Source organism: Eschscholzia californica, unplaced genomic scaffold (assembly GCF_041429995.1).
Source record: "Eschscholzia californica isolate CP2 unplaced genomic scaffold, dmEscCali1.0.p SCAF_6, whole genome shotgun sequence".
Lineage (NCBI taxonomy): Eukaryota > Viridiplantae > Streptophyta > Magnoliopsida > Ranunculales > Papaveraceae > Eschscholzia > Eschscholzia californica.
The window spans coordinates 39,888,034-40,004,810 of NW_028238483.1; the positions used below are offsets into that span (position 1 = coordinate 39,888,034).

A 116,777-nucleotide genomic window follows, 5' to 3' on the forward strand; every position below is an offset into this window, starting at 1 on the left:
TCTGATTTTACGTATAAATAGAAAACTACCTTTCCAATCTTAAATTGTCGATGTGATTCAACTACAAATCATCTGTTTGGATAACATGACACTACTGGGAAGGGCCGGCCCAATCGTTATCGAGGCCTAAAGCCAAACCAACAAATGGGGCCTTTTTACTATATAAGCAAAAGTGAACATAAAAAATATTTATAATGTCTCTAGAAGAGATCGAACATTGGACCTCTACTTTATTACTAAACATCTTAACCACTAAGCTAGTGCTCATTTCTTGTAAACATTTTAGTTATAATTTTATTTAATACAAACAGACTACCCCATAAACTCGATGAGAGAGGCTCTCGGGTAGGTTGGGGCCCAAAGCAACCGCTTTGGTTGCTTTGGTTGCTTTGGGTCTGGGCCGCCCCTACAGTACTGGGTAGTACCCAAAAGATGTTAAAGTTTTTTCTTTCTTGGTATCTCTCAACAAAGTGTTTATAAATTAATTTACAAAAAAAATCAAAGACAAATGTCGTTACTCAAGTAATGTGGTTCAATAAATCACTAAGATAGGTTTGATAACTCACTAGATCATTCACTCGGTACATCGAAATTAACATTACTATTTCTCCCTCCATTTTGGTCCCTCCCTCACCCCTCCGCCGATGTGACGACATATCACTAGAGTATATTTCCTCACAATTCTCTCTCTCCAATTGCTCCACACTCAAGTGATATGTTGCCACATCTGCGGAGGGCTGAAGGAGAGACCAAAATGGAGGGATGAATAGAACTTCTCTTAACAATTAAGCTTTAAAATCTACCAATATGGTAAGACTATCAATGCCTGCACTAATAAAGAAAAACTACCATTGATTTGAAGAGTGACCTTCTGCCAACGACCATGAAAGAGAAGAGGTGAGATGGAAGATTTGATGACGTGTAAATGAAAGAAAAATGATGAGGTGGATATATTTTAGAAACGTTAAAAACTTTTACTATACCACAAATTAAGTTATTTTTCAACCAAAACAAATTAGTTTACAAAAAATTGAAAGACAAACTTACGACCCACCACCTCAGGTGGGTGGGTAGGATTTGAGTCTCTAGATCCCGTCTATCCACTAAAGACAGTCGGTTCGGCTAAAATTAGCTTACGTGCGAAGCAGGGTATCACTTCGAAAAATTAAAATCTACACAACCTCTCGACCGGATGGTCCACAAGGGATCATATCATATCATATCTGGCTATAACAACATGTAGAGATCAGAACACATCTTGAAATTTCATTGATCTCCACAGTGCAATCTCTGTCTTGTCCATAAAATAAAGGTACCAATAAAAAAAATGGTACCTTCCTTCCACCATGACTTGTTGCCTCCTCCCCAAGTATTTTCAACCAATCCATAATTAAACAACACAACCCCATGCATGTCCAGTCACTCCTACCTGCTACCTTCTTTTACTCTCTCTCTCTCTATCATCTATCTATCAATCCATTCACATCTTTCTCCTTCGGCCCCCCCACCGGCCCATCCCACGAAGAAACCCTAGCTATTTCTTCCTTTCAGCTGGTAATTTGAGATTTGAAAAACCCATATCCTTCCACCTGTGAAGATGTCCCACCCTTTGTTCAAATCAACCTTCTTACCCTAGCTCGTGAATAAATATTTTCTAGGGTTTGGGTTTAAAGAATCAAATCCCAAATTCTGAATCATATCTAATAAGTAGTTTCAGTACTGATCATAACATCAAATCCATCTCAATGAGTTGCTAACATGCATTCTGAGGAACACTACTGTTCTGTGGTGCCCTTTCATTGCCAGATCGGTAGTCTGCTATATGTGGGACCTGCATGGATATGTTCAAGATCTTATTTTGAACTAATTTACTAATAACAATCCTACTCAACCAGCCTCCTAGGACTCACCGTTGAACCGCATGCAAGAGTTTTTGTGAGTTTCTGTTTCCTCTCACATATTCAGTCACGGAGAAGCAGAAACTCTTTTCTCTCACATGTGGTTCAAGTGAAAGTCTCTGACAGATTTATCGAATTACTAGTTATTTTAAACCATAATTTTAAATTTTCAATAAAAAATGTTGACAATGGACCGATCAAAATTTTTATGCAAGTTTGGATTTTTTTTTACGGATTATTTGGGGGAAAGTTCGGATAACAAGGATTGAAAAATCAATGGCACAACAAAAGGTGAACTTTTGTGTCAGAATATTAGCGACGAAAAATTATGAACCGTTGGCAAAGACACTATTTTCGACTGACAAAAAATAATGTGCAATATGACGATTTAACTCCTGAACCGTCGGGAAAACATTCACTATTGGGCGTCGGGGATCACATCTCTCGTCGAAAATACTATTTTCCGACAGCAATATATAACTTTCCGTCAGAAAAGAAAATATTTCCTACGCGAACTTTCCACAAAATTTCCCAACGATTTTTAATCGTGGAAAAACTTTTTCAGATGGATTTTCCCTGTTCCCCACAATTTTATACCATACAATATAGTCTTCTTTTCTGTAATGATACTTCCCGTGACTTCGGCAATTATTATGATATTATGAATGATATATGCAATAAGAACTACAAAGAAATATCTCTAAACATATTATATATTCTTGCAAATATGCCATAAGCACTGCATAAAAAAAAGGGATTCAACCGAATAGATTGATAGATCTTATAAACATAGTGAGTGGGGTTAACATTGTTGAGTGGGATCAAGTCTCTCCATAAAATGCTTGGAGAAAAGGGCATGCAGCAGGGTGAATTGCAGAAAAACAAGTACCAATGTCTTTGTAACACAGTTGTTCCCTTGTCATCCTCTTTATTCCCACAATATTTATATTTTTTTTTTGTGCTTTTCTTACAAGTTTTTTCTGTCATAATAATAGTCTTAATAGTAATCACCAACCAACACACATGGTCTTTGGACACTTTGAGTTGATTGATTTACTAATTTGAGATCTTTTGCTTGGACATTTTAGGCTTTTGATTTCACATTTGCTTTCTTTCTCTTTTAATCATGTTTTTGTTATTCTTGTTTTTACAAACTTTGGATATTCATGAAGTAGATTAGAAGATAATATCATCATTCATGATGGACTAATATCTCGCCTCTCCTCCACTCGGAGGCGTATGTGATATCAGTCTCATTGCATACTCCCATAATTGTTTTACCAAATTAATTTTTTGCACATGTCATGTGGTCGGCGTGGTTAAGAAATTGATGCTATGAGTCTCTTGTCGACGTGAAGAGACGAGCAACCCGCTACGTTCTGCATTGATAATATATTTCTTTCTTGAATTCCATCCTCGATAATTTTATATGGAGCCTTTATACGATAATGTAAAAGCGGTGACCATTTTTTTGTTAAGACTACTCTAGTTGTATGTATCTCTCCGTCGAGAAATCCAAAAATTATATTATAATCTTATAAAATCTCAGATAAATTTGAACCACCATCTAAGCCATGCTCTCTTTACTCCAAAATACTTCCAAAGAAGAAGTACTAGGTGAACTTATTTACCCCTAAGTTAGAAATTATAATATACAAATCCATAAAATCAACATGGGGTATATTATAATCTTATAAAATCTCAGATAAATTTGAACCACCATCTAAGCCATGCTCTCTTTACTCCAAAATACTTCCAAAGAAGAAGTACTAGGTGAACTTATTTACCCCTAAGTTAGAAATTATAATATACAAATCCATAAAATCAACATGGGGTGGTGGCGCAGTTGGCTAGCGCGTAGGTCTCATAGCTAAGAGTTATCCTGAGGTCGAGAGTTCGAGCCTCTCTCACCCCATTCTTTTATTTTTCTCACCCATCATCAACACGTTTGTTATCTTTGCTAACCTTTTTCTTTGCCCTGACAATCAGAATGAGACCTCAAACCTGCCTAGAGATGATTAACTCACTTAAAAGATGCAAAAACATGTCCAAATTTAAGATTAATTTAGAAAAAAAAAAAAGTAAGAAATTAAATAAAAACTAGTAATAACTTTTATCGTAAGCATATCATAACTAGCAATCAAACTAAAAGCAGAAGTATCGGTTAGCTGCAAACCGTTCTAAGTGAAACAAAACCCAAACTAATTTATATCTTTATAATTTCTCTGTAAATATTATAAACCAACAATTTCTTCAACAATAGAAAACAACGATTAAACTTTTTACTTCACAAAACTTTAAATTTCTGTATTTTTATTTCTCAAACAAACACAAATACAGAATTGAGCTAAGGGCACAAAGAAAACATTGAGTTAGGATAGCTAGGGTTGCTACTTGCTAGCAACAATGAGGAACACATAATCATTCAATTAGGTGAAGATCACAAAGCTCATGAAATGGAAAAGGAGGATCAAAATAAGAACCATTAAGAATTGCTCTTGTTACAAGCTTGTTTGATGCTTCAGTTCCATGAAACCCATCCCAATTCACATAATTTTCTGGGTCTGGACAAGATTTTGCTGTTAAAGTTTTCCCATCAACTACCTCACTATGTCCACAAAATAATTGGACATCAAAATTGTATGGACCATCACCATGCCCACAACAAGCTTTTGTTGTATATTTAAACCCTATGTAAATAAATTATGGAAAATATTAGAAAAAATGCACCATAAATACGATTTTTCGACCCAAATCTTCATATAGATGAAAGTATGTGAAGAAAATACTAAATTACCATGAGATGTTGGATGCCTATAAAGCTCGAGATATATGGAATAAACGTCAACGTAAATGATGGATGCGCCAGGGAGTGTTTCTCGAGTCTGACTGACTGCATCTTTTAACATTTTATTGTAATCGGAGACGGCATTGTTATAGGAAACCATGCAGCCAAACATGTCTAGGTCAGAGGTGTTGTGAGGAAGAAGAACAATGAATGCAGGGTAACATCCAATTGGTCCAATGTTTAACACCAAAAATGAACGCCCTCCTAAACTGTATAACTCCTGGTAATATATTCAAATATAGAGTTAGAAACTTAGAATAAGAAAGCATTGAACTTAGGAGGGTTCCGGTTTCCGGACCAAAATCCCACCCCTATCAGTTGTCAGTTGGCTCATACCAACTCTCCCCCTAAACCCTAATCCGAGGGGTATAAATGTATATACGATTCGTAACCTACAAAGTGACCATTTGCATACAAATGACCATAATAGAGCGAGTTGGACAATATATATAGGCCACATAATTACAATTTTCTTATAAGATTACAATTAAAACTTGATATCAATAAAATTGTTTCCATGTAACCACTAGAATAATTCACGCTGATAATAACATACCTTTATAGTCTGTACAGTTTGGTTAACAACCTGAGGAAGATATTGCTTCATACCATCTATACCAATAAATGGTACCTTCATTGTGAAGTCATTTTGGCCGATGTAGATCGTATAGAGCGATTTTTCGAAAATGTCTGTCCTCGGAAGATATTCTAGTATAATAAGTACCAGGATATTTTTATTATTTTCACAAGTACAAAGAAGAAAAGTACTAAATAGTAATTTGCCAATGAAAAGATGAATGATATTTTGTGATTTACCTGATGGGTTCTGGTGGAGAAGTTTTGACTTGAACTCTTTCATTTGGTTGAGTTGAATAGCAAGAGAAAAAGGGCTAACTCCTGGAATATTTTGATAATTTTTTGGAGGTAAAACTGTAGATGCATATGTTGCAAAATTCACTCCATGTTTGTAATCTGACCCAATCGACTCCAAATATGGGCTCAAAAATGGCAACCCCATTGCTTGAGCTGGTATCATACAAATTCCATCAACATTGAAAATTAGACCTTTTAAATCATTTAGTTTCCACCCAAAATGTTGGTCTCTTTTCAATTCAATTGAAACCAAGATCTGAATAAACTCAAGTTATATTTAAGAACTCTTTTTCCAAAATCTTGTGTATGACTCGTCTGAATTGCTGAATTAGACTGATTTTGGATCCTTAATGTCTTAGGTCGGACGTCCGGGCTAGGAATCTGTTGTATGAAATTACATAAAATAACTGTTTTGTCTCTAACCAAGACAAGTCCGCCTCAAACAATTCAGATTCAGATAAATATGCTAAGAAGGCTAAGGTTCAGACGAGTCAAACTCAAAAGTCTCAAACACCTTTAGTTTCAAACACTTAAAAAACTATAATAATGATTAGCAAGTAACTTTTTTGTTTAATTTCTTACCTAAAAAGTCGATAATTATCCTTCCATCGCAAGCACGACCGGAAGGTTTATTAAAATATGTCATTCCATTAGGAGGCACTAGTGGTGGGAAAGCAGCCCAATATCCACCAGTATCTGTATTCGAGTCTCCGAAATTGAAAATACCTTTGAAATCACATTTAGCTTCGCTTACAGAATTACCCAATATTAACGTCGTTAGACAAAGAAGAACTCTGATCCTCACAGCAAAAACATGTCGGAAGCGAGGAAGTTTCTCTGGCAGTTTCATCTGTTGCTCCATTTTTCTGGTTGATAGACATAGAGGAAACGTTCGAAGTTAAAGGTATTCTTTTGTATTTGATGTTTGTAAAACAATTGCATCCAACTCCAAGGGTCATCATTTACAAAATATTTGGTTCAATATTTGTGTAGTCCAGATGATTTGATTTAATACTTTTTAGTCCAAAATATTGATATTTGAAAAATAATTGTTTTTTCAACTAATTAACCAAATTATAATCGTTTTTAGGGTCATTTCTCGTTAAAGCCATTAAATGACTGTATATTGTTTTGCTAAAATTATTTTCATAAGAAAACCAATATAACTTCTATTTAAACCGTTTGTTAAATATTTTCAGCAACACCCTTATCGGCCAAAAATTTGTTAGTAACAGTGATATATTTTGTTGTTATATGAATATTCATATAATTGTAAATTTTCATGATTGAAAACAATTTAAGAATAAAAACTCACTAGAAACACAAAAAAAAAAAAACTATGGTACTCTCTTATTCTAAATCACAAAAATGGTTGAGAGCAATCATAACCTAACAAAACTAAAAATAAAGAAGAGTAAAAAAATCTACCTTGTATGAAATACCAAACCTTATTACCTCTTTCTCAAAAAAATAAAATGAAATACCAAAACCTTTCTTTTGCTCCCAAGAAGAAGATAATAATGAGAAGAAAGTATGGAACAGTTGATTATAAAGACTAGAATTTCTTAATTCAATATTTAGTAATTGAATTGTCATAACATGTGGTTTCATTAATAGTTTTGGCATTACAATATTTAATCTAAGTCGTCCTTGACTTTGCACTGGTCTTAGCAGTTAAGTTGTTAATGTCAGTAATAAACTAATAATATATGCAACCAACGTGCTAGCAAGAAATTCTTATAGCTTAAACTAGCAAAAGTTAAACATTTTTTTGATTTGCATTTTCATATTTAATTTTGTGCTTTTGTAAGAAAGTTTGCCAAATTCGATTTGTAGATCAAAAGTTATATTTCTAAAAAATCTTCAATTTTTGACCAACACCAATTTGGCCTCAAATTTTGACAACTAGACTTTTAACCCCATGGACGACGATCATTGGGTTGGAAGAGCTCACAGAATAGGAGACGAAATTGCAAAATTTTCGTCTAATCTAAAAAGAAAATGAATTTTATAGGACTTAAATATCACATGAGATTAAAAAAAGAAAGTCAACATCGGATTATAATATTATAGTGTATAATGTATATCTGTCTTACAAAATGAATTTTATTTTTGATCTATTACTAAGGGCCAAGTTGTGACTATCTTATGGACTTATTTCTCATTGGTTGGATTGCTTGACTCAAAACGCGAGCAGGTTTCTTATAAAAACAAATTACTCTTCACAAATTATATTATATATGACAATTATAATGAAATAACAAACTAAAAAGAGATTCAAATTACTTAAGAACAAACATACATATCCCAATTATATAGCAATAGATCATACACTAATAATTATAGTAACTAATGAGTTGCACAAAGATCTTGATTAAATAAGTAATTACTAAGAAGAAGATTGATCATCCTATTGGTTGAAGATCACAAAACTCATAAATTGGGAAATAAGGATCAAAATAAGAGCCATTAAGAATGGCCCAAGTTATAAGTTTATTTGCAGCTTCAGTTGCATGGATCCCATCCCAACTCACATAATTTTCTGGATCTTCACAGCCTGTTGCTGTTATAGTGTTCCCTTCTACCACCTTGCTATGTCCACAGAATACCCTTTGATCAAAATTGTATGCACCGCCACCATACCCACAACATGCTTTAGTTCCATATTGTAACCCTAGAAAATGCATAAAAAACTATTCAAACTAAGAAATATGCATACAATGACAACTGATGTGGTCGGCCCAGATTGGCCAAGCATCCTGATAAAAGATGTTTGGGCGTCTGGGCGACAACTAATGTGGTCGACCCACGTTTTTGTGCCTAGACCTTTTTCCTGTGGATTTCTAGCACTTCATTATGCAATCATCTTAACTACAATTATGCCAAAAATAAATTTAATTACCATGAAACGTAGGATGCCTGAAAAGCTCAAGATACACAGAGTGAGTGTCAACGTAAATGACCGATGCATCAGGGAGAGCTTCACGAGTCTGACGAAGGGCATCTTTTAACATGTTATTGTAGTCGACGACAGCATTGTTATAGGAAATTAAGCAGCCAAACATGTCTAGGTCGGAGGTGTTGTGAGGAAGGTTAACAAGAAATGCAGGGTAACATCCAATAGGTGCAAGATTCAGCACCAGAAATGAACGCCCTCCTAAATTATACAACTCCTGGTAAGAGTACAACCCATTGATTAGTTGGTGTAATTGGGATGTAAATAAAATTAGCTCCAACAAAAAGGCATATAACACACACACACACATATATATATTTATATGTATATATATATATATATATATATATATACCAAAGATAGTTAAGGATCGTTTAATATAAGAGATAGAGAGAAAGAACAAACTTACAAAGATGGAAGAGCACCAGACTTATTATAAAGAGATAACTTACAAAGATGGAAGAGCTTTATTAAATCCAAGATGAAAGATGGGAGAGCTTTATTAATCCAAGATGCTTACAAAGATAAAGAGAAAACTTACAAGAAAAAACTTAGAAGAAAATAACTTATTCCCAGAATGAACTAACATTCGGAATTTATAGAAATTTTTAGATGACCGGAACAGTTCCGGTTTCCAGGTCTACTTCGTCGTCTTCTGATGAATAGTGAATAGTAAAATTGACTTTTTTTTTTACTATTTGCCTTTTACTATTTGGCACAGTAAGCCGCCTTCTACTGTTGAGAATAGTTCTTGACTCTTCCTGTCGAAATAGTTCTTGACTCTTCCTGTTAAAATAGTTCTTGACTCTTCCTGTCGAAACAGTCTTGACCTTTACTGTTTAAGCTGACAATCAATATTTTGAATAGTGTCTTCTAGATGCTGATACTGTCGAATAATACTGAAATACGGATTTACTGTACAATTGTACAGTAACTGTAGCAATCTACTGATCTTTTTGTTTGCCTTTTGCAGCTTTTAGTAACTTCTGGGAATGCACTTCGATGATAGCATCCCAATAATCTGCCATTGAGGTATCCGATTTTGCTGATTTTGAGTCATCGAAATCTTCATTCGGATCTTGGCTTTCTCCAGCCAATACAGCATACTGATTTTCTTGAGATGACGGGTCATCTAGCATTTCAGTCTCTATATCTTGCTTCTGATGATGAGCTAGGAATTGATTTTTAATTATTTCCATAGCTTTAATCTGTTGATCTACCGATGAAAGGTTCGGATATTTTTTCTGAATATCATCCAATAAAAATTGGAAAATATTATCAGAAGGTGAAATAGATACGGATTTTTGAGTAGCCTTATAGGCATTTTCATACTCAATTACAGTTTGACAAATGAGTTTATGGGTATCTGTAATAGGAAATCCATCCCACCATTTGTAATGAAAAGTTCTGCTAATACATGGAATTAATAGATCATCAAAGTGAAATTCTAGATCCCATCTCCATATCCATGGTATTTTGAATTCTGCCATATAACAGAGTGCTGATAACCCTTTTGGGGTTTTTTCTGCAGTTTTTCCCTTGAGCTTTGGATGATACTCATACCATTTTAGCCAAGGGTCTTTCAGAGTATCTGGTAAGAAACTCAGTTCTGGACCGAATTTCTCCCACCAATGCAGAAACCAGAGAGGGAAACCTCTTCCTTTAACAATTTCAGGGTTAATACTGATAAACCAGGAGTGTTTTCTGATCGGATTCTGATAATAGAACATGAATGACCATGCCAAAACATAATCCCAATAATTATAGTTTTGACCATTCAATTTCAGGCTTCTGGGTCTTGAGGGGTCAAGAGCCCATTCTGTTATATGTAAGACTTTTACTATATAACACTTAGAATGTGTTATAGGAGACTTACTGTCTTTCAGATTTAAATGGTGGTGTACCATTTGTACCGATTCTGTTTCATTCAAAATGGCTTCATAGATATATCTATGCTTGCCATCTTGGATAGGATAGTTTTGTACTCCTAAGTACCGTTCTTTGATGTGCCATGGATCATGTCTCCACTGGACATCTTCTAAGGATACAGATAGAATTTTTTCAGTTACTAATTTTTTAGCATAAATGATTTCCTTTTTTAGGATATCTTTAGCAGTTAGTTTCGGATTGGGTTTATCCTGAGAGGACGATCCTACTACAGGGAATTCTGATAGAGAAGAAAACTTCCCTTTTTTCTGATTTACTCTCTTCGGATATCTAGATCCTCCTGCTCCTTTATCAGGTGGTTCCATCTTTATCCTGCAAAAATTCACGGGTTAAAAAATCAGGAAGAGAGTTCTGATTTCCTTTAATATATTCAATTTTAAAATCGAATGCAGATAATTCAGATTGCCATCTTGCAAAAATTTGTTTAGAAACTAAATTTTTAACATCCTTTTGCAAAATATCTTTTGCAGCACTACAGTCAATACGGAGTAGAAAAGATTGATTTAATAAATCATCTTGAAACTTAGAAATGCATTTGACTATTGATAACATTTCTTTTTTGATAGTGGAATAGTTTTTCTGAGCATTCTTCCACATTCCAGATGCGAATCTAAGTAATTCTTCTTTATTAGTAGAAGGGTTTTTCTGTTTTAGAATACCTCCATAACCAATATCAGAGGCATCCGTTTCAACAATTTTGAACCATTGAGGGTTTGCTAACCCTAGACATGGTAATTGTTTTACTCTAAGTTTGATTTTTCGGACTGCTTGGGTATGCTGATCATCCCAAGGTAATGGATTCTTTTTAAGCCTATCATATAAAATAGCACTATCCATTGCTATATTCTGGTAGTAGTCTGCTATATAATTAAGACTTCCTAGAAATCTTTGCAATTGATTTTTGTCTCTAATTTCATCAGGAAATTTAGAGGCAAATTCAATGCTTCTGTCAATAGGGATTATTGTCCCTTGACTAATATTCTGTCCTAGAAATCTAACTTCAGTTTGAAAGAGTTTCATTTTAGGTGCAGATATGACTAAACCATTTTTTCTGATAACATCTTTTGTAATTCTAAGATGTCTAAAATGTTGATCTATATTAGATGAAAATACTAATATATCATCAATATAGACAATAGTAAAATTTGAATACGGAATAAAAATATCGTTCATAATATTTTGAAATTCTGAAGGGGCATTTTTTAAACCGAATGGCATAACATTCCATTCATAATGCCCAAAGGGTACAGTAAATGCAGTTTTATATCTATCTTCTTCAGCTAGTTGAATCTGATAGTATCCAGATTTAAGATCAAATTTAGAAAATATTTTTGCAGAATGCAATCTATCTAAAAGATCTTTTTTGTTTGGAATAGGATATCTAATCCATTTCAGAGCATCATTCAAAGGTTTGTAATTTACTACAAGCCTTGGAACACCTCTTTCCTTTTCAGCTGCTTTATTCACATAAAAAGCGGTACAACTCCATGGTGAATAACTTTTTCTGATAAGCTTCTTTTCTAATAAATCTTGAATTTCTTTCTTACAAAGTTCAAGATATTCAGCATTCATTTGACTAGGACGAGCCTTAGTCGGAATCTGAGTTTTTTCATCAAATTCAGGTTTATAAGGTAAAGATACAATATATTTTTTCCTTTCCCAAAAAGCATTGGGAATATTGCTACAAACTTCGGTTAGAAATTGATTTTCAATTTCTTTGATTTTTAGTTTTATTTCTGGGGAGTTCAATTTCTCGGAAATATTCAAATTATGTATTTCTTCTTGTAAGAAGTTTAAATGAGCAGTTTTAGAATTAATTAAATATTCTAACTCATTTAAAGTCCTGGTTTCAGGGCTAGTAATAAATTCAAAATGTATTTTATGATTCTGAAAACTAGCATATAATCCGGTTTCATCTATCTTGTCATAAGGGAAAAATAAATTAATAAATGGAGTTCCCAGAATAACTTCTTGAGATAAATTTCGGATTAAAATAAAGGTTTGTGGAATACAGATTCCTTTATTACAAATATAAGCTTCAGGTAGCTTATATTTAATTGGCATTCTATCTCCACTTGCAGAATGTAGAGATTGTACGGTTTTTTCGAAGTATTTAGTTGGAACTAAACCTTCTCTAATACAGTTCATGTCAGCTCCGCTATCCACCAATGCTACTGCATTAGTAATGGTATATTCTTTGTTGATAACAATATTAATACTTATATACCATTTCTGATGGGTAATTTTCTGCATAGTATTTAAAAAGATAAGATTATTATCTAAAATACTAGATGGTTCTGTGTTTAGAATAGCAATCGATTTATCTTTTGATTGATGTTTTTCAGCTAGACTTTCTAATTGAGTAAGTCTGATATTCTGGTTATCTATCTCTTCTCTGATGAGTTTTATTTCAGATTTAATTATATTTACCTCACTTCTTAAATCTTGAGAAGTAGAAGGTTTTAAAGAAGTTTCTGGTTTTCCTTCAAGTCTTTGAAGTACTTCTTTCATACTGTAATGTTTAGTAATATTCGGTTTCTCAAAGGAACTAGGAGAGTTTTTTGTCTGTTCTAAGCAAAATTGTAATATTTTACTTTTTAGCAGAGGGTCTGTTACTTTATCTATCATAGATATTATTTCTGATTGAGTATCCGTTAAAACATTAATACTCAAGCCATTCATTTCTACAATGGCTTTCCAATAGTCTTGGTTTTTAGAACATTGTCCTGAACAAGGTTCCTTTTCAGATATATCTTCTGATTGGCTAGAAGATAGAAAGTCAATTTCATTGACATCCTCAGAGTCACTAGAAGATGAAGATTCTTCTTCAGTATTAGAGTTCAGGAAAACTTTGCTTAATTCAGCTTTTAGATTGTCATCAATTTTTAATTCATTCAGTTTTCTTCTTGTAGAACATTTATTAGCATAATGCCCTATTTTTCCGCATTTAAAACAAGTTTTATTACTTGTTTTTTGTCCTAATTTTGTTTCAGATTTATTAGGAATATAATTTCCTTTAAATCTTTTCTTATGTCGAGGCTTCTGATAATAAATTTCTTTATTCTGTTTGTATTTTCTTCTTTTCTTATAATAAGATTTTCTAGAATACTCTTTCGAATCTCTAGAATTCCTTTTATGAGATTTTGGATAATCAATTTTCATATCATATGCAAATTGACTACAGAATTCACCAATTTCTTTTTTCCCATGCAAATTCTGTTTTTTCAATTGGTATTGTAATTTCATATCATTACAAATTTCTAATCCAGTTTGAACACAAGTAGTAATTATATGTCCATAAGTTAGATAACTATAAGAGATGATGTTTTCATTATTTTGATCTCTTAGTCTTTGTCTAACTTTTTCAGCAAAAAGAGGAGGAAGTCCATCAATGAACTTAGCCTTCCAATATTCAGAATTAGCATCATTGCGTTGCATAACTTTACAGATAAAGACATCTTTATACCATCTAAAATGGGTTAAAGATGGACATCTAAGGTTCTGTAAAAGTTCTCGACTTTTCTCTTGCCTTTGAGGATGACTCCCCACAAAATGCAAAAGAATAGTCTGAAGTAAAGTATAAACTGCATCAGGTTTAATTTGTGCAGTATTTGGTTCAGGTTTTGTAGCTGCGAAAATTTCAGTCTGCTGGGCAACAGTGAGAACATTATCCCACCATCCTTTTAAGGCACCAACAAAACCAGTAACAATGAATTTAGCCACAGCCGAATCATCATTACCACTAGCTTTGCAAATGCTGGCATACATTAACATTTTATGAACAACTTCATAAATTTGATATTCTGAAAGGCCATCAATATTCCATTCATAAATGGAACGACCATTATAAGAATTCTGATTTTGATAAAAGTCTTCCTCAAAGAGGAGATCTTGAGGAGTAGGTCTTTTATAATAGGTCTTAAAACCTGTATTAGGTTCATTACCAAGTTTATATAACATGGTTTGAATTTTACTGATATCTGGTCCAGACTCAAGATCAGAGTTTTCAGTACTAGAATCTTGGCTAATAATATTAATCTTTAAATTTCTCATTCTTTCAATGATTAAATTAGCAAAGTCTATATCCTGTTTATCAGACAGTTTAAAGTCTTTGATTTCTGGACTAGGTTTAACATCTACTTCAACAATTTCTTTGTCTTTATTTTTTGAAGTGGATTCAACCTTGGTAGATAAAACTCTAGGTGTATCCTTAAGTTTTTCTTCAATACTACTCAATTGATTATGAATAGTATTTTCAATTCTGATTAATTGACTACCAATAGTCTGAAGACTTAGATTGGTATGATTGTGCTGTTTTATGACGGTAGTTACTGATTCACTAGGTATAGCATATGGAACTGCTTCTAGTGCTTTACTTTCATTGTCATTTTTAAGAGTCAAGGCTTCAGGTGGAGGATGAATAGAATTAATCTTAGTTCCATCACTCTTAGTCCACATTTTTGTATAATCTTCTATAACATGGATAGTTTTCTGATTAGGGTACCAATTATGAAACCAAATAGTAAAGGTTGTCATTTTTTGATCCCTTTCTAACTCTTGATAATAAATATTTTTAATATTTTCAAGAGTCCTACTATTAAAGGCTGCAAAAAACCAATTTCGGAAAGCTTCATGTTTTGTCATCATGAGCTCCTGATTAAGCCACTGTCTAGGTATTGATCCTGGACTATAATCCATAAAATTTTATAAATGGAAACTCATTTCTGATTGAGTCGGAGAAGTCCTTTGTTCTTTCTCCTGTTCAGTTGTCTGTTCAACATATACTCCATGTGGAATTTGTTGATCAGAAATCTTTAATCCTCGAATGATCTGCTCTTTAAGTTCATCATTTGATACAGAGTATCTAGATAAACTACTAGGATATGAGACTTTATAGTCTTCTATCCTTTTGGCGGAAGAGCTTCTAGTTAAGCTTAGTTTACTGATTTTATTAGGGGCAAATGTTATTTCAACATCTCCCTCAGGTGTTTGGGTTATTTGGTTTAAATTCCTGTTTGTAATATTGACAGGTGGTACAGCATCCTGTACAACCCATTCATGTGGAAAGTCAATTTCTTCCCATTTAATTAACTTCGGAATTGCAATATTAGTAGTCAAGCAATTACTATCTATTACTATAGTCTTGCCTGGTTCACTACGCAGTATTGCGTTAGGAGTCAAGGTGTTCATTACCTTATAATGAATCCTATATATTACTGATATTGTCTCAGATCCAGGGAGATAATTATATCCCTGTGTTTGAATATGCAGGGACACGGCCTCAAACAGATTTCTATCTGTCAAAGATAAGGTCAAATTCGGGTAAACATTAAAATAAACCGGTCCATGGCATAAACTAGTTTGGATTATTCCCATTAAAGATGGTAAGAAATCCAAACACCTAGCATCTCGCAAATAGGATAAGATACTGGCATTTAATCCGGCCAAAGTCAAAGGTTTGAATGCTATTTGAATGCATCCAACGTGCAGGTAGTTGTATTTAGATTTTAAATACTTTTCAATATCTTTAAGACTCAAAAGTCTAAGGGTTTTGACTTCTTGGTCAAGTCCGATTGACTGTTCAAGAGTCTTGATATTATTTTGACTAATGAAATCAAAAAATCCTTTTTTATAGATTTTATTTGATTTTATTGCGGGTATGGTCCATTGATTTAATTGTTGAGTTTGGTCAAACTCTTCAATTACGGAGTTCTTTATAGAACTTTCAGTTAAGTCTCGAGAATCCAATTGATTCATTGAATTAAATTAGGGGAGAATATGTAGATATAGACTAAATCCGAATTATGATAGTTAGAAATTTCCTTTTAGAAATTTGTTTTTAAAAATAATTTATTATAATTCTTGAATTATGGTACGTCACCCAAGTCGCGTATGGGTTTAGATCCGTTGTTGCCAGGTAGGCGTTGAGGATCGTTTGATACCCTTTAAACCGTTGACAGACGTGTAATTTAATGATTATATATAAATATTTTTAAGAATATAATTTTAAAGGAAATTACTAAAAATCATAATCTGCTATTTATGCTACGTCTATATTTATATATATATATATATATATATATATATATATATGTGGGAGTGTGGGACTATTGACTATTCTCCCACAACTTTTAGATAAAAAAAAAAAATCTAAAAATTGATTTTTAGAAACAAAAATGTTGGCGAAGAAGAAAAATCAGGCAGAAATCTTACGTGGTTTGTCGTGATTCGCGCTTCCGATTATTATGATCTACTGAATTTCGAATCACGACAAGCTAAGTATGATTTCTGCTCAGGGGTTGCCTAGTTTTTCTTATTATCTAGGCTCTACCATTACTCTTTTAGCAATGATAAAATTTTTGAAAATCAATTTCTGTAGTAACTTACCTTTATAGTCTCTGCAATTTGGTTGACCACTTGAGGAAGATATTGGTTGACTCCACTTATACCAATAGCGGCTAAGTTGGAGGTGAAGTCATTTTGGCCGATGTAAAATGTATAAAGTGATTTATCGAATATGTCTTGAGGTGGAAGACGTCCTGATACATGTTCTAAATCAAATATGAGGGAGTAAACACGTATAATATTAAAATCTCTAAGTTATGTGAAAATTATAAATGTTTTTTTTTTGTGTGTGTGTGATTTACCTGATGAGTTTAGTTGGAGAACTTTTGAGTAGAATTCTTTCATTTGGTTAAGTTGAATAGCAAGAGAAAATGGGCTGATTCCAGTAACAAATAGGGAAGTATTTGGAAGTAGGACAGTAGATGCCAATGTTGCATAGTTCACCCCATGTCTATAATTTGATCCAATTGATTGTAGATATGGGCTCAAAAATGGCAACCCCATAGCTTGAGCTGATAACAAAATACATAATCAATACTCAAATTTTTGTGTCCTTAAATCCAATATTTAAATCTTCTATATAGGTTAAAAAAATATTTTATTAGAATGTGATCTTGTAACATATTTTTATGTTACTCTTTACTTACATATATGCATAGTTCTATTTCTCAATTATTTCTAGATTAAAATAACTATTGTTTCAGTTGCCTTCGTATTGTAAAATATAATGAAAAGACCAATATAAAGAACCCATTGACTGAATAATCTAAAATAACTATTGTTTCACTGACCAAAACAAATTAGACTCAAATAACTCAAACCGGAACAATTGTCCTCGAATCAATGTTAAGTTCGGCTATTCATCTCTCCCAATCCCCTTATCAACTAATAACGAATAACCTAATTGAGGAAACAAATATAACGACACAATATTTTTTTTTTATCTAGGTCGATGTTAAATACTTTTTCCCATCGATAAAAAGAAAAATTTGAACTCTAGTCTTCACAGTGGAAAAATTCACATGTTATCATCTAAATATAGACGGTAAGGACAGAAGAACATGGACTGGGGCTATGCATAGAGATATCAAAAGTGACATATAGGTCACATAATTGGAGTGAGTAGACTGAGTGACAGTGTCCAACCTCAGTAATTGTCTTCTAGTTTAGGTTGGTCCAAATGTCCAATACCTCATCAAATTATCACACATATAGAACAAAAACAAAAAAAATAGCTTGTCCTCTCAAGAATAGGTCCTCAACCTAAATAATTTTATGGTCCAAACCATTTATTTTAGGTAAAATATGCTACCACATGTCAACATGTCGATTTTTCAAGATTTTTTTGATTAGATGAACTGGTTGTAAGACAGACATCAATTTATGTAAATATGCTGAATTCCGATGCACCATAACTATTCCAACAAGCTCTTCTTACGAATCCCATAATTTTGATGTCAAACTAGCTAGTGTTGTTGTATCTGAACTATAAAAAAAATACATGTGAAGACTCAACTCTGTCTACTAGGGTATGTAGTGATTTGGTTTTTACATAAAAATAAAAAAAATTTATATTATAATATTTGTTTATAGAGAATACGTTAGAAAGTCTCTTTGACAAGTTTTTTTTTTCTTTTTTGCTTTATTACAATTTGTCTTCGAACTTGTTGAAATAAAGAGAAAAGAAACGGAAAGAAACTGAAAGAAACAAAACAAGAAAAGAGACATGTGGGACTAATTCCCTTTCACTTCACAGTTTATAACTGCAACATAGAGGCAGCTTCTTTCAACATAGAGAAATTTGCTTATGATTAGAACTATTTTTTTTTTTTTATCTAATTTCACTATTTGTATTATAATTAGTATTATGCCATTTTAAGTTGTAAGGGTATTAACAAACGAAAGAAAACATACTACCCCGAGAAATATATTTGTTTTCATTAATATATCTATCTGCATCAACTTTCAAAAAGAAAAAGTCAGACTCAAAATTTCGTGTCAAACAACAGGATTGTTAAACTTTACCTATGAAATCGATGATGAGCCTTCCATCGGATGCCCGACCAGACGGTTTCTTAAAGTAGGTCATTCCATTAGGATGTACTTGTCCAGGAAAGGCAGACCAAAATCCACCAGTATCAGAATTAGAGTCCCCAAAATTGAAGATAGCTTTGAACTCACATTTGCTTTCACCTACAGAACAACCCATAAAGCTCAATACCAATATGATCACCCACATAAGTAGTACTTGCCGGAATCCGGCAAACTTCTCCCGTGCTAGCATCTGAATCTCCATTCAGATTTTAGGGTTGATTGCTGCAATAGAACGGAAAAGGAAGAGGTAGATTGGGACTAGAAGCAGAAGATGGTATATCATTTGTAGTTATAGTCCCACAGTGGGACAAACATTTATAGCAAAAAAGTTTGAATATCTTGTCCCACATAGATAGAAAGGTGGGGAAAAAGAAAATTTTGGTATTGGACACGAGTAACAATGACATTGTTTAAAACAGTATAGTGATAAGGATCATGGAGTTCTTCAAACACTTGACAATGAGGCATGCTATTATCTGTCACCAAACAAATATCTAAGTCTGACTTGATGAGATTTTTCTTCTTTAATTTTCGCCTGTAGTAAGAAACCACGAACTACTTGTTTTGTGAAGGCTAGGCCGCTTGGGTAGTCACCGCATAATGTGTTTTTTGTTAGAGTATGCCTCAATATTACTGTTTCAGTAAAGAAATAGAAAAGTTTCGTTTTTTTGGAACACATCTTTACCCATCCGCCACTACAAATTGTTTGGTGAAAGTCCAATGAGTTTATAATATTTTAATTTTATTTTAGGAATTTAGTTTTTTTTTGTTAAAAGAATTTATGGTGTGTTTGGTTGGCGGAATTATGAATCTGCGGATTCATGAGTCCTTGGGATTCATGATTCCACGGATTCATGAATCCAAGTAATATCTTTTGGCTTGTTTGGCAACTAAGAATCCTATGATTTATTATTATTTGAGTATTTTTAAATGTCTTTAGAAAAAATATGATTTTTGAAAAAAACAATGATTTTGAAAAAAAAATAATGATTTTGTAGAAGGAAATTTTATTTTATTGATTTTAAGTTTGAAATTTAGGTTCATTAATCCAAAATCCTAGCAAATCCTAGGGGGTAGGGTGGGATTTTAGTCCAATACAAATTTTGGAATTAGGAATCCTTAGGATTCAAGAGTCCTAGGATTCTTGGTAGCCAAACAGACCAAAGATTCATGATTCCTACCAAATTCCACTTTTGATAGGAATCCTACTTAGGAATCCTGCAACCAAACACACCTATTCTGAGAAATTTTTAGTAGATTCATTTTAGGGTCTTCTATGGTGTGTTATAAAAAAAAAAAAAAGTAGATAATTCACAAAGGGAGCGGCTAACCCCCCCCCCCCCCCCCCTTCCTTTTTTTTCTATCTCTTTTTATTGCTCTTCTCTTTTTTCTCTTTCTTCGGATCATAATCAACATTTTTTTCATGAAAAGAAGTCGTGTTTTTAATACCACCATCATCATCAATCAACAACAAGGAGTTAGAGAGATAAAGAACCTTGTTTTAGAGAGAGAGAAACCATTACGGGAAGAACTTTGATTTAAAACAAACTTTGTCTATGCTGAGGTGTTAGAGAGAGAAAAAATCTTGATCCAAAACCACCATAATAAATACTCACTAGAACCCTAATCACGGACTAGGTTCGGACTGATCAGAGTCCGAACCCCAAGTCCGTGATTTTCGGATGGGTAAAAGATTTCAGCTGGTGCCAACAGATGTTTGTGGTAAAAAGAAATTGACTTTGGTCAATCTCCACCACCGGGGATTAACAAAATTTTTAACGGGTGCTTTTGACCGCTCCAATTCATAATTTCTTTTTATTTATAACGAGTCAAAGTTCAACAGATTGTCTTATGTCTTCCCAAATACATTATTTTCGGAAGCGACTGTAGGCGCCTTCAGTTGCCACATGCCTACTCTTTCTATTGGCGCTCTTTGGACTAGGCTATATATTGTGTTGGGTTTGAATAACCTGGACTCAGGCTAGTCTGAATGTCTTCAGATTGTTTTGTCTATAGTTATTGTTCAGTCTTAGGCCAACCAAGAGTTCCGAGAGAGGGTTGTGCGTGTGGACTCTTACTTGTTTCTTTTTTTGAGGAATAGAATGCACTCTACGTTAGTCGTTACAAGACATTGATATATCATGAAGATGTGATAAACACGATAACTGCCCAAGTCATACCATTAATGAAAGAGGCATAAAGCCAACAACATGAAAGAGGTCTAACCACCTGAGCAAGCAAGTGTTGACGACTCTTATTTGTTTCTTAGACTTGAAAGAAACAAATTTTGGGCTAACGGGCGGCCGGGCCTATAACATGCCCCAGAGGCCCAGATGCCGAGTTCAGAAAGTCCTACCGCCCCGTCTATTTGACGGGTCAGGCGGGTTCGGGTAGCTCGGCCAACTTTACACCACTACAACCACGCATGACGCGGCTACAGGTTGTAACCACTGTTGGTGGACCAAGCATCAACCTAGAGACTACGTGTCACCTATTAAAATCCCTAACCACGTGTACGTACGAGATTACACCAGGCTAAAAATCAAAGGGCTAAAATCGACCACCATTACTGACTTAATATACACGTGTAAGATCAACATGCACGTGTCAATGACGTGGCTATTGCCTTGGACCATCTTCTTCTCTCTTCCCCTCTGGCCCTCTTTCTCTCTCTCTCCTTCCTTTCTTTGCGCGTCAAAAAAGAAACTGTTTTTCCTTTCATCTTCTTCTCTCTAGGTAAGAAAAAGAAGTTCAACAGAAATTAGGGTTAGGGTTTTACAAATCAACTATTCGAGTTCTCTATCTTCTGTTTCCTCAATTTGATTTTGATTTTTTTTTGTTTTTTTGATATCGTTGACTAATAGGTTGATGGTTTCTCTGTACTGGAGGTGACGAACAAACGAAGATTTCGAGAGTAAAATCCTCACGAGTTCTGCTTTGGAAAGTTGTGAGTATTTCTAATTTGAACTTTGAGTTTTAATTTTGAATGTTGGATTTGGTGTCTTGAGAATTGGAAAATTTTGGGGGTTTAGGGTTGATCTGTAGATCTCGGACTAGAATTTAACTGGGGAACTTGTAGTTATAGAATTTTAGCCCTAAAAGTGAACCATGCATGTTTTCTTTTTATCAGAATGGAGGAGAGAAAAGAGATTGTAGGGCCTGTTTGGATCACTATACTAGTCCAAAAGTATCCTCTTTATATTTTGACTCTCTTTTTCCTCCACAGAATTTGCCTTATTGTTGTCTTGTGAGAACACCCAAACAGTTCCTCAACTCAAGGAATATATTGAAAGCTCTATTACTAGAACTTTATGAACAATTACTGCTAAGTGCTAACATTATGGCTATAGGATTTGCAGAATCTAAAGGTGCTTCTGTAAGGGTACTGTTTTCTACATGAACATGTTCATTTTAATAGCAACATTATATTGGTATTAGAATGAGGAAACACTTTTTCTTATGAGAGCTGAGTAGTAAAAACAAGCTAGTGTGAGAAGATCGAAGTGGAAAAGAGAAAAAGGGTAGAAATTAATGTAATCTGTCCAGCAAGCTCTACTGTCAAACTCGAAACTGGGGAGTAGTCGATTGACGAGTAGTTAAGGTTTAGTAGTCGGGATGTACTCCACATTACGTGGTAATATATATTTACTAAGTAAACCTGATTCTGTAGGGCGTGGGCAAAACCCTCGCGTCTGCAATGGTGGTTTCTGTTCTACTTGAATGGTGTCATAGCTTTGTATCCATGCTGTCATAACCCAAGTATAAATCTAAATATGTGTTTCATTCTCTCGAGTTCTGGAGAATTCGGTGATATCAAAATCCATCACTTGACTTTTAATGAAGAATGGAGTAGTCGTGAGTCGGAGGTGCCTTGGGGGGTTTCTAACTTTCTTGCATGTGTTTCCTTCTCAAATAAATTTGACGGGCACAAAGTCCTCTGTGTTCCTATCACAAGGATTATATGTGTATATATTATAGTTTATATTACTTTTTAATTCCGACATTGTTGTTCTGTTCGTTAGTGGGATGAATTGCATTAGCTTTTCTGCTCAAAACTAATATTGTTTACATTTCTAGTTTGAAAATTGATCATGGGAAGCGATGAAGCTGGAAAGCTTGCAAAGACTGAGAAACGATCTCCTCCATCTGCACCAGTAAGTTGATTAATATTCTTTGCAGGAGAGTAAGCTTATTAACAAGTTTTTCGTCTATGCTATTATGCATATATGAGATTTAGTAATCTTGGTATTGCAGAACCACATCTGCTTTAGATAATCCTGGTCCTCAACAACCAAATTAAACCTGAAAAAAATCTTCAACAAATTATATAATAAATTATCGAACTAGGTTACTGGAGTACAGCATATACAAGTTGAAGTACAATTCGTCTGCCTAGGGTTTCCATACTTGTAAGTTCAATTTCAAAATATTTCTAATCCCCTTGAACCAACAGGAACAAATGAATGCTCCTCCTTATCCTGATTGGGCAGCTATTCAGGTAATTTCAGGCTTTGAGCTTTCTTCCAGTTTCCCATGTACTGTGTCTTGCCTTCATTTCATTGAATTTATAAGTTGGACCACTTGCCCTTAATGACAATTTTTGAGAAAGTTGGCTGTTTGGCTCATGTATCAGGCCTATTATGGAGCTGCAGGTGTCCCTCCCCCACCTCCATATTTTAACCCCGGAGCAACTTCTGGTCATCATCCTCACCCTTATATGTGGGCTCCTCCTCAGGCATGATAAACTGAAACCTGTTTGATTGTTTTTTCTTAGAGACTTTCAAGTCTTATTAACGGGCATCTTCTTTACTCTATTAGCATATGATGCCACCTTATGGACCCTATGCGGCAATGTATTCTCATGGAGGAATATATGTGCCTCCAGTGTCTCTTGTAAGTATTGGCAATCTTCATTCATCTTCTTGTTTTATCTACTTCTCGTTATAACTGTGATGAGGCTACTTAACGCCATCATATGGGAGGAACCCTGCTTCCTGTTCATAATTTTAAATGTCCGATGCACCAAGAAATGCAAGTTGTATTGTTTTGTGGGGATCAGGAGGTTATCTTCACTGATCCAAGCCAATATTGTCTTTGATTCTTGAGATCAAATGGTTTTTAAGCGGAATCAAAACGTTATTGTACCACTTGCGGTCAAGGGATTCCCGCTGTTTGGGTACTTGCATCAAGGCTCATTTGCGTCGTGCTTTTGTGATTCATTCCGTGCTAGAGATTGTGGTTCATCAAGAAATCTGTGTCCTCATCTTTTCTCTCGATGAGAGATGTATATGTTGATTAAATTTCTGATTTAATTGTGAATGTTGCACTTTAGGGGCCACATGGTCACGGAATGCCTGCATCTCCTGCCACAGCTGAGGTACTTATATTCTTGTCGGAGATCATTTCATTCATATTAGTTTGTTAATCTGTTCTAGGTGCAAATAAACTAGTTGCTATGAAAAGGATTGTCTTGCCTTTTTTGGCATCAATAGAAATGACAGATCTCTTCTTTATGGTTCATGCACATATTAATACAAGTTATTCAACTTTTGTGAAACTCATGTAGGCGGCAACTCCTTTAACGATGGCAAGACCTATTCAATCCCCAAGTGATGAATACATTGGAAAAAAGATACAAGGGTCAGATGGGAGCACTGGAGGGTCACAGAGGTTTGTCAGTCTCACTCATATTGCCGTCTCCCAGTCTTTAATTGTGAGGAGACAGAATCATATTCTCCAAAAAAATCCCGCTAAATATTTTCAGGTCTAAAACAGAAGTAGTCTCTGTATCACATTAATTTTCTGAGTGACTGACTCTTCTTGTTCTTTTTACTCAGTGTAGAAAATGGAACAAGTTCTAGTAATGGAAGTGAAGGGAGTACAGGAGTGAGGATAAGTTTTCCAATTTTTTCGGTTGTTATTTAACGCTGATCTCCTTTCTGAAGTTAATCTGATATATGATAATCCATCTTTCATTAGGGGAATCAGACCTGTGGGAAGAAGAGCCCTCTCCGAAAACTATCTATAAGTATGTTTTTTATCTCCTCCTCCTCACTCTTCCTGCAAGTGAAGGACTACGGTTTGAAATTATGAGTTTTGCTGATGTGAAAACCCATTCTAGAGATGAAACTCTACCATGGGCTTCCCTGTTAGAGTAGAACCGAGGAATTGCAACTCCTAAATCTATATGCACACTTGTTTAATAAGTATTCCCATCTTGTAAGGAAATAAAGATAATACGTAAATTAAATTATAAACTAAACAAATAGAATATATCCAGCCGCGAGGTCTCAGTGTGAAGCTGAATTAGGGCCATAATTGTTTCCCAGTTGGCATAATTTTACATATCATTTTCCTCTATTTGCAAGTGATGATTGTGGTTTTAATGAATTGCCTAACATCCAAAAAGAAAACATAATGAATTTTCCCATATAATTTCAAATGTAACTGTTGTACGCTAAGGCGCTTATATGGCTAAACTGTGTTACCCCAAGTCCCCAAACCTGCTTTTGGATTGGAACTTGCAGACTGTGGTTCATAATTATTTATTTTCCAAAACTGAGTAGTCTGCCTCTTATAGTTTTTTCTAGTCCAGTTAATTTTGGATAGGCTCTTTTCGTCTTATGCCTAGAGTTGAAAGTTGACGTGCAGATTCATGCCATGCTTGGTGAAGGCGCAGTTATAACTTTCAATAGGTCTTGTGACGGTGAATTTGACCTTCTGATGTTGCAGGAAAACCTATTTGTAGCATTCACACAGCATTGGAGCTTGGGAATTCCCCTGCCAGGAAAACAAACATCAGTTCTATTATTCTCCCTCCCGTTGTGGCTATACAGACCTGTGATGGTTTGCCTTCTGAACTTCGGGTAAGCTTAAAGTTTGTAGGTTTTTCTGCTATTACACGTCATCTATATGTTCCTACAAATTGAAACTTATGTGGTTCCTTTTGTCATAAAAAGTCAGAAGCCATATATGTTGCTACAAATTGAAACTTATGTGGTACCTTTTATCATAAAAAGTCAGAAGCCATACCTTCTTTTGTTTTTGTTTTCGTTTATAGTTCATCACTGAGGAACATTTACCATGTTTGACGATAAAATTTTAGACCTCTATTCGGTTTATGTTGTGTGACAAAATCATTAGAGTCTGGTTTGGTTAAGTTCAAAAAAAATCAGGACGGATCAGGTTATGATTTACTTGTTCTGGTACATGTCCATGAGTATTAATGCACTCAAAATATGATATTGCAGTTTGCACATCCAAATGCGAGGAAGAATTACTGATTTAGATACATGCATAGAACGATTGAAATGAAGAAATAAGAATGGGATTATTAATTATTAAAGTTTTCATATTGCTTACATTCATTCATCTGAGTCTTTCTTTGGATTTTTTTTCTTTTTCTTTTTATGTAGAATTTTCTTCATTTGTTCTCTTATCTGAGATTTATCAATGCAGGATGAGAGGGAGCTGAAAAGACAGCGGAGGAAACAGTCTAACAGAGAATCTGCTAGAAGGTCGAGGATGAAGAAACAGGTACTTCAAAATGTGTATTATATCAGATATTGAAAATCTCTATTACCGATTGCACATCTGATGTAGTGGTGATGCCCGTCTTACAAGAACAACTACTATGAAAACTTCAGTTAATATGTGGTGCAAGTAATCAGTCATTATCTGTTGTTAATGTAGTATTGCAATGTAAGAACTAAGAAGTATGAAAAAGGATAAACCGCAATGCTTATTCGTTCTTCTCTTATTTCAAGTTGTATTTATTTTTATTTTCTTAACTTTTACCTGTGTAAAATTTATCTGCTGTTTGCTGTTAAAAAAAACTTGTATCCTGTCTTGACCTGAAGAAACTAACATCCTCTTCTTCCAGGCGGAGAGCGAACAACTAACCTCAAAAGTTGAAGTTCTCGAGTCCGAGAATTTGGCTCTCAAATCCGAGTTAAATCGATTAGAAGAGGAAGCAGAAAAACTACGACTTCAAAATGCAGCGCTCATGGTACTCTTTCGTTTTACCTTTTATTGCCTACCATCTTTTAGACTATCCCTATTCTTTGGTTTTTGCTCATTAAATTCCCTGAAATTCGGAATGATTTTGGGCGAGTTTTGACACCTAGACTACAATTAGGAATTCAGAGCACATATACTGCTTTCCCATAAATTTCGATATCCTTGACTAGAAACCAACCACGGGAAGGCACGAGCCTTCCACAACCCATTGATTGGTCAGGTAGAATAATGGAACTTATATGTTATCGTCTAGGGTCCCAGCGCTGTAGTATGGGTTCAGTTATTTCCGGATGTGGGACCTTTCTATTAAGTGACTTTCAGCTATAGTTCTCAATTAGGTGGAACCAGAACCTCCATACTAGAGCGTTCTTCGGACCGGATATCAGGGTAGTTTGGTTTCGGTTCACTTACAGTAAGCACTCGGATCTGAAATGGATCTCAGGTAGTAATTGTTTTCTTTACAAGTCTGAACTGAGATCAGAGTTGAGGTTTGATATGACTCTTGAGTCAGGTTTCATTTTTTTGTCAGAATCTGTGAGGTCTGATGTGTCTGAATTGGTGGTTTGGGTCCATCTTATTCGGATACGTATTAGTCAGTTCTAAACAATGAGAAAAGAAACGGAACACCACCTTATATGAGTTTATATGTTGCAGGAGAAAGTAAAAGCTGCAAAATTAGGAGGACAAAGGGACGGGGAATATAAGAGTGTAGAAGCAGAAGAAGTTCAACCGTTAACCAGCGAGACATTCTTATCTCTTGGAAACACCTCTACTTCCCATGAGCCCAGCAACACAAAGCTTCACGAATTACTGAAATCAAGTCCTAGAGCTGATGCCGTTGTTGCAGGCTGAGCCGTCAAACCACCAGTACATATGGTAAATGTGATCAACGTCGTCTTTTTGTTTCTCTTTGATCACACACTTTAATCTGGAAACAATTATCGCATTACTTCTAACAAAAACTCAGGTAGAGAAGGTTTGGGTTTGTTTAGACAGTGTGAGAAACAATTAACTTTTTAGAGTACAGATGATGAACTACAGTTAAGAGGGATAAATTGAAAAATGGTATATTTTGATTGAAACAGAAAATGGTGTCCATTAGAGATTATTGTAAATGGAAGAAGAAAATGTAATTAAGAAAAAAGTTTGGTTTATTTAGGAGGTTATTTGTGTTTTGTTATTTTTCTTCCAATGAAGTTATTTAGGAAGTTGATTTCCTTGCGTTTGAGACGAAGTGGTGGTTCCATTTTAGTTCTCTTTGGGCTCAATGGGTGACCCCATGTCTCCCATAACCCAAAGCAGGAAGCCTTAGATATGTCCAAAAGATCGAGATTGAGTTATTTTAGGGCTACAATCATTCATATTAGGTTAAATAATGGATTCTTAACTGGTCTTGCGATTGACAGTTTTGGAACAGTTCAAGTCTGCTGTTCCTTCACATGCGTTGGGTTCAAGTTTTTAAGATGCAAACTTGAAAATAGAATTTAGAGCTAGTAAAAAACCAAACGAGTTTGAATTATGAGGAAAAAATTAATTAATTTTGGGAGTGTATTTTTTTTTTGTTGAAAGCATTTTCAGAGTGTATTGAGAGGCAATGAATACAACAACACAAAAGTATACAGAAGTTACTATTTTTTTTTTGAGAAATCGACCACGATCTACTTTAGTTGTTACAAGGTATTGATACATCATGAAGATGTGATAAACACGATAACTGTCTTTCAGGGGCAACCAAGTGTTGACAGAAAATGACCCTAAAATGAAATCGGCTCAGCACAACTATTGATTTTCAACATATCAAAGTAGAAATATTACTACTATTCCGGCCCAAATTTTTAGAAACTTAATTCCTTGATCATGTATTGTTTAGAGAAACTAATTAATATTTCGGTTTCAGTAGAAATTTCGGTAGGCTCATCCAAAGCATTACGAAACATAATTTCTCGAAGAAATCTCGAAATGTTCGTGTTTCATAGGCTTTTTAGAAAATAAAATCAGTTAAAGCATAAATAATATAGCAATATAACAATTCCACGACAGAGAGTGAGATGTACCTTGGTCTTATTAGTGCACTTGAGCATAAAACTGTAATCTATTATTCATTAACTAAGATGGACCCTTGGAGGATTTAACGCGCGAATGATGGCCCTCGACTCTTGCTTCAAATAGCTTCGCTTTCAAAGTACTCTCTTTCAATCCTCGAGGCCATTTAGCAGAAGATTCGGATATCTCGATATCAGGGGAACTGAATTTCGACATCCATTTCTTTACTGGACTAGCATGAAGTCTCCATGCTGACTGACTATGTGAACTTTCCTTATACTCTTCCCCTGGAACAAATTTCTCTCCATTCGACATTACCGACTGACTTCTAATCAACTTATCACTCACATTATTTGATTTTGATCTCTGGGTTCCGTCCGGTTTCACTTTTGTGAGCTCATAGTTTCTAGGCGTCTCGGATATATTCGCATAAGCTCTGTTTGTTGTTTCTCCTTGTTCTTCACTATTCAAGAATTTTATATGGCTTTTGTTCCTTTCATGGGTCGAAAGCTTTTTCTTTGTTAACTTCATTTCTTCGCCATTAACTTCCATGGGTTCCTCTTCATTGTCCTCCAGATGCCCATCACGTTCTCTTCCTCTTTCGTCTTCATTTTTGTTCAATTCAATAGAATGAGAGTCTTCTTCATGGCACATAGAGACATCCTTTTTGAGATCTTTTTGGTGCAGAGTATCGCTGTTATTCGAATTTGAACTACTTGATCTTTTAGCCTGCAAAAAAGTCTCTATTTCAGAACTTAACTTCTCAACTATGATTTTCTTTTCTGCGAGATTATTAGACCGACTTTCCGCAAGCTTCATTTGCATTCGTTCGTCGAGCCATGCTTCAGAAATATGGAGTATTAACCTATCATGGTCATCTTTATCACTATGATCCATCTCGAATTTATGGTTCATACTACGAACTTCATGATCATATTCTCTTATTCCCTTAGCGAACTCGTCACACAAGTCTTCCAACAAAATTCGTGCCTTTCTTTCTCTTTCTAGCTCCTTTAAAGTCTTTGCAAATGCGTACTTCACGTCAGAGAGCTCTCGAGCTAGTTTCCTATGAAGGCTTTCTGATCGTTTTCGTAACTTTCTCTCATCTTCTACCTCATCTTTCACAGATTGAATGGCAGCTTTGATTCGATCTTGCTCCTTACTCTTTCTAACAAGATTGTCTTCTGCAACTTGTTTCATTAGATCATCTATTTCTTGTCTATCTGCTTGTCGTTCTTGTAGAAGCTCTTTGATTCGTAATCGGGCATGGTTAAGTTCTATCTTTAGTGCTTTCATTAATGATATATTAGATGTGTGTTGTTCTTCAAGACTCCAAATTCTATTCAACACTTTTAATAATTCCGTCGATGTTTTAAGATTATAACCTGATTCTCCATGTCTTCTCCTCGGTTCTAAGGAACTGGTAGGAGTTACTTGAGGATTATAAGTTACCACCTGCAGGGAAAAACATCACACTAAAACGATATTCTTGGAGAAATTTCGGTTGCACAAAACGGACTAATATGTATATATATTAGGAATTTTATTAGTCTACCAGGATTTGATAAGTTCACTTCAATGTCATAAGACAAAAGGTAATTCAATAACTTTACTATGGTTAGGAACTTAGGCTTTTTACTTCATAATAACTTCGAGGCGAGCAAAGAAGAAAATACGATGTTTACCTCCATTGAACTGCTGTAACTTGCAGGTGATCGAGGTTGTGGAGCGTGAGTTCTTTCATTAGATTGATGGTACTTCATAAGGGATGCTTCAACATGCCTCCTTAAGCTACTTGCACTTTCAGGCTGTCAAAGGCAAGAACATAAAGATCACTCGTCGAGAAGAGAACATCAACTCAATAACTTTGAAGTTTGGAAGTGTCACCAGTCGACTATCCATATGGGGTTTTCGGAAAAGTCGGTTGGTTTTTTGAAGAGGCAAAGTCGGAAACTGGGACCACAACAACACTTTCGACGTCTTGAACCAAAAGATTGATTACAAATAAGAAATCCACTGCTATCAAATTGGGAGGTTGAACATGGTGAGGAGGTGTGAAGTCCACAATGAGGTAAATTCTAGCACCCTGAAACATGGGCATCCCTAAGAAAGGAGCTTCTAATACCAACATAAAGCGTCGTAGTTCGGGACTTAGCCTTTGGTTTGTGAAGAATATATGCAATCGGAAATTGCACCGAAGACCCAACCTTCTAATCATCTAGGTTAAACTTTTTGTAGGATTTGGGCTCTCAGTGCAAACTAGGTGCGGAACTTACAAACTATGTGCAAACTTGTACAACTTCTTACACGAGGAATTGAAGCTTAAAAATTGATGGATCCGTTTTGACAAATAAAATATTTGGCCTTAATTAGGAGTTTTGGCCATTTTTTTTTTCTATTTGCAATTAGAGTCCTCCAAGTTATGCCTTAATCTTAACAAAATATAACCAGATAAAACCACTAACCAAAAACAGCAGTATATTTTGGGGTTTTTTTCTTATCTATCTTTCAACCATCCAAGATTATGAAGGAAAAATCAAACACAAATGAATCAAATTAATTTTAACTCAATTAACTAAGAAGAACTTCAAGAAGAAAGACCAATCAAAAGAAGAACCTAAAATTGAAAACTCATAATAAAGAGAAAATGAAGAAGAAGAAGTAGTGTTACCTGTTCAGGGGAAGAAGAATTAGATGGATCAGCCAAATGGGTAGGAGGAGGAATATGATGATGATGATGATCTTTTTTCTTCGGGTGACGAAGTTTAACACTAGTACCCTTGTGCATTTTAAGAAAGAAATGGGTAAGAACTGAATTTTGTAGTACTAGATTATTACAAAATTAAGCTTAATTTGTAGCAGAGATTTTTATTGTTGTTGAAGAAGAAGAAGAAGAAGAAGGTAAAGCTTTTAATGGCTTTTCACAATAAAGTTATCAGGAGGTGGGTACTGTTTTAGTAGTACACTCATCTTGTGTTTTTTTAATACGCAAATCCTGGATGGATTTCAACAACTTTATTCCAAAATATTCCTGCTTTTCTTGCTTCCCCTTTCATCATATCCTCTCTCACCTTTTCTCTCTCTCTCTCTACAAACCATTATTCAAAGAAACATGCTTCTCTCTTTCATGCATTTTTTTAAAAATCTTTTGTTTGTACCTAATTATCATTTCTCTCTCCAGAGTATAGAATAAATGAAGAAAAATTGTTTTTTTTTTTAGTCTTCCGACTATTTGGACCAAATTTCTTTTACAAATGGGCTCTGTTTTGTTTCTTGAAACAGCCTTGATACTATGCCCGACCACTCTCTCGGGTGAATCCGGCCCGTTCGAGTGAGACGTCCGGGCCAGATTTAGAGAGAAAATGTCTGGTGAATCCCGTTCGAGTGAGACGTCCGGACCAGATTTAAAGAGAGAAAGTGAAAATTTTTCTCTCTAAATCTGGTCCGGCCACCTCACCGGGTCGGGAATTCACCCGAGAGAATGGCAGGGCATAACAACATTTTCCTTTCTGAAAATGGGCTACAAGAATCACATCTATTTTTAAAGGCTCTTCTAGTGGGCCTAAATCTCGTCTAATCTATTTCTACTTTATTTATATTTAAGTTAAATGAATTTTGGATTTGCATTTCTATGTGATTGAACATGAGGTCTTTGTGTTGCGAAGTAGATGTCCAACCACTACATCAAGTGGTGTACTACAAACACCCGGTGTTGACCTTTTTCTTAAACAACGGTGATGGTATGCCCGACAAGTATCCCGGGCGAATCTTGATCGGGGTACTTGGACGGGCATGATGTAGTGAGAGAAAGTCAAACAATTGGCAGGATTCGGCCGGGATACTTCCAGTCTAAGTACCCCGGTCGGGATTTGCCCGGGATACTTGCGAGGCATACCATATTTTTGTTTCTTAAATTACATTATTATTCATAATTTTTTCTAACCAATAAAATTAAACAAGTAAAATAGACATCTTTAACAGAAAAGAAGTAAAATTTACATCAAAATTAAACAACTCTTCTTTCAGGTTTAACTATAGCTTCATAAATAAGAACATAACAAATGGGTAATGGTTTTGGTGGGAGATCACATTAGTTTGTGCATTTACAGGAACTGATCAAGAAATAACTAGTTTTTCAAGCGACAACTCACAACTATTCCAGTCAAGCTCATGATCTGTACTATGTGATCGGTTAGGTTCAATCCAACTGCAGTTTAAGTGTCTCTTTGTATCGTAAAAATTTTCAGCAGAACGTTGACCCTCAAGAGTGTAATATCGACTTGTATTAAGACAATAATATAATACACCATCACTATGTAATCTATCGAAGTAGATTTTGTTCCCCATTAGACTAGATGGAGCAATTACAGACATACTAGAGGTTTCGCTAATGAATAATATATGCTTTTGCAAACTTTCAACCTTAACCCAATTCATGTTGGAGGAGTCTAATCTAAATATTCGAACATTCTCCCCTAGATGCCCTATAAACACTGATAACAATTCTCCTTCGCACTCCACTAAAAAACTCTTGTCAACGAAACTATTACATGGTCTTTCAGGCCGAGCAAGAACTTTCCACGTACTACCCTCTTTCTCTTTCTTAAAAATACCCAAAGTCCCTTCACGATCTAGACAATAGAAAGCTCCATCGAAGAAAACTGGATTGTTAAGCCACGACAAAAACTTTTTACCAGAATCTAAATTGGCATCGGGGAATGAATTTAGCTTCCATCTCTTATCTCCCCGTGAAATGGAGTAGATTTGAACAAATGATTCAAATGAATACGAATTTTGAATAACAAAAACTACACAGTCTAAAGAAGTAGGTAAAGACGAGAAGGATAGACCAGAAACTATACCCCAAGTAGGTAAGTAAGGAAGTCGAATTGTCTCTCTTGTGAAGGGATTGAGAAAGAATGGGACTCTCAAGCCTCTTAACATTAGTAGCCAACCACCCTTTGAGAAGCGAATTTCAGCACCTGATAGTAACTCAGAGAGTTCAATGTGATGCTTATTACCGTTATTATAATCAACGAAATTCAAGATCCGCTCCCTTTTTCTCAAGAAAACAAGACAAGGAGATATATTTGTTGGTCGCCCGACACTACTAGTTCTTTTTTCCATTACTTTGAGCATACTATCCGGCCGTAAATTTAAATGGGCAAGTAGATTGGATGAGTAGGAATAAACATAAATAGAGTCATCCTCAAGGTCGAATCTGTAAAGGCTTTTTTCATCACAAGGCTGAGTGAAGTAGACACAACCCTTTGTTAGACCTAACTTGGTTGCTGAGAAAGAAGCTCTTGTGTCTTGGCCTATAAAGATAACATGGTCACCCATACTTTCTACTTGTTCCCATGAATAAGCCAAAGAAAGTGTAGAAACTTTTATACAGAACGTTGGCTCGTAATAAAGACCGATAGGATAATACACTCTAACGACTTTGAAGAGTTCGTCGCCACATTCCACGTAATGTATATCACGAGAGAAACGTGCGATATCGAATTGACAATTGTTGTCTGTAACACTGAATGATTTAAAAGATAGCTGAGGCTCAAGTTTTTGAATCTCATGAAACTTGTCACGGTGAGTAGAAGCAATATATAACTTGTTACTTGCTTTAGACCAAAAAAGTTCATTTTCACTTAGTGAAAGCTCTTGTCTTCTCCATTGTTTCTCTCCAGGATAGCAATAGAGAAAGAGATTAGGGTTTGGTTTTTTCCTGAAGAGGAAGAAAACCATAAAATTAGGGTTGGTTGGAGGGTATGTTAAAACACAACAGTCCCAAAAAAGAATGTATCCTTCTTCAATCCAATGTAAGAGAGAAGGTAACATAATTGTCTGAGAAGTTGATGGATACCATAGAAAGCAATCACCTTTTTTAAACTTCCATGATGATGAATTTGAACTCAATTCTTCTTCTTCAACTTCATATTCATCTATTTCACAGAGTATAACCAACCATCCTTCATGAGAAGGATGTTCCCAGATCCTCAACAGATCAAGATTTTCCTCTCTTATGCTCTTCATGTGAATTGGTACTGCTCTAAAGTTTTCCTCCATACTGAGTGAGGAAGTACCATTAACCAACCCTAAAAAGAGAGAGAGACAAATAGGCAGAGAAAGTATTTATGGTTATATTTCTTTCCTTCTTCACGTATACTACTACTATAACTAGGGTTTCTTTCCTTTAATGATTGCAACACAATTCCTAAACCCTTTCCTGTTTTAGTCTTTCTGTTTTCTTTTCTTGAGAGCACCAACACTCAATCTTAGAAACTCTAAGTGCCACCTAGGATTTTTAGAGCTTTTCTTAAGTATTTATGGGTTAGTTCTATTTTTGGCCCCCATTCATGACCAATTCACCATATTCCCCCCCCCCCTCAAGAATGGCTGGCTTTCAAAATAGGCCCCTAAATTACCTTTTGTCCACTTTTTTGATGACATGTATTGGTTTTCCAAATTTTCCCTTTGTTCTTATCTTTTGTCTGTGGGTGATTTGGGAAATAAGAAAACGATCCGGGTGCAAAATTTTAAAAAGTGAAAAACAAAAAAAAAGAATAGCCAAACACACCCTTCATCGACGACTCTTTGCCGGCGACAACCGCCAACAACTCTCTCTCTCCTCTTTCTCTCTCTATCTCTCCATCACCCTCCTTGCTTCTCTCTCTTTCTTTCTCTAAGTTCCAGCGAAGGGGAGCCCCTTCGCCTCTCCCCTTCGCTGGAACTCATAAACCACAAACAAGAGAGGGAGAGAAGAGAAAAAGAAGAGAAAAAGAAGAGAGAGAGAGAGAGAGAGAGAGAGAGAGAGAGAGAGAGAGAGAAAGAGAGAGAGAGAGAGAGAACCAACCAACATGCATTTTGATGCTTTTATTATTGGATGGTTGGTTCAACCAAGGCAAAGGAAAAAAAAACATACCTACCTTCTTATTCTTCACAAGTAATTTCATTTTATTTTCAAGCTAGAAATGCATTTTAGTACAATTCAATAGTTGTACAAATACCAAATCTAAGGGGTGCCATAAGCTATCAACTTACTTGAGAAGCTGCCACCAATATATACAACTATTATTCCTCGACTCACCCTATTAGCTTGTCAGAAAAACTTCTAAGTGGATGTGGATCGAACAAAATAATCAAGATGACAACTTCCCATCTTCTTATCAAAGGAAAAAAATGGAAAAAAAAAAAGGAAAACAAAAAACAAAAGACTAAGAAGCAATCAGAGGAAAAAAAAATGAAAGATCACCAGCTGGTTTCCTCTTAAGGCTGAGTAAGGTTTGCAGGTAACCGTAGCTAATTGAAAGAACCTCGATGTTTCATTTCATCTGGTAGAAACACTTGGCTGAGAAATTCTTGAAAACGGGAAGAATACACCTTTGGATTTACAGATGTAATTTTCCTTGAATCAAACTGCAGTGATTTGTAAGCATGTTCGAGACGTTTGACTACATTATAACCTTGAAGCATATCTATGATACCAAAATATAATTTCACATTATGTGAAGCTTGTGTTACGCTTTCACATTCGTTCTTTGGTACAGCTCTTGCTGAAGTCTTTACACCAAGCTTGGTATCAGACCTGCAACTAAAATTCATATCCATAAGTACTCAAAACAATTTTTGCATTTAAACTAAACTGATTCCAGACAGGAAGAAGAAAACCAATTTGACATGGTCTTTATATAGAAATGTTTCTCACCATATAGATTGCATATATTAAAGAAAAAACGAAAAAAAAAACTAAAGAGGATCATTTTAGTATGTACCTGTAGATAATTTTATCGTTTTCATCAACTATAAACTCAGTGCTCCCTTGTCTCCACGAAGAATCGGGAGGAAATGAATTTCCGCTAGTGAGACTTCGACCGGTACTCGATCCTGAATAGCACAAAATAAGGCCACAAATCTCATTAAAACTATAGCTATTAATATTCAATAGCTCAAGTATATAAATAAACACCTGATAACAAACGATTGAAACAAATATAATAGAAGATGTCTCATTCGCGTGGACCAGAAATAGACATCTCATTGGTAATCAGAAACCATATAAAAATGAACTCTATCATTCGACAATTGCCTACATTTGTTATGAACTGTTACCAAAAACCATGGTAATTCTTCATATTATAATGTATTTCGAAGGTTTCTTGGACAACTTAAATGGTCATTTAACCGTATGACTTAGAGTTAACTTAGGATGGAAATAAAGTAGTAGAGAAAATACCACGGGATAAACAATTTCGAGAATGAGCTTCGATATGGATTCCAAGCAAAAGACTGTAACCCATAATGCCCTCTTCTTCCAAAAACTGGGTATCATTCTTAATTTGCCTGTAAATGAAAATAACAATTTTTATTAAGCTAATACCATATAAACCAACCAACATGAGTACCCATTCTTCTTCAAAGAAACATTAGGAATAAAACCATGATATCAGATTTTGTAATATTTTGGATGAAATGGCTCATATTTCGATGTCAATGGCAGCTGAAAATAAGTTCATGATACAATTCTGTGGAAATCACTATTCATTTTGATACTAATAGTGAATCTGACCCACATATTAAGAAAAAAACTACCGAAAAGGTAAATACTTCCGGTGACATATTTCGAGCTTATGAATTCAAATCATTTACCTCATGATATCAAATGCTTGAGACATTTATTGCGGGGTTACCAAAATACTACTACTTTTGTAAGGAAATAGAATTAGACAACTTTACATGTTGCTACAAGAATTCAAATTCTCTTGTGTTCTGATACGAGAATAAGGCTTCATTTTTATTGATAGAAAACTGAAAAGTAGTAGACTTACGTGAGGATACGATGACGAGTTAATGGATTTAAATAGAAGTTTAAATTGAGATCCAAATCCTTGAACGTTGTGTTCTCATCAATTGTCACTTTATTCATAGCTCGTCCTTGAGACGAACCTTTGAGGTCGAACCGCCTATGGATGAATAAATCTGTCTGAAGAAAATTTCCCATTACAACGAAGTAAACCTGTCAAATTAGAAGTAGTTGAACAATTTAGATTCCTGATGGTAAGGACTAAGGAGAACAGTAAAAGACTTAAATTTTCCTTTCAGTCGAATGGGTAGTACTCTACGTTTTACTTCTGTCTCTTAATTTCTTCAAACAGTTACACTTAAAATAGCAAGATAATCTCGTATTCTTGAGAACCAAGGTAAATCGATGTGAAAAGAGGAAAACTGTGAAGTACTGATAACTACATGTACTTCTTGAGTAGTTGAGTTCTACTTTTGTTATACTGGTAACTTCAAATTTGACACAGATTGAGAACTTGTTATACCTTCAAACCTCCGAGTGGTCTCATCACGTGAAGTCCATAAAATTTTGTCAATAATGTGCTTTCAAATGTTTGAATATGGTCACAATACCTCGGGAGCATTGCTAAGAGTACCTAACCAACATAGAAAAACACGTTAAGAATCAGACAGATGGAAATGAAAATTATATGCCCGTTTATGTTCAGAAGCCGATTTTCTTATTGGTTCTTCCATTTGCGTCTAGATCGCTAGTTTTTTATTTTTATGCTCCTGATATTTCCATAGTCAAATCCTTCTATTTAATAATAAAGCTTCCACATTCATTTATTAAGTTGGAAGTACCATCATCTATAAAATGGAATTTAACATCCTATGGCATAATTGTAAGCAAACACAATGGGAGAGTATTCTATACCTTTTTTTCAGATTTACGAATGGTTTTCACTACAAATCGATCATCATGAGATAAATAAAGTAGTTTGCCACTTTTTCCGAGTGAAGAAAGTTCCACAATGGTCTCCATGTCACAAACAGACGTCACATAGTTATCACCTCCAATATTGTCAAGCTCTTGAAGATGCCTGGTAGAATAAGATAAGGAAAACATTAAAAAATAGATTAAGTAGAAAGAAGCTAAGAAATGCTGCTACGATTATTTGGTTAGGGCTTTGGCTATGCACCAACAAACACTTTTTTCTGTCAAAATATGTTTTCCTATTTTTGTCCAAGTATCTTCTACTAATCACCTCATGGTCTGTTTGGATAAAGGGGAAACAGAATGAAAACATGAAAACTATGGATTAGTATGGAAACCATGTAGTCTGCTTGCTTTGAAATTTAGTTTCCCATGGAATCATGTTTCTTACCAAATTTTGTTTGAGTCCCTCCACACCCTCAATAGTTCCTAGGATTTAGACTATTCACAACGAAATCATAATATTGCAGATCACAAATGATCCGAGTTTGAAGAAGTCACGAGTCCTTCATCCTAATATGCCACTAACGCTTGCTCTGGGGCAGTTTTCTTATTATATATATAATAAACTAAAAAGGAATCTCAATTTAAATATTAAGTTCTTCGTGATATATAAAACAAGAAAGCACCTGAAAACTAACGGGCAATAGTCTTTCCATTCAAATTCCGTAATAGTTCCAGGAGCAAAATGTCGTCCACTACTCTTAGGAAATCGTACGAAGTTCCGCTTTGAAGATTTGAAATCAATATCTGAGAATACCCTTCTAGTTGTTGCCATGTACTTTCACAGAATAACGCCTACAAATAATCCATTCAATAGATAATAGATGAGGAGCAGACATTGTAGCAAATTATCAAATTGAAGTGGTCAATGAGTTTCTTGTATTGACTAACCGGCTTGAAAAGTTAAATCGCCCGGATCACTTCAATATATATTTACACGTATATGTTTTGTGGTCAATGAGTTTTTTTTTTTTTGAATTGGTAAGCGTGTGCCTCGAACCCTTGACCTTTAAGTTGGAAGACTTACCTCTTACCACTTGAGCCAAGGGTTGTTGGCGTGAGAAGAAATGTTGTTATAGTGAGGGTAGGAAATTGGACGTATCAAAATATAGAATACAAACAAATTGTAATTCAAATGATCCCAAATATCTATTAGATCTTTGAGCATCCATTATTGTTAAAGTAATGGAATTTTTAGACAACTAAAAGTTTAGGGTTGCAGATAAACAGAAATAGCCAAGTACATGATAGATAGCCTTAGTGGTTAATGAACAAAAGTTTAGGGACCATTGTTTATCCAGTCTTATCGAGATAGTTCTTGCAAATCAATTCTAGGTTTACATTTTTTACTCGCACGTCGGCCTCTTGAGAGCGAGTTCTTGATAATATGTCTAAGCAAGAAACTGTCTCATAAGCATATTATCAAACAGCTATTCAACATAACAGATTCATCCGAAACGCTTTCACATTTCCACAATAAACTTTTATATAAACGATCCTATGTCACACCAATTGTTGCCCTAGACAATTTACTAGCTTCACTGCTCAATTTATGATTTGTATTAGGAGAAAAATAAAACCATATCTCAAATTCCTTCCTTAAACAAAACTTATTAACCCAAAATCAATCTTCTTCTCAATTTATGGTCTAAATCTAACATGGGTAAATTACTATTACATTCAATTAATCATCATAAATATAAAAAGCATGAAATCTAAAGTAAAAATAAGACAAAAACCCATTTTGGGTATTAACCAGAGACCCTTTAGAACCGTGAAAAGAACTTCAAACATCAATAAAATTAATGGGTAGCCATGAAACTTCAGATAGAAATGAAACCCTCAATACCTGTCAATCAATTCTTGATGATGAAAATCGATCCTCGAAGATGAAAGAAATGGGGTGTTTTTTTCCTTTAGAGATTGTGAATAAGACATAGTTGGTAAGGGTTTATTTTCTTTAGAACTTTTCGCGCCAATTATAGTTAAGTTATTTGGGAATAAACGAACCAATCGTTTATCTTCGGTTGAAATTAGAGTTCCCAAAAATACGACTGAATCCAACATTTTCTTCCGGAAACTATATTTACACCCACAATTATACTCCAATGTTTTCTAATAAACCTAGTCAAGACAACAACACTTGAGGAAAATACTCTTTGTTTCAATTTTCACGTTTTTCGGTGGTTAATATTTGATTCGGTAAATATTTGAAAAAATATTATTTAGTCCTACAATAAGTGTTTATTTAGTCTGTCTGAATAGTCCGAAAAGACAAGATCGCTTGAGTCATGTGAGAATTTTGCCTTCTCTTGTCATTTCGGACTATGTATTTGTCATTTCGGACTATGTATTGTAACTTTTTAGGTTACTTTATATTTTGAGATTGAAAATTCATTTCTTCTCTTTGTCAGATCCGAATACGTGTTTCTCACCTATTTGGGACACTCAAAGTAAATTAATCAGTACTTTATAAGACAATATGACATGTACGTGGGTCATATTTGTACATATAGGATTTTTTGTTCAAATGAACGCCACATAACTCTGGAAGACATATAAATATATTGTCATATTTGTGCAAGTAGAATTTTTGTTTCAAATTCCAAAAGCTTTATATTTAACTTTTTAGTAGAAGTTTAATTATGTGGGTAGGATCAAACTTAGCCAATAATGTTTACAAAAGCACATATTATCATCCTACCAAAGACGATTAGGCATGTTTCATTGATTTGGAAGAGAACAATCCATAAATAAACCCTACAAAGATCACAACCACCTAACACTAGACAATATATAGTCGGGTTATTATATGTAAGAATGGTGACAGATCAATGTCTGAAGTAGTTCATAAATGATTAGATAGAAACACAAATAATGGAGTAAAAGTACAAGATCAGAATTGAATACCATCATTTTCCATCCAACATCCCCACAGAACAACAACAACAACACATGTGAGAAGCCTCAGTTAGTAGACTCTTGCTTTGCTTACACAATACCAACCTGCCACTAGCTTTCAAGTAAAAAAGACAACTAGGTTTACACTTAAAAAAAAGGGTCTATTTCACCACTTCTTTGCTTTATTTTTGGGAAGTTCAAGAAACACTTTACTACCCATTCACTATAATGTCATGTACAAACCTTCCAAGTTCCAACCCTATCTTTATATCTACATGCATATAGAGATAGATTCTGCATCATTGATTATATGCCATTGTCAATTGTTGTTTTATCACAGATTTGTCACATAAATTACATACAAAAAAAGAAATACTACAATTACATGTATATATAGACCTCACAAGAATTGTACATTTATGAGGTCGAGGGGCATGCACGTGGTAACGGTTAAGTTTTGCTGTTCTTTTTTTTTTTATCTTAATGGCGTGAAACATTAAACTTTGAAAATTACCCCCCGACACAAATCAGAGACACGGTAGATGCCATGTGTGGCTATAAAAGGTTGACTTAAGTTGTAAGATAAGTTCTAAAATTTGTTGATTTTGTAACTATGGCATACATGAATGATGAATCATTTCTCTTGACTCTATAAAAGGAGTAGCACAAGTGTACTATGAGTAAACTAGGTTTGAAGCACACTAAGGAAGAGACATAAGTCTTACTGCAGTATAAAGAATGTTGCAAGTATTCCTATAATGAATATATACACACCTCATAAAGTGCAACCTAATTTTGACTCTACTGATAACAAGACAGTGTCTGTCAACTTACCAACAAGCCCAAAACCCCTTACTAGATTTAATAGTATGTGTCTATTCCAAAAATATCATTGTTTGAATCTTGAACCTTTAGTTGATTGTGGTCATTATACTTGACATTTACAAGGTAGTTAGTTTGTTTTGGAAATAGATGTCTAATTAGCTAATGGACTTAGAAAAAAAATGGTTATAATATTTTGAATTTGTGTGTAGTAACAAGATGATTTATTTGTTTTCTCCAGCTGTCTAATCAGGCATACTTAGAAAACAAAACGTTCTGATATTTTGTATTTGTGCACGGACTCTACTATATTCATTACTCAGTACAATAATATAATGTTTTGTTTCAAAAATATTAAGGAAATTAAGTTGAATACTTCGGCACGTTAAATTGCAGTAACTAAATCACTGAATACTCAAAACGAATGAGAATATAGATGTTGTATGTGCCGGTAGAATATTTAATAACACTGCCATTAAACCATTCCTTGGATACAATATTCTTAATTAGACATAAAAAAAAAAATTAAACCCCATTTGAAATAAGCCATTTATGGATTAAGCAAATTTTCCAAAAAAAAGTTTGAATCTCAGAAAGTATAACAGAGATATGAACTCTCTGCTGAAACACTTCCAAGTTATGTATATGAACTAAACAAGAATTTATTTCAAAACATATAGAAGAATAAGAAATGGAAGTCTTGATCAAGGTGAAACTTCAAGTCTTGGTTCAAAGCAAAAACCAGTGAAGAGTTGAAGAGGAAATTTCTTTGTAACAGGAGATTTCTGTGCCCATTTCCATTCTTTCTTGCCCATATGAAACACAAGAAGATTTGGAGATCCATAACTCTGGATGTAGATTAAATCGTCCGACCCTTTACTCGTAAAAACATCATCGAATTCACCGAAACCTTGAAAAAACTTATGAGGCATCCTTGAAACTTCTTTCCATTCTTTCCCATTTAGAATCCAAATTCTAACTCCTCTAATTCCTTCTACGCTATTTTGTTTCCCAATTCCTCCAACCATTACCAACTTATCTCTAAGATTCATTAGTCTTCCGCAAGTAAGATAACACGGAGCATAAATCAAAGTTTTTATCTTCGAAGCACTCGAAGATAGATTGTTAAGATCATACATTACCAATGCATGATGACTTTCGAATTGACCAATTCCCCCTCCAGCAACATAAATCAAGAAGTATAGAACTCCATTACATATAACACTTTCTTGGCCTGATCTCCATCCTCTTAACACCTCTGTAACACTAGTCACCCAAATCCTAGTTTCGGAATGATAAACTTGAATAGATAGATTCCATTCCAAGAAATTTTCAGGAACTTGTTCACATTTCACAAGCGAAATCGTATAAGAATGAGATTTTTGGTCTACGGAAATTGCTAGAGCACTATAATCCGAGTTATCTAGACCTAGAGGCTCCGGGATTTTCTTTGAAGCTTTCGTTATAGGATTACAAACGTATACATTTCTTCTGTTCTTATCATCCATGAAACAAACTAACCCAAATGATGAAGCAATGTACCAATTCGAACTCCTAACACAAGGAAGATTAATACTATACCATTTTCGAACAAGATGATCGTAAACAACTCCCCACGGTTCTTCATTAAAAAACATGAAATACCAAGGTTTTTGTGACATTGTTGAATCTTTTAGAGTCTTCAAGAATCCTTGAGATTTCACAATCTCATTCCAATTTTTACAAACAGCTCCTGCTCTAAATATACTTGTTATTGGAAGAAAACTCATGATTCGCTCTAATATGTCGTTCGCAAGGATAAAATCTATGGAGGGTAAGGACTTATCTAATTCATTATCTTCTTCTTCTTCTTCTATGACTACTTGAGTGATTGCTGAAACTTTTTCGAATTTTCGGGCATCTCTTTGAGCAAAATTACCAAAACAATGAGAGGCCCATGTTGTTTTAGTTCTATACTCCATAATCAATGATATTTGAAACCTAGATAAGAAATCATTTGTCATTTGAATCAACACCCATAACGTAACAAATAAAAATTTCTGAAAATATTTCAATAAAATTATCATCAATTTTTCAACAAAAAAATTATCATCAATTTATATCTGATTAGAAACAAAAAAAAAAACTAATCAGATAATTCTGATTTTTAAGATTGTTTGATGATCAAGAAAATTTAATCAGGGTTTTCATATTTATAACAATAAAGATTAGATATACTTTCATGAGAAACCCACATTGAGGAAAATCATTTCAGAGTAAACAAATTGAAAGAAACCCAAAAGATACTGACAAGAAAAGCAAAATCTTAATCAGAATAAAGTATTAGGAAAAGAAGAACAGGGAGGAAAAACCCATGATTTAACATACCTTTAAAAAGCTTTATAGAAGGATGATAATTGATTGAGAGACAAATAGAGAGGGATGAGAAGGGATTGTTGCCAAATCTTTAAAAATGGTGGAGAGAGAGAGAGAGAGATGAGAGAGATTGAATGTTGGGTTTATTGGATACAGAAAGGATGAAATTGTGAGTTTCTGTTTTGATAATTACAAAACGACAGGAAATAGAACCAGCAGGCGGTTTCCTTTACTACTACTTGGTTAGAGAGAGAGAGAGAGAGAGAGAGAGAGAGAGAGAGAGAGAGAGAGAATTAAAAGGGATTCTGTTCAATTGAGGGTTGCAGGGATAGCCGGATTGGGACTAGGTGGGGTCTTTGATGGCTTGGGTTTGAACCCTTTCATTTTTATACCTACTTTTATATATTACTAGTGGAAAAGATTACAGTTCAGATTAGGACAATCGCTCGATTGAATTATGTTATTACATGATCGTGCAAAAGATTACAGTCAGATTAGGACAATCGCTCGATTGAATTATGTTACCATGATTGTGCAGATTTGTTTTTCCTAGTCTGTCGAGCTAGCTTATTTGCTTCTAGATTGATTTTTTAAATACCAATTGTCATAAATTACTAATGCAAAAGATTACCGTTCGGATTAGGACAATAGGTGGATTGACTTATATTATGCCAGATCGCTCAGATTTGCTTTTTCCTGGTCCGTGGAGGTGGAGCTAATCTATGTGCTTCTAGATTGGTTATTTGTAATAGCAATTGTCATATGTTACTAGTACAAAAGATTACAGTTCAAATTAGGACAATTTGAAGATTGGCTTATATTACGCCATGATCGTTAGATTTGTTTTTCGTTGTCCATCGAGCTAGTCTATCTGCTTCTTGATTGAACTTTCTGTTTACATGAGAAAATTTATAACTAACAAAAAAACGCACACATTGTGATTAATTATTTTCTCCTTTAAGTGAGGTGACGTCTAGTGTACTTGTGTAGATCTTCGAGTGAACATATGTATTATGTTTTCCTAATCCTCTCTAAAAACTATCTTTTCGTGTACAAAGGCAATGACAAAAGATACTTCATTGTGTCACAAAAATAGCAAAAATATGAAGTCTCATAATGATACATTATGAGAATGGATTAAGTGCATCATTTATCGTGAGATCAGACGTACCATTACAAAAGAATCCTAGGCTGACCATAAAACTAACTACGTTGTTTCTTCGATTTTGGAATTTTGTTGGAAATAATATACATAGAAATTTCAAGTAGATTTGGGAGGAAATCCCAAATCACTAATTATTGTTTGATACATTTTGTTTTGTTTTCTAAAACTATAATATTTATGGTTGAAAAATATCTATGTGATCTTCTAAGAATCACCCAATGTGGTAAAATCTTAACTTTTCAATATCTTGTGAATAGGAGATATGGGTTTTCAACATATCCCATAATTGAGACAAACTCTTCCTTTTTTTAACTTGTACATATACATAGTAGAGCCTGAGTGGAGTTCTTTTTTTTGTTGAACAGCCTGAGTGGAGTTAATATTGTTTCTTTTATTAATAGTGGAAGTAATATATAATTTTAACACACCTGGTTCCTTTCAAAATAAAATTTACAATGTTTACTAACTTCAGATTGTGGATATATTCTATTACTCGACACACACAAGTCTATACACCAAAAATCACATAAAAAGTAGACAACAATAAAAAATTGTTAATAAGTGTACACATCATGTTTTGCCAAGTCATAAAATAACCACAACTATTATAGTGATGCACCCACCTTTGGATTTAAATTCGTACATAAAAGATATAGATATTATTTTGTACACAAAATCGGGTCAGTGTTTTATCATAAAATTTGGGTTTGAACATAACCTCAAACTCGGACTTGATTACTTCTTAGTGTTGTAGGTGCAAATACAAAAGTTCAAACAAAAAAAAGGTGGCCGTGGACAACCAATTTTCTTATATGGACAACAATATTCGGGTTCGATGCAAGTCAACTATGTTTGACTTAGTTGACTTTGATTTAATAAGGGGACAATTCTATAAGGACCTGAAATATTAACACTAATTAATATGAGGACCATTAACAAATACAATTAGTAAAACCTAACAATTAGGGTTTGACAATCTTAATCGTTTCTTCCTCTTCATCAAAACACCACTTCCTCTACCAATCACCACCCATCCACCACCACCTTCACCTTCTCCGAGACCCGACCACCTTCATCTTCTCCCAGACCTGACCACCATATACTCCTACTCGACCACCACAAACAAACAACCATTCTCAATATTTAATTTCAGAACTCAATATCGTTCTAATCTTTCTCTCTCTAAGATAATACAAACTTGAGAAATAATGGAAATAAGGAACGAATTAATTTGTTAAGACAGAGCGTTAATGTCATTTTTTGCATTATTACTCATCCAAATGAATGCCTCTGACTCAATTAATTAGTTTGATCCACTACCATTCTCTTAGTTTCAGTTAAGGTTTATCTTTTCAGAGAAGACTTAATTAAGAATATGATTTCATATTCAAATTTTCAAGGTCTTCAAAATTCATTGATACACAAAACATTACTTATCTATACTCATCTTTGTATCAACAATGTGACTTATTTAGGTTCAGATCTTTTTACTGTTAGAAACTATGGAACATTTTATCTGGTATACACCATCTTTAAGTTGTTGATGTTATCAACCATCTTAAAAATGAGAACACATTTAAGATGGTTATGATGGCCCAAGAAAGTGGAGGTGGTTGAAGAAGGTGGATGTGGTTGTAGATGGTGGAGGAGGCAATGATGCTGTGATGAAGAAGAAGAAGAAGAAGAAGAACCAATTAGGTTTTGGTATAAAACTTTAATATTTTTACACCACCAATTACTGTCCACAATAGGTCGATAATGGGGACATTTTTTTTTATTTTTTTTGGACTTGTCATGATCAACAATTTCTGTCTACAAATTTTGTTAGGGATGAAGAAGAAGATGTCTTAGGTTTATGGAAGAAGGAAATGGTGAGGACTTAAAGTAAAAACTCAAATAATTAGAGAGTACGGAGCTAAACGTATTAGAGTAATATCCCCCTAAAAATTGTTGTCCATATAAGATTTATAACTTTTTTATTTGTCCATATAAAATAGTTGTCCACATATGATATTTGATTGTCCATATATTGGCCACAAAAAAAAAATACAAAAAGGTCGCCACAAAAAGTTCACTATTATTGGTTTAAAATATAAGAACATGCTTTATATCTCATATACTATACAAGATAGATTTTTTTCTTTTTTAGGTTAACTGTTGAAATGATAATTATAGAAGTACTTTTAGAATGACAGATAATACTAGTTTAAGCCCACGATATATTCATTTAATTATAACTTTTTTGGTAAAAAATCACTCAATTTTTATAGTCTTCGACTCCGCAGGAATTTTCGTAGTATGCAATGGACTGCAACTGGTTTGCCAGGAAGATTGCGACTGGTTTGCCAGGAAGATTGCAACTGTCTGTAAAAAGGTTGCAACTAGTTAACAAAGGGTCGCTTGTTCGATCGTGATTGTTTTGTAGATTGATTTTGAGGATTGGAAAAGGACGCTTGTTCGCTCGTGATTGTTTCGTAGATTGATTTTGATGAAAATTCTCCCTTCTCTTATAATCCAAATGACTTTATCTTTTTGTGTTATTCTAGATATAGGGATCTTTTGTATTCCCTTTTGCCGAAAGATCATAAAACGCCCTTCTAACTAAGGTTCAATTTCAACTATTAGTGTATTGCTCTCTTTTTTTTTTGAACTATTTAGTGTATTGCTCTTAACAAAAAAAAAACTATATTGGCCATTAAGATCTGATACTCATAATATTCGTGGGGTTTTTTCATCAATCAAGTGTTTTCCTGGTTTGAAGTTTAAAATGGTGGAAACCCATCGGCCACTCCACATTTTAATATCCCTTCCATCACCTACAAGAAAGCATCTTCTTTTCTCGGTGTAGCTTCTCATACTCAACGTACATTTCCATGTTTTAGTGGCTTATGTTGGACACTTATGCTACCACAAATTCTCCAATTTTAGGTATTTAGCTTTCAGCAGATTGACCCAAATTGCTTTAGGTTTGTAAAAACGAATGGTAATACAAGCTTTCTAGCCAAAGCCATGTTTACATTACTCAAATCCCCGATTCTGAGTCATCCTTCTTTGTAATTTCTCTTCAATATCTGCCTTCCTACATCGTGCATCTCGCTTTGATCAATTTCATGCAATATGAGCGTCTTGGTCAATAAGATTTGATACCCAGAATATCAGTGGGGCTTCTTCATCAATTAAGTTCCTTCCTCATGGGTCACTCCACACTTTAATATCCTTTCCATCGCTTGCAAGAAAGCATTTTCTTTTCTCATTGTAGATTCCACTCAACATACTTTTCCATGTGTTTCGTAACTAATGTTGGGCTCTTATGCTCCTACGAATTGTCGTGTTTTAGGTACTTAGCATTTAGTAGATTGACCCAATTGATTTACGTTCATTTAAGAATAGTCGTAAAAGCTTTCCAACCAAAGTCATGTTTACACTACTAAAATCTTTGATCCTGAGTTATCCTTCTTTGAAATTTTTCTTCAAAAATTTTCCTTTTCATCAAGTACCTTTTAGGTGCTATACTGGAAGAGAGTAACTACAGTGGAATGCTTGTTAACTTGTCTTCAATAAAATGGTTCTTCCTGCATGAGACCGTGTATTACGCTTCCATCATGACAGTTTGTTCGATACTTTCTGAATAAGAAAAATCTTAAGAGCATGACAAGTGTTTCGGTTTCAGCGAAAATTGTCCCAAATGCTTATCTGAGTCTAACCTTTATGTAACTCCTAAGAGCGACATAATTTTGTTTTTGTTGTTTGCATGACTATTTCGGCTAAAATGAATGGTGACTTATGGTAATGTATCAATGGCCCGAAGTATTTTGAGTATTTGTCAAATATTTTCTTCAACTGAATGACGTTATCTTCTGTTGTCGATCCAAAGAAAAAAAATTCATCTGCAAACGTCAAGCGACTAAGAGTCGGGGCGTATCTATCAACTTTTAGTCTGCTATAAATCCCTTTATGCTCTGCTCTGTCTATTAATCTGCTGATAATTTCTGAGCAAAGATAAAGAGATGAGGGCTTATATAAGGGACGCCCTTAAGAATGACAGATAATACTAGTTTAGGCCCTCAATATATTCATTCTCTCCTTCAGAACCATTATGAAAAGTGTATCCTTCAATAGACTATATTACAAGAAATGATTGTTATTTGAGACACTCTGAAATTGACTCGTGTATTCATGTTGATAATAGGACTACACCCTAATCCTTATAGACGACTGAAATCCACCCTTGTTGAAAACGGTCGAAGATGTGGAAGTAGAAGAAGAGATTAAACGGGGTATTTTAGTTCATTACACGCACAACGGGCACACTTGACAAAACTAGATTTTGACATGTATTTGTTCGAAGAGAGGTCTATATCGGTCATTTCGAAAAACAGGGGGTGCATTATGATTATGTAGTCTAAATAACTCCGTTAGTGTGTGGGTTTGATGTCGAACTGTTCCTCATTATTTCCGTTATAGTTTTTTTTGTATTAATATTTCCGTTATAGTTACTACTGTTTTCTTTCTTTCATTTCATTTTTCTAGGGCTTTCTTCAAGATATCTGACGTATCAATGTTCCTGACTTCTTCAATGAGGTTTTCTTGGTAAGTATTCCTTCCCTCCAGGGTTTCCAAATTTTAGGGTTTGGTGCAGTTCTATACTAGAAAAACAGATAAACCCAGATAAAAATTAAGTTCAATTTAGTAAAGTTGAATTTGTGAGTTTAACTGTTTGATAAAATGCCTGACTGAATTGTATGTGAAATCCTAGAGGGATGGACTATTTTAAATATCTTATTAAGGCAATGAAAGATCAACGAATGAATGCCTTTGTGAGTACTATTGTGGTTGCAAATAGTATGAATTTGAAACGAAAACCGTATCATATGATTTTTCTTTATTTTCCAATGACTACAGTATTTATGCCACTTAAATTTTTCTCTGCAGAATAAAGTGTGAGGGTGAAATACAAAAGGAAGTGACACTGGAAAGAAATTAAGGAAAAAAAACGTAGTGAAAGGAGTAGAAGGGAGTGGAAGCATTATCTTTTTTAGTGCTCATTCTGTTTTTTTATACCGGTCGTTGCGTGATACCGGTTTACTTCTCTCGGATGTCTTGCATTTAACATGTGTTCGGATTGGAACTTAAAATACAAAATATATTCATGTTGTCACGATGTTGTCCCTTCTTAACCTTCTCCCTGTGACCTTAACTATGCCACACAATATGAACCTTAGTAATACGACTATGTTTTCCTCCTACCGCTTTCCTATTTAGTTATATAAAACACAACAATGGCAAGGCTAGCTCACTCATATTTTAGTAATTCGTACCACAACATACTCACCCATCTAAATGCAACCGCAGCTTCTCTTTCGCAAGTTCAGCAAACCCACGCTCAGATCCTCACAGCAGGCCTCTCTAACCACACTCATCTCATTACCAATCTCCTTTCCTTGTATGCTAGTCGCCTTCACATTGCAGATGCCACCCTTCTCCTCCAATCAATTCCTGAACCTGATGTCTTTTCTTTCTCCACCCTAATATCCTCTTGCTCGAACTCCAACCATTTTAGCGAAGCCCTTTGTCTTCTTCGCCAAATGGTCAATTTTGGCCTCCTGCCTGATAACTTTGTCCTCCCTAGTGCACTCAAGGCCTGTGCTGGTCTATTAAACCTGCAAACTGGTCAACAGATTCATACTCTTGCATCGCTTACAGGTTTTTCTTCGGATCCATTTGTCCAATCCTCGTTGGTTCATATGTACGTGAAGTGTGATGAAATTAAAGATGCCCACAAAATCTTTAGTGAAATGACCAACCAAAATGTGGTTAGCTGGAGTGCAATGGTTGCGGGTTATGCTCGAAAAGGATTTGTAAATGAGGCCAAATGTCTCTTTAGTGAAATGAAGAATTCAGGTGTTGAACCCAATCAAATTACGTGGAATGGTATGATTGCAGGTTTTAACATCAATGGCTTTGCTTCTGAGTCAGTGGCATTGTTACAACAGATGCACCTACAAGGATATAAGCCCGATGGGACTAGCATCTCCAGTGTTCTCCCAGTGATAGGGGACATGGAGGACCTGAAGAGGGGGACACAGATTCACCCTTATGTAATCAAACATGGTCTTGGGTCAGATAAATGTGTGGTTAGTGCACTTATTGACATGTATGGTAAGTGTGGGTCCACATCTGAGATGTTGCAAGTATTCGAAGAGATGGCACAAATGGACTTGGGCTCATGTAATGCCCTTGTCACTGGACTCTCTCGCAATGGTATGGTTGATGATGCATTGGATGTGTTTAGGAAATTTGAGGCCCAAAAGATACAATTAAATGTTGTGTCCTGGACATCGATGATAGCTAGTTGCACGCAGAATGGGAAAGACGTTGAAGCTTTAACTCTCTTCAGAGAGATGCAAAATGCAGGGGTGAAGCCCAACTCTGTGACAATTCCGTGCCTATTACCCGCATGTGCAAATATTGCAGCCTTGATGCATGGGAAAGCAGCACACTGCTTCTCGCTTAGGAGGGGTATGTTCTATGATGTGTATGTGGGGAGTGCTTTGATTGATATGTATGCTAAATGTGGAAGAATCCGAGATGCGCGGAAATGTTTTGACGGAATGACCAAAAGAAATCTTGTTTCTTGGAATGCAATTGTGGGTGGATATGCAATGCATGGAAAGGGTGAGGAAGCAATTGAGCTTTTTGAATCAATGCAAAAGAATGGGCAACATCCCGACTTTATTAGCTTCACGTGTGTTTTATCTGCTTGTAGCCAAAGTAGCTTAACAAAAGAAGGGTGGCACTACTTCAATAGCATGTCTAGAGACCACGGGATTGATGCTAGAATGGAGCATTATGCGTGCATGATTACCCTCCTTGGTCGTTCAGGAAGATTAGAAGAAGCTCTTACCTTGATTAATGAGATACCATCCAAGCCCGATGCTTGCGTTTGGGGAGCTTTTCTCAGTTCGTGCAGAGTCCATGGTAATGTGCTTCTGGGAGAACTTGCAGCTAACAAGCTCTTCAAACTAGAGCCAAATAATCCTGGAAACTACATTCTTCTTTCCAATATTTATGCTTCAAAAGGTTTATGGAATGAGGTAAATAGAGTGCGGGAAGTAATGAAGATGATGGGTTTAAGGAAGAATCCAGGTTGTAGTTGGATTGAATTGAAGAATAAGGTGCACATGCTTTTAGCAGGTGATAAAACACATCCTCAGATGATCCAAATTGTTGAGAGACTCGATAAGTTGAACATGGAGATGGTAAAATCGGGATACTTACCAGACACCAACTTCGTTCTGCAAGACGTGGAGGAACAAGACAAGGAACACATTTTGTGTGGGCACAGTGAGAAATTGGCAGTAGGGTTAGGACTCCTTAATACTCCCCCGGGGTATCCCCTTCAAGTTATTAAGAACCTCCGTATATGTGGGGATTGCCACATCGTGATAAAGTTTATATCTGGATTTGAAAAAAGAGAGATTTTTGTCAGGGACACCAACCGCTTTCATCATTTCAAGGATGGGATTTGTTCATGCGGCGATCATTGGTGAGACTCCACATATATTGCTTTAGTTTGTTCATCACCGAATGAGGATTTACCCAAAAGAACGGAGAATTGGGAAGGTCATGCTTAAAGCATTTGGCTTGGGAAAACATCAGATGGTTCCGAACATGTCAATTTTACCCCAAGGATAGATGATTTTCCTTTCGATATTACGAGTTCAACTGAAGATAATTACTCAGGTGGATCATTTGTATAACTCTCACTAGTCACTACCTCTTAATCACGTTTTGCTTTTCGTTTGTTTATATGCTAATTTCTCTTTTGTCTGACTCTGAATTCCTCTTTAGGTTTCGTAAAAGGCACACATAGGTTCAAGACTTCAAGTACAGGGATGCCTACTGTAATTGTTTTGCTGAATCCTTCAATATGGAGGTTCTGGCGGTGCATCTTCTTTTCTCTGTCTACTTAGTGGATTCTGCTCGAGCCTGCCTTGTTGGTTATGCTTGAATTGACGTCTCCATGGTGGACTCGATGTTTCTTTGTACTATTATCTCCACTTCAGACTGTATGATTGTCTGATTCCGGTGGTTGTAACTGGAAATATGCAGGTTAGTAAGAGTATTTTCTTCATCTAATTGGTATCGGGTTTTATGATTAATCGATCAATTTCGTCTACTAGTTAGATAATGGTATTAATCAAAGTCAAACATGTTTAAATCATGATATAGTATTAAGTCTTATATATGATCTTCATTACTCGTCTTTAAAGACAAATAAAACCATGAAGGATCTGGTCCGTAACATCCTCTTTTCCTTTTTCTCTGTTTTAATACTTCAACAGTTAGGCAACTTGTGCTACTGCTGTAAACTCGTTGTTGGAAGCTTTAACGGATGTTTACTTCATTAAATCAAATTCAGTATACAAATTCCTTTCAGATTAGACTAGTTTTTTAGGTACTTAACTAGTTTTGACTCGAAAAGGTCAGATATTAGTTATTCAACCTCATTACTACATACAGTCTGATTGTGGTTTGTTTCAATTTGAGCAGGAAATGGATGTTGTAGAAGAGGATCTTAGAAGAAATTGCAGTTGTGAATGTCATTCAGAAAAAACCAATTATGTCATTCTTATGAGTGTCCAGAGAAGAAGAAGTCCCAGTTGATGTATATTTAATGTTGATTAGTCTCAAAATATTGGAAAAATATGAATTCCAATAATGCTATTTGGCCCAACAAGACAAATTTTGCACATGAAGTCAGCAATTTGCCGTGTTCGGGCCAAATATCACTTTCCTATGAATTTAATCCAAGAAAATTACAAAGTTATCATTTGTATTTACTTTGTTGTCTTTCTTTACATATCTGATTTTGCTTGTGATAGAGGAGTATATATGTGGAAGTTGTGGTGGTTCCGAATGGTGGTCACAGTGGGTAGTAAAAGTGGTGGTGCGATGGTAATGGTGGTGATTGGGTGGTTGTGAGGAAGTTGGTGGTGGCGGGGTAGGGATGGTGGTAGTCGAGTGGTTGTGATGTGGTGGTGGTGGTTGTGGTGGAGTTCCGTGATATTGTGATGGTGGTGACAGTGTTGTGGTGGTTGAAGTGGAAGTGTGTGACTAAGGTGGTGGATGTATTGGACCATCGGCATAAAGGGATGATCATGGTGTTGGTGGTTATAGTGCTCGATAAAGTGTGGAGGCTGTGGTATGGTCGTGGTGGTGATGAAGCAGAGAGTAGGCAAGGAAGAGAACTTGAAGTATGAAACTAGGTCAGCTTTTGAGTGCTCAATGGACTTGCAGGCCCGAGAGGGATTGTCTTAAGAGTTGTATGGCTGTTAGGGACCAAAAAATCTTAATGATGGTTGTTAAGGTGCTCATTCAATTCATTATGTATATCATGTTGTGTTCATGATGTATCGATGTCATGTAAATGTAATTACTCTTGGAGTCCAACGTAAAAAAAAAAAAAAACTTTTGAGTGATTAGAGGAAACAGAATCAAATATAGTGAAAGATTGACTTTTGTGAAGTCACAAATCCATACATTTACCAAATTTACATTCTGTTGTTGTTGACGTTAGACTTCAAGAATCATTACATTTATATGACATACATCATGAATGCAATATGGAGTACATCACGAATTGAACTATAACCGCCATGCCATTATTAAGACATAATAGGTCGACTATAAAGACCCTTTGCTATGGGGGCCTGAAAGTCCAACTATTCTTATTTTATTTATTGTCTTAATAACATAGGATAAATCTTGACGATAAACTTCTTCTACCAGAATTTGATCTCTGACTTTTTTAAATTGCCCATAGAATTTCACGATCACACATTTTGAACACAAATGTTTGTTAGGGAGGATGTATGGTAAACACAACTTGAAATTGAAAATAAACTCTTCAAAACTTGTATCTCCCTTGACTCTTTTACATTCCCTATACTTAATGTATCTATTCAATGTATTTACAATGAGAAATACTTTATCTTCTACGAGTCTTACTCATACTCGAAACTAATGTGGTGTCATTTTTCTTTGAAGATGTTTTCTCAATTATACTATATCTGCACTAATTACCTTCTTTTCCATGATTGTGCGCCTATGGATTTGAAAGTATTGAAAAATTCCGTCTTCCTCGCAGCTTCTTTTGATATTTGTATGTCTCAAATAAGTCCTCTACAATCGATCAAAGATATTCTTTAATCTTTCTTTATTAACAATGTACCACAAAACCATTGTGCTCCGACTGACTTGAGTATTGAAAAATTCCATCTTTTTCTTCTTGGTTCATCTGATACTAATTCGGCTCCCATTAGTCCTCTGTAATCGACAGATGATCTTAAGCCCATAAATTCGTTCATCCGTTGGTAAAAACTCTCATCTAAAAACATTATCCCAAGATTCAAAATCCCTTGGGGCCTACTAGACGGGCGGCGAATTTGAAAAGCCCCATATGTCCCTCTCATTCCTTCTTGATACCGATTACTTTGACATAATAAATTATGAAGTAAAATACGTACCGTGCCAATGATTTTATCTTTTCTATAAGATCGAACACAATAAATTTCAAGAACTATAGCTGAGCTGATTTTCTTAAAGGTTTCATCTTCGACTAAGAAAACAAACTTATCGTTCCAAGTAGGGTTTTCTCGTCCGGTACCATCGATTCTTGATCTCAGCTTTTTATTTGGATCGATCCATGCCTCAACATATGTCAACATTTGTTTTGATTTCTTCATTGGTTTGAGATCTTCACCTGAAATCAGATTTATTTCTAAGAGATGATAGTTTTGGGGGTTTTCACCTTGACTTGTTGTAGTCATGGATGAAAAAGTGTCAATTTAGTGAGAAAAGTGAACAGATAGGAATGTGAATCATCCCAATAATCACAAAAAGTCAAATATCACATTTGTTTTCTTAACTAAAATTAATGTAACTTTCAACAAAAAAAAAAACTAAAATTAATGTATTAAAATGGAATATATTTCTTTTTGGGGGTTTTCTAAATGTGTTATTTTGTTAAAAATGAAAATAATTTATGACATTACCATTTAGAAAGATAAAAAGAAAAAAAATCTTTTCTTTTATAAGTGGAATGAAGAGACATGTTGGGAGATTCTATTTGTTTTAGACATTAGATCTCATCATTCCTATTGATATGGAATATTACAAAATGAAGTTCTTTTTTGCCACACTAGATAGTGTGTTTATGTAGTGCCTCTATTTTGGTTTCTTTTTTAAGAATTTTGTTAAAGAACATTAAATTTGATTATACTTTTAGAGTATTTTTTTCCTCTCTCTCTCTCTCTCTTCATCTTCCAATCTCCTATATCTTCATTTTCTTCTATGAAAGCTGATCAAAAGTTTGGAACAAAACAAGCGAGTGTGACACAGAGTTAGTATTTTGATTGTTCAGACTTTGAGTTATGGCTTAGCACGTAATCTAGGACAACCGTAATTTCATAAAATCTTAAACAATCCTAAATTTCTAACCATAATGACGGGTAATTATGATGACTTGACAAAAATGTGAGTATTAATGTTTTTCCGAAACAAAATAAAAGAGAATTCTTAACATATATATTGTCAATTGATATATTAGAATACAATTATTATCCATTTCAATAAAAGAAAATACAATTATAATTTATGATGAAAGTTGAATTGTCATTTGTTAAAAGGCAAAAATTTTTCAGAATAGCATAATGACCCATACAAAAAGTTTGAATCCAAATTTATTTTCCTACCAATCCACTTACTTTTGTGGTAAGTTAACAATATATTTAAAGCATATTATCAATTTTTTTTTGTTGGAAGATGTTATCAAATTCAAATGGGTATAAAAACAATATTGTCTACCAAAAATAATTAAAAAAATTACATGTATACATTGATAATCATACAAAAATCAATTTTGTGGCCTTTGAATTTTAAAGTATTGCACTACCGGCAGAGCACCAAGATTAGTAGAAATTAATATTGGTAACAAGATAGGAAAATGAATTACCTCCTCCTCCAACTTACATAAAAGAAAAGAATCCAAGATCTTCAAAAAAAAAAGTTTGATAAACAACTTCCTTGTCTTCTCGCCACCTCATCATTTTTATCGGGGAAGGTCGCCGGCCGGCCAATTTTTCGACCGACGGCCTTCAAACATTAGAAAAAATTAAACTCTCCTCTCGCTCTCTCTAAAAAAAATTTTTGAGGGGAGAGTTTTAAAAAAAAATTTTAATAAAAAGAGAGGAGAGTTTAAAAAATTTTAATGTTTGAAGGTCGTCGGCCAGCAACCTTCGCCGATGAAGATGATGAGGTGGCGAGAAGATGAAGTGGCAGAGAGAAGCAATGAGTTGGATGAGAGAGAGGTGATGACTAGTTAACGGTGTTATAACGGAATCTGAAAATGAGGGTCATCTGAGTATTTCTGATAAAGTAGGGGGCTAGACAGGAAGTCGGTCACAATGTTGGGCGCTATTAGAGAAATAACCCTTTTTTATTTTGTGTAGTTACATTTTTTTTTTTGAAGCCTTTTTGTGTGGTTAGATCGTATGTAGTGCACCTATAACTACCTTTTATTTGTTGAAGTGAAGTTATAACTACTTTTTTTTTGTTGATGGGAACCTATAACTACTTGATGTATAATCAATCTTCTTACTTTACCTATTCACCATACATTGCATCTGCAAAAATGAAATGTTCTCGGTAAATGGGATCTTTGGCCTAAAATCTTCTTTTGGAATAGCTAATCGGACGTGAGCCCCTCTTCGAGCAGATTTCTCTTTTTGCTCCTCAGCCCACGGGGTATTAGAAGTCGTTTTTTCAAAAATTCACTTTAGATTAGGTATAGCAAAACCAAAGAAAAAGAATTTCACTAACTCTTTAATTGTGGATAGAAAAACATGAAAAATTCATATGTAATTCACCCACCAGGATTTAGTAAATTCAAACTCCCGTGTCTTGAATAAAGAGACAACAATACGTTAATTTTATTTCCGATCAAAACATATATTTAGACGTTACACAACTAACTTGGAGACACATCTGATTACACCCCCTAGTGCATAATACAATTTTATTTAGTGTGACAAAATGTATTTTTGCTCGTGGGCTGCATGGGGAAAGATATATACAACAGATATGAAATAAAGTATTTAAAGGACAATGTCATTAAATTACAAATTGGCCTAGTCAATGGCGGGTAGAGTTTGACCAAACCACTTTTCCCAAAATACTTGATTAAGCATCAATCCTAATCTTTGTTGTGGTTGCACTTAATGGATCCAAAAGGCCAACATTTGATATTTTTTTTTCTTTCTAATCGGACGTGATGCATAAATTGTTCAGACATTGGCTAACGTCAAAAAGTCAAGAACGGATTTCAAGTCTAACGAGTCAACTCGGTTTAAGGCAGCATACGGCTAAATCCTCAGTACTCCGCTACCTATACTCCTAACTGAGAGGTCAGCAAGAAGTATCAGTCCTGTTTCGCCGCCGACACAAACAGATCAGCTCTGGGGCCTCCAAAAGAATGAGAGAGGTCCGCGTAAGTTAGGTCGATGCCTCACACCTTAAACTGGGGAGGCAGAAGCGCGCCAACGGCTTACCGACTCAATCCCGGAATCTCCTTAAAGATCTCAATCGGTTACAAATCTTAAGTGTTTAAGCAAGCTTGAGCCTCAAGAGTTCTAAAGGAGGAAACATCTCCCAGAAGATCTATCACCTCGATAGGATATCTACGAATGATCGTTGAACTTAAGAACTTCTATTTATCCTAGATACGAGATAACTACAAGGGAAACCCTAACCACGAACAGTGGAAAACTTCCCTAAACAATGGATCACAACTGCCTCATCTAGACCGTCTAATCACAGTCGGTTTACCTCAGCCTATAAAAAGGCCCCCATCGTCTTCTAAGGGGACAAGCTTTCACACAATCTCTCGACCAGAAAGATCCCTCACTTGCACAGAGTTCTCATAACTCACCCACAAAAGGGTCAATCAATATTAATTCTTTTACTTCAAAGAGCAACCTGACTGTCTTGAACGTTAGAGCGGTTTTTGAACCCTTTGCAGGTTTCCCCCCAGGAATCAAGGAGCAAGAGCAAGGAACCAGAGCTGGAGCGAGGAGCAGGAGCATGAACGAGGAACCACAATCAACTTACAAGAATCTTTAACCTTAACAGACGTTGTCATGCATCAAGTCTTTGTTTCATGCTGATATAACGGAAGATCATTTTTTGACATCAACAAGTATGACTCATTAGAATCAATCAAATAGATTTAAATCCAACTGGAATAGACCATTCAAATTAATCAGATAAAAACAACAGTACAAAATTTGACTAGTATAAAGTAAGAGTAGTATCAAAATTGACTAAAAAGTATGAAAGAAAATAGCTTCACGCCAGACCACTCTTTTAGTTAAATTTCGACGGTTACACTCTAAATCATTTTCAGACATCTATTTAGGTGTGATTGGGCCAGGATATTGGCCAAACACATTGACATAAGAGTCGTGGTGTTATGCCCGTTCAATATTTCGATCAGAGTACGTGACCGGTTTAGATTTAGCGAAGGAAAGTGTTTGACTTTCTCTCATGATCATGTCTGTCCAAGACTAGAATGTGAAAATGGCGCCACGGGAAAAGAATGGGATAGGCATAAAATTCGGACAGATAGACTTGTTTATTAGTATTGTTTCCGAATCAGGAAAGAAATACGACTTCAATTTAGACTCTACTTCCAGATCTCGCTACTCTCTTCTCTATTTATTTATTTATAAATTCCTCCCTCCATCTTCTCCTCTTTCACACCCAACTCTTTGAATTCCAAACTACCCACTTTGATTTTATCCTATTACTTCTAACCAAGAGATTACTCAATCAACTTTTGATCTTTTTCCCTATCTGGGTATTGATTATTAGATTTCAGGTAACAACATTCATTCTCCTCTCTCTTCTCCTCTTTCTCTCTCTAGTTTTATGATTAATTGAGGAATGGGTATCAATTAGTTCAATTCAATTCTGTAAATTTTTGAATATTTTAGGATGAACTTGTAGATATAAAAGAGGGAGAAATTCTTAGATTGACTGTTGTTGGTATTCTCCCCCTGAACAAAATTTTGGTAATCTCTCTCTCTATATATATATTAGTATTGTTTATCTCTTATGATTATTGAACAAAGATTAATAATAATGTATGAATTTCTCAGTCTTTTAAAGGATAGAAAAATTCTAGATGTAAATCTTTTTGTGGTGTTGTGTGAGAGAATTTCTCTAGAAAACTATAATTCGTTTGGTGCAAGCAATTATAATTTTCGAGTGGGTGTGAAGTGTAAAGGAAGTGTAAGTAGAATTTGTTGGGTGTTTTTGGTGGAAAAGTTTTGAAAGTGCAAAAAGTCTAAATTGATGTCATACTTTATGGGTGTCAGTCACATTAGAAAGTCTACTTTGTCATTATCTCAAGTCCTTTTTGGCTTGTTAGGGGTTGTTTGTTTTTTCTTTCTATACATTCAAATCTGAACACACTTCTTCTATACCTAAATTTTCAAAGGAATTCAATCAATAATTGAAATTTAGTAATAATGTGAAATTTGACAAGTTGGGGGAAAACATGATCTAGAATCCTAAATTTGACTTGGAAAAGATACATATTATAATATAGCTTAAAGTTAAAGAAAGAAGGTTTATTATTTGAAATTCTTGAATGATTGTTAAAAGAAGTCCTTTATTCTTTCTAATCAATTATCACATATTACATAGTTAAGGGTTCATAGAGGAGAATTTTTTTTAAAGTTATTGGCTTCTTTCTGTACACTAATGTACCTTTTTATGTTTAAAAGGTGAATTGCTTGCGCTATCTGATCGAGGTGTTTGTTTTAGTAGAAATGGCGTCAAATGTTACACAACACGCTTGCCCGTCTCCGATGAAAGCAACATCAAATGGAGCATTTCAAGGGGATAATCCTTTAAATTTTGCTCTCCCTCTTATCATCTTACAAATATGTTTAGTACTTGCTCTCACTCGAACACTTGCTCTTCTTCTAAAGCCACTCAGACAACCTCGTGTTATCGCTGAAGTCATTGTAAGTACATATGTTCTCTACTTTTTGTTATGTTCAAATTTGATAATATCTTTGTTTTCGCAAACTCACATGACTTTGGAGGTCATAACTTGAATTTTAACTTGATTATCAATCGAGCTCTTATTCGACTCTTTTTTACCTCTTGTCATGGCAGGGTGGAATCTTACTTGGGCCGTCAGTTCTAGGTCGAAGCAAGGGGTATATAGATGCAGTATTTCCTGCCCGAAGTCTGACAGTGCTCGATACCTTAGCTAATATAGGTCTACTCTTCTTTCTCTTCTTGGTTGGCTTAGAGATGGACCCAAAATCTCTCTCTCGAACCGGGAAAAAGATTGTCAGCATAGCTCTTGCTGGAATAACCGTACCATTTGGTTTAGGAATCGGCACTTCATTCATCCTCCGTAATACAATATCCAAAGGCGTTGATGGTCCTCCGTTTCTAATATTCATGGGTGTTGCTTTCTCCATTACTGCCTTCCCCGTCTTAGCCCGTATTCTAGCTGAGCTCAAGTTACTGACAACTGATGTTGGTAAGATGGCAATGTCAGCAGCTGCCGTCAATGACGTAGCTGCTTGGATCTTACTTGCTCTTGCTGTTGCCCTTTCTAGCTCGGGCCATTCCCCTTTGGTTGCTCTATGGGTTTTGTTCTGTGGGTGTGGTTTTGTTGCCGGTGCGATTCTTATCTTTCGTCCAATCTTCTCATGGATGGCTCGACGTTGTCATAATGGTGAACCAGTTGACGAGACATATATTTGTGCCACTTTAGCTGCAGTTCTAGCAGCTGGATTTGTGACTGATACCATTGGTATTCACGCTCTTTTTGGAGCTTTTGTGCTCGGAATTCTTGTCCCAAAAGATGGTCCTTTAGCTGGTGCTCTTGTCGAAAAAGTTGAAGATCTGGTATCTGGTTTGTTCCTCCCATTATACTTTGCTTCAAGTGGTTTAAAAACCAATGTTGCTACAATTCAAGGCCTTCAATCTTGGGGTCTCCTAGTTTTAGTCATAATTACAGCTTGTTTCGGGAAGATCGCTGGAACTGTGGCCGTTTCCCGTGTTTGTAAGGTTCCTTGGCGCGAGTCTTTGACTATGGGTTTTCTCATGAATAGTAAGGGCTTGGTGGAGCTTATTGTCCTCAATATTGGTAAAGATAGAAAGGTAAAAACTATACGTCTCTCTCTCTCTCCCTTGTTTTTCTATATATTAGTAGTCGAAATATGTTTCTCATTTAGGTTTAGTCATTGATATATAAAGCAAATAGTGATGGCGTTATTTTTCTTCTGTTGTAGGTGTTAAATGATCAAACTTTTGCTATAATGGTTTTGATGGCTCTTTTCACAACCTTCATCACAACACCCGTTGTTATGGTGTTATATAAGCCATCGAAGAGAAAGAATGATGCTGAGTATAAGAATAAAACTATAGAAAGGGAAGACAAAAGTACCCAACTTAGGATTTTAACATGCTTTCATAGTTCAAAGAATATCCCAACAATGCTAAATCTCATCGAAGCATCTCGTGGAAGTGGAAGACGAGAAGGTCTATGTGTTTATGCTCTGCACTTAACAGAGCTTTCTGAGAGAACATCGGCGATTCTAATGGTTCACAAGGCACGGAGAAATGGGTTACCTTTCTGGAACAAAGGACGAAGAAATTCTGACCACATTGTCGTTGCCTTTGAGGCTTTCGAGCAGTTGAGCCATGTCTCTGTAAGACCAATGACATCGATATCTGCATTTTCAGATATGCACGAAGACATTTGCAGTAGTGCCTCTAGTAAAACAGTGGCGATGATCATACTCCCATTTCATAAGCAGCAGAGAATAGATGGTGTATTAGAAACAAGTCGAACCGACTTTCAATGGGTCAACCAAAAAGTCCTCCAACACACGCCATGCTCAGTAGGAATCCTAGTTGACCGTGGCGTTGGTGGTTCTTCCCAAGTATCTTCTAGCAAGGTTTCGTGTACTACAGGCGTCTTATTCTTTGGTGGATGTGATGACCGTGAAGCACTTGCATATGCCGTTCGAATGGCAGAGCATCCAGGAATCAACTTGATAGTTGTTCATATCTTAATGCAGCTTGAACCCGTAGCAGATGTTTCCGTTATCGATATGAACAGTGAGTCAAATGCTGAAAGCAGATCACTCGACGATCAAGTGCTCAGTGAAATCCGTGAGATGATGGCTAGAAACGCTTCGGTCCAGTATCATGAGAGGTTGGTGAAAAGTTCTGCTGAAATTTCTTCGGTTGCGCAAGAGTTTAGTAGGTGCAATCTGATTCTAGTCGGTCGAAGGCCCAATAGTGTTGTTGGGCCAGTTTTAAATGGGCGGAGCGACTGTCCAGAACTTGGGCCCATTGGAAGTTTGTTGATATCACCAGATTTGTCCACAACGGCATCGGTTTTGGTTGTGCAACAATATTCTACGCAGTCGCCTACGGATGTGCTACAGACTTCAAGTCCCGAAAACTTCTTAGAGGCGGACCAAAATTAAGATTAGTTGTTCCTACAAGTACGAATATTACATATATGAATTCAGATATATAAACTATAGATTAAAGTAGTTTTTCTTTTTCTAAGTAGATATAAATCTGACCCTAGGTCTGATTGATTGAGTCAAATTTCTGAATGTTTATTGATCAATTCAATGACCCCATTGAGGAAGTTAGAATTCTTTTATTCTTTGGAAAATGAATGGGGGACTCCCTCAAACATACTCCCAAGTGTACTCCCCCTCACAAGACAAGGTCATTTTGGTCTTTTCAATCTGACAAAACTGTCAAAAGACCAAAAGAGCCTTGTCATTGTGAGAGGGAGTACACCCGGGAGTATGCCCAGGGAGTCCCCCTATCATAATTGTTATTCTTTTTGGTTGAGTACTTGAAAATTATCAATTTAATAGTCCAGTCTCATCCTCACTGCAGATGCTTACCCTTGAGCACTTTTCTAACCTTTTTTGTTTATCTTAAAATTTCTTGTTTGTTTTCTTTTTTCCTCTCTTCCTTCTTTTTATTAATCTTGAGTTAAGTAAAAAATAATTAAAAGCAGAAAAACTACTAAAAGGTTTTAACAGTCCCACTAGAGCTATAAATCCATCCCATGACTAGGAAATGGTCGGGAGATCCTGGCCTAAGAAAAAAATTAGTCGGAGGTCAAAAATCGAGGAAATAATGTTTTGCACCTTCCCATTTTTCTACGCGATGTACAGAAAACAAAGACGTGCTGGAAAACAATGTTATGAACAAACATTTAGGTAGAACGATAGTTTATAATGCGCTATCAAAAATATGGGAATTATAGAGAGAGGATGAAAATCCTAAAAGTGATTATGAATCGTTTCTATCACGAGGCAAACAAAATTTTGACGGGTTGGGGAACATAAAATGTCAGACTGCCACAACCCTCAGGCACGGGGCAAAGCACAAGTCTTTCCCTCCCATGGATTGTTGCTTTATAACCAGGTTGTGCCGGTCCTTTTCTGGACCGATAGTTTGTTGGCCGCCATAAAAGTGTGTGATACAATTCGTAACTAGGTAGCATCACACGAATACCAACAGATCAGAATAAGGCGGGATACTAGGTATCACCTCGATTCAACTTATTTATTTCTCTGGGTGGGTCGGGGACTCGGAGTGGACCGATCTCCGAGTCTCGGGTTTCCAACTGCTGTAACGGACTCTGGCGTTCATGCTCGGTTTCGGATTTTGAGATATTTTCCCAGCCCCACACCTCCAAGTTAGTAAATCTTGAGGTGCCTATATAATTTCTTGATTATTTTTCCCACGCAAGTCCATTGTCCATCCGTCTTAGGTAGGCGGTGGGCACAAAAATCCGGGAAAGTAGGAACACAGAGAGAGATTATAAATAGTGATATGGTCTTCCTCGGAGAAGATCGAAAACCCTAAAGCGGTCTGTCAAAGCGTCCGTAATTAGGGTTTCTCCTAATCGTCAATGTCTCACCGGGAAGCCTGTCATTCGGATCTTCTGCAGGTAACTTTTTGTTTAATATTCCTTTCCAGAGAAATTAATTTTTTTAAAAAAAAAAAGAATTTCTATTCGTTCAATCCGATTCGCGAAAAAAAAATAGGGTTTTTCTTCGCACTCATGAAGTTTTAGCCGACATCAATTCCATTCAACGCGATTAGGGTTTATAATATTCAAAGATTTCTTAATCGTTACAGGATATGATATTTCTTTTTTGTTGTTGTTATTCTTTGCTTTTTTCAATTGATTGTTTTAGAGTTAGGGTTTTATATCTGTGAAACTGCTACAGAAGTTGTTTTGATCATCCGAATATCTAAAAGGTGTTTTTGAGATTTGGGTTGTTTTTGCGTTTGTGTGCTTGCACAAAAATATGTATATTTGATTTTGGTGTATGGTTATGGTCTTTTGTGTTTCTTATAATGAAGAATTATTCATCTATTTTATTAATATAATTAATATTTGTAATGGTACTTTGAGATATTCATAGCAATTTATTTTGTAGGATGCCATGATGGTGAATAGTAGAGTATCTCATTGCTGGAGATTTGTCCTGATTGTTGGAGTTCTCTGCTCATATGCAAAGCTTTGTTCTGGCTTTAATGGAGTGGTACTTAATGGAGCTTTGTGCTCGTGATGGAAATGATGTACTCAATGAAGCTTTGTGCTTACTATTTGAGTGGCGTACTTAATGGAGCTTTGTGCTCGTTATTTGAGTACGTACTTAATGGAGCTTCTTGCTCGCTTAATGAAGCTTTGTGCTTGTAAGGGAGCTTGTTACTCATGCTCAATGGAGCTTCGTGCTCGCTACATGAGAGTTGTGCTCATAAGTCATTAGGGACTTTCGTACTTATTGGAGCTGCTCATTCAAGGAGTTTCGTACTCAATGGAGTTTTTGCTCATAAGGGAGCTTAGTGCTCATTACAGGAGTCTCTACTCATTAAAGGGGTTTTGAACTCATTTGAGTTTTGTGCTCATTGCAGGAGTGTTATGCTCTATGGAGTTCATGCTCAGAAGGGGGCTTAGTGCTCATGCTCAATAGAGCTCCGGCCAATGAGGGCTTCGTTCCCATGCTAAATGAAGCTTTGGCTCATAAAGGGAGATTGTTACTCATGCTTAATAGAGCTTCGTGCTCGCCACATGAGAATTGGCTTATAAGGGACTTTCGTACTTATTTAGCCCCTCATTCAAGGAGTTTCGCACTCAACAGAGTTATTGCAGTATTGCTCATAAGGGAGCTTAGTGCTCATTCAAGGAGTTTCGCACTCAACAGAGTTTTTGCTCATAAGGGAGCTTAGTGCTCATTATAAGGTTTTGTACTCCTTAAAGGGGTTTTCTACTCATCGGAGTTTTGTCCTCATTGCAGGAGTTTATGCTCAATGGAGTTTCATGCGCAGAAGGGGGCTTAGTGCTTATGCTTATGTTTAATAAAGCTTCGGCTAATAAAGGGGCTTTGCACTCATGCTTAATACAGCTTTGGCTAATAAAGGAGCTTAGTGCTCATGCTTAATATAGCTTCGGCTAATAAAGGGGCTTCGAGCTCATGCTTAATAGAGCTTCGGCTAATAAAGGGGCTTTGTGCTCATCCTTTATAGAGCTTGGACTCATAAAGTGACTTCATTCTCATGCTTAATAGAGCTTCGGCTAATAAAGGTGCTTCGTGCTCATCCTTTATAGAGCTTGGACTCATAAAGTGACTTCGTTCTCATGCTGAATAGAGCTTTGACTCATAAGTAAATTTTCATTATAGGAGCTTCGTGCTCGTATGTTGAGCATCGTGCTCGTATGTTGAGCTTCGCGCTCGTATGTTGAGCTTCGCGCTCGTATGTTGAGCTTCGCGCTCGTATGTTGAGCTTCGCGCTCGGATCTGTATAGTTCAGTCGAGCTACGTGCTCATGAGTGGAGCTTTGAGCTTGTTGGTGGAGTTCAGTGTTCTATTTAGTTTTGTTTTCATAATTGTAGCAGAAATTGAGTTTCTTGGTTGTAAATGTCTATTCGTGTCTGTCCATGAGCTTTGTAGCTTTTACTCGGTTTTCAGCTCATTTCAAGAGGTTGGCAAGTGAAAGCTGAAGTTGATATCTAATTATCATTCTAAGGTGACAAAATTCTTATGGAAGTACTGGAACAAACTCCCAGGTCACTAATAATACAAAGGTTAGTACTGAAATCTGATTTTGTACATCTTAGGGCAGATTCATCTATTTCATGCAGCAATTTCATGTAAGGGCTAAGTTCCTGCAAGCCTTTTGCTCGTACCGGTTCTACTGTTCTATTCTTACTATGTTTCCTTTGTAATCTTTCAGAAGCGTATAAGGAAAGGAGAAAATGAGAACTGATCATCTACCAGCGCAGATTTGAATTGGCAAGTCGGTAGACATTCGCTTTCGCCCCTTACATATCCTACCAGTGATTTATTTATTTTGGATCGGAGTCTTATCATCTATATCGGCTTACAGATAAAATTTGGGGCAACAGATGATCGGATACCTGATCTGAAAAAGTTGAAGCTAACCAGAGGTGACTGGAAGGACAGAGATGTTTTCTGGCAACTGGCGATGAAGGCAAGGACTAGGTTAGAAAATTGGGGAGGTTGGCGATCAGAGCATCTTACACTGGGACGTTCTCTGTAAACTTGTATAGATTTCATGTAGTGAGAGATTTGCCTGCATGGGATTTTTTACATTTGAGAAGTTGAAGCCGATGTAAAAATGGGAGAATAGTTTGAAATGAAGAAACATAAGGGAGAGCTTATCCGTGGATGTAGGCTTATTTTCTAATAGCCGAACCACGTTAAAACCTGGTGTCCCTTTCTATTATTCGTTTTATCGTCTTCACAAGGTTCTTTACCATAATCTTGAGTTAGGCAAACCGAATAGGGGCTTTCTAGGAGCATTTCCGCACACTTAACAAATTATTTGGAGATCCTACGTGTTTCAACTTAAGTGTTGTACTTGACCATTGGGCTCTATTTTTCAATTCACGAAGTGTAGGCCCATTTTTGCAACAAGAAAAAAAATATAGGGTCATTCAAATGATGCAATTTAATTTCATTAAAAATAGAATTACACTTTTAAGACAATTAATAGTCACTTATTGCCGAAGTTGGGTCTTAATATTCCTCCATCTTCTCATGAAGTTGGTCACTCGCCCATTGGATTAAACGGACTGCCCCTCCTATATTAGGTTTTCTCTTCGACTAGCCCATTGGACTAAACTGAGCCCTGCCCCTCTTATATCATGTTTGCTCGGTTTTAAACGCCAATTTTTTTGATAAATTACTCGTCTCAGTCTGCTAGATAACTCGAATGGACATAAAATTCCAGAACTTTTAAGGAGTAACCCCGACCCAGTTTGATTTCCACCCATAGCTTGACTAGTAAAGGGCTAGACTAACTCGATATACTTCATTTAATTAGGTAGTGGCTCCAAATTTAACCCGTGTTATGTTGCAGAATAACTGTTCAATCTTCTGAATGGCTGAATTCTGTTGACTTTGGATACATTTGAATTAGATGATTCAGAAAACAAACGCGTTACTTTGAGTTGGAATTATGTACCTAATATGGGATGATCAAGTCTTACACGGCTACACATGATAGCCTCGCAGCAACCAACATTTGTTCTACTTCACGTAATCAACTTGTACGTAGGAAATTTTGTTGCACATTAGCGGTAGAACAAAACAAAACGGGAGTTAAAAATAGCACAATAATATAGATTAGGTTTTTCTTTTTTGTTGAAACATTACTATAGACACAGGTTATAACCAAATGGTTGATTGGGTATAGACTCCGACTAGAAAGACTAGCTAATTAAAGGTTATGACTTTGAGACTATTCCTACTTGCCTAAGAATCTTTTCTAGTTTTACAATACTGCCCACACGAGAGAGCCGATTCTATCTAAGATGGATTTTCTCTTCATAAAATTGTCGGAAATCTTCGGCTGTTAGGAGATATTTTGCTTAAGGCATCATGTAAGTTAGCAAGATAGGCATTTTCCAAGTGCTTATGCATTCTACAAGTGACTAGCATTAGGGGTTTGGTAATAGCAACCACTTATTGGTTTCTTTGGTGCAAATAGTAATAATAAAATGGGAAGCAAAATGAAAGAAAATATATTCATATAAAGTATTCTAGTGACTTAAAATCCAAGATATTGGCTTCATATTAAATGGGTTGTTGGCTTAAGAGCCTCTATATATAGATTTATTTATTGATCAAGAGTCATACAACTCAAAGAACAACAATATTATAAGAAACAATGTCGAACAAAAACCCTAGTTTCTTTCTCGTCATGATTTTTATCCTCGTTACTTACTTATCAGCCTCCCCAGGCAATGCGAAAGTAAGGCACGATGATAAACAACCATGTAAGACTTTATTTTTATATTTCCATGATATAATTTACAACGGGACAAACGCAAATAATGCAACTTCAGCTATCATAGGCGAACCAGCGTGGGCTAACAAGACGGTTTTAGCCGAACAAAATCGTTTCGGAGACTTGGTTGTATTTGACGATCCAATCACTCTAGACAACAATCTATATTCAAATCCAGTGGGCCGAGCCCAAGGTTTCTATCTCTATGATAGTAAAGAAATTCGTACAGCATGGATAGCTTTTTCATTTGCTCTTAATTCTACAGATTATGTAGGGACAATAACTTTTGCGGGTGCCGATCCACTAATGGATGCGACTAGAGATATATCTGTTATCGGTGGCACGGGAGATTTCTTCATGGCTAGGGGAATTGCGACAATAAGGACAGATGCCTTCGAAGGAGAGGTTTATTTTAGACTTAGTGTTGATGTCAAGTTATACGAATGCTGGTGAAAACTAACCTCAGAAGGAAAAATGCAGTGTGAATTCATCGTGTTGATTTAATTATATGTATATATATATATATATCGTTGTAATTTGATTTGGAGTCGATCGACATGGATCTTTGGTGATGGTATCACAGTTCTCATGTGATTTATGCTTATAATACTAATGTAATAGTGTGGCTTACCATGTGACTGTCTTTGGATGTTCAAACATAACTACTACTCAAGAAAGCTTATGATATAATAAATGTGGTTTTCCTAATATGTGAAAACATAATAATTTATTTACATCTTGAGAAGTATTGGAATCGGTGTAACTATCTAAAGAAGTCAAATCTTTACTTGTTAAAATAGAAGAAACTATTATCTAGATGTTCAATTGCATAGCTAGCGAAGAGAAAATTATCCATCTTTTTTTCCTCGAATCATCAGGTTGGGTGTTCGATCTAGCAGGTCGAGTGCTCTATCCATTTTATATTCTTAACACTCCCTCTCAAGTTGGAGCAAGTACGGAAATAACATGTAACTTGCTAATGATCCTCTTAAAAGTGTCGACTCTCAAAGATTTTGTGAAAATGTCTGCAAGTTTATCAGTGGTCGATGTAACGTGGGGCAATTAAATGCATTCTACAAGTGATCATAACCAGGGGGTTGGTAAATTTACTAGCATGAGGGGGTACCCTTTTGTCATAACAACCACTTGTTGGTTTGTTTGATGCAAATAGTACAAAGAAAATCAGAAGCACAGATAAAGCATTTTGTTGACTTAAAATCCAAGATAGTGGCTTTACATCACATGGGCTTGCTGGCTAAGAGCCTCTATATATAGATAGATCCATTAATCAAGAGTACTACAACTCAAAGAACAACAAGAACATAAGAAACAATGTCGAATAGAAATCCTAGTTTCATTCTTGTGAAGATCTTTATCTTCATTATCTATATTTCAGCCTCTCCAAGCAATGCAAAAATCCCGCGTCATGGTAGACAACCATGTAAGCATTTATTTTTATACTTCCATGATATAATTTACAATGGGAAAAATGCAAAAAATGCAACTTCAGCCATCGTAGGCGCACCAGCGTGGGATAACAAGACGATTTTAGGTGGACAAAATCATTTTGGGGATTTGGTTGTGTTTGACGATCCAATCACTTTAGACAACAATCTACATTCAAAGCCAGTCGGTCGAGCCCAAGGTTTCTATATCTATGATAGGAAAGAAATTTTTACAGCGTGGATAGGTTTTTCATTTTCTCTTAATTCTAGTGATCACAAAGGGACTATAACTTTTGCGGGTGCCGACCCATTAATGAATAAGACTAGAGATATATCTGTTATAGGTGGCACGGGAGATTTCTTCATGGCTAGAGGAATTGCAACAATAATTACAGATGCCTTTGAAGGAGAGGTTTATTTTAGACTTAGTGTTGATATCAAACTATATGAATGTTGGTGAAGATTTATCTCAAAAGAAGAATGAAATGTGAATTCGCTGTTTTGATTTAATTATATGTATTTGTGTCTTTGTGACGTATGTTTTTGATAATGTAATAGTGTGGCTTTCAACTGTGAGTTTCTTCGGATTTTCAAATGTATAACACTACTCAAGAAAGCTTAAAATATAAAATAAAAGTGGTTTTTCTAATATGTGAAGACATAGTTTTGACGCTTTTAACTTATTAGAAGTACTAGAGTCGGTAGAATATATAATCACCTGAAGAAATTTAACTCTTACTTGTTATAGTAGAAGAATTTGTTAACTAAATATTTGATTGCTTAGCAGAAGGAGAAAATTAACCATCTTCGTTCCCTCCATTTGGAACTCGGTCACGAGGGATAAAAAAGATAGTTTGGTCATCGATCAGGAGAAAAGCAGAATAACCTTTTAATTGAGGATTTTTTGTTTACTATTCTTAACAAATTTAGTTTGTTTGAATTACTTAAACATATTAAGTTAAATGTATACCACAAGACATAGTACATAGAGGTTCACAAAATCAGACCTCCACAGATCTACCGACTCATCTATGACCTAGCCATGTACTAAGACATATTTCATGCACCAAATTAGACCTTTTAACCATAACTAGGAATTTGTTAAATAAAACATAATAAGCTTTCACTTGACATGACAATGGGTCTGGTAAAGTTTGGGACCATGCATAATGCATTTGCTATCATAACCTATTTGGTCCCTTGATGGAAATGGTAACAGACAAATAAGTAGCAAGATGAAGCAATATTTCTGATTAAAGTTTTAGTATGACTTAGAAATAAAGATATCAAAATTTTACTTCATGTTCTGCTTTTTTTTTCTTTTCTCCTTTTTGTCACTTCTTCGTTTGAAACTTCACAACTGCTATAATTTCTCAGCCTGTATAGAGAGTTTCGAGAAGAATAGATGTCTAGGAATTATTTTTTTGAGATCTTTAAAACTCGCCTCACGTGATTAAAGAGAAATGCAAATTTGATTTTTGCAGACAGCATTTTAAAGTTTGTGCAATATTGAATTTTTTTCAAATGCAAAGTTTTGTTAGTTTTGAAACCAATAATTTTATATATAATATTTTAATGGAGGTTTCTCGAAATCGTGAAAAATGAATTCCAAGGAGGCAAGGATTGTCTAGTACTAAGAGGTAAGGAGTGACTAAGGAGAAGTGGAGAATAAACAAAGAAGAAGGAAGAAAAAAAATGAAGAAAATATTGTAATTAAGAGGTAAGGCTAGAATAGGAAAATTAAAAGCGTTATTGTATGGAACCGCTAGAAATTGCGCCCAACATTGCATTTTGAAAAATTAGGGAACAAAAGATTCAATCTTACGGATTTTGTGTGTCACATATGATATTTAGAGTTTTTCTTAAGAACTCTCTTTAATGCAAAACAAATTGGTTCTCTAAGATGATGAGAAGGTGGTTTTTTTTTTGATGAGATGATGAGAAGGTGGTTAAATAAAGATATCTGAAGAGGATACTCTATTTCTAGAGTATTCCCTTAGATGTCCAAATCTTAAACCAATAGAAATCAAGTTTCTATATGTTCTCAAAATAACTATATATTTCTTTATAAACATTAGCATGAGTGCATGTCACATAAGTAAATAAAACAAGTTTAGAATTTTTCATTGGAGAAACAAAAAATTGAAGATCTCTCTATATTCGCCTCCCAGGAATGAAAATCTTAATTATAACTTGACAAATATGAATGGAGATTTTATTGAGTTTCGCATTGGAGATGTTTTTATAGTATCACATAGGAATTTTAGAGATGCTCACCAGTTTAGATTACGAGCACGGTTAAATATAACATTCTTTCATGAATTTAAACACAAAACTCTTTCATTTAGGGTGGAGCACCTAAGTAGTCGTGAATGGCGAGCACGAGAGAGTCGATTCTCTCTAAGATGGATTTTCTCTTCCTCGAATGGGCGAAAATCTTGATGGTTGATCATCATTGTCAGTCCATGCTGTGCGGAGAGATTTTGGTCAAGGCATTGTATCTGTTATAACATTCTACGAGCAACCAGCATGAGGGTTTGGTAATAGCAGCCAGTTATTGGTGTCTTTGATGCAAATAGTAATAATAAAATGAGAAGCAAAATGAAAGAAATATATTCAGGTCAAGTATTTTACTGACTTAAGAATCCAAGATATATTGGCTTCTTATTACATGGGTTGTTGGCTAAGAGCCTCTATATATAGATCTATTATTAATCAAGAATCCTAAAACTCAAAGAACAACAATATTAAGAAATAATATGTCGAACAAAAACCCTAGTTTCTTTCTCGTGGTGATCTTTATCCTCGTTATCTATATTTCACCCTCCCCAGGCAATGCGAAAATAAGGCGCCATGGTAAACAACCATGTAAGCATTTACTTCTATATTTCCATGATATAATTTACAACGGAAACAATGCGAAAAATGCAACTTCAGCAATCATAGCCGCACCAGCATGGGCTAACAAAACAATTTTAACGCGACAAAATTTTTTTGGAGACTTTGTTGCGTTTGACGGTCCAATCACTCTAGACAACAATCTATATTCAAAACCAGTGGGTCGAGCCCAAGGTTTCTATCTCTATGATAGCAAAGATATTCCTACGGCATGGTTAGCTTTTTCGTTTTCTCTTAATTCTACAGATTATAAAGGGACTATATCTTTTGCGGGTGTGGATTTACTACTGAATAAGACCAGAGATATATCTATCATCGGTGGCACGGGAGATTTCTTCATGGCAAGGGGAATTGCGACAATAATGACAGATGCCATTGAACCAGTGGTTTATTTTAGAATCAGTGTGGATATCAAGTTATATGAATGTTGGTGAAAACTTACCTCAAAAAGAAAAAAGTCAATGTGAATTCGTCGTAGGTGTTGATTGAATTATAGTATGTATTTGTGATTTGATTTGGAATATAGTGTGGTTTTCTTTGGATTTTCAGACATAACCATTACTACAACTCAAGAAAGCTTAAGATGTAAAATGAAAGTTGTTTTCTAATATATCAAAAACTTATTTTTTTTTTTTATATTTTCAACTTCCGAAGTATTGGAATTGGTGTAATTACCTAAATAAGTTTAACTTTTTAAAATAGAAGAAGCTATTATTTAAATGTTCGGTTGCATAGCAAAGAGAAAATTATCCATCTCTTTTTCCTCGATCTGAAATTTGGTCATAATAGTGGATCAAGAATATAAGTTGGTTACCGATTGGAAACATAAAAAGAATTAATCCTTTAATTGGATCTATGTTTATTATTCTTAACAAATCTTAGTTTGTCGTAATACTTCAAAAAAATTAAATTAAACACAAAAACTTTAAATTATTCAAAATGATAATGCGTATGAACTTGACGTAGTAAAGAGATGTACTTGTAGTTCAACAAAAAGAAAAAGAGATGTACTTGTGGTATGTTGATGTATCATACTAATCATATTACACACGCATGATGTGACATAGCACAACCTAACTTAACTTACCTAAGAGAATCAATGTAAGGTGATTCTAACAATGTACAAAATCTATCGACACCTACATTAACAACAAACTTTTTTAGCTTACTCTTGGTCTTCATTGAGATTAGTTGAAGATTAGGGAGCGAAAAAAAAATCAAGTGAATTTTGAGACCAAAAAATAAATGTCCCTTAAGGCAATCTTAATTGATTTATATCCCGAAGATTTTTCTTTGTGCTCCACTGTATCCACCTTTTTTGTTCCTTATTTCATATTTCATCTTTTATAATCCGAACCATTAATTAAAATCAACTGCTTAAATTTTGTTAAATTAAAAGGTAAATCCAGAATAGGAAAGTAAATGAATTACTTGATGGAATCGATAGAAATTGGGGTTCAACACTGCATTTACAAAAATTATGGGTCAAAGAAGATACTGCACATATGGGCAAGTCCAGTGTTTGGGAGCCCATCCCCCATACAAAGGCACCCAACCCGAGAGCCCCGGGGCTGGGACCCGGGCTGGGGGGCTCCCACCCCCCAAATATAGCCGTTTGGGACAGCCCGACGGCTATATTTGGGGTGGATCCCCTAAAAAGGGGATCCACCCCACTTATATTTAAATTTTTTTTCAATTTTCTTAAAATGTTTTGAACTATTTATTTCTTATTTTCCTTTTTTTGTGGGTTATCTTTTTGAAATTATCTATTTCGAATAATATCACATTTTAATTCATAGTCAAAATCTAAAATCAATTTTTCGTACACATACTTCGCGCACGTACTTTATTTTGGATTTGAGAGCCCCGATTGTGAGCCTGGCGTTGGAATTGAGACAAAGTCCGGAACTCCCAAAATTCAGGGGCTCTCAAAATTCAGGGGCTCCCAAATTGGGAGCGCGAGCCTCACGTTGGCCTTGCCTTAAAGTAGGAGGCCAACCCTAAAAAAATGTCCTCTAGGGTTGGGTTAGTTAATCACGGGTCAGCAGGTCCGGGTTTCAGGGGCAATAAACCTACTAAAAACGTTATCGTTTTAAGGCGGGAGCACGTAAGGTTCAGAATACCAGACAGTTGAGAGAGAGAGAGAGAGAAGAAGAAATGTACTACTGATTATAGAGAAATTGAGAAGAAAGAGTTGAACCCAAAATGAGAACCCTAAATCTTTCTGAAAGTGCTCTAATTAGGGTTCAATTACAATCTTATTCACCCCAAAAATCATTGAAATTCATCAACCCTTCTTCTACTTTGAATTCATTAATTCCTTTCCACTCTAAGAAATTAAAGCAGAAAACCAAGAATTTCACATGGAATTCGAATCTCCTTTCATCTAGGTAATTTCTATTTCGACATTTCTTATGATTGTGGATTTGGTATGAAACTTGGGAAATTGTGCAGGTATTCAAGGCAATCGACCCAAAATTCAAATGTGAACACTGAGCAGTTCGAGCACTACTTAGAAACTTCTTCAAGAAATCGAAATAATATTGTAAGTTTTTGCTATTCAATAGACCTGCCCTAATTTGTTAACAGGCTAACTGCAAAAAAAAAACATGGCTTTCTGATTACCAATTTGAAAAGATAGATTGGTGGATGGTTTTAGCTCCCTTTTGTTGAATCTTGTGGGGTGATATTTATAACATCGATTTTCAATAATGGGTGCAACTGCACCACCACATTTGCATTTCATCGATTGTAATCCCACTATGTAAATAAAACAAATACCGATTTCCGTTTACAATGATATATTGTAGTTTAAGTACTTCTTCTACATTACTTCTCTTTGTCAGGAGCTCAGATTCATTGATCAGAAGAATTCCTCTCAAATTTCAGAACAGATGTTTATCCTGCAAGATTTTGGTGCTACAGATAATAATGAGACATCAATTAGCTCTAGAAGTAAAGATGGCACGTTTGTAAAGTGGGAAGCTGCTGCAGTTTCGGATATGTCATTCCAAAGTTTTGCTAAATTTTCAGTGCTCTTTGGCTTGCTCATGTTTCAAGGCTCACAGCAGGCGATGGCTGGTTCAGATTTTGCCGCTGGGTTGCAGTCAATTCCTTACATAGGCGATCTTGGTGATATTAGCACAGGTTTTGCTTCAGTTAGGAAAACCTCCTTGTACCTTTCATTTCGTTTTAGCTAGAGTTAATTTGAAACCGCATTCATTTCTATCGCTGATTGAAAACTAATGGACAGGTCCTATGGACTCCAATTTGGTCAATTATATACTAGTACTGACTCAGCACAGTTTTAGCCTCACCCTTTTAGGTTGTCAGATAGTGACAATGCAGAAGTACTAATTGATCGAACTAGAGTTGTTTTGGAGGCTATTCTACATTGGGCCTTCTCTTTGTCGAACCCCAATTGAATTTCTTTAGATGCACCTTTACTGCTAGCTAAGTAGGTCAGGTTTGTGAGGATTGGTACTATGATTTTGAACCCTCCCTTCATAAAGTTAACTACTAACACTCGAAGTACTATATTGAACATCAGAGTAATATGAATAATTTAAATAGAAGCAATAGGCCCCTTAAAGAAGCCTAACTGAATATTCTATGACTAGAATCACTAGATATCTTTTCTCATATGAGAACATGCATGCGGTTCGGTTACTAACATCAAATATTTTGTTATGTTGCAGGCCTTTTTGCTGATTTTCTTTTCTGAACTAGGGGACAAGACCTTCTTTATTGCGGTAAGACTAGCTCATCTACAATAGTAGGATCAAAGTATGGGATCTTTTCTCAGTTTAGGTGCGTGTTTCTTATTATCCAGTTAAAATATCATGTGGAGGCGGAGCTAGGAATTCTTAGGCTACTACATTTAATAGATTGACACAGCTCATTTTAAATCCGAAAAAAAAAAATGTACCAACTAAGCACATTTAGAAGGAACCACTAGTAGGCTAGCCCGGTTGCAGCCCTGGCAAGTCTATTATTAGTTCCTCGGTAGAGATTCATGTCTAGGTATGTAATACTTGGACAGTTTTCTATCAGAATTCATGGTGCTCCAATTGCAAGCTTGAGCTGCACAAATAGGAATCGAGCTAAGTAATTGAAACAAAGAACCAAATGAAAACATTCAGAAGACACTTTTAGCCTAGTCAATATTGGACTAGGGAAGATATCTAGTATTATACATTTGAAAAGAAGCACTCTGGACATTCTAGCGCTGTAGGTCGCGCTTTTGCAAATGGCAGTCTAAATAATCTGGCTCTTCCTGGAAACCCCTTAAGAAGCTAAGCCTATTAAAAATCTATAAAATCTTCCAAGGCATACAACCTATTCTATAGGGATCAGTATTGGCATTCTTTCGTATATATGGAAATGTTTTAGTTTGTGTAGCAATGCTGGTCGTGCCAGCTTGTACAAGCATAAGAAGCTCAGTTTTGTCGTAAATCAGCAATTATATTCTTTAATTTACTCTAGAATAACCATACCTAAAAATATCTTGAAGAATAATACTTCTAGTTTTGATGATAGAAGATTTAGTCATGTATTAACCCAAAAAATTTCGACTTTGTGATCTTAATGGTTTATTTCATGTTATTTTCTTTTGCACTTACTTTGTATCATATTGGGGCCTCATAGTCTTCCGTAAAGCTATAGGATGTGTATTTCTGATGTTACATTTAATAAAATCTTTGTAATGAAATTCGGTGGCTTGAGCAGGCACTTTTAGCGGCTAGAAATTCTGCTGGAGTTGTTTTCATTGGCACATTTGGCGCGCTTGCGTAAGTTATTGTATTATTTCCAAAACCTCGTATGCATGACAACCCATCTTTAGCAAGGAAGTCTTCTTCCGAATTTGCCACTTTGTGGCCCTAGACTCTAGAGCTTGTCAGCACTCAAATTATAAAAGGTCATAAAAAGAAAGCATGAACTTTGTAGAGTAACTAGCAAATTAAGATGATTTGGGCCAAGTATACGAAACCATAAACGAGTTCTCTTTTCTTTGCAGGGCAATGACCATCATCTCTGTGGTTCTTGGCCGGACATTTCATTATGTTGATGATATTCTTCCTTTCAGGTATGTGCTCTAATCTTCTCTCGTAGAAGATCCTCTGTTTCCCGAGCATGATTCTTAACAACTTGTTAATGTGCAGGCTTGGTGAGACTGATTTGCCTATTGATGACATAGCAGCAGTGTGCCTATTGGTAATAATTGACGTGTCGCACCTAATCTCACATCATCTTTATTTCATTTTATCCATTAAGTATATCTATAGGCGGGTCTCCTACAAATGCTAACTCAGTTAGAATCTTTACTGATACAATGCACATGTAGCATAAAAAGTGGCAGATATGCACTTAAAGAACTACATCAGTTTGTTAATAAAAATAATAATATTTTTCATACAATTTCATATTTCAGTTAATTACAGGTTTATTTTGGAGTTTCTACCTTGATTGATGCTGCCTCAAGTGATGGTATGAAAACAGAAGAAGAGCAAAAAGAGGTGAGATATAATAATTTGATCATTTGATTTACAATTTTCAAGGGGGTTCGGCGTAAAATCTCTGACCAATTTATTATGTAACATTACACACATAGAAAGAGTTTGACCTACTTTTTGTCTTTTTGTATTTCAGAAGTAAAAAAATGTGCACACTTTCAAGTCAAACCTCAGTTATTTTCCATCAATATATGAAAATTTTGAAGTAAATGATCACTTCTAATTGCTAAATATTATTTTCCCAATTAACTGGAACATAATTGTCGAGTTTCTAATCTCATCTTCTGTTATTTGTATACTATGAATCAGGCAGAGCTAGCAGTTTCTGATTTTTCAGGGAACGGTGCCGGTATACTAGCTGCTGCTAGCACTATAATTAGCACTTTCGCTCTTGTTTTTGTTGCGGAATGGGGTGACAAATCTTTCTTCTCCACGATAGGTAAGCCACTTTGCACATTTATGTCTTTGAACGAAAGGCACCATTCCTGTTCGTTTTCTTTAGCGGCGAGATATAAGAGGGAATAGGACCTACCATTTCCCGTTCCAGCTGGATTGACCCTTCAGAACTTGTTTTATTTGAATACGAACAACTTTCAAAAAATAAATCGATGGCTTTAAACCACATTATCAACATCTAGACCCATGACATACACTGGAGACAGGTAAAAGATCTATTGATTGGTAAAGAGTTATCTTTAAAACATTGGCAGGTCTTAAATATGGGTTAGTTTTTCCATGACACTTCTCATTACAAACCCACCCTGCTTTGTGACTCTGGCCATCTGATTCAGATGCATTTTTATAAAGCATGACCAGATAACCTTTTCAGCTTATATTGGAAATCCATGAAGAAGCTAGCCAAGTGACTCATTTTCATCCTGACCAGGTAAGCTTCTCAAGGCTATCTGAAGCTGATTATTTTCATTTTTTTATGCAGCACTTGCTGCAGCTTCTTCGCCTCTTGGAGTAATTGGGGGTGCAACAGCTGGTCATGCTGCGGCAACTCTGGTAACATCTGAAAACTTCCACTTTTGCTCGCTTGTAGGAATTAGTGTCTTCATTTTGGAATCGTCAAATGGACCCAAAATCAATCCTAATTAACCATTCAGACGAGTCGTGCAAAAACAAATAGTTTGAAATCTAACTCGAGAAAAAGCAAACACTACATCTGTAACAGGCAATAAATCCATGTTCTTGATTATGCAGCTTGCTGTTCTAGGTGGCTCTTTATTAGGCAATTTCCTATCCGAGAAGGTCAGCTCTCCAATCATAAATACAAAATACAGAGACACACATGCACACACACATATATATATCCATTTCTTTTCTCTTTGACATGGACTCCAAGAGTCATTACATTACATTCATTACATGTCATATGAATTGAATAAGCCCTATAACTGCCATCACCGAATACATCTTGGACCCTAGAGGCCATGTAAAGACCTTTAAGGCCATCCTATGGGGCCTAAAACTCATGTATTCCTATATTTACTTTATTTTAACCTTGGTTTAATAAATCATGGATTTCTACTTCCACTGAGAAGAGATGGTGTCTAACCACTACACATAGAGGTGGTGGACTATACATCCGTTTCAGACACATCAAATTTTAACGATAAATTTAGTAATGTTTTTGAGATTCCGACCAAGATACCAGTTTTGGGGTTTTGTCGGAATTATTAACCTTGGTGTACTCTAGCATTGTCCTCTTCTATAATCGTAGCATTTATATCTGGGGGAACTAAATTCAGATTCTTATAATTGTAGTGTGATTTAATATATTTCTTATGGATTATATAACTTCATTCATATTTCACGGAACTAAGCAATGTCAAAATTTTCTTCCTTTCACAGATTATTTCCTATGTTGGAGGCATTCTCTTTCTCGTCTTTGCAGCGGTCACAGTGATAGAGATAGCAAGCTAAAGATTAGAAAAACATTATTCTTTTCTCATCATAAACTGATTTTTTCAATTTTTATAAGTAACTCAGAGAAAAATCTACTTTGGCTTCTAACTTCAATTTCATGTGTTATTTTGTAACTTCTTGTTTTCATTTTTTAAGCAAAACTCAGAATCAATTATGCTTCTAAAGTATTCATTTATGCTTCTAATCTTCATATTAGCAAGAAGTATAGTAAATATTGCATTTGTCCATGTGTGAAATGAACCCTCATCTTGCTTAGACACATATTTTAAGATCTGTCATCTTATAGTTCTTTGTCAACATCTTGCTCGATCACCTATTTTCAGATCTTAAAAACCGAAGAAATATACACCTTTTTAAGATCTTTTAGGTAATATGTGTAGGAATCTTGTCTCTTTATTCCTCCAAAGATCAATCGAATCTTGAGAATATCATGCTGGAATGTACCTGCTGCCTATAATTAAAATTTGTTTATCATTGAACTCCTCGAGTCCACTCATAGTGGCATTCATCATAATTGAGATGCTCTTCATTTTTTCTACCACCCTTTTGACTAATTTACCATTTTTGTGAAGCCTACTTTTGCTCTTCATTCACTACATATGCTTCACAACCAGAGAGGTCACAGTTTGAATATTACATTTATATAGAGATGATTGAATAATTGATGTGTTTGTAACTTTGTTGAGATAAAGATATGACTTTTTTTTTTTTGTGGGAGCAAGACATTTTACTTTCGTGGAAAAGATAATTTGAGAAACTGTGTAAATTTATAGTTTGATAATTTCCTTCGTAAAATAATTTTAAAATTTATTGCCACAATTATCAAGTTCACGTGGATTTTCTTTTAACAAAAAAAAGAAAAGAAAGAAGAATTTGATAAGGATTTTAGCTTCATGACCCACTTTTAATCAGATCTGACAAATCCGAGTCAGAAATATCTTTTTGTGGGCCTATTATGATGCAGCATCACAAACTCATAAAAAAGGAGCATCTCCCCACATGCACTAGCAATCACCATACACAAACACTATATATTAATTTCAAAAAGGTCATGTTTCTCTTTCCCTTTTGCCACACATGCTCAAATATCATAGAATATAACCATGGATACTTTACCTTTTCTTGATTTTGTTCCCCATTTGAGGTATGGAGTAGCATTTATTTTAGTAGCATTCAAGTTTCTCTGCCTTGTAAAACAGATGTTGTGGTTGGTGTCCACAAACTTAATGAAGCACTATTATTATACATACATGAGAAATTTGGAGAGGTCGTATATATCTCATCTCATCTCGTCCAATAAAAGAAACACACTAGATTCGAACTACACTAAAAAGGAATAGGTGTTCTATAAGAATCACAAACAGACCCACAAGAGAGAAAGATAGAGAGAAGGTAGTGGTTAGAGGAGGAAGAAGAGAGAAGAAATAAAAATCTGGAATATTAAATGTCACCGACAATGACAATTTGTCATTAAATTTTACCGGTGCAGAGAAGAAATTGTAGTAAGTGTTTAGGGAAACCAAAAAGGATAAAGAAAAATAAGGCCTAAAGATTCACAAATTTTTGTACTTGTCTTATTCCCCTAAAGCGAGTGGCCTATTAATAAACAGTGCTTAAAGCATCTCCCGTGCAAGTATCAAAATGATGAACTCAAAACAATACTAGGATTTTTTTTGTACAAATAACTTTAAAAAAATGCAAAAATTAATTTGAATATTAAGATAATGTGACAACATTTAATTATAAGATATTTAAAAAAACTCAATAGTGTCATCTAAGAAATAAAATATTATTAAAACTTAACAAATAAGACAATTTAAATTGTTTTTGAATTTTGCACGAGAGATGCTCTCACTCACATGAAATGGCCCTTAGGGGCCAAATCCAGGAATATTGCGTGGGTATAAATAAAATAGTTCCTGTACACTTTAGATCACTTTATTCGTCGGTCTTTAAACTATTAATTAGTCGGACTTTAAATCAGTAGTAGTTCGAACTTTAAACCAGTAGTAATTAGGCCTACTTATCACAATTGTATGTATGAATAAAAAATGAGTGATGACTAATTATAAGAAAAAACTATGGGACCCGCTCAAGGCGCACAACGAGCGGTGAGGCAGTGACTAGCCATTGACAACGTGTACTAGGTGATGTCACGAATGACGTGTAAAACCATTCGCGTTTTCGGTATCGCCACGTCGACAAAGAAAAACAATAACATCCAACCGTCCATCTCAACCGCGAAATAACGCAACCGCTTTATTGCCTTCTTAACGTACGCCTCCTTTTGTTTCTTAACGTGCGCTCTTTGTTCTCATTTGGAGTTATTTCCACCCATTTCCCCCTTCCATCAATTCCATCGCCAAATACCTGTCTCTTTCTCCTCCTCATTTTCACCTCTCTCTCTCTCTCTCTCTCTCTCTCTCTCTTGTTTTTCCAGCATTTGAAACCCTAATTTTGATACTCTTTGCTTAGCCGCCAACAAGTAGAAGATTATCTCTCAACAACTTCGATCGTAAACTTACCGATTTTTCAAGGTACTTCGGATCTATGAAGTTTGAAATTTTCCTTTATTATTTATATTTGTTTGTCTTTTTTCCATCTCTATATGATCTGATATGTGATTTTGATTCAGAAATTTGTGATTTTTCATTTTAATTTCTGTTTGTTAGTATTAGCTATGCCAATTTTGTTTAGTTTCAGATGAGTTTATGCATGATTGAGCTTATCTGTGGTTAATTTTTGTTCAAATTTTGAGTTTTGATTGTGTAGATAGTTAGTTTCTTCTTGTCAATTTTGATTGAGTTTTTTTTATTCCTGAGTTTTAGAAGTCATAAGTAAAATTGTATCTAAGCTTGAATTGCGAGAGGATTATGGTGGGTTTGCCTTGATCTTCTTTGATCTTTGCCTCAATTGGTATTTTCTTCATTTTTTCTTCTTTAATCCCGATTTGGGAGTTATTAGCCGATTATATGGTATAATTAATTACTGAATTCTACTCCCTTTAGGCTTAATTAACTTGGACTGTTTCTGTCCAAGTATGATCTAAATTCTAGATTCTTGAGGTTTTAGATGGTCTTTAGGGTTTAAATGTTAGAAATAGTTGTACTGTACCAAATTTATCTAGATCAACTCTCTGTACCATCGCCAAGGCATGCATCACCTGTATCTTGTTGTTAGCAGTCTAAACCTTAGCTGATTTTAGGGAACCTGCAGAAAAATGGTAAACTAGGTTCCTACCTGACCTTACTAATGCAGATTATGGTTCTATATGGAATCACTGAACAAATTATACAGGTTCTCCAAGTTCCTAGTTTTTCACCTTTTGGTGTATAATGCAACGGAGTTGAACTCTTGAATCTTGCTATATGAGTCCTCAGACTCTCAACTTATAAACATCCATCTCTCACAAATAGTCTTTATTATGTTCCTAGAATTGTTACTAATGAAATCTCCTGTCTTTAACTATCTCTTGGTTGTGATCCTTCTTCTATTGTTGCTCATTGTTCTGAAGCAAAATTCACGTTCCTCTTGTTGTATTGAGTTCCTGTTTTATTTCAACTACTCTTTAAGTATTAGCAGCATCTTTTTCTTTTGTTAAGTAATCGTTATCTTTGATTTCATGTTTTAAAACCTAGTATTGACTTATCCCAGGCTATTAAATAGTTTCGCTAATTAGATGTTTTTCTAATGGAACAGGGTGATTAACTGCAATGACGCTATTGTGAACATATAAATTGATGTTGACTTCTCCTCCTATTTTTGATTAATTGCGCGTTTTCTGCTATTTCATAAATGGATCGCTGTGATACATCAGGATTTGTTAGTGGGGGTGGGATGACTTTTATTGAGATCTTCTTCTAACTTCTATTTTGCTTCTCTTTTCTAACCTTGGAATAAAGTAGACTGCTCTTTTGTAAATACATAGATTTGATTTAGATCAGAAGTTCAGTTGTTATTTAGGTAGCATATGGATACAAATAAAAGTAGGTTTGAGCATTTGGGCTTCTTGACCAACCCATCATTCAATGCATTTAGCAACTTGACCAAAGATGTCCAAGTTGGATCAGTTACGACTAACATTTGCGCGGACACTGTTTTGAGACTCGACTCCCCTAGTGGTTCCGTCCCTTATGGTTCCACGTCAAAAGGAATTAAGAGGAAGTGGAATGTGATGGATGAAAGGAAAGGAGCAGAGGATGGTTCTTCTCTTTTCCTCAGGCTAGGTCGTTCTCCAAGTTCCTCAGACAGCAAGGGAAGTTCCGCAACTGCTTGTACTACCATATCTTCAGCTAAAGAAACTGACGAGGAATCTTCCATGGATATCAATTTGGATTTTGATCTCCATCTTGGCAATGAAAAATCTACCACTCCAAAGAAACCTTCCAATTCTTACAAAACCCTGGCAGTGAAACCCAAGCTTGCCCTTGAATTGAGTCTCTCAACAGGGTTTGCTGAATCTGATGTAACAAGTATTACTTATGGTTCAACCCAAAATCAGAATAACTCGAAGATGCCCATGATGATGGGGAAAACCCCACATAGAGATGAAGGATCAACAACATCATCCTGGTTTCTCGGAAATGGATGTCCTCCATTTATGCATAACGAGGTACCCAGAAAAATCAGTCCAATTTCAATTGTTCCAGATCTTGCATCAACCATGATGACCACACCAAAAAGCTCGATCAGCTGCAGTTCTGAGCTTACTCACTTACATGCCCGAGGCGGAAATTCCAAGATCTGTCAGTTCCAGGGGTGTGGTAAGGGCGCCAGAGGTGCTTCTGGTCTCTGTATCGCTCATGGTGGTGGTCGGAGGTGTCAGAAAGCCGGTTGTCACAAGGGAGCTGAAGGCCGAACTGTTTACTGCAAGGCTCATGGTGGTGGTAGACGTTGCGAGTATCTTGGCTGCACGAAAAGTGCCGAAGGCCGCACAGACTACTGCATTGCCCATGGTGGTGGTAGACGATGCAATCATGAGGGTTGCACCAGAGCTGCAAGAGGAAAATCTGGACTATGTATCCGACATGGAGGTGGTAAGAGATGCCAAATGGAAAATTGCACAAAAAGTGCTGAAGGTTTCTCGGGTCTCTGCATCTCTCATGGAGGTGGACGTCGTTGCCAGTTCCCTGAATGCACAAAAGGGGCACAAGGAAGTACTATGTTCTGCAAAGCTCACGGCGGAGGCAAGAGATGCACAGTTCTCGGTTGCACTAAAGGTGCAGAAGGCAGTACACCTTTCTGTAAGGGGCATGGTGGTGGAAAGAGGTGCTCTTTCCAAGGTGGAGCTTGCCCTAAGAGTGTTCATGGTGGTACCCTTTTCTGTGTAGCTCATGGAGGCGGAAAAAGATGTGCAATATCAGAATGTACTAAAAGTGCAAGAGGACGAACAGACTTTTGTGTCCGTCATGGAGGTGGTAAAAGGTGCAAGTCTGAAGGATGTGGGAAGAGTGCACAAGGAAGTACAGATTTCTGCAAGGCACATGGTGGAGGTAAAAGGTGCTTCTGGGGGCAGCAAGGATCTGGTTTGGGGAACCAAGCTGATACTCCTTGTGATCGATTTGCCCGAGGGAAGACTGGTCTCTGTGTTGCTCATAGTGCTCTTGTTCAGGATAAACGTATTCATGGTGGTGGGACTCTGGGACCTACTATTCAGAATCTAAACCCTCTTAACTGCGATAAAGTGCAAGAAGTTGCCACCAATGTTCAAGACATGCAGGTTGAAGCCATAAATAGCGGGCACCATCCTGTTATCTCTTTGCAGTTTCTGTCACAAGCTTACACGGAACCTCGTCCCGATTCAGCTCCAGAAGGTAGGGTACATGGAGGTAGTCTTATGGCAATGCTGGCAAGTGGCAAGAATCAGACAGCAGGAGCTTCTTCAGAGCAGGCGAGTTCTTCCTATATCATGCCTCACAATTGGATGTAAGCGGTTCTCTCTTTCTCATCGTCTTCGATTATGTATTTGTAAGGGGATATTCCACTGTCTATCTGTACTGTGTTGGTTAAGTTGCTTGCCATTTACAGGTGACAGAAAATACAAAATCTCTCATGGATCAATTTGTATGGGTAATAAGTCATGAATGGGGTTTAGGGTTTTATATTGACAACTAAGGGTTTCCATTGGATGTAAATATAAAATGTTTAAGTTTTTGTGAATATTTGGGTTTCAGCTTTTTTGATGATGAGTCAATTCTGAGTGTGGTTATAATGGAGATTTATCATGTATGAGGTATTTTTTTCTAGTTCTTAAAAGTGCTATTGTTGGAGTTGTCAGAGTGACTAAGTTTCACCCTCTCTGGTTTCTTGATTGGGACAGCCTGCAAATAGTATACCAGTTGATGAGTTTTGGGGTCGAGGTTTTTCCTATATGTTTCATTCCATTACTAGTTACAAATGGCTCTAAACCCACTCGAAATCAGCCGAAAATTAATAATACACATTTTTTTTTCAGGGTTTACCACTTCAAAAATCTTTCAAACAACAAATAAAACGATAAAATCATTTAAAATTTGGAGTTTTAGAACCGATCTTTAAAGTATAGGTCGTTTAAGCTTCTCTAGTTCTCTCGAGTCTCTTCAGTCAAAGAATGAACTACAGATTGCACCTTTCAAAATCGAAGTGGTCATTTTCATTTTTTTTTTGAGGAATCGACTACGATCTACATTGGTTTTTATAAGGCATTGATAGATCATGAAGATGTGATGAGCACGATAACAGCCTAAATTAAACTTATAATGAAAGAGACTTAAAACCCAATAACATGAGAGAGATTTAAAGCCCGACATACTTATTACATTATTTATACTGTTAATAACTCAAGTTCAATAACCATGGATTCCCCCCTTCTGCAGAAATCGAACGACCTCCAGATTTTTGTAGTATATGTCAACTCTTTGAACCACTTGGGCAACCAAGTGGTGAGCGGAGTGCTCATTTTCAAAATGGGCCAACTATGACAATTGGTTGAAAAAGAGGGGCGCCTATAGAGGCTTAGAGCGAAATTCCGGGGCGCGTAGAAGACCCGAAAAATTATCAAAACTTGGCGAGTCATTTGGCGCCAATCGCTCCTCGATATAAAACTCACTTTCCCTCCTTTTCTCACTCACTCTCTCTCATCCATCGAAGTTCTTCTGAAAACCCTAATTCCTGCTACGAAGTCTAGAGAATAAACATGGATCTGGAAGGATTATCCATCGTTTGTGCTGGTCTTGGAAACATCGAAGAGGATGACGATGGCAATCGAATCGGTTACTCGAAGGCAGAATTTTGCTTAGGTACTTTGGTCAAGTTTCTTCCTTTCGATCTTTTCATTACTTAAATCTAATCTGTCAGGAAATGGATTAGCGAACTGTTTCACTTTGAAGAAAGTACTGTGTTAGGCCATGCCGTTTGCTAGGTTAAATTAATCTCTCCCTCCCTCCTCCCTTTTTCTTGCAGATAATTTAAAAGATTTGCAGAGATTTTTGAGGCGAGATGATCCACAATGTAGAGATGTATTCAAACAAGTTTGCAAATGGAAAATTGTATCCAAAGATTTGATACCTATCATTGAATTTTTCCAAGATGATCGCGATTTAGTGATAACTTCAGGTACTTGCTCTTTACAATTTAGGGTTTTTTTAGTATCCTTGTTTGTTCTATGATTGTAAGCAACAAAAATTGAAGTTCTTTTTTCTTTTTGGGATGTGTAGTGAAAATTTTGGTATTTTTAACCATGCCAATTGAACCTGGATCCAAAGATATTCATGAACAGATAGACCATCTCTGGGGTTTAAAGGCCGCTGTTACAAGAAATGACACAATTGCGGTGATTGTCTCTCTTCTGGAACGCCCATTGGAAAATTTAGAACGGTGAGCTATACTTGTTATGCGCGTACATTTTGTTCTGCTACGGTCCTTGTTGGTTTGGGTGTAATCAAACTACAATTTTCATTTCATTTGGAAAAAACGACCTGATAAAAATTTAGGTTTCTTTTTTGAAGAGGTTTTAGGAATTATTTGAGCTGGTATTGTGCACTTCTGGTAAAAATCAGTAATTGTAACAAGGTATATTTTTGTGCCATAAAGGAGAGCCTGCATTTGATCACACAAAATCTGTCTGGAAGTAATAATAGTGTCATTTGATTTAAGCCTTACAGAATTTGTTTTTAGTTCCTAGTTCTCTTTAATCTCTTGATGTCATGCTTTCCATCATTCCCGGTAGTCTTTTTCTGTATTTATTCTTCTGACTACCCTTATATATGCAAACTTTATGCAGTGAGGCATTCACAGAGGATGACTGGAAGTTGGTTCAACTGGTGCTTACTTTGTTTCGTAACATTCTAGCTATACAGGATATCTTACTGCAGCAGAAAGTTTCGGGATCGGCCACTCAGTATTTGTTTCTGAGAGATAGATTTATTGAACTCTTATTCAATGAAAATGTGATGGATCTCATCTTAGTTCTCACTCAGCATGTTGGTGGTTCTTGTGGCTATCTTCGTCAAGATAACTTGCTTTTACTAGAAATTTTCCATTTCTTATTCATGGGGCAAGAGCCAAGATTAGTAGCAAAAGCATCTCAAAAACGTGTTGAGGTTTGGCCTTCTCTTTTTTGTCTTATAAGTAATTCTTCAGTAATATTAATAACCAAAAGAAGTAGAAGAAATAACACAATTTTTTTCGGGAACTTATAAATCAATATCTTATGCATGTAAAACGAGGTTACTTCTTTAATAGATCTATTTCGTGTGTGGATACATGTCTCCAATACACTGGTGATATACTTCCACTTAGTTCATTGGTTATAAAATGTGTCACTTTATAATCGATGTAAATGTTGGGTACACATATGCAGAATCGTGTTAGGGCCATACTTTCCTATTCTAGTCCAGTATCATCTTTTTGCATAATTTAACAATAGTGTACTCGAAAATAAAAGTTGGAACTGAAAATAAAAGATAATACTTAGCGTGCCCAAAGTAGGCCTTGTACCGTAATAGGTTCTTTTAAGTTGTCCTATCCGATAGTGTTTCATGTTACATAAAATTTGGTAGTGTTAACTTACCATTTCGAGGAAATTCTAAAGGGAAGTCTTACTATCTTTTGTCTCACTGAATAGGTTGATAAAGATGTCAAAGACTCTCTTAACTCTCTCAAGTCAATTATGGAGGAAGAAAAAGAGAAAAGAAGGCGTACAAGGCTGCGGAATTTGGATCGTCATTCACAATTCAGTGGAACATTTACCCGCCTTGGCATGGTACTATGCTACAGTTATATTTGACGCGCATGAAATTTCTACTGAGATTCTAATCACCCAACTATTTCAATGGAACAGGGTGGTTCTAAAACATTATTGAAGGGAAATCCAGGCACTTCCTCTACTGATAGCTTGGTCAAATGTAATAAGGTTCATCGGGGTCCATTGAAAAGAATTGCATCGGATACTGAAAGCTTAACTTCATCAAATGAGAACATCTTAGTATTGCTCCATGATTTTATAAATCAGTTCTTGTCTGCAGGTTACAATGGTATGTCTTTCGCAATGAGAAAGGTTCTGGCAGGGTTATTGTTTGGATTTTTCATTATTCTCACTCGATATTATTATGGTCTAATACAATTCTTATCAGTTCTGATGCAGTCAATTCGCGAGGACATCATAAGAGAACATCATACAATTCAGAATAATGACGTTCTTGTTTTCTTCCAAGTTGCTCAGTTTGTTAAAGCTTTTCAACATAATAAGTTCCTAATTGCAGAGGTGAATCTCATGAGAAGTGATTCTGATTTATGTTTTCTTATAGACTTATAGTTACTCCAATGGTGTACCAGTTAATATTTTCTTAACGAAACTTGCGGTCTTTCGACCGCTCTGTCTTACATCTGAAGTGTAAAGGTCAATAAAAGGATGAAACAAAATTTCCTAGAAAAAGTAAAATGTTGACTGTTGATGATCTTCTCTATCAATCCCAAAAAGGGGAAAAAATAGGATCTCTATTTCATATGATGAATTTCTTTTGCTCAATTATATGTGGTTCTCTAGTTCTCCTGTCTTGATAAGTGGCAAACCAATCATGGAAAACAAAGAAAAACAACTACTCCAGAGGATTCATGGAAATTCCGAAAGCTAACTTTTCTGCTTGCGTTGACTAAATCATAGCAAAGTAATAGACAAGCTAGGATGAATTGCACCAGACTCTTGCTTTACTCTGTGAAAAATCCATGGTTTCATTGCTAATGCAGACATACAGTATGTCAACTGAATCTCCCGAGCTTTTAGAAGGTGTACAGAGTCGAGCATAATAAATCAACTTAAATAAACACTGTCCGTTTGTTAATCTACCTAGATCCTTATGTGGGATGTGTCAGGAACTGTATATCTATGAGTATGGATCATAGATTGCGAACTATGCTTGTAAGGAATAAGAATATATTTGGGCATATGTTCAGTATCTTGGTGAGGTAGTTAGTCTGAACAAGAATGCTGCGATCACTGATCAAGGAGTTTCAGTGGATGTCAGTACTCCTAAGTCACCAGGACATGGTTTCTTTGTTATCTATTTGGTGTTGATGAACTCTCTCTTCACCATTTTATTACAAAGTTGAGAGTGATGTTCTTGAAGTTTCATAATTTTTCATACTTCCAGTTCAAGAGTTCATTTTAAGTACATTAACTGTCAAAACGATTTTATGGATACTGCAGCCAAAAGTTGAGACTGATGCATCTGAAGCTGCTACCAATACATTTTCTGATAGCACGTTGTTCCAAGGCAATATTTGTGGACCAATTGCAGCAACACTGAATGAGGCTATGTTTTTATTAGTCATATCTAAGTGGCGCTATGCTTTTGAGGCCTTAAAGGAAACAAATGATTACAAGTTTCTGTCTGTGGCAGGATCTCTTATGAAAAATATGGTAAGTTAGCATGATAAATTCTTGAATTCCTTAATATTTGTGTGCTTGCATCTATTGTTTCCTGAATTTGGTAGGAAGTTATACAATTATTGAATATAGTTTATGTGTACATATCTTGATCTGTTCTGTGACTTCTCTCCACATATATGTGAATGATGTACATGTAAAATCACTTGGATTATTGGATACAATGCATAGATGAGTTTGTATTTGGACTAAATCTTGTTCAACGTGAAAGGAGAAGACTCCAAGTCAAACTTCAGTTATAAAATTTTATTGTTATCGTCCTTAAAAAACGTATAACGGATATAGCAAGGGGTGAGCTACAGCATGCTATATTCAAAATAGCCCGGTTTTGTTTAATTTTATTACATTTCTGCAGTGAGCAAATTTTCTGATCCTGATGTTCTTGGGTTTTCTTGCAAAAATTTATTCAGGAACTGAAGTAAAATGAGCTAAATTACTTTTGGTTATCCTATTAAGGTGATTTACTTTTGTCTCATGCAGATTCGTATGTTAGATATGGTACTTAAGCTTTTCCCGGAAGATGCTAAAGAGACTCAAACAGCTCGCATCCTTCTTTATAAAATATTTTATGATCAGACAGATCAGGGGATGACTCAGTTTCTTTTGAGTCTACTCAAATCCTTTGACACCCATAAACAGTCCAAAAGGTATACCTCTCAAATTTATTCCTTTCGGAAGCTTACAATATTACATGAGGAAATATTTTATTTAGTTTGGATATACTATCTACTACGGGATATTTCATGTTATAAGAGAAAATGGAACTTTTTTCTTATGATAGAATCTTAGCTCTATGCTAAGTTAAGTGCAATTTTTCATTGCAAAAAAAGTTTGTTTCCCCTGCCCTACCTTCCAGCACCAAGTTAGTGACCAAACAAGAAAGCACATTCCTTCCAGAACTTAGAACCGAAAACTGGAACACCATATGAACAAAGGCATACTTGCATGTACATACACATATACAGATAACCAATGTTTAAAAAAGCGTTTTTACGCCTCGATGCGGATTTTTATGACAATGCGAGGCGGTAAAGAGGCGTAGCTTCAATCTTATATATTTTAATATAGTTATAGTATTTTATTCTATTAATAGTATATTTTAGTGAATTTGTTTGTAGTACTATAGAAAACTAATTTTTTTAATAGTAAAGTTAAAGCTTATGAATGCTTTCGGTCACTTCTACCCTTTTGATTACTTCTAGAAGTTAAAGAACAACAAAGAAAGTTACTACAACACTGAGGCATAACTTTTGATGCGGTCCACCTACATTTTGCCTCGAGGCGTAAGCCTCGATACGCATCTTATGCGCCTTTTTAAACAATGCAGATAACTTTTTGAATTGGAACCTCATCTACGTCATATTAGAACACTGTTTTCTTGTGAACATCGTGGTAATCTGGATCATTACATGATCCAAACTAAGGAAGAGGGAATTATTATTCTCAATGTAATCATAATAATTGTTATTATCAACATAATCATAATTATTATTATTATAATGTTACAATCCATATCCCTGAACAATTTATAAAAAGAAATTAGCATATCAAAACACTTTTTAATTTTGCATAAACAGTATGTCTTTGTAAATTGTATCCATTGTTATGTTACATAATTTACTATACATTAGCATAATCTTACTTAATTACACAAGTACACTTATGATATGATATGTTCTAGTAGCTAAAACCTCTGGTATTTGTCTTCTATTGTCAGCGATCTTGCAGATTTGGTAGAAATGATACATGTTGTCCTGCGGCTCTTGGAAAATCTTCAAGCACGAGGAACTTTAAGAGTATGTTTTGTCTTCTATTTCATAGTTGTAGTAAGCATATACAAAAGAATTCACTTGACTTGACAAAGCACTGAAAATTCAGCAAATAAACAACATATACTTCTCCTGGTCGCAGAGAACAGTCATTCCATGGCAGCACAACTTTGTCTTAAGCCCACAATTGCCTTCAAAGATCCGTTCCTATGGGATTTCTCTTCATTGTTCGGTGATAGAAGTTCAATTTTAGAACTATGAAGTAAAGTTCATTGGCAATGTTGATTGTTTAGCATGTCATATGCTCATTACTCGCTTAGTTCTTCGACAGAAGGGCCAGATCTGCTAGGATTCGTCTATTTGTGGGCTACCTTTTTTTCCCCTTATGAAATAAGCTTAAAAAACAAAAGCTTTCCACCTGTAGGATATACCGTTGCGCTTGAAATCTGTGCACCCTTAAGCTCCAAGCCTCCAACCAGAATTCAACAGCTCAGCACTACATTTTTTTCAGGAGAAATCAACTTCTCCAAATCACATCTCCATCTCTCCATTCATATGTTTCATGAGTTGAGCTGTGTTTAGTACATATAAGTGTCATTTTTTTGGTGAGAATTGTGAGTACTTCTCTTTTAACAGTCTGCAGTTCGTGATCCAATACAATCCAAAGATTGTAAACTATTTTGTTGGACTTCTTTCCTTATATCTTCATTTCTTAAATGTGCATTGGTGGTGGAAGAGATAGTTCCGAACTTCTCAAATTGGAGTGCTTGGTCAAGTTTAATAGAAGGCAATTTGGGCTATTATAGGATCAGGAAGATTACATATGTGAGACCTCATTGCAACATCATCCAGACAGCCATTGCACATAGTATAATTTGATAAAATACATTAGAACCTAATCCTACTCTAGATATGCTGCTCAGGTGACACATTGAAGATGTATTGATGTAACCTATGATTTGCACAGGCCACTGTTTAGTTGTAGCATATTGTAGAACACCCTCTCAGCTGTTTTGCTGCAATTCGATCATACATCTCTGTTAGGACCATAGTCGTTGAAACCTTTATATTCAGGCTTTTTACATATGACGTTCTACATTCTTAATGCTGTAAATGATTGTATTCTTAAGGTGTCTAAAAAATCAAGGAGAGGGAAAAAGAAGAAAACAGCAGGAGATAAAAGTGCTACTGTAAATGAACAGTTGGGAGATGATCAAGTAGATATGGAGGGTGATCTTGGGAAGTCTGCACCTAACATAATAGATGCACATGAGGTACCAGAGAAAGAGCTGTTAGGAACTCGAACAAACAAAAAAGATGAAGGCATCTTGGTTGACGAGCTTAAACAACCCGTTGATGAGCTTGAACGACCCCTGGAAGATGTGGCCAATGTTATGGATGGCCCGTCTTTTGAAGAAAACAAAGAATCTTTTCAGAATCTTGACGATCTCGAGTGTGGAAATGATGATTCTTCTGAAGATGATCCTTCAGCTGCTATCGATGAAGTTGATTTTAATGTTTCTAGTTTGGTTTCCACTTTTGCGAACAACTCTGTCATCCAAAAGTTATGCTGGCTTTTGAGGTTTTACAAAACCAATTCTACCAGTACAAATCACTTCATACTAAGCATGCTGCGGAGGATCTCTGAAGATATGGAGCTTTCACCGATGTTATACCAGGTGACTTGGAATAAATTTTGTTACCACAATTGCAGAACATGAAACTTGGAATTATATTTAATGATATGTTTCTTTGTTGATTTACTTTGCAGCTCTCTATCCTAAGCACATTTAACGATATCCTGGTTGAGCAAAAATTATCTACACGAAAGGAATATGAAAATATAATTTCTTTTATTACCGATCTAGTGAGGAGAATGCTAAGGAAAATGAAGAGACAGCCTCTTCTTTTCGTGGACATTCTCTTTTGGAAGACACGCAAAGAATGCCACTACATTAATTCTGAGTCCTTGCTAAATGAGCTCGGCAATTTGAGGAAAGAAAGCAGAAACTGGGGTAATGAAGGAGAAACTGGTCCCTCACAAGGCCTGGGAGGAACAGGGAGAAGAAGCATAGCAGATGCACTAGGTGATGATGAATTTGATCTTGGGATATCACAGGAACACAGCTATCAAAAGTAAGAATTGTCTGCTGATCTCAAATTTATCTTTGTCATCGTTGGCTTATTTTTGTGGAACATTTGATGATAAACTGATTTTAGAATAATTATTGATTTATTCTAGCTTGTAAGATTTACCTAGATCTTAGTTAGTACTGAGATGTGTCATGTTCTTCTCTGTTGAAATAAAACTCGAGAAAACTTTATGAAGCAGATCATTGATGCATAAAGCTTATAGGTGCTAAAGATAATGCTTTTCATCATTTTGCATAGGGAAAAAGATAAGGCAAAGCTTCAGAAGGTAAGAAAGTCCAGATCAGGCAGTGACAGTGACGGAGTGGAGAATAATAACTTGGATGATGCTCTCAAGTACGAAGTTATCCAGCATTATATAGATTTCAATTTCCATCTCCCTTTTTTGAATGGTACTAGAAAATCCTGATTCTTTATTTCTCGCTGTAACAGTGAGGAGCATTCATCAGGGCATGAATCTCTTAGAGTTCCGAAGAGAAAGAAAAGACTTGTTTTTGATACGGAGATGGAGACCAACATTAAAAGTTTATATGAGAAGTAAGTATTTAGGTTTTTCAGTTTGTAAGGAACTTCTTTTTTTTTGGTTGAAAACATTGAGTTTCAAGAACTTCCAAAAGCAGATACTTTTCGCTACTGAACAGTGAAGTTTAATCTTGATTTTCTCTATGCTGTCTAAAGTGAATGCATAAGTCTATGTTGCTTTATCACAGAGTCAGTTAGCGCTACCGGTGATGTTCCTACATCAGTTTAGTCCTAACTCCTGTTTTGAAATGATGTGACAATTCTAGGTATAAAGATGAACGGAGTTGCTCCCGTCTAATTGCAGAAGCCCTTGACCCTGATGGTGGAGTTTCCCCAGTTCAAGTTTCAAATAAACTTAAACAGCTAGGACTCAAGGTTGCATCAAAGAAAAGAATACATCGCGTCGATGATTCTTTTCATAAAGGAGATGCTGATCAAATCGGGACCAAAGGACAGGCTTCTGAAAGTGACTCTACTCTTCGTGGCTTGGGAGATTTAGAGAGAATTTCTCTCCTCAAACAGTCTAGGTAAGTATTGCTTTGATATGCATAGTTAATTCATCTTGCGTCCTTTGCATGCATATTTAATCCTAAACAGATGAGAATGCTTCTTTCCCTTGAAGTCTTACTCAAAGTTCGCCTCAAAAGCTAATGTTGCATCTTGACCACGTACTTCATCCATTTTTTTTTACATTCCTAATGATTGAAAATAGAAGTACCTACTCTGCTTGGCAAGGAATTAAATTTCGAGTATTTCCATTTCCATGCCTATCGAAATGTCCATTGAGACCAAAATTTAACTAAGTTTCTCTTAACAATGCCTTGTCAAAGGAAATAAACTCTGAAATGACCGAAATATTTTTGTTTGCATCCCTACCTAAATTTCATTCCTTGCTCTACTATAATGCATTAAGGCTCTGAGTAGAGTTCTGAGTGATTGTAGCATTCCCCTTCACATATATAAGTCTGGTTTAAACAGATACAGGATCTGCAAGTTTTCCATGTTAATTCAAGGGTAGTGGGTCTATTGGAAATCACTCAAGATGTTTAAGTTATGCCTTGGGAAGGGTTTATGTGATTTGGAGGCTTTTAGCCGTTGTATGAGAGGTCTTCCCTGGCAGAATGCCTTTTTTTGTAGAGGAACTGTTAATTTTATAAGATAGGTTTTCTCCCATTTTGGGTGGCCTAACATCTTTCTGGTGTTTGTGTTCAGTCGTCCTAGGAAAAGAGTGCGTGCTTTCAGCAAAGAACAGGAGATGATGGTCAAGGATTTATATGAGCAGTAAGTAATTCTTAGACTTTAAGAATAAATGCAATCCTTGACTGCATTTTTATGAAACTCAGATTCGGATTTGCTATTTGCAGGTTTAAACATCATAAAAGGTGTAGTCACATGATAGCAACTTCATTGGGTGCTGATAATACATTTACTGCAGCCCAAGTTTCTCGTAAACTCAAGCAGCTCGGTTTGATAAAAGAAAAGATGTCGTCTGAAGCAGAGATGCAATTAAGAGATGAGGATGTTGATGACACAATCATAGATGAAGTAGAATCTGATGAAGAAACATTATTAGACTTAAAGAAAAGGTATTGTGCTTCTTTGTGGATAAATTTTCTTTAAGTTGCATAATACTACTTGAGTTATATATCGTGGCCTCGTGGCTTCTAAGGTTCAAAATCGTTCTCATTTGATTCTTGAAGTTGGAAAATAGTGGCTTGTACTCATAATATTATTCTCAGAGTTTTACCAGTTACCGGAGTAGTAGACAATCCCTCTTTATGACCTAGTTCTTACTAACTTTCAGGAGCAAAAAGACTGAGAACAGAATGATATTCAGTGAAGGAGTTACTTCTGCTGCTTCTGCTGAACAGGATATTGAGACCACATCACCAGCAGATGACAACGACGATGAAGTTTTAAGCTCTATTTTAGGGTAAACATTCTTCGACTGACAGCTATCTACGGAGTTATCATTTCATTTTTAAACTTATTTCATATGATATAGGAGAAGTGGAAAAAAACTTTCTTCAATCACACGGCGTGAGAAGCGCACAACTAGCTCAATTGAGGAAACTCAGAAAACAATCGATGGGACGCTTCAAAATGAAATTATAAGGTTTGTTCTTTTCTAAAATATGATTGGAACTTGTTATACTATCTTTTGCATCTTCGAATAAGCATTTGGATTAAGAGGTGAAACTTGAATGGTGGAGCTAGTGTTATGTAAAATGGCCCCCAGACTTCAACTGTTCTAGATGCTAGTTTCCATCGTTTTGTCTCTATTGGATTATGAAGGTTCAAATGAATATTGAATAGTAAAACAATTTGGGGAAAAAGCCAAATTTTCAGTGGGTAAACAAAGGATACACCCTTTTTGCTGAGTTAGGCTCGCGAGTTTGCGGAGCCCGCGCCAGCCCACCACCACAAATGGGACTGACTAGGCCAAAACTCAGGGTTCCAGTTTGGCTAATCCAGGCGTAAGCCCCAATTCACAATCCCCTAGCCCAACTAATTAGGTGCCCGGAAGAGTATACAGGACGAGTACGTTTGTTTTAGTTATCTCCATATGGAATTATTGTCGCTTACAAATCTGTCAGGATATTAGACTGGTGATTGATTCTTTATGAACTATTTTTCTTCATGTGCTTGACACTAGCACACGGCTGAACATGCTTTTGTTTCTTGATCACCATTCTCAGAGACAAGGGTAAGCTTATCAACAAGTCAAGCTCATCACATATAGATGTCAAGAACAATGTCTCTGACATGGATGGTACGACAATAGCTCTTAACGATGAAAATAAGGCAGGTAGTGCACTCTTGGATAATGCAAATGATGAAGTTCCACGGCAGCTAAAGCGAGATGAGTTGGAGGACTCGGGTGATGATCTAGAACCAATTGCTTCAACAAATGTTGTATTAAGAAGGAAAATGAAGATGGTAATTGATATGGATGATGAGTAAGACTATTAGCATGGTGAGTTTAAGACCCTTTCTGTCCATTGTTAGTGTGCCATTTAAGGAAGGAAACTTTAGAAAAGAGATTCACTATTCCTATCATGTTTCTTTTTGCAGGTTTGAGCTTTTACAGTTTTGTTGGTATTAGGAAGGACAAATCGTAAATGGGATCCCTCTGTGTAGGTACTAAACCCTAAACACTATTGTATAGTTTTCATACATCTTCTTTTAAAGAAGTTCCATTGTCTCAATAGTATTATAGCAGATATGATTTCGCAATAGTTCAAATAAATACGAGTTTATCTTCTTGTTGATTATAACACCTTACTTTATCTTCTTTTACATTTCTTTTCCTTCATAAACCCCTTGCCCGACTCGCATAATCTTGACTCACATAATCTTGATCTTAGAACCTAATTTACAGTACTATATCAAATATATTACCAGGTGAAATCTAATAAACTAGTAACTCTTGAATTTTGCCATTTTAGCAAGTTCATCAACCGCTTCAACTAAGTGATCAAGTCGAGCAACAAACTCAATCAACAACGAAGTAAACGTTGCTAGTGATAATGCTGCAGTACTCTCTAATGCTTTCATTCTTGGAAGAAAATCCATTTCTACTCCACCTTCTAACTCAAAACCATCGACTTCTCTTGACGGCCATGAATATAGTTTCCTCTGTTGCTTCTTCATTGATTCATGATAAGATTCAGAGCTTTGAATCTGTACAAGATTTGGTGTTTCTTGGTCATTAGAACCCCTGTTCTTGTTTAGACCAAGTATATAGTTAGAGAGATCATTGCTTAAAGTAGATGAAAGAGTATGAGAGATTTTGGTAGTAGCAAGTGGTTTAGATGAGGAATCGACTGTGGGAGTTTCATGGTAATGATTCGATGTCGTTAGTAGATAGGAATGAAGATCGATGGCACGTTGGAGGCGTTCGGAGGAGGCATGAAGTCTTTTCAGTAATGTAGTTTGGAGGGCATGTTTCATATTATTTATATCTTTGCCGAGACTTCTAACGAGTTCCGCTGCTAATTCGCTTGCTTCTGCTATCTCTGTTTGGAATGCAATTCGAAGATTATATGGTGCCTGAGAGTAATAACAAAAATAATTCAGATCTTTTATAAAGCCAAATCAAACAACAATACAGAAGAAAGGATCAAAGGGAGAAGATGATATGAAGTTACTTGAATCTCAGAATGGAGAACACCATGAAGAGCCATAACCTCGTAAGCACAGTACCGGAGAACTGCCCCGACTTTAACGTATTCCGACCATGGATAGAAAAAATGACTAAACCTTCCATGTGGTGGTTCCCATTTCGCCGAACTTGCCTACAATTTATGTAAAAAGATAACCAGTCATTCCCTCTACAATATAATCATAATATATAGAAAAATTACAGTACAAAAACATATATAAGATCTTTACCAATGTTTCAAGTTTAGCTGATGAGTTCAGTGTTGATCGACATTTCTTGTAAGAAGGTTCATCTGGAAATTCATCCATTACCATCTTGGAGAACTCTGGGTGATTCGATCCATCATCGTTTAAGTATTTCCTTACACATTCTGATAGGCATCACCATAAAACAGAAAGAAACACAGAACATAGTTAGACACAACTACAAGTGTTGTAGTAAAAAAAAATGAGTTTGTGTGTAAACCCTTCTGTACGTACAAATCTGTCACATTATAGAATTAAAATTTGATCTGTACCTTGAAGGGAGTCAGCGACTGAGTTAAAGTGGCTGACTAACTCGTTGTGAAGTTGTTCCCCAGCCCATATAGGAAATATAAGTACATTAACAAGAACTGCTATGAACCCTCCAATTGCTATCGAATAAAGTCTCTCCATGGATGTCCTAACCGGGTTACCAATCCGGTAACCTGATATAACTATCAGGCAAAAGGTAAAGAGTATGACCCGAAACCCGTATTCATAAGGTACTAATGATGGCCATAGCTTCATGAATGATGTCACAGCTCCTGTTTCGCATACAATGGTATAAGGGTCGCATATACTAATCTGAACTATATTCTCTTATCAAACTTTAATATGATATACGTACCAACAACAAAGATGCTGATGCCAAGGATAAAAGGTTCGGCCACATGACCGCTTGATAATGCTGTCTGAGCAATAATAACAGCGAGGATTCCCGCAAGTAAGCTCCCAAGAGCTCGATTAAATCCTCGATTGAAAGTCGCTCCTATTATCAACATAGAGAAAATTAGCGGTGGAAGATGACGAAGGATCTTATGTAATTAGAAAACCATCCGTTTGCTACTTAATAATACAACAATCCTGACAAAAAGTAGACCGAAAAGACAAATTTTACCCATTAGGTCAACAATTTACCTTATTCCGACCACTCGGTCGCTTTTTGTCAGGCCAAATAACATTTTTCTTAACAATTTTGGTCTCAGTTCTCTGATGTCTAGGCCCAAATAATAGCTATAGATTTTCCCACGATACACCTTTTCTTGAGAATACTATACTTATTCTGATATGGTAAATGAAATATAAAGCTACATGAAATATTGTAAGGGGGTTACTATTACAGAAATTATATCATTCTAAAACTTGTAAGGGATTAATTATATATTTATAGGTACGTACCGACAGTGTATTCGAACATAATTGCGACAGTGAGAATAGACCAGATAATGTTGGTGCCAAAAACTTCATAAGGTGCTTGAAAAAGTATTAGCAAGGATACAAGAAGGACAGCCAATCCAACTTTTAATGAGAATATTACTCTATTTTTATCTTCTTTAGCAAATTTCCAAACATCAAGAATCCATTCCTTACATATTGATGTTGTTGATAAGCAACCTAATGATCCATTTTCGCATTTCTCACTTGTTGAATTCTTCTTTCCGATGAGCCCATCGGTTGGTTTCTTAGTAATCTTTGGCATGTTGATTTCAACACTACCATCTTTTCCATTCATTCTCCAATGTAATTGTTATTTTCACCACGTTTTGTCGAAACAGTTCAGGGCCTCAAAACCCTACTCGCTCTTTTTGCAATCGGTAGAATATAAAAATATTTAAGACAACCCAAATGGAATGATGGACTCTAGATCGAAAACTAAATATATATTTCTTGTAATTTGCACACAATGAACAGGTAGATGTGATGGGAAGGGACGAAGACGATAAAAGATGGAAATATTAAGAGATTAATATTTGAGTTGAGAAGTGGTAGAAATGTGAATATATATATAAGTTTTTGGAGGAATTGAAGTAATGAAATGAGAAGTAAGGAGTAGAGAGTGATTATGAATTGTAAGGTGGAAGTTGTAAGTTGTTGCGTGCATGCATGCATGCAAGTAGCTAGCCTAGCTAGGAGATAGGGTAATGAAAGTATGTGAAGGCAGAGGGGATATTATATATAATTGGTATTTGCAAAGAATAAACATGTTGGAAGAGAATAGATTATGTTTGATGGATAAAAAATGGATGAGAGAGAGAGAAAGTATAGAGATGCTTGCACATCAATAATGTAATATAAATCGAGAAATAGAATATTTGCATAAATAATACAATCTTGAGAGAGCCACCTCAATTGGTTCAATCGCGAGTCATTTTCTACATATCACGTGTTCGAATCCTCTCAGAACTACCAAAGTTGAAATATGTCGTTAAACTTCAAAGTTCTTTCGGATTGGTGAAGTGCACAATAGTTGGGTTGAGTTAACAAGGTTATAAAAAAAATATATACATATGTATAGATATGTATTTTACTATCTAAATAGTCATCTCTATTTGAAACTTTTAAGCCATCTAAATCATAAGTAGTCATCTCTATTTGAAACTTGGGTGACACTAGCAATGATTCTTATCTTTATGTATTGATTAGAAGTAGCATATAAAGAGCTTGAATAGAGAAATACCCTTTTAAGTAAAAACTTGTAGAATATCAGTCAAATTATCATTTAGTAGATTTTATGGGAGTGTACGCCCATTATTTATTGACTAATTCTGTAATTTACGGCCTTGACCAATCATAATATATGAAATTGATAAATTTATCTAATCTTCTTAAGGTCTAGTTTGCCCTATCAGAGGTTTATTGGTCCACAAAACATCTCATAATGAGTGGTTAGTCCCTATTCAATTTTTCATTGTGCATTTCTTATTTTTGGAGGCATTTTTGTATTTGCATGCTCCCAACCAAAGATTAATTGGGTTCAAGATAAAACAACAAAAAATAGAGATTAGGGATGCTCAAAGTAATTGACTAAGAATAATTTTGTATTAAATGAAAGATGTTCATTCTTTTTTTGTGAGAAATCGACTACGATCTACGTTAGTCGTTATAAGCAATTGATACATCATGAAGATGTGATGAGCACATTAACTGCCTAATTTAAACCATAATGAAAGAGGCTTAAGAAAGAGGCTAAAGCCAGACAAATTTATTATATTATTTATTATATATATTGCCTAATTTACATGAGATAAATTTTGATGGCAAACTGTTTCAAACCGAGATTCGATCCCACGACTTCATGGACTTAAGAGAGGTGTCTAACCCCTGCACCAAAGGGGTGTAGAAATTAAATTGAACTCCATTTGTAGAAAAGAACCCTAAAATTGAAAGAAATACATGCCTGCCATTTTGGCATAAAGGGTACTTAATTGGAAGATTAATCTGTTTGTGTGTCAGTGAAATCCTTCCATTGATATAGTGGAGACTGTTCTATTTTTACTTTACCAAAGTTCTTGCAAAAATTATTTCTAAAAATAGAAACTAAGAATTGTCAAAATAAAACACAAATTTTAGAAGTATGGGTACCATATATTTTTCTTAAACGTAGAAAAATAAGAATATATTATTCTAAATAAAATTTTGTTCCATTTGTTTTTCATAATGGAGAAAAAAAAGAGATAAATTATACTCAACAAGACAAGTAGAGTTATATGTGTGTGTGTGTGTTTGTATAATGGAAGAATAGTTTCAATACCCTCTAATAATGTAAGGCCTTTATAATAAGATGAGAAATTCCAAAGAAACAAATCAAAATCAAACCTTGTATTAGTGAGCATCTGGTTCTAGTGATCAAAGCAGCCTCTTGCCTCATCATAAAACAAGAACTTAAAATCTTCTTTTTTATGAGGAATATGTATATTTATATCATGATTAAGACTTATTTCCTCATCCCTTAAAGAGAGAAAGTGTTAGAGAGAGAGAGCATGTGATGAGAAACTTGAACAAAAATTGAATTTAGTGGTAACCAACTTATCCATACCTTCTTTAGAAAATATTCATTCATGCTTGCAAGCATATTTCATGTTTGTCTTTTTTTTTATGTGAGACAAATAAAAGAATTTAGAATTTATTCATGAAAATTTTTTGACATCTTATATTTGTTTCTTCAACTTAATCTTGGGATCTTATACTAAACATTCTTTTTAAGGTAATCTTAATTGGAAGACAAAATTAGGAGATGAACAAAAAATCATTATTTTTTTTTAGAGCATCTCCAATGCAAAACTCAAAGAAATCTTAATTCGTCTTATTTGTCAAGTTTTAATGCAAATCTTTTAAGGCAATCCTCAATTCTTGTATGTTTCTAATGCAAATCTTCTAGACTTTTTGTTTTTACTTATGACATGATTATTTTGGTAAAGAAAGAACTACTTATTTTGAAAATATAGGCTTGATTTCTATTGAATTAAATTTAAATATTGTTAAGTTAGACAATAAGATATATCTCAACAAGACACTCTCGCGTCCTCATGAAATATCTCTAATTTTTGGGAATATAGAGGCTCAAAACCACTCAACCCATAACAGGCAAATGGAGTATCAAACATCTCCCTACTAAACAAATAAGAACCAGTCTTCTCCACCTAACCTGTCACCCATGCCATGATCAGGACTTCTTTTCTTCTGACATCCATCCACCTAAACATCCATCCACCTAAAGATTTAAGGGAATTAAAAGAAGAATCAATTTCTACCCGCATTTTATAATTCAAAACCTCGTGTATAAATATACATTGATTCCGTGGTTTGGTGGTCCAATTTTTATTTATTTTGAAGAATCGACTATCAATCTACATTAGTAGTTACAAGATATTGATACATCATGAAGATGTGATAAGCACGATAACCCCTTAAGTTAAACCATTAATGAAAGAGACCTAAAACCCAAGAACATGGAAGAGGCCTGAAACTCGAAAAATTTATTACATTATGTATACCTTTAATAATCTAAGTTCAATACACTATGGATTCCACCTACTCTGGGAATCGAACCTGAGTCGACCTTCAAAATTTTTTGGACAAGCAAGCATTGACTAGTGGTCCAATTTTTATAGCATCCTAGAAAGTGACTGGTATTAGTTTAAATGATAATTGTATGGGGTTTACTTGTTGTTCTTAGTTATAATGACATTTCAATATTTTGTATAGTCAAAAAATTACTCAAAAGATGCAATCAAGGATCAAATAAATATATCGATCATGCTGCCATCATTTCTTTACTTGTGAAGAAGAGTCGAGTCTCGTATAGTATTTTGTTTAATAGCAGTTATGTGCTTATTCCATGTTTAATTGTGTGATAAGTAAAGGTTCCGAAAATTTAATAAATATTAGATTGGTACTAAAAGGAGATGGTGATGCCTAATTTCGAGCTATTAACTCCTCCATATAATCATCACTTTCTTATAGATCTAATTAGTTACTACATAAATTGCAGTAAATAATAAAAGAAAAGAAAACAATATACATCTTCGCAACACTCATCCCAGCTTCAATTGACCAGAGAAGGATGCAAATTTTACAAACCCCCCATCTCCAGCCAAGCCCATGCATCCTTCCCTGATATAAATTATGAAACACAAGATATGGGTAAAGAAAAAAAAAAAGAATGATCAAAATTAAACACTAAGGTCAATCATGGGCCGGGTTTCGATGAGAAACCTTCTACTCTATTGCTGTTGAGTTCGACTCTCCTTTATCGTCTGGAGGAGGCTTTACGTATTTTCCTATAACTTTTTGGCGAACTCGTCTTCTCATTCTTGATATCTTATCTTTACTCTGTTGTTTTCTTTTCTCTTTTTGTCGGTTTCTTTGATTTCTTTCTCTTTCATAAATCCCTTGCCAGAATACTTCACCGGTTGATGGCCATAGCCATCGTCGTGTTGGGTTATCAGAATCTAACTCTTCAGCCAAGTCTTCGTCCATACTCTTCAGAGTTGCGTATGAGAACCATCTGATCCACATTTGACCTTTTCGACTATTCAACTTGTGTTGTTCTTGCATCGCTCCGGTCTCAGGGTTCACAAATACCATTCTTCTTGCACTGTGGTAAGCCCAGACGTTTACCATCAGCTCTAGTACCCGAGAATAGCAATGTCGATCCTGTTGGGTACAAGGACCACAAAGAGCAAATGAGCATTTTGTATCATGGGATGGGAGCTTCCCACAAACATTTCCTGACCAGCAACCCAGCAGATTGTTTGGGTAGCCCAATAAATGTTGCAATAATAACCTAGTTGTAAGTTATAGCTGAAAAGTTGGTTGGGATTACTGAATCATAAATGTTCTTCGGCCTCGGGATCAATATATATATATATATATATATATATATATATATATATATAGATATATCTAGTGATTACAGAAGACAGAAGTTACCTTCAATAAACTGAGATAACACAGTCCAGTTCGATGGTGTTCGTCGTACATCTGTGCGTCCAATGCATCAACGAACATTCTGCAAATATCATGGCATCCAAAGTTAGACAATTGAATACAACCAACAAAATTATTAGGATAAGAGGATTAGAGGAATGTCTGAATTACCTCGAGAACATGACAAACTCAAGGAATGACTTGGTTGGAAGAGCCCAACTATGCATAACCGACCATGAATCCCCATTCACTGGCATCGGTGGCAAATCCAGATTATGCTTAGTACCATACATCCTTCGAAAAGCCTCCGCAACGGCAAACCTTCAATTAGCAAGAGGCAGAGTTTAGTTAATGAACCACAAAATACACTAAAAAGAGTTGGATTCATTTCTATTGAAAAAAATCGCAACTAAGTTCAATACTACTGAATTGTGCAGGTGAAATAGCGGTTAATCGTGGCACATCCAATTTTATTGAAATATTTTGTTATTGCTCTAATTTCAGTTGTTTAAGTAAAATTTCCTGTCTGTTGAGTTCGAAATGGAAATATTTAAGTCATTTTGGTTGAAATATTATAATGGACACCAAAACATGAGCCTACATGGTCATAATATAGTTAGAAGATACTTGTCAATATAATATTTATGGCGTTGTCCTTACCTACAGTTTCCAGCATTTATAGCATCACAAAAAGACCAGAAATCCAGTTGGGATGGATTTCTTGGGTCCTTATCCATGCGAGCCCAGAAGTAGAGGGTGTCCCCGTGCTTCCGTTCTTCGATAGCCTCCAACAATGCACTTTCCGCCACTTTTGTCAAAGAAACCTGTTCCAATATTATAGCCGTGTAGCAAATAATCAAAATTAGGAAAGCTTTATCGTGTTTAGTTCACTTCGTGACAAGCTTTATGCCTCACATGTCGGGTGTCCAGTTAGTCAATGAAGTTACTTTTCAGAAGTACTCAATATTGAAAATACGAGCATCTGTCTAAATATTGTCTCAATTTTCGAACTTTTGTGCCGAATTAGAACTGCTGGGTCAGAATAATAGTAATAATAAGGTTCAATGGATACCTTTCTTGCTGCTGCTCTCCAAGACTGAAATCCTATCCATGCATTTTTATGCACTCGATCAACTCGGTTAGCTATTGCAAAGAAGGCTCCATATTCACCTAAGACATCTCGATAATAAGGATTATTCAGAAGCGAAAGACGTGATGATGCATCCAAGTCATCTTCTCCTGATCTTCTACCTCTGGAGGACTACATTCAAGAAAATATGGAATCCATATCAGATAGGAGAAAGAAGCCACAAACTCAGGCCTCGGCACATTCTTCTTCATAAGCAAATTTGGATGCATATCAAATAAGTAGTTAAACTTTCACTAAATAAATCATATGCACGAACGTAGCATGACTACTCAGGTGCACATAGATAAAACCAGAAATGATGAACTCACCAACCCAATTCCACGATACAGTGAACTATGATGCAGAAAAGGCCAGGTTCCTTCCCCAAAGTAAGGTTCATAGATGGTCAATGGCTGGCCTGTTCTTTCAAGCTCCCTATCATCTCTTTCTCGCAAATCATTTTTTGCTCTATCTGCTCTCTTAGCTCCTCGATAAACATCTTCCCATGTCCCATGAGGTTGATCGGTTCTATCCCGCAGCTGATTAATTCGACAAAATTGAGAATGTTACCCAAAGTTGAGAAAACAATCATTATCAAAACCTCAATTGATCAATTGCTTACCTCTTCCTCTTCTCGTCTCTTTTTAGCATTTACCATCTCAATAGCTTTCTCTTCCTCCCAATCAGTGTAAGAAAAGGCTTCACTTATTGCATTGATGGCACTAGAGTTCTCCGAGTGAGATTCATACCATAGTTCCTCAACCTTATTTAAATAACTATAGCTTCTAAACGTTCTATTCCAATATCTTGGACTTCCAATTTCTGCAAAGAGATGCCACTGCCATTCTTTTTTCAGTCTTGGCGGGATATCTGTAACAGTCTTTGGGTGCGCAACTTCTGACGGGAACTTAAGAACTTTCTCCAGTATAAAACTATACCCTTCAATGGTTTCTGAAACCATTAGGTTTCTTGCAGGACCTTTTGCTATTGATGCAATATTCCGAGCCAAAGGAGACAACTTTGTGTTCGTTATTGCTTGTTGTAAAACTTGGGTCAGGGCTCCGATGTTGTCCTTCGGGAAAAGATACCCATTCACCCTGTCATCAACCTAAATGTTTATGGTAATTTAGTTAGTACTTTTTTTTTATAATTCGTAATGAATCAAATAGGACTATATCAAAATGATCAAATTATGTTAAACAACATACATATTTCTTAATCATGGCAAGATCTGGCACAACAATTGGTTTCTCAAAGCACATGGCTTGAATCAAAACTTCGGGAAATGCTTGCTCTTCAAGGAAAGACCCGTAGATGACAAGATCGGCTGTATCAAGAAAACTATTTGAATCCTCATTAATGCTAATCTGCTCCATGCTTTCATTCGAATATCCTAAGTTATGAGCAATGGCCTGGAGAGCAATTTCAAAAAAATCAAGATCGATTTTTTAAATAATCAGATTAGAAGATCTAATTGAGACCAGAACGCGCGTAGCTATAACCGTACTACCTTGATCGCCAATTTGTAGCTACTAGTTGAATTTCTGCTTAAGAAACTGACTTTGAGATGATTTCTGGAGCTATTATCTGAATCAAGTTGTGAGAAAACTGGTAGCAAGGCTTTCAATACAAAGGCATGCTCCAACCACAATCCACTGTAAGAAAATTCACTTCCGACAACGGCAATAACAAAATCATCAATTTTGTGACCCATCTTGATTCGCAAATCATCCTTACTATGTGTGGCCATAAAAGTTTTTGCTTCCCATGCTTCGTCTGGTGAGCCCGGAATAACAAAATAATTTCCGGCATCAAACATCGAGTACATCAACTGAGGAAGCACAAAGAAAGATCCACAATTTAGTATAATTAGATATCCAACAATATACCGTTGAAACAGTGATGAATATTTGTTTTAACATTACCGGCAAGAAGTAGTTAGGGAAGACAACAACAGAAGCTCGGGTGAAAGCTCGTTTCCAATCACTGACAAGCTGAGTCTGCTCATTTGAAGCGTATTGCCCTAACCGAAGAGCTAGCGATCTTTCATGGACAGTCCATATAACTGGTAATGATTTGAAAGGTTCTCTCGCAAGACTGTAAAGAGTATAACCAGTTTTTATCTTGAATACAACTTTTCCAATCTTATGAAACATGACTAAAAGACTAATAACCGAAATGGGCAAAAACCTAGAGATGAGTCCCATGTTATGCCTGAAGAAATATAACCAAGATGCATTCTTTATCATTTCCATTTATCGACGTCTTCTATTCAGACCTATTCGAACTTTTGTATCTCAAGTCTACTAAAAGCCTAATTTCTTCTTAACTTACTTTTGTGTATGATATGGGTACTCATTTTCAGTATTTTGTGCCCAGTCAGAGATAGACATACTCATTTCAAATACTTTTGGTGACCTTAGTTTGATACATCAGATTCACAAAAATAATACTTTTAGGCAAATTGAGAAGAGAAACGTTGGAATATTTAAGGGCAAAGGCGAATAAGAAAATGAAATTACCACAAGAATAACTAAATAGTAGAGAATCTATATTTACCATAATATCACATCTCTGGCTTCGAGGGAATTTACAAGTATACCATCATAGCTGCATACCACACATATATATGTTAGATTTTTGTGAGAAGAGTGAATTTCAGTAACCGAAAGTTCTTCACATTATTATGAAAGCTGAAATCATGCAACAGCACACATTATAAAAGTGATCTGGTCTTTTTTAGTTTAACCACTTCTCTGAAGTGAGGAAAGTTATTGCCTCTCTTTATTTGTCTATGTAACAATATTCTTTAACTTGCTATATTTGTGCACAAATCATACTTTAAGGGCTTCCATATTGAGTCTGAGAGAGATTTAGAACTTCTATTATTCTAAACCTCTCAATATGAAGATCTACAGAGTATATGCATACCAAGGAACTAAATTTTGGTTTCGGTGGAAATTTCAGTAAGCAAGGAAATGAAAATATTTCAGTCATTTTAGCCGAGATTTTTCGAAATTTAATTTCTGGTACATATTGTTTTCCCACATCTTTATTCAAATTTTTCAAAATAAATAAATTAATTAATTAAAATAAACCCAGGATGAACATTTTTGAGTGAAAATAGTAGATGTCCTAATAACTAAAACAAGAATATATATTTATATATGCAGCTGCATCCCCTTTACGGAGTTCGTCTAATCACTGACACTGATACCCAAGGCGTTGAATCCAATACACGTACTAATTCCAATGTCACAGGCTGACAGCTATGTTTTGATCAAAATCCGTAATTAACTAAATCCACACTACACGGTGTTTTACGAGAAAAGGTTGAACTGAAGTTGTTATTTGACTTACTTTAACCAATCTACGGCAATCTCAGGCTTATTGTTGCTTTCAATGATGTTTATAGGGACTCCTATACTTCTCCAAGCAACACTTGCAGGACCATTCTCAAGAGCATAAACCTGCAAACAAACAAAATTCTACTGATTCTCTTTGCCATTTTATGCTAGAATCCATTTATCATTCTAATTATGTGAGAAATAAAATTGTCCGGAAATTACAGATTTAACCCATACCCATAGATGAAAACATTTTACTTCCATATAAATAAGGAATTTGAACTTGTTAGCACAAGATACAAAAAAGTTCAAATTCCATGGAAATGGAACTCCTGAATTCTGATTTTAGTTGTCGCGCTGATACTCTTATCCTTTTTTGACTTAGTTTCGTCCACCCACTCATTAGGTTGGTGAGCAAAACAACACGATCTAAACCATGGGAATTGTATGGTCCAAGGATGGGGTTGACATTCAAAACCCCGCAATTAGAGGAATCCATGGATTAATATACCATTCGAGTAGGTTAAAATAATCAACTTAATCGAATTCAAGACAATAATCCACATAAGACAGAAAAAAAAAAAGGAAAATAATATAGGTCTCTTTCAGTTTGCAATCCAAATATGTGGTTTCAACTTTCAATAAACAAATTATCGGCTCAGGGTTAGACAACAATCTACACAAAAATCATATAGGATTCGATTATAGATACCAACAACAACCATATTTCTGGTATTTTCCGTGAATTCATTTAGGAATTGTAGCTAAATTACAGTATAAATTTGATCATCTGTCTAAACCTAATGTAATTCAAAATAAAGTGGATGACTGAAACTATCATGAATATCGATCTTCCTAAGAATGACTCACGAATACTCTTGCGGAACCACCACCTCTAGCATTCAGGTTTTGCCATCAAGCAAAAAATAGTGTATAAATAACTCAGACCGAAATATCACAAACAGAGGTAATAAGCTAGAACATTCATTGAAGTTGTAGAACTTTGATAATCTTTCAAGTACAATAAGAATCGGCAACTCTTCTCAAAGGTTTCAACTTCATACTACAAAACTGTTCTATCTATTTAACCTATTTTTTAGGAGTTCAGACTATATGAGCTAAAGTGAGCTAAATACTACATTAATTTTACTTCCCATTCGTAAAATCCGGCTACTTAGGTTATCATGCAGTGTGGGTGTAAATGGGAAGACGAAATTAGAAAGGCCAAACCTCTAAATTCTTGAATGGGTCAACCGGTAATCCACAATATCACAAGATCAACCAGACTAAGCCAATTCGAAATTCTCAATGAGTTATCGAACTCATGAGATTCCACATTATCAACTAAACTTCATAGCTAAAAAGTTCTTATCTTTTTGTCTCTATATGTTTTTTTAACTATAAGATAATCATCACAAAATTGTTATAATTCAAGTCATGAAATAAACGTGTTAGCAAGTGAGAAATCATTCTTGTGGAGTGATCATTGAGAAAAATCTAGCTCAAATAGTACCTGAATTCCGTACCCAATTTCCAGCAAGGAAGATGCAACACTAATCATCAACAACTGCCCTGGTTCTACCGACAAATCAGCAAATACCTGCATGAACAAAAAAAAATCAACCAAAATCAAAATCAAAACTAACCCAAACTCAAAATCAAAGATCTATAAAAGAAAAATGCAAACTTCACAACTAATTGTATAAAACCAAAGAATACCCAAATTCAGCTAAATAAACAAAAACACCCACAACTAGAGAGTAGAGAGAGAGAGAGAGAGAGAGAGAGAGAGAGAGAGAGAGATTACCGACCAAAGCAAGCTGAGGCTTTCTAATCCCAGACCTAGTGAGTGGGCGGCTGAAAGTTGAAGATAAGTTGAGTTCTTTAGCTTCTTTCTCAAATTTCTCCAACAATTTTGAAGGGTCAAAACGAATGCCATCACCAAAATCAAGAACACCAAATTCTTGTAGATCCAATAAATCCCCAGTTGAAGAAACCAACCCAGAATGGGAATTTGGGTCTACTGATTTATCTTCAATTACTGAACCAGGTAAAAAAGCTTGGACAAGAAAAATAACAAAAAGGAAAACAGCAATTGTACAAATCCATTGAAGATAATCAACTTTCTCTGATAATAAAAATCTAGTAAATCTCGATCTAGGTCTGTACCCAAAAGATTGTCTATTATTATTATCAGTTCTACTACTTAATGGACGGAATGAAGGAACACTCTTTAATGGAGGATGAGGAGGAGAAAGAATCACTCCATTTTCTAAAGAACCCATTACTAGTTACATCTAAAAGATCAAATCTAAGATCAACCCAGAACCAGAAATCTCAGAAAGAAACAAGAAAAAAGGTAAGAAGAAGTTGAGCAGTTTAACTTGTTTGAATGGATGGGGGGGTTTTGTTTTCTTCTTCTACTACTAATGAATGTATTCGTAAAATTTCAACAGATGGGTGATAGAGTTTTCTTTCTTCTCTATCTCTCTCTTTCTGACTAGTAGTAATAAGTGGTGTTTTCTGCCATTAAAGAATTGCAAGATGTCTGTGAGTTGGAATCAGAAGAAAGAGTAAAAAAAGGGTGGGGGATGATAATAATATAGGTTAAGATATTGACGTGGCTTGACAGTCATCAATCGTCAACGTTTGGGTGGGTAATAAGGAAGACTTCTGATTGAAGAAAATAAATAAATCCCTTTATTAAGGAGGAGGGTTTTATTCATTCACTGGGATCTCATCGGAAAGAGTTAAATCTAATCGGTGATGATGGTCTCGGTCTGAGGCTCTTGAGCTAATAATAATACTGGGGTGGGGCGTGGGGGGACTACTACTGGAGTACTAGATATTCGGGAAACGGAGAATCTTAAAATCCCCTATTTATTAGTAACTTTGTCTGTACAGTTTCACGCGTTAATTCAACTTCCATAAATACCCCTTCTTAGGTTCTGTTTGTTTTTCAATGGCTCCCAAACGGGAGGCTCAAATTTTCATTCTATGTTTCGAGTGCGGGACAGAACATGCGTAGTGAAACTTTTAAAGTTTTTGTCTCGTAATTTTCATAATTTTGTATTTCTCTTTGTGTTTCCACTGGTTTCTCTTACAAGATTATCAATCCTACTCAAATTTGAGAAAATACCACTCTGACTTCATTTTGTAAATATAAAGTCGAGTTACTAATTCGTGTCGACTGATTCATTTAAAGTAGTGACCCTTATATACATACGTGTGTGCGTGATCCATGTATATTGATTTATTTTTCCTCCGTGTCCTTAAATAGGTTAGTTCTTGCATTCAAGAAAGGTTGAAGAAAGACAACATTCTAAAATTTGACCCGATTCAAAAGATTTTTTATCTAACTTCGAGAAAAACACTACAATTTAACTCTTTAACTTGATTGCATTAGGTCAAAAGGTAATATAATTGTTTAAATGTCAAAACTCTACGCTTAACTTAGATGTATATACAGTCTCACACATGAGAGGGTTGTGTGTAGATCAGCAACAGATTGAATCTGAATACACCTTGTGATCATGTTTTATGCACACATATATATATATATGTAAGCACACCTGCGCGCCCTCTTCAATACACAAGTTTCTTGTATATATGGAGATGACCAAAATCCACACACTTAACATGGGTTTTTTCTAATACAAATGATCATTTTCTAGAAAAACAACATTGTTATTTACACATCTTGGGTTTAGATGTAGATTTCTCATTGCCTCTATGAAATCAAATTGATATTTCATGTATCTAGGGGAATTACCAGGCACGACCTAACCATATCCCAAACCTTCTAGAAAACTATATATATATATATATATGTAAGTACACCTGCGCCCTCTTCAATACACAAGTTTCTTGTATATATAGAGATGACCAAAATCCACACACTTAATAGGGGTTTTTTCTAATACAAATGATCATTTTCTAGAAAGCATATTCTAATAAGTCAAGCCCTGTGGAAAAATATATTTATGTGATCCATAGCCCCTCCTTTATCCAAAATGTTTTAGATGCTATTGTA

At 35.5% G+C, this 116,777-nt stretch overlaps 16 protein-coding genes, 1 long non-coding RNA gene, 1 other non-coding gene and 1 pseudogene across 37 annotated transcripts; 11 read left to right on the forward strand and 8 right to left on the reverse strand.

Moving 5' to 3' along the window:
• The first annotated feature begins 3,729 nt into the window (after nt 1–3,729).
• Nucleotides 3,730–3,813, forward strand: TRNAM-CAU (transfer RNA methionine (anticodon CAU)). The gene is given in 2 exon segments: nt 3,730–3,767; nt 3,778–3,813. It is a non-coding gene; the product is annotated as a tRNA-Met (tRNA).
• Nucleotides 3,814–4,134: 321 nt separating this feature from the next.
• Nucleotides 4,135–7,201, reverse strand: LOC147534767 (GDSL esterase/lipase At4g01130-like). 3 transcript variants are annotated; one of them, XM_086648899.1, is made up of 6 exons: nt 7,048–7,201; nt 6,202–6,485; nt 5,563–5,772; nt 5,303–5,454; nt 4,696–4,966; nt 4,135–4,588 (listed from the first exon to the last, which is right to left on the reverse strand). In XM_086648899.1, the coding sequence occupies exons 2-6, from the start codon at nt 6,479–6,481 to the stop codon at nt 4,320–4,322; spliced, it is 1,182 nt and encodes a 393-aa protein (XP_086505025.1). In that variant the 5' UTR covers nt 6,482–6,485; nt 7,048–7,201; the 3' UTR covers nt 4,135–4,319. The 3 variants fall into 3 exon arrangements, with proteins under 3 accessions (XP_086505025.1, XP_086505027.1, XP_086505026.1); XM_086648901.1 differs by lacking the exon at nt 7,048–7,201 and having other exon boundaries at nt 5,303–5,436; nt 6,202–6,527; XM_086648900.1 differs by lacking the exon at nt 7,048–7,201 and having other exon boundaries at nt 6,202–6,527.
• Nucleotides 7,202–7,872: 671 nt separating this feature from the next.
• On the reverse strand, nt 7,873–19,582 carry LOC147534768 (GDSL esterase/lipase At4g01130-like). 2 transcript variants are annotated; one of them, XM_086646054.1, is made up of 5 exons: nt 18,893–19,582; nt 17,170–17,379; nt 16,910–17,061; nt 8,522–8,792; nt 7,873–8,293 (listed from the first exon to the last, which is right to left on the reverse strand). In XM_086646054.1, exons 1-5 carry the CDS (start codon nt 19,161–19,163, stop codon nt 8,025–8,027), a joined length of 1,173 nt encoding a protein of 390 aa, XP_086502180.1. In that variant the 5' UTR covers nt 19,164–19,582; the 3' UTR covers nt 7,873–8,024. The 2 variants fall into 2 exon arrangements, with proteins under 2 accessions (XP_086502180.1, XP_086502179.1); XM_086646053.1 differs by having other exon boundaries at nt 16,910–17,073; nt 18,893–19,378.
• Nucleotides 19,583–21,615: 2,033 nt separating this feature from the next.
• Nucleotides 21,616–28,155, forward strand: LOC147534769 (common plant regulatory factor 1-like). Of its 3 annotated transcripts, none has more exons than XM_086646055.1 (14): nt 21,616–21,697; nt 21,826–21,908; nt 23,039–23,115; nt 23,415–23,459; nt 23,595–23,696; nt 23,780–23,854; nt 24,294–24,338; nt 24,528–24,631; nt 24,799–24,847; nt 24,941–24,989; nt 25,694–25,827; nt 26,420–26,497; nt 26,844–26,969; nt 27,635–28,155. In XM_086646055.1, exons 3-14 carry the CDS (start codon nt 23,053–23,055, stop codon nt 27,830–27,832), a joined length of 1,068 nt encoding a protein of 355 aa, XP_086502181.1. In that variant the 5' UTR covers nt 21,616–21,697; nt 21,826–21,908; nt 23,039–23,052; the 3' UTR covers nt 27,833–28,155. The 3 variants fall into 3 exon arrangements, with proteins under 3 accessions (XP_086502181.1, XP_086502183.1, XP_086502182.1); XM_086646057.1 differs by having other exon boundaries at nt 21,618–21,697; nt 21,850–21,908; XM_086646056.1 differs by having other exon boundaries at nt 21,695–21,727.
• Nucleotides 28,156–28,812: 657 nt separating this feature from the next.
• On the reverse strand, nt 28,813–32,249 carry LOC147534770 (uncharacterized protein At5g41620-like). Its single transcript, XM_086646052.1, has 3 exons — nt 31,695–32,249; nt 30,709–30,831; nt 28,813–30,478 (listed from the first exon to the last, which is right to left on the reverse strand). Exons 1-3 carry the CDS (start codon nt 31,809–31,811, stop codon nt 29,087–29,089), a joined length of 1,632 nt encoding a protein of 543 aa, XP_086502178.1. The 5' UTR covers nt 31,812–32,249; the 3' UTR covers nt 28,813–29,086.
• Nucleotides 32,250–32,974: 725 nt separating this feature from the next.
• LOC147534771 (uncharacterized) lies at nt 32,975–35,181 on the reverse strand. Its single transcript, XM_086649428.1, has one exon. The coding sequence runs from the start codon at nt 35,087–35,089 to the stop codon at nt 33,140–33,142; it is 1,950 nt and encodes a 649-aa protein (XP_086505554.1). The 5' UTR covers nt 35,090–35,181; the 3' UTR covers nt 32,975–33,139.
• Nucleotides 35,182–35,959: 778 nt separating this feature from the next.
• Nucleotides 35,960–40,939, reverse strand: LOC147534772 (phosphatidylinositol 4-phosphate 5-kinase 10-like). Of its 2 annotated transcripts, none has more exons than XM_086650955.1 (8): nt 40,651–40,939; nt 39,428–39,596; nt 38,739–38,904; nt 38,347–38,457; nt 37,849–38,036; nt 37,257–37,363; nt 36,796–36,907; nt 35,960–36,608 (listed from the first exon to the last, which is right to left on the reverse strand). In XM_086650955.1, exons 2-8 carry the CDS (start codon nt 39,574–39,576, stop codon nt 36,323–36,325), a joined length of 1,119 nt encoding a protein of 372 aa, XP_086507081.1. In that variant the 5' UTR covers nt 39,577–39,596; nt 40,651–40,939; the 3' UTR covers nt 35,960–36,322. The 2 variants fall into 2 exon arrangements, with proteins under 2 accessions (XP_086507081.1, XP_086507080.1); XM_086650954.1 differs by having other exon boundaries at nt 35,960–36,614; nt 40,651–40,873.
• A 2,120-nt stretch (nt 40,940–43,059) lies between these two features.
• Nucleotides 43,060–45,245, reverse strand: LOC147534773 (F-box/kelch-repeat protein At3g61590 pseudogene; annotated as a pseudogene). Of its 2 annotated transcripts, none has more exons than XR_015227731.1 (2): nt 44,892–45,245; nt 43,060–44,504 (listed from the first exon to the last, which is right to left on the reverse strand). The product of XR_015227731.1 is annotated as an F-box/kelch-repeat protein At3g61590 pseudogene, transcript variant X1 (transcript). The 2 variants fall into 2 exon arrangements; XR_015227732.1 differs by having other exon boundaries at nt 43,060–44,563; nt 44,892–45,080.
• Nucleotides 45,246–49,008: 3,763 nt separating this feature from the next.
• LOC147534774 (Pentatricopeptide repeat (PPR) superfamily protein) lies at nt 49,009–54,887 on the forward strand. 3 transcript variants are annotated; one of them, XM_086649258.1, is made up of 5 exons: nt 50,141–50,458; nt 50,575–50,634; nt 50,977–53,787; nt 53,896–54,156; nt 54,598–54,887. In XM_086649258.1, exon 3 carries the CDS (start codon nt 51,324–51,326, stop codon nt 53,592–53,594), a length of 2,271 nt encoding a protein of 756 aa, XP_086505384.1. In that variant the 5' UTR covers nt 50,141–50,458; nt 50,575–50,634; nt 50,977–51,323; the 3' UTR covers nt 53,595–53,787; nt 53,896–54,156; nt 54,598–54,887. The 3 variants fall into 3 exon arrangements, with proteins under 3 accessions (XP_086505382.1, XP_086505384.1, XP_086505383.1); XM_086649257.1 differs by having other exon boundaries at nt 50,197–50,466; XM_086649256.1 differs by having other exon boundaries at nt 49,009–50,634.
• A 5,658-nt stretch (nt 54,888–60,545) lies between these two features.
• On the forward strand, nt 60,546–64,813 carry LOC147534775 (cation/H(+) antiporter 18-like). 7 transcript variants are annotated; one of them, XM_086647314.1, is made up of 5 exons: nt 60,651–60,982; nt 61,098–61,175; nt 61,936–62,135; nt 62,290–63,291; nt 63,423–64,813. In XM_086647314.1, the coding sequence occupies exons 3-5, from the start codon at nt 61,938–61,940 to the stop codon at nt 64,626–64,628; spliced, it is 2,406 nt and encodes an 801-aa protein (XP_086503440.1). In that variant the 5' UTR covers nt 60,651–60,982; nt 61,098–61,175; nt 61,936–61,937; the 3' UTR covers nt 64,629–64,813. The 7 variants fall into 7 exon arrangements, with proteins under 7 accessions (XP_086503437.1, XP_086503440.1, XP_086503438.1 ...); XM_086647312.1 differs by having other exon boundaries at nt 60,703–60,982; nt 61,893–62,135; XM_086647315.1 differs by having other exon boundaries at nt 60,725–60,982; nt 61,111–61,175.
• Nucleotides 64,814–65,975: 1,162 nt separating this feature from the next.
• On the forward strand, nt 65,976–68,911 carry LOC147534776 (uncharacterized). The gene is made up of 5 exons (XR_015227516.1): nt 65,976–66,124; nt 66,621–66,831; nt 67,099–68,269; nt 68,419–68,481; nt 68,572–68,911. It is a non-coding gene; the product is annotated as an uncharacterized LOC147534776 (long non-coding RNA).
• Nucleotides 68,912–70,360: 1,449 nt separating this feature from the next.
• LOC147534777 (disease resistance response protein 206-like) lies at nt 70,361–71,207 on the forward strand. Its single transcript, XM_086647318.1, has one exon. It carries the CDS (start codon nt 70,378–70,380, stop codon nt 70,948–70,950), a length of 573 nt encoding a protein of 190 aa, XP_086503444.1. The 5' UTR covers nt 70,361–70,377; the 3' UTR covers nt 70,951–71,207.
• A 611-nt stretch (nt 71,208–71,818) lies between these two features.
• On the forward strand, nt 71,819–72,591 carry LOC147534778 (disease resistance response protein 206-like). Its single transcript, XM_086647319.1, has one exon. It carries the CDS (start codon nt 71,830–71,832, stop codon nt 72,400–72,402), a length of 573 nt encoding a protein of 190 aa, XP_086503445.1. The 5' UTR covers nt 71,819–71,829; the 3' UTR covers nt 72,403–72,591.
• Nucleotides 72,592–74,655: 2,064 nt separating this feature from the next.
• Nucleotides 74,656–75,274, forward strand: LOC147534779 (disease resistance response protein 206-like). Its single transcript, XM_086650329.1, has one exon. It carries the CDS (start codon nt 74,702–74,704, stop codon nt 75,272–75,274), a length of 573 nt encoding a protein of 190 aa, XP_086506455.1. The 5' UTR covers nt 74,656–74,701.
• A 1,601-nt stretch (nt 75,275–76,875) lies between these two features.
• On the forward strand, nt 76,876–82,469 carry LOC147534780 (GDT1-like protein 1, chloroplastic). The gene is made up of 12 exons (XM_086646857.1): nt 76,876–77,230; nt 77,295–77,385; nt 77,687–77,998; nt 78,539–78,592; nt 79,569–79,630; nt 79,858–79,926; nt 80,003–80,054; nt 80,282–80,356; nt 80,663–80,792; nt 81,291–81,361; nt 81,560–81,607; nt 82,211–82,469. The coding sequence occupies exons 1-12, from the start codon at nt 77,046–77,048 to the stop codon at nt 82,280–82,282; spliced, it is 1,221 nt and encodes a 406-aa protein (XP_086502983.1). The 5' UTR covers nt 76,876–77,045; the 3' UTR covers nt 82,283–82,469.
• Nucleotides 82,470–84,532: 2,063 nt separating this feature from the next.
• On the forward strand, nt 84,533–88,561 carry LOC147534781 (WRKY transcription factor). Its single transcript, XM_086650767.1, has 2 exons — nt 84,533–84,822; nt 85,985–88,561. The coding sequence occupies exon 2, from the start codon at nt 86,256–86,258 to the stop codon at nt 88,212–88,214; it is 1,959 nt and encodes a 652-aa protein (XP_086506893.1). The 5' UTR covers nt 84,533–84,822; nt 85,985–86,255; the 3' UTR covers nt 88,215–88,561.
• Nucleotides 88,562–89,139: 578 nt separating this feature from the next.
• ATIM (timeless family protein) lies at nt 89,140–102,060 on the forward strand. 3 transcript variants are annotated; one of them, XR_015228332.1, is made up of 22 exons: nt 89,140–89,562; nt 89,726–89,878; nt 89,980–90,139; nt 90,546–90,864; nt 91,389–91,526; nt 91,605–91,797; nt 91,897–92,027; nt 92,970–93,182; nt 93,690–93,856; nt 94,927–95,005; nt 96,109–96,657; nt 96,750–97,114; nt 97,370–97,465; nt 97,562–97,666; nt 97,918–98,178; nt 98,864–98,932; nt 99,016–99,237; nt 99,456–99,584; nt 99,657–99,767; nt 100,351–100,628; nt 100,727–100,792; nt 101,101–102,060. XR_015228332.1 is itself a non-coding variant. In XM_086650768.1 (21 exons), exons 1-20 carry the CDS (start codon nt 89,460–89,462, stop codon nt 100,613–100,615), a joined length of 3,828 nt encoding a protein of 1,275 aa, XP_086506894.1. In that variant the 5' UTR covers nt 89,140–89,459; the 3' UTR covers nt 100,616–100,628; nt 100,727–100,929. The 3 variants fall into 3 exon arrangements, 1 of the variants encoding a protein (XP_086506894.1); XR_015228333.1 differs by having other exon boundaries at nt 100,727–100,788; XM_086650768.1 differs by lacking the exon at nt 101,101–102,060 and having other exon boundaries at nt 100,727–100,929.
• On the reverse strand, nt 100,892–103,982 carry LOC147534783 (aluminum-activated malate transporter 9-like). Its single transcript, XM_086650769.1, has 6 exons — nt 103,238–103,982; nt 102,687–102,827; nt 102,334–102,603; nt 102,047–102,186; nt 101,803–101,949; nt 100,892–101,704 (listed from the first exon to the last, which is right to left on the reverse strand). Exons 1-6 carry the CDS (start codon nt 103,569–103,571, stop codon nt 101,072–101,074), a joined length of 1,665 nt encoding a protein of 554 aa, XP_086506895.1. The 5' UTR covers nt 103,572–103,982; the 3' UTR covers nt 100,892–101,071.
• A 3,266-nt stretch (nt 103,983–107,248) lies between these two features.
• LOC147534784 (glycosyl transferase family 1 protein) lies at nt 107,249–115,796 on the reverse strand. Of its 2 annotated transcripts, none has more exons than XM_086650770.1 (14): nt 114,556–115,796; nt 114,258–114,344; nt 112,758–112,867; nt 111,957–112,007; nt 111,323–111,494; nt 110,908–111,228; nt 110,606–110,809; nt 110,020–110,505; nt 109,727–109,936; nt 109,341–109,529; nt 108,929–109,092; nt 108,440–108,589; nt 108,272–108,350; nt 107,249–107,995 (listed from the first exon to the last, which is right to left on the reverse strand). In XM_086650770.1, exons 1-14 carry the CDS (start codon nt 115,027–115,029, stop codon nt 107,558–107,560), a joined length of 3,135 nt encoding a protein of 1,044 aa, XP_086506896.1. In that variant the 5' UTR covers nt 115,030–115,796; the 3' UTR covers nt 107,249–107,557. The 2 variants fall into 2 exon arrangements, with proteins under 2 accessions (XP_086506896.1, XP_086506897.1); XM_086650771.1 differs by having other exon boundaries at nt 114,552–115,598.
• Between the last annotated feature and the right edge of the window lie 981 nt (nt 115,797–116,777).

What these genes read in the sequence shown, in the direction of transcription:
- LOC147534767 (XM_086648899.1), bottom strand. Translation starts at nt 6,481, where the DNA reads ATGGAGCAACAGATGAAACTGCCAGAGAAACTTCCTCGCTTCCGACAT. An exon ending in TCTCCACCAGAACCCATCAG is followed by an intron (nt 5,455 to 5,562) that starts GTAAATCACAAA and finishes TTATTATACTAG; the next exon opens with AATATCTTCCGAGGACAGAC. An exon ending in AAACTGTACAGACTATAAAG is followed by an intron (nt 4,967 to 5,302) that starts GTATGTTATTAT and finishes ATATATTACCAG; the next exon opens with GAGTTATACAGTTTAGGAGG.
- LOC147534768 (XM_086646053.1), bottom strand. Translation starts at nt 19,163, where the DNA reads ATGGAGATTCAGATGCTAGCACGGGAGAAGTTTGCCGGATTCCGGCAA. An exon ending in GCTCATCATCGATTTCATAG is followed by an intron (nt 17,380 to 18,892) that starts GTAAAGTTTAAC and finishes TTTTGTTATCAG; the next exon opens with CTCAAGCTATGGGGTTGCCA. An exon ending in AAATTGCAGAGACTATAAAG is followed by an intron (nt 8,793 to 16,909) that starts GTAAGTTACTAC and finishes TACTCTTACCAG; the next exon opens with GAGTTGTATAATTTAGGAGG.
- LOC147534769 (XM_086646055.1), top strand. Translation starts at nt 23,053, where the DNA reads ATGGGAAGCGATGAAGCTGGAAAGCTTGCAAAGACTGAGAAACGATCT. An exon ending in ATATGTGGGCTCCTCCTCAG is followed by an intron (nt 23,697 to 23,779) that starts GCATGATAAACT and finishes TTACTCTATTAG; the next exon opens with CATATGATGCCACCTTATGG. An exon ending in AGCACTGGAGGGTCACAGAG is followed by an intron (nt 24,632 to 24,798) that starts GTTTGTCAGTCT and finishes CTTTTTACTCAG; the next exon opens with TGTAGAAAATGGAACAAGTT.
- LOC147534770 (XM_086646052.1), bottom strand. Translation starts at nt 31,811, where the DNA reads ATGCACAAGGGTACTAGTGTTAAACTTCGTCACCCGAAGAAAAAAGAT. An exon ending in ATTCTTCTTCCCCTGAACAG is followed by an intron (nt 30,832 to 31,694) that starts GTAACACTACTT and finishes TGCCTTTGACAG; the next exon opens with CCTGAAAGTGCAAGTAGCTT. An exon ending in GTTACAGCAGTTCAATGGAG is followed by an intron (nt 30,479 to 30,708) that starts GTAAACATCGTA and finishes TTTTCCCTGCAG; the next exon opens with GTGGTAACTTATAATCCTCA.
- LOC147534771 (XM_086649428.1), bottom strand. Translation starts at nt 35,089, where the DNA reads ATGGAGGAAAACTTTAGAGCAGTACCAATTCACATGAAGAGCATAAGA.
- LOC147534772 (XM_086650954.1), bottom strand. Translation starts at nt 39,576, where the DNA reads ATGGCAACAACTAGAAGGGTATTCTCAGATATTGATTTCAAATCTTCA. An exon ending in GACCACTCGGAGGTTTGAAG is followed by an intron (nt 38,037 to 38,346) that starts GTATAACAAGTT and finishes CTAATTTGACAG; the next exon opens with GTTTACTTCGTTGTAATGGG. An exon ending in TCGAAATTGTTTATCCCGTG is followed by an intron (nt 36,908 to 37,256) that starts GTATTTTCTCTA and finishes TGTGCTATTCAG; the next exon opens with GATCGAGTACCGGTCGAAGT.
- LOC147534774 (XM_086649256.1), top strand. Translation starts at nt 51,324, where the DNA reads ATGGCAAGGCTAGCTCACTCATATTTTAGTAATTCGTACCACAACATA.
- LOC147534775 (XM_086647311.1), top strand. Translation starts at nt 61,938, where the DNA reads ATGGCGTCAAATGTTACACAACACGCTTGCCCGTCTCCGATGAAAGCA. An exon ending in GTGTTATCGCTGAAGTCATT is followed by an intron (nt 62,136 to 62,289) that starts GTAAGTACATAT and finishes TTGTCATGGCAG; the next exon opens with GGTGGAATCTTACTTGGGCC. An exon ending in ATATTGGTAAAGATAGAAAG is followed by an intron (nt 63,292 to 63,422) that starts GTAAAAACTATA and finishes CTTCTGTTGTAG; the next exon opens with GTGTTAAATGATCAAACTTT.
- LOC147534777 (XM_086647318.1), top strand. Translation starts at nt 70,378, where the DNA reads ATGTCGAACAAAAACCCTAGTTTCTTTCTCGTCATGATTTTTATCCTC.
- LOC147534778 (XM_086647319.1), top strand. Translation starts at nt 71,830, where the DNA reads ATGTCGAATAGAAATCCTAGTTTCATTCTTGTGAAGATCTTTATCTTC.
- LOC147534779 (XM_086650329.1), top strand. Translation starts at nt 74,702, where the DNA reads ATGTCGAACAAAAACCCTAGTTTCTTTCTCGTGGTGATCTTTATCCTC.
- LOC147534780 (XM_086646857.1), top strand. Translation starts at nt 77,046, where the DNA reads ATGAGAACCCTAAATCTTTCTGAAAGTGCTCTAATTAGGGTTCAATTA. An exon ending in CAAGAAATCGAAATAATATT is followed by an intron (nt 77,386 to 77,686) that starts GTAAGTTTTTGC and finishes TCTCTTTGTCAG; the next exon opens with GAGCTCAGATTCATTGATCA. An exon ending in ACAAGACCTTCTTTATTGCG is followed by an intron (nt 78,593 to 79,568) that starts GTAAGACTAGCT and finishes TGGCTTGAGCAG; the next exon opens with GCACTTTTAGCGGCTAGAAA.
- LOC147534781 (XM_086650767.1), top strand. Translation starts at nt 86,256, where the DNA reads ATGGATACAAATAAAAGTAGGTTTGAGCATTTGGGCTTCTTGACCAAC.
- ATIM (XM_086650768.1), top strand. Translation starts at nt 89,460, where the DNA reads ATGGATCTGGAAGGATTATCCATCGTTTGTGCTGGTCTTGGAAACATC. An exon ending in CATTTACCCGCCTTGGCATG is followed by an intron (nt 91,527 to 91,604) that starts GTACTATGCTAC and finishes TCAATGGAACAG; the next exon opens with GGTGGTTCTAAAACATTATT. An exon ending in AACTTGGATGATGCTCTCAA is followed by an intron (nt 97,466 to 97,561) that starts GTACGAAGTTAT and finishes TCGCTGTAACAG; the next exon opens with TGAGGAGCATTCATCAGGGC.
- LOC147534783 (XM_086650769.1), bottom strand. Translation starts at nt 103,571, where the DNA reads ATGAATGGAAAAGATGGTAGTGTTGAAATCAACATGCCAAAGATTACT. An exon ending in TATGTTCGAATACACTGTCG is followed by an intron (nt 102,828 to 103,237) that starts GTACGTACCTAT and finishes TGTTGATAATAG; the next exon opens with GAGCGACTTTCAATCGAGGA. An exon ending in TTCTCCATTCTGAGATTCAA is followed by an intron (nt 101,705 to 101,802) that starts GTAACTTCATAT and finishes TATTACTCTCAG; the next exon opens with GCACCATATAATCTTCGAAT.
- LOC147534784 (XM_086650770.1), bottom strand. Translation starts at nt 115,029, where the DNA reads ATGGGTTCTTTAGAAAATGGAGTGATTCTTTCTCCTCCTCATCCTCCA. An exon ending in GGAGAGCAGCAGCAAGAAAG is followed by an intron (nt 109,093 to 109,340) that starts GTATCCATTGAA and finishes ATATTGGAACAG; the next exon opens with GTTTCTTTGACAAAAGTGGC. An exon ending in ATAAATGCTGGAAACTGTAG is followed by an intron (nt 108,590 to 108,928) that starts GTAAGGACAACG and finishes TGCTAATTGAAG; the next exon opens with GTTTGCCGTTGCGGAGGCTT.